Source organism: Strix uralensis, chromosome 23 (assembly GCF_047716275.1).
Source record: "Strix uralensis isolate ZFMK-TIS-50842 chromosome 23, bStrUra1, whole genome shotgun sequence".
NCBI classification, from domain to species: Eukaryota; Metazoa; Chordata; class Aves; order Strigiformes; family Strigidae; genus Strix; species Strix uralensis.
Window position 1 is genome coordinate 2,033,207 of NC_133994.1, and position 144,179 is coordinate 2,177,385.

The 144,179-nt window shown below is 38.7% G+C and overlaps 1 protein-coding gene and 1 long non-coding RNA gene across 8 annotated transcripts; one reads left to right on the forward strand and one right to left on the reverse strand.

Annotated features, from left to right (window-relative positions):
- Positions 1–581: 581 nt before the first annotated feature.
- RER1 (retention in endoplasmic reticulum sorting receptor 1) lies at positions 582–8,677 on the reverse strand. 3 transcript variants are annotated; one of them, XM_074892560.1, is made up of 8 exons: positions 8,444–8,677; positions 5,610–5,689; positions 5,199–5,284; positions 4,547–4,651; positions 3,307–3,406; positions 2,775–2,853; positions 2,533–2,668; positions 582–1,674 (listed from the first exon to the last, which is right to left on the reverse strand). In XM_074892560.1, exons 3-8 carry the CDS (start codon positions 5,277–5,279, stop codon positions 1,585–1,587), a joined length of 591 nt encoding a protein of 196 aa, XP_074748661.1. In that variant the 5' UTR covers positions 5,280–5,284; positions 5,610–5,689; positions 8,444–8,677; the 3' UTR covers positions 582–1,584. The 3 variants fall into 3 exon arrangements, with proteins under 3 accessions (XP_074748661.1, XP_074748663.1, XP_074748660.1); XM_074892562.1 differs by having other exon boundaries at positions 5,574–5,689; XM_074892559.1 differs by lacking the exon at positions 5,610–5,689 and having other exon boundaries at positions 8,444–8,652.
- Positions 8,678–8,944: 267 nt separating this feature from the next.
- Positions 8,945–61,892, forward strand: LOC141953771 (uncharacterized). Of its 5 annotated transcripts, none has more exons than XR_012631999.1 (9): positions 8,945–9,134; positions 10,627–10,978; positions 11,320–11,427; positions 22,559–22,677; positions 23,510–23,621; positions 24,694–24,799; positions 41,305–41,390; positions 55,437–55,510; positions 58,813–61,892. It is a non-coding gene; the product is annotated as an uncharacterized LOC141953771 (long non-coding RNA). The 5 variants fall into 5 exon arrangements; XR_012632000.1 differs by having other exon boundaries at positions 10,627–10,720; XR_012631998.1 differs by having other exon boundaries at positions 10,721–10,978.
- The last annotated feature ends 82,287 nt before the right edge of the window (positions 61,893–144,179 follow it).

Sequence of the window (144,179 nt, forward strand, 5' to 3'; positions counted from 1 at the left end):
TTGCAATGGATGTTGTTAACACTCTGTTGTTTAGTAGGAGTCATCCCAGTCATTAATTTTAATGTTAACAAACATAAACATAATCTTTTTCTCCCCGATTTGCTCGTATTATTCAGAAACTCCAGCAAACCTGAAGACAGTTTCTCCAAGTCAGGTGACTCCTGTAAGGCCCTTTCTGGATACTGTGTTTTCATATTTTTAAATTCTGACATTACTAGTTTCCATGCTGCTAATAAAACAAACGCATACAAATAAAAAACAAGAGATCAATGTGAACTAAAACTATCTGCCATTTTCCCAGGATTACTGAAGGCTGAATTCCAGAGTTCCATAATGACTTCCTTTGACAAAAACAGATGAAATGGTGCCTACATACATTTTCCAGTTAGGTGTCTGCTGAAGTTGCCACTATTCTCCATTCACAGTCTTCACAGAGCTAATCTTTTCCTACTTTCTGCAAGTGAATGCTCCCTGAAGAGTTGAAAAAGGCATTGCATGAAGTTAAGTTGAGAGTAACCATTATTGAAAAGGAGCCATAAGTACTGTTAGATCAATATATGTATATAAAGATAGAGAACAAGTAAAGGGGGACACTGTCTTTTAATAAATTTTGGAATTAAAAAGTCACTTAATAAAACTGCAGTTGTATCACATGAAAAAGTTTACATGCAGGTCATTTATCTCTGATTTTTTTTTTTCCCCATAGAAAATGAAAAGCTGTGTTAAAACCCACACCGTTTGTCTGCTATGGCCAGCTTGGGTATATTCTGAAGGGGCTGCATGAAGTCATCTTAAATTAATCAAGAACCCCCTAAGTATGAAAGAAACTCCAACAATTAAAATATATATTTTTATAATTCCAGGTCCTCAAAGGAAATTGTGATAGAGTTTGAATAAAGTTTTGAGTCATTGAGAAAGAGCCCCGTTTTAGCATCTGCTAGGAGATGCAATGCTGAAACTGGCATTGAAACCCAACACAAATGAGTAACTTCAGAAGCTATTATGAGTATTTTTTCCCTACGGCAAACCCCATAATCTAGTAGATTTCTTATTCCTATCTATATTTGTTTGGTTATAACTCAGTAATACCATGCATTTAGGAAACTGGCTTATGTTCTGCATCTATAGGTCTACTGAATTCTTGTATGAAAATAGCACACGGCCATGAAGCAGAAAACAGCATCATGTGTGCCATCTTACATTTTTCCTCCACATATGTGCACAGCACTTCAGGGTGATACTGAGCAGGAGAACTATGTAAAAATACCCAACTCTTAAGCCATTAATCTCTCCAGTGCAATGGATCTTGAAAGAAATACATTATCCCAAATCCATGGGATTATCCAAACTTTCACCAACTGCTTACAAAAGATAATACACTCAATGCAATTTGGTTAGAATGCCAGTTTCTTCAAGAAACTGATATTTCAGATAAAAATAGCAAGATCCTCTTAAAATGAAAATTCAACTGCTTTGTCACCACTCTGTTAATCATTTTTTATGAAGAAAAAAGGCATTGTTACAATGGCTCAAAATCGTTCCTTTAGTTAGAAGCAGAATTGGTCAACAGGTTGATTGCATCTTCTAGCTAGCAAAGGTCTTTCCCACATCTTCTTTCCCTTTGTATTTCCTCTTGCCATGTGTGAAGGGTATATATCTGTACTTTATCATGTGCTGTAAAGAGAAGAGAGCAATTTTTGAGGCAAGAAACTTACACAGGACTAAAAAATGTTTAATAACATACATTGCAAACCAAAAAGTCCTCTAGAAAAACAGTTCTTCAGTATTGTAAAGGTAATGAAATAGCTCATCATACACCAATTTACATCTCAATAGGGGTATGAGCCCAATCTTATAAATCTCAAATTTGTGTATACCCAACAACTTACACAGTACAGCAAAGATTACTGATTGGGGGATCACAGGAAACTGAAGAGAGCATAGAGCTACTAATTCTTTACTACCCTTTAATCTTTAATTTACAACTTTGAATAGCAGCACCTATCCAAATTCTGAATGGCTGGAAAAAAAATTGGTTCTCTTTTTAAAATGCCAAACTGTAAGAAATTTGTTAAAAATAGTCTGAATGAGTTGCTTATGTTGTTCTTCCCCTTCTCTCCATCTACTTTCTCGCACCAATCTGTCAGAACTTCCCTTTTTACCCATTAGAGATCCTACAAGACCTCTTCAATTAAAAATAGCCATAGTTAACTCAAGAAACGAAGTTGATGTAAGACTCTTCTCGCATAAAAACCAGATACTGAATTCTAAGATCGAAACCTTTTGAAAGCAAGCATAAATTTTTGTAATGTAGCATATGAAGACTTCTTTTACCAAGTATTTTTGTTTCCCATTGTCAATATTTGCTCAAAGTTCAACTAATGTTCAAGTGTTAGTTGTTCAAATTCCTCTAGTGAAAGAAGCATATGCAACACATTTAATACCTCTGAAGTGCTCAACTGGATGGACAGTTTGCAACAATACTGTAAATTCTGACATCACAAATTCTACTATCTATTCTTGACAAGTTACCTTGATTTGCCTCTTCATAGTGATACAAAATAGCATAATGAAGTACATCACAAGGATTGGCCAAAAAACAGGAACGTTGAAAGCCTCGAAGAATGTACATGCCATAGCAACCAGGATTCCTTTAGTGGCAGAGTGCCTTAAAAATAATATTAACAATTAATCCTTCAACCCCAGCTACCACTAATTTGATGCATATATTTATATTTTTCAAAAACACAACGTGGGCAGATGGATCCACTCACCAGAATTTAAACTCTGGGAGTCTTCTAATGAAAGGCCGAAATTCTTCATTTTGCCTTGTAGGTAAGGAAGGACCATCATCTGAAAAACACAGAAAAAAAACTAAAACCACAAACCCTCTCACACTAATTTTCTGTACTATTCAGACTCCAGATTGTTTTTTTTTACTTTTTATCTTTAAAAAACAAAACAAAAATTTTCACTGAGTTGGCTGTTTTAATGTAAATTAACATTGGTTTCCCAAAACAAAACAGATAATAGAAATGAGTGCCAGGTCACTTAGGTTACTATGGGGAGAACTTAAGTCACACGAACTTCTTTCAAAACATAGAAAACTAATATAATATGGAATATGTTGAAGTCCTGAAAGAGGGACAAATTTTATAGTAACATCTGATGTCAACTAGTATAGATTTTTTGCATGTCTAAAAACACAACGTCATGCTAGAACTGCACATCTTTACTGTATCAGAAAAAAAGAGCTGGAAGCTTCACTAAATTCAAAACTATCGCAAAATGAACTATTCACCATACCTGAATCTTCCATTAAAGAGGGGTCTACCTTTGGCGACAGGAAAGCTATGAAGAGATTTAGATGGTAGATTCCCAAGGCATATGTCACAATGTACCAACCCTGAAGCAGGGAGGAAGAAAGAGCTAAGATTAAAGTCTTCCTGAAAACCATTTGCAGATACTGATTTTTCAACAAGATTAAACAACCTGGTTTTTTGCTTCCCTGAGAAGTGCTTTTCTACATCCTCACAATAGCATGAAAACTTTTCTCAACTAGTTAAAAAAATATTAAAAATTCACACTGTATAAAATAAGCATTCTGACTTTATGAAAAGATGAAATCACCTTTATGAATGTATTTTTTATTTGCGCACTGACAGATAACATATGTAACCATTGTCATTTAAAGGTACCTAAATACTGACTAAACTTACTGCAATACAAATAAGCAAGAGAAAAAAAAGAAAACCTACTAGCCTTTTCGAACTACGTGTTTTCTAAGGTATACTACTATAAACCTAATGTATTAATCAAAAGAAGCCTTAGAACATGAGAGCAGGGCAAATCCCTCATGTACTGACAGATTTAATATGAAAGCTCTTCTCAGGCATCCAGGCTCTATAGATGTAGACACTGTAAAAGCAGCATAAAAGTAGTAAACAGCATAAACCCATCACTTACTAATCACCTTTGCAGGCTCCAGTCTCTTAAATGTTCCTATTACTACCACCTGCACAGCCTTCACATTCAATCCCTAATCTTCAGCTTTTCAGAATAACAGTTCTCAAGTTGTTAACTGAATTTCAGACTGGCAGGAAATAGAGGCATCTGGTTAGTGGAGGAATGCTGCTGGCCTGCAGTGACAAACATGCTGAAAAGGCAGTTCTTTACTGTTTGCATGACAGAAGGTAACCACTGGCTCCCGAACATGTTGTTACACAGCTTTAGCATAAAAGTAAAAACTTAATTATAACAGAGTTTTCAGAAGTTTACTATGTAATTTCATCAGAACTAATGGAGTATTTCCACTTTCTGTTGCCATCAGATGAATATCCTCAAGCATTCGCACATTCTCCATTCTGAAGAACTTTAACACCAACGTGCTCTTTCTTCAGAGCACCTAATTTACCTTCTACTGTGTGCTAAATGACACCATATGTAATTCCAAAGCAATACCATACTTCAAAAACACTCTCAACACAAAAAAATAGAACAGTAATGATATCTAAAACTACTTTAGCAGTAAATTCAGTTTTCCTACCTGCAGTAAATAAACTCTAATCATGTAGATAAAACTCAGACCCAAAGTTACAATCCATCGCACTGCAGTATATGGAGTAGATTTGTCTAACCAGGACTGGTAGATCTAGGAGGAAATATAAAGTGTACATCTGTAAAATACATGATGCACGATGAATAAAGTTTATTACAGGGTAGCACTAGAAATAGTAACCATTTGTGAAAAGTATTTTGGGAAGGAGAGTAACGTGAAACATTTGTATTCTTTATTACAAATAAACTGAATTAAACATAAACATACTTAAAAGCCTTTGGAAAATTCTATGTTTTTACAAAGGCAAAAAAAATTTCTTAGTGCTTGGGACATCATAAAGCAATTTAAATTTTCAATATTTTATGCAAGTTTACTTCCTTTAAGATGAATATGACATGACATCTGAAGTCACTCCTCCATACATTGTTATTGTCACTGTACAATGTCACATATATACACACCTTAAATATTCCATTAATCTATGTATTATAGTATTTGTTATCTATTTTTAAAAGGCTTCAAAGGAAATCTTTTGTACAGATTTTAGTATTTCAACAACTCATCCAAAAAGTAATGAGTTAAAGGAGCTGCACTGAGGCCTGCTTCTAATGGAGTCAGAAAAACCCTACAGAAAACCAACCTGTCCAAGTCTTGAGAAAAATCTATAGACCACAGAAGGCTTTCCATGCACAGACTCACCAATACTGTCCCCTTCTGACATGGTTGCTGTGGAAACAAAACAGGATACATAGATAACGTTTAAAACAAAAATCTAAGCTCTACAGTAGGGAAGCTTTACAGTACTTTATTTGAACCAGCATTTACATATGATACTCTTTTGGATTGCCCTGTTTGAAACCAATTATTCTTAATGAAGTATTCTTAAAGAGAGGACATTTATTCCAAAATAAATTAATTTCAAAAAGAAATTGTCAAGAAAGCAAAGAACAGGTTATTTTACAAAGGCAAGACAGGATCCAATCCATTTTAGGGAAGGGAAAAAAAAAGTCCATACAGAAATGCAGGAATGAGCCTCGTTAGACATCTTCACCTTGATAAGGCAGGAGCTGAGTTATAACATCTAAGCATTGAGATATGAACTGCAGCACCACCCTCCTGTCACCTCAGTTTCTAAAGGCAAAGAACAAAACCAAAATAAATATTTTTTTAAAAGCTGCTTAGGATTTTTAAATACTAACTAGATAGCAAAGAAGTTTAATTTCAGGACTCTGTACACCAGTGGTTACTGACAAAATTCTACCTAAGTACCTAAACCAACACACTGTCCACTGCTAGAATTATTCAATGAGTTTATCTCTCTCGAACGTGAAGAGCTCAGCAGTCACAAAAAAGTTTTATGCATTAGCAAAACTGTATAGTAAAAAGGCCAGGATTCTGAACTCAGGTAAAAACATTAACTAAAGGAATTATTTTTTAGGATATGCTCTGCTACCAAACTAAGATCCTTATTTTTCTTTTCAGTTAAGCTCAACTAAGTTTTACAGTTCACTTCAAGATATAAAACAAACAAAATAAAATGGATTCTAAACAGAAACATTTCTGCCACATCACCAAAAGGAATCCCTGACATCACTTCCTGGAGTCCTCATCTGTGGGTGGGACTACATAGCTGGGATAGTGGGAGTACTTTCAGCCCTGTAGTAATATCTCAAGAGCCTCAGATGACAATAAAGACATACGAAACATGACTCAATCAGAAAAACGTAAATAATCTTAGATGCTGCAATACAGTGACTGTTGCAAAAAGTAATTTGAGACCAATGACAATCTGGGGAGGCAGACAACCTTAAAGTTGTATATTTTTTCTGTAAACATCTGGAAACTACATCATATGGCATAATTAGTAAGTAGAAAAAAAGGAGTTCTGTTACACTTCAAAAGATAAGGGGATTCATTATGGGGCTTCAGGAGCTGCAGTCCACTTTAATTCAAGCTATAGCTAGAAAAAAAAAATCAAATCGAAACTCATACGCTATAGATATAGACTTTTTCAACACAGGCAAAAGGAAGCAATTATTATTCTCCCCATTCACTGCACTGCAGAAAAAAAGAAGTTACTCAGCATTATCAGCTGAGCATAATACTGTGCTTTAGTTTGGGGTTTTTTTGAAATGTCCTGAAGTATAAAGCCGTAACAAAGGTATTAAATCTATTGATCAGATAGTAATTCTCTAAAGATCATGAACATAAGAATTCTCCTAATATCAAAATTAATTTTACAGATACCTCCATAGCAAATACAGGCTATAAATACACCTGATATTACAATCTTCTAAATGTTAACCTATGCAAATCAAATAAAGAATCATGTATGTAAGGCTACTGATGGCTTTATAACAGAATAGGCATTTTGCTTGGTGCAAAAAATGACACTGTATGTGATTATGTGATTTTTTTATTGTACGTACAGCTCTTCCATAGCGACCAAGAAACACAACCAGGCAACACTATCTTAGTGAAACCTCTCATCAGCTCAGTTTAAGTAGCATAGATTGAAGTGTATTGCATGACATAGTTTAGAAGTTAATATTTCTTATCACATTAAAACTTTACTGAAAGAACGTCTGTAATTAGATGATTATTAAGAAAAGCAGTCTTTGGCATTTCTTTGAAGGTAGTTTACAGTTAAGAACACAAGTCAGAACTCACTAGTTTAAGGGAATAATTAAATCTAAATAGTAGCAATCCCCCTTTCATAATGTAACATAAGACTTTACTGTTCAGCACAATGAGTTATGATAAGCCTTCAGCCATTTCCATAAAGCCAATTATCAGAAAGATATACAAAGATTAATATAACAAACAATTGAATAGTTTGCTACTAGCTGAATATGGACTGCTACTAAAACTAGACCATATCAAAATGGTTTTCTCTGCTGAAAAATACAAAGTAGGAAAATGCATGACTTTCAACAATTATGCTTTTAACCACAACTGTTGTGGTAACATCATTACAAATGCCACTGCATTGTTGAGTTCTTAAAAAGGACAGGACCTGGGGCAGTAAAGACATTTACCTTATGACTCACATCATCACATACAGAGAAGTACAGAATTTTCAAACAATACTCTGATTGTGATATAGATTTTTCTTAAACTTGAAATACAAATGAAGCATATAACTACCAAAAACATATTACTGCTCATACAAGTTTCCTTATCTTATAGAGGAAATGTCTGAAGAGCAACACTAATGCGATTCATTAATAACAGGGTGAATGGACAACCACAGGAAAATGACCCATTGGTTGTGCAAACCGGTTTTCTATCCTAAAAAAGTCACTGCTTCACTTGACCCGGTCTGTCAGAAACTCACAACTGCCTGAACAGCAGCACCCGCGCTCCTTGCATTTACCCAGAAACGTGGGCTTCGCGTACCCTGAGCGCTACCTAAGACGAAACGCTGTGGGACAACAGCAATACAAGACACTGTGGAAAAACGCAAAGCTTTTGGCACTGTTCTGGCACAGAAACCAGAACGAGAGGCCCTCGAGACCGGCGCGTGGCCCGCTAAGGCGAGGAGGGCCCGGGACCAGCACCACGGCGGACAGCGGCTTAGCGAGAGGGAAACCAAGCCCTCCGGCAGGCCCGGGTAGGCCAGCCCAGCCCGCCCAGTAGCAGCCCCACAGCCGGCAGGCAGCGACCGGCAGCGCGGCCCGCAGGAGCGCCCAGGCCGAGCCCGGGGAAGCCCCCGCGTTCCCAGAGGAGCCCCTCGCTCAAGGCGCCCTCTCGCCCGGGGGCTGTCACCGCCTCCGCCCGCCGCAGTGCCCCCAAGCCCGCCAGCCCAGAGGCACAAGGTTCCCCCGCTCTCCCCGCGGCCCCGGCCGGGCCCCCAGGCGCCGACACAGGGCAGCAGCTACTCACAGACGCCCAAGCCGGGTTCTTCCTTCCGCTCCCCCTCCCCCCTACTTCCACAAACCAATATGGCGCCACTGGCGGAGAATCCACTTCCGCTACCGGGACAAAATGGGCGGGATAAAGTGTCGGTACTGCCCCGCCATTGGCCCTGAGGGCGGAAGTAGGCGTTGCCGCAGCGCCGAGCAATGAGGCGGGAAGTGGTGCGCGTGAGGCCGGGGAGGGGAAGCGGGGCGGGCGGAGCGGCCGTTGCCGTGGCGGTCCCGGCTGCAGGCTGTGGCGGTAACGCCGCGCTACCGGCAGACGACGCGTGTCCTCAAATCCGCGCTGCGGGCGGGACGCAGCCAGCGGGGACCGGGGACGCCCAGCGCGGCCGCTCTGCTGCCCTCAGGGAGCGCCCCGCCCCTCTTCCCGCGCAGCCAATGAGCGCGAGGAGGCTCTGGGGTGGGCGGTGCCTGCGCCTGCGCGCGCGCGGCGGCTGAGGGGGAGCGCGGGAGGGGCCGGGCCCAGGCTCTGCCATCTTCTCATTTTCCCGCCTCCCTTCGAGCGGTGCGTGTGGGAACGAGCCTTCTCCGGGCAGACCCCGCCGTGGGGCCGCCTCAGCCTGGAGGGGCGAGGAGGAGTCTCCTACGGCCGCCAAGTCTGGTCTCTTGTTAAGACGAGGAGACGCTTAAGCCCGCGCTTCTGGGTGTAGGCTAACGTAAATACAAACGCTTTTCCTCTTATGGGTTGGCTTTATTTTCTACACTTTTGGTTTATGCAAAGGTCGCGTAGTCGCTAACGTTTTAGCTTCTGGCTGTTTGTGTGTAGCCTGTAGCGCTTATAATGACCTTTAAATATTTAAGAGCCTGGGTTCCGCTTACAACGTAAGGTGAATATAAATAGTAAGCAAAGCAATATATTTTCACCTGAATGTTGTTTATACTGAAGTTATAAAATAGGTATTCCAGAGTAAAATGAGCACTTTTTACTTTTGACTTACTCAACGTTCAGTCTAGTCTTTCTGGGTTGCTTAAATAATTTCAGTTGTCTTTATTTAAACACGACAGGTAGGGGTGTGTGTGGAGGCCTCAGGTGGGTCTTGTCAGAGAAATTAGGGCCTGTTGGGTGCACTCAGGGTTCTGACCTGAGGAGCATAAATTAATTGAGCTTGCAACAATCCTCTTCACTTTTTTTTTTTTTTTTTTTTTTTGCAAAATAGAGTGGTTTGTAGTCTTTAAACCTTTTGCATGCTATAAGACAGAGCAAGAAGTTAAACACATTCCCCCCCTTTTTACAAAATACAGTAAATTATCATTCCCTGTAAGACTAGCATAGCTGTAGAGCTTACAAACTGCTGTGGGAGTCAGATCCTTGGCTTCAAGAATTTTAATAACTGTGATTCCATTCTGTTCTATTAGAGCCAAGAGGGAAAAATTTGATTTAACAGATTTAGGATTTCTGCCTTGTAAATACTTTGTAAATTCTTTCAGTTGGAGTCTGTTTGGATGCTAAAATAGTAAATCTGAAGTCTAAAGCATGTGAAGGTGCTGACAATGCATAGATACAAATTTAATCATATAAAGGAGAAAAATGTGAGACTGTTTCAACTTTTGACTGCAGTTGAAAACAGAGGTGGACATTTGGCTTAAAAGGGGTTAGAAGTATTGTTTTATTTTCTAGGTTAGGATAAGCTGTTCTTTAAAGATGAAAGTTACTCTGAGGGCAAGTTTGTCTATGGAGAAATTATAGGGAATGGATTTCAATATTGGGCATTGACAGGTGAGCCTATAAATATTACACACCTTTTAAAAAAAAAAAATCCCTATCCCCTTAAATTCTGAAACATGAATATAGCAGCTAAACTGATTTAGCCCAACTTGTCAGACTTCCATGATGTTTATTGGAGAGTATGGTTTTCATGTTTCCTTGTTGGCCTCCCAATTTAGGCTGGGTTAACTTTTAGTCATCTCAGAAAGCTAATCAAATGTGTTTAATGGTAGAAAGCAGAAACACGTATCATCAATTTTTGATAATGTCTCAGTCCTTCAAAGATGCACACACATGCAGACTTGTGTTTATATGAAGTGTTCCACAAGATCAGGCCAAAGATGTTAAAGGACTTAAAGAATTTGAATAAACTATCCATTATGGAGGCGTATCTTGTGCATGATTTACCAAGGGAACATTTCAGTGAATTCACTCTCCCATAGTATCCTGAGCAGAAGGAAGTTCTTTGATTGAAGAACTGTCCCAGTGAGTTGCTCCAGAAAATAATTTCTCCTGTTTCTGTTTATTCCTGTACAGGTGAGTCGGTGATTTCTCCACCTGCCTAAGTCCAATAGTCAATAAGACTGACAGAAAATAAAGGGTGACCACAAGAAATACAGTGTATTATATAAATAAATCGGGTAAATACTTGACAGAAAAGTAGTTATCTGTTGTTCTAAGACCACACATACATCAGGAAATTCACAGTACACTACTCCTCGTGCTAAGCAGCTGATGTTTCAGGCTTTGACACAGAAGATTTGAATGAGTACATGCCATCAAAAAGCTGTTAAGGTGACTATGAAATTCAAGTACTTTTATACATTCCTTAACCATAAAAGAACACACTATGAATCTTTTCTTTTTAACATATCACTGTCAGTTTTAAAGACCAGAAGGATTATTAGTTTTGAAATAAAGCCTGAATGAGCACATTTATAGTCTTTATTAGACAGCATTAATAAAAAAAGTGGTTATTAATTGTAAACTTCTAGGCTTTTAGAATGTATTCTATTTGTGCTCTGTAAGTAAAATATCACTTACTGGTGAACCTTAAATACATTAAAAAAATTAAACCATGATTGACAGATTGTTGTTTCTTTCTGTATTTAACTTTTTCATCTATTTGGTTCAAGGGAACACGTTTTCCAGTCAGTTTGTGTTTGGAAAGCTCCATGGATACAAAGTCTTGCAATATAAAGATGGTGGGAAATATGAAGGAGAGTTCTACGGAATGAGAGAAGGTAAGATAGACACTTTGAGTAAGCTTTACTTAAAATTTACTCTGTCAAGACTGAACAGACCCGTTTATGCTGCATAAATACAATTATTTAATTTGATTTTTCAAAGATGGCGTTTGTCTACTGAAAGCCAGGAAACTAAGCTCTTGTTCTCGCCTTATCTTGAGTTAATCAGTGAAAATTAGTTTTTGTTTCAAAAATAAGAGCTATAAAATGCTGAGTAATGTTTGAGTAAGTATTTTGGAAAAGTAATGTTTAGTAAAATTTAGATATGGGAAAAAAGCTGTTATGGCTATAATCTACAAGGGAAGAGGCCGTAAGATGTTAAGATTCAGAAAACAACTGGCACTGTCACAGTTACACAAATAGTTTAGTAACAAAGCATGGGAAATGGAACTGTTGCCTTAAATGAATTGCCTCTATACAATTGATTAGTTTTCAAAAAGAATGAGTTGTTAATAAGGAAAAGTTTCATGTCCAGCTCTCTTACTTCTAGTCACTTTTTCATATTTAGGAATTAAATACATTTTAAAATATGCTTAAATGAAAAAGGTTACAGGTGAATTCTGGGACTCGTACTTGGGCCAAATTCAGAGATGGTATGGCTTGGTTGACTGAATTTGTAACACTTACATCCTATGAGAATTTGGTACTTTAACAGCCTCTGTGCTAACTGATTGGATGCAGCCTTTGGAAGAGTTGGAATGAATTTGAGGGCTCCTGAAAGTTGAAGTAATACTGTTCTGGTTTTTACTCAGTTTCAGTCTAGTAGGACTAAAACAGTTGGGATCTGGCATGTCTTTAAGACAGAGTTTAGGTAGTTTCTCGGGTTTGCAAATAATTTCTTAATTGACTCAAATGTAACCAATTTAGACTCCCTGCCAAGCTCCATGTTAAGGTATTTGCACTGAAGTCAAGTTACTGAGTGGTGCCAGTGCTTGCAGTACCACTGAATAGTAAGATCTTTGGAGTAGCAATTCCCTTGTCTATGCAGTAGCTATTCCATGTAACCTTACTACGTGTCAAGCCAACTGACAGATTTTCCTATGGACACAAAATCACAACCAAAATTCTACTGAATACTGTTTATGTAGTTAAAACAGAGCGTTAAGCGCTTAGATATTTTGCAGTTCAGTCTGCTATTGGTATATACATAAGCAGGTATCTTGGCTTTCCAGTTAAGGGTTTGTTTTTTTGGTTTTGTTGTTTGGTGTTTTTTCCAGCTGTCAGCACCCCTAGGTTTCTTCTAAATATACATTAGAAATTTCTAGTTAAATCTGTTAATCTGAATTTAATTACCGAATACAGTTTAAAAATCTTTATGTATTATTCCATGGACATACGAAAATTGGGAATTAAGATCAGTAGGACAATAAATAAATACCTGCTAGATAAAGAAACAGATGACATAAAAATATGTACAAGTGCTGTGCATTTGTTTCACTATAACCTAAACACTGTTAAACAAAAATGGTGTTGTAATAGCTTCTCAAGACATTGAAGACAGGTTATTTTATATATATATATATATATATGTGTGCGCATGTGTGTACACACAGTTTTGTACCACTGGGTGTCTCTCTAGCATCGGTTTTGAGACTGAATTAGTAAATTCTGCAGGCTTACACTTGTTCAGTAACTGGTCTGGTGTAGGGTTGTAAGCATTTAGTACTGTATATAAGTTTACAATGGATATGTGCTCAAATGTGACAAGATACTTTGGCCAAAAAAAAAAAATCCTGACAGTATCTGTCAATTGTTTTCTGCATAAAATGCAAATACTAAATCAAACCTAAGAGACAACTGTTTAATGCAAGTCTTCATTCAGCATATACTGCTTTCAAATTACAAAACTTAACATAAAACAATAAAAGCATATAAATGGTTTTTTTTTTTCTGGCAAAATAATAGGTTAAGGTTATTTTTTAACCTGTTACCATAGAATTATAAAAGAGCTAACAAGCTTTCTGGAAAGGGTCTAAGACATACCTGTGACCTACACCTTAGAGGTGAATGATTTAGCCACTTGTTTCTGCAATTTTAATCTCTTTCAGCATGCTGCTTGTAGAGCTGTTCCCCTGAGTGGTGGTACTATAAATATTATTCTCCTTTCTGCCCCAAGCACTGTCTCACATCTTAAGTCAATTCTCTGACAGAGTTTATAGTATGCCTGGTCAGTTCTTTCCCTTCAGATTAGAAAGCTGACAATAATATACTTTGAGAAGAGTAATCATGAACTTAATGGATATAAAATTTTCAGTGCTGCTTGTTTCTTGAGCAGCCGGTTTTGACACAGTACAAGTAACTGGCAGAACCTAGCACCTACTTTAATGATCTGTTGCTGTCAATGAAAAATTGACAAAAACTATGTGATTGTTTAACCATTGAGTTTGTGTACACAGTATTTATTAAGTTTATACCAGTACGTTCCTGACAGACATGGTAATAGATCATTATATACTGAAATCCAACAAAAGTCAAAGCACAGTTCCTGCAAAACATGAGCCTATGTAATATGGAAGTAAACAGGAGATAGGTGAAAACTAATAGAGGAATTATGTACGGGCAGCACAGGGGATGCAAAGCCAGCCATAACACAAATGGTAAGACTTGGTTTGGTGCTCTAAAAAGGGCACATTACTAAGAAACTCAAGTTAAGGATCTGGAAATCCTGCCTGCTTTGTCCACATAAACTTTTGCACATAAGAGTTAGAAGTTTGTTTTGTATGGTCAGATATCTCAGTGAATACCAAACTTTCCTGCTAATCAGTTAAGAGTACCCACACTTTGTACAAATAGTTCTGTGCTTGTAAACCGTGTGTAACTGGATTTTCCTTTACTGAAGTAGTACCTTGGACATACGGAAGTAATCTGCTAGAATATAAAGATGGAAGGAAGAAATTCCTCCCTGTGAGGGTGGTGAGGCCCTGGCACAGGTTGCCCAGAGAAGCTGTGGCTGCCCCCTCCCTGGAAGGGTTCAAGGCCAGGTTGGATGGGACTTTGGGCAACCTGGGTTAGTGGAAGGTGTCCCTGCCTGGGGCAGGGGGGTGGGACTGGGTGAGCTTTAAGGTCCCATCCGACCCAAACTAGTCTGTGATTCTATGAAATATTTCGAGGTCTAGGGTATTCTTCTAGCATTACTTTTATGTGGGATAGAATAGATGGAATAATGGCATGAATGTTGAATTTGTCTGATTTTCCTCTTCAGTTTTAATTGTAATAATGTCAGTGCTAGATTTTTAGAGCAGTCTTTTGCAAGTGATAAATTTTTAGCAAGTGGATGCTGTCAATTAGTAGCATATTGTAGTCTGCAAACCTTCAGAGATTCAGGTTGATTAAATGTCCAGTAAAAAAGCAATAATTATATCAACAGTTGAGTCCAATAATAACAAGCAACTCCGATTTACCTATTGCTTAACCATAAAACTGATTTCATGTTGGCCTAGAATGTTGTTGAGAGATGCAAGCTAGAAACTATAACTGAACACTGGGGAACATGTAATGAAACAAAGCCCCTGAAAAGCTGCTGATTAAAAATGAAAAAAGCAAAGCAAAACAAAAAAAAAAATCCAGTGACCTGTGGCGGTCTGTCTGGTTTTCTTTCATGCATTTTCATGCATGCATTTGAGAATGAAAGAAAACAATGACATGTAAATGAAGTTTGCAGAGGTTAATGAAGTAAAACACTCATTTTCTTCATGAAAGTGTTTCCATTCTGTGATTTCTCATTTCTGGCTGCTGCGTAAGTCCCAGTAAGCAGATGCTGTGTTCCATTCTGTCCCTGTTGCTGCTTCTTTGTGTGTTTTGGCTGTGTGTAGTTTGTCGCCTTTCCCAGAGGAAGGCCTGCTGCTTGGTACACCTGTTAGCCACACTGAGCAGGTGGCAAGCCTTATGGGCTTCTTCACCTGCAGGCTCGTGTTCCCCATCCCCCCTCGAATCCATTGGAGTTACCTGTTTGGAAGAGTCATCATTTCACTTCTGAGGCAAATTATTTAAATTACTGGAATTTCAGTTGCTTGGAATTATACTGCACACTAGTGGATAATATGAAATTTGAAGATTCAGTAAATCTGTCCAAATCTTGATTATGATTATAATTACAATATAATGACATATGATATAAAAATATAAAGAAAGCTATTGCTGATATAAAGGCCATGAGTGAGTCTCCCCACTAGTAAATGTTGAGCTCTGTTATTTTGATTGCTTGACCTATTATTTTGATTGCTAGGACCACTGCCTACTGCATCACTCATAGCTCTAGTACTTTTTAGAAGTTAGTGTCCCAGTAGTGACCGGGAAGTGTGCTGAACATGTTTCTGAATGCATAATCTGTGTATTTCACTGCCTTCTGAATGTTTTTTAGTGATCTTTAGCTGATACATAGTTCTGATGCTTGACAGTAGGATGTGACAAGGAGAGAGTGGGAAGATGTGATTAGCAGTCTTAGTGTAAGACTAAAGACCAGTAAGGGGGGGGGGGGGGGGGGCAGGGGGAGGTAAAACAAAACCAAAACCCCACCAACCTACTGCTTCTGTAGTTTATCTAGATTTTGCCATAATATACAGCATCTTACACTGAGGATTTGTTGAAAATCTTGTGTCATGGTGGTCTGTCTCTCTAAAGAGAAACATTGTTGAATGCTTTCCTGACTCAACCTAACAGAGAAATCATCAGGGCTTTGCTTGTTACCTTCACTTTAGAAGGCAGGTAATGAAAGGCCTTCAGAGAGGGATAAAGTAAGGTTTTGATAAAAATTATCAGACCAGAAATAAACCCATGAAAAAACTAATCGGGGAGGAAACTTGTGTTTAAAACGGGTGCTAAAGTGCCTGCAGAATTGAGGGTTTGGTCTTATTCTGAAGTGCATGCTGATTTGAGAATAAGGTAGTCTGTCAGATCACACGTTCCTGTATAAAAAATGCCAGCAAAACGTTATTCTCTAATATGTCTTGATTTAAAATTATATTAATACTTTATTTCCTTATTCAAGGATCAGAAATATTGAAAAGTTGTTGTTGCCCTTTATATATATAAATCCAGTGTATTTTCTTTTATTAAAACCATTTCAGTGTCAATAACTTTCTGAAATGTTGTATAGAAACTCTTTGAAGTCTGAGGAGGAAATAAAACTTTGTGTGTCTTTTGACATAAACTGATTTACATTTGAGACTATGGTTCTTGGAATAGGCATAGATTCTCCCAAGTTCTAAAACCAGGCCAGGTAGCATGAACTATCTGAACGTATTCAGCCAGATGAGTGGTCAGGATATACTGGAGTAACTCTGTGTATTTAAATATAGATGTGTTTGTCTAAATTAATGTCAGCTGAGGCTGTATGCTATAATACCAAAGATTTTTATAAAGGAAGGCATGGTTCAGTCATTACTCAAATCTGATAAGTAATTTTAACATAATATTTAAGATCAGGCCCATGCAAATAAGTTTGATGAATAGTTGAAGCCAAATAATGAAAATGATGGATAAAAGCCCAAATTAGAGCATGTGGAAATCATATACTGTTAGAGGCAGGCGAGTTGAGTGTAGAAGCAGGCAAGTGTGAATTTGAAATAAACAGAATTAATTGCAATAAGAAGTGTAATAGCCACTAATTGAAAAATGGAAACCTCATTGATTAACTGGAAATTGCTTCCTAAAATAAAAAAACCTGTAAGTACTTATGACCTGTTTACAACATCATTTTCAATATTCATAAACAGATGTCTTTGAACACTTTGCCCTGCCACACAATGCTGGGAGTAGCTAACATTAAAAATGTTGTTTATTCAAAATTGATAAAATTTATATCCATCAAAGCTAGTGTTTGAAAATCGTGCTTAATAAGAGACTACCCTGAGTAAAGCTCTATGTGAATTTCTGTAGTTAATTTACTACTGTTTAGTTGTTTTCTTAGAACTAGTTGTTTCAGAGTTGTCACCCATGATGAATAAATACCTAACATCTCAGTTTTTTTAAACACAAAATGAGTCATGTTAACCTATTTCAGTAGGCTGTTGCAGAAACAAATTAATATGGTAATGTGACCTTGTGAAATTGTTACTGTTCGTGTACTAAATGTTCTTATTTATTACCTGTAGCATTTAATTTGTGGTTTAAATAAATTCTATATAAACACATTTACTTTAGAGTTTAGAAACAATCCACAATTACGCTGTGCAGTTAGCAGAATGAATTCCTTATTGCTGGTTCTTAGGATAGGAGGATTTCTGTGGTTGATATCTAGGTAGTGATAAACAACTTTGCCTTCATCAGTTGCTGTTCTTCATGAAATTCTTTATGTTTGTTTTGGTCTCTTAGTAGGTTGCAGTGTCTTTGTCTACTGCATTGTATGTCTGAATCACAGAAAATACAGGACCTTACTAAAACTTACTAAAAAAGGATTTTGTTTTGTTTAAACCAGAATTTCCTGTTCTAGTTTAAAACCAAAACCGAACACAAACAAAAAAACCCACAGCATAATACAGGCCATCACTGGAAGCTTGTAGCTTTTGCTTTTTCTCCATTTCCTGCTCCCCTTTGTTTGTGTACTAACTGGTAGCTCTTTTTCTGGAGGCCCCTATGTCACTCTGGTTGTTCACGCCTTTGTTTCTCTGCATAAATGTGTGATGTATAGATAGTGCTTATGTGGACGTCAGCATTTCCAAACCTTGCATGTGTTGCATTGCTAAGCAACTTTTAGCAACACTTATCTCTCGTCCTTATGCCATCTGGAAAAGAGGATTAGACAAGGAAATGTGCCAGAAAGAGACAAAGGCACATCTAAGAAAGAGGTGGCTTAATTACTTAAGAGAATGAGTGACATTAATAGTAGGCAATCATCAGAATTGATTGAAAGCAAGCACAATGCCTTTACAGGTAGTGATAAGGCACCACTGAGAAAGGTTGCATATTTTATACCCCCTGTCCTTTTTCCTTCCCTGGAGGAAGCAATACACAGCAGAATCCTATTGCATGTTTACATACAGCGATGCAAGATGAAGGCCCCTGTGATTTCAGTACAGAATTTAGATACAATTCCAGTTACAGTGGGTTTTTTCTAAACCACCTTACAGTTATGTGCACTCAGGAGTACAACTAGCTGACTGCTGTTGTAAAGGTCTCTTCCAGTAGGCAGAGGAGGTTGTGAAAGTGCCAATGGAGCTTGAAGCTTGTGTCCATTAGTTACCAACAGTACTGCTCTCCTTGGGATAGCTGCTCAGGATAGCATCGTGTGCTTTAAAGTGATGGAAGGAGTAGACCAAAGCAAGTAGTATCTGAAGCATATTTCCAAAGAGCTGCTTTGTCTTTGCTTTTGTCTTCTAGCTTACTTCTGTAATTGCTAAAGGTGTAAACAAAGTGCTAGAACTTTAGCTGCTAAATCCATCTGGAGTTTCAGCTGGGTTCACAGACATTTTAGAATTATAGTAGCACTTTATTTGATAACTACTGTTATCACATGAAAAGCCAGATATCCAACTTGATAGAAGAATGATCACTTTAGATTTTAAATATTCTCTAGTTCCTTGTCTAGTTCCTCTAGTCCTCTAACATTGAAAGAATGTTGTCTGATGGCTAAACAGGATTTAGTACCACATAAAACAAGTGAGATTTGTTACTAAGTTGTTTTACTTCCTGTACCTGGACTTTTGGCTGTACTTTGACCATTGTCTGATTATTTCTTTAGCAGTTTCAACTTTAAACTCTTTCAATAATACTGGACAATTCAGACTGATTTTCAGTGCTAGCTCTATGCTTCAAGATGGTTTTTACATGTATCTTGGAATAAAAGTGCATACTACAATATACAATACTACACTTTCTTCTCGCATCTGAAACTAACACCAGTATTCCTGATTGTGACCTTCCTTGGCCTGTCAGCAAATACCTGCACAAGGTCTGACAAATTTTCCTATCCTCCCTTAGTATAGGACCGCAAAGAGGAATCGGTTGACTCTGCTATCAGTTAATGTTAGTAAAATTGTGGCTGTGAACTAATCATCTCAGGATTATACCGTAGTCAGTAGGAAAGGGTACACTAGAAAAACTGCACATTCATCATGACGTAATACTAAACTGCACAATTACGTGTGCAAGTTTAACGTTGCTAGAAACTTTAATTGGCTCATACCTAAGCTTCTGTGGTATTTGGCTTTGCAGCCTGAAGAATCTTTAAACTTTCATGTAAAGGGTATAACTTGGGTGAACTGCAGTCCAGATTTAAATAACCTAAGCTTTTTGGAATTGAGTTTGGTACACTTTTTCACTTTTCACAATCTTTAAAAAGCAAAATAATGTGTTATTCTGTATGTGACAAAGCAGTTATTCATTCTTGCCATGTAATTTAATGCGATGTAATATATGAACTGAAGGACCTCACATAATAGTATCCCACAGTAACAAACCTTGGGCAAGAAATGTTTGATTCTCCCCCTTTCCCCTTTAGAGGAGTGCCACATAATCCTTGGTTGTTGTGTGGTCTCCTATTCAACTTTTCACACAAATGTTGGAAGGGTATTTATAAAAAGCCTTGAGGACCACCCACTTTGCTATTGAAAATTGGCTGAAATAATCCCTTCTTTATAATTTAGCTGTGGTGTTGTCCAAATTTAAAATCCATGTGTATTTCGGTTTAAAGGGGCAGTGGAGAAATGACGTATTCAATGAACAGGGTGCTATAGTTAATTGTTCTGGTGACATCTGTGATGGACTGTGGATCAATGGCTGCCCTGCTAGTACGTGCATTCATTATGCTCTCCAGTTATTAACAAGTCTTTGACATAATGCCTTGGTTGTCCCTCTTTTGATTAATATGATCTGACTATAGTGTTCAGCATCCTTCGAGTACTCAGTTCTCCTAGAATGCGTGGTTCTCTGCAGCAAGGGGGATCACTATTTGACTGAGACCTTTCCTGAAGGGAGCGAGCTGTTCATTCCAATTAAATGCAGAACTACAGTGAGGTATCGAATGTTCTTATAATGGATTTTTATTCTTGCGATGAGGGAGACTTTTGGTGGTTTAATAATGTGGATTTTAAATTTTAAAGTGCAAGTATTTTGGAATTAAAAAGTTGGAAAGATAGCAGAAGCAACAAACTCTGTATGTGCATGCACAGTATGCGTGTGTTGTAAGAGAGTAATCCCAATTCGTTTAAATTATGTCATTGGAAGCAGTAAGGAATTGCTCAGCAGGTTATAATTTGTTAAGCACAGAGCAGAAATGAATCCCATCATAATGCAAAGATATGGACTCAATGGCTTAATAGAAAGCTTTTCTAATCCAATTGACTTGTGCATAAGGAGACTGTTTACACAGAATATAGTAGTTCCAGCTTGAGTGCAGCTGGTCAAGAGATGCTTGTAAGCAAATTTCTGTGTTGCCTCACTCAGATATGAATGTATCACCTCAAAGGAAATCATCCAGAAAAACTCGAAATACAGCATATATGTCTGTACTCATAGTGTCAAGCAGCAAAACATAACGGAATGGAACTCAGAACAACAGATCTGTGCAGCAGCCCATCTTAAGAATATTTGCACATTGTAGGATGTTAACACTCTAAAATTGAAATATTTAATCAAAAAATCAGAAAAATATAATTCACCCGATTGATTTATTTCTGTCTTTAATATTAGATATACTTGTAATGCTAAGTCATATTTTTTGAACCCAGAATGTACATGTTTACTTTTAGAAGCATTTCCTATAAAGGAATAAGTTTTTGTAGGTTTCATAAGTCTCACAGTAAAGTTCTTCTTTAATCCAGTCAGAGTTGATAGTAATCAAAATTCATAGCTATGTTCAAACCCTATAAAATGTTGTGATGGTCTGTTTCATGATTAGTTAGCAGATGTTAACTTTAACAGGCCCTTTTTTCTGGCTCTGTAAGCTAAACAATAAGGAATTGAATAGGTCTTGAAGAAATCGCTACACAATCATGGAAGTATTCTCTTCAGATTACTATAAGGATATATTTGAAGAGAGAAAATTTGTTCCACTCCTGTTCATTGGGTACTTAGAAGACTTAATTTTCCCTTTTCTCAGCAGTGCAATCATTTACATTCTGTATTAAGAAAGCATGATATTCCTGTTTATCTCTAAAACTTAGTTGTTTTTAAAATCTTTAAAATGCATTTTTGTGGAAGTCAAGGTTATTCACAGGACTTCAGTTTAAAGTAAATGTCTAGATAAGTATTTCAGGCAGAACGATAGCTTAGCTTTTGTGAAGAAACCGCCTTCATTAAAGCAATGAATGTATATCTTCTTTCCATCCTTCTGGAAAGACAGGTTGGCTTTAATGTCAGGGTTGTCCAAGCCAAGTACAGATGATATTATTTGCTCTGTCTTGAGAGACATTCACCTTCATAAGGATTGGAGATGCTGCATTTCAACTGTATGCTTTTTGCTAGCTTTCTGTTGGAACTTTGCAACAAATTTAGCTACCAAAGCTTCAAGTGGTTTCTACCTATATAAGTGAACTGTTTAGTTGTTGAGCTGCATTTGTATTACTTTACCCTGAACATATGCTTGCTTTCAATTTTACAGTAGTTATGTCAGGAGAGAGTCAAGATTATAATTGTTTCCTTCACTTTCTCCTGTTCCCTGAAACAACGAAAGAATAAATTTTACAGGTGCCTAATACAAGAACCTGCTGTACTGAGTTTGTTCTTAAATAACATAAAGATAAAATTATGAGCAAAAAAATTTACTCTTCATGGATTTTTCCCTCTGAATAATATTTTAACTGAAGTAACTTTTAATGCTGTATTAGGTTTATGTGGCGAGGTATTGGTAATGGGGGGGCTGCACATGTGGCCTCTGTTGGAAGATGCCAGGGGCTGCCCTGTGCTGGACACAGCTGGTTCCTGCTGGCTCCACAACGGACCTGCTGCTGGCCAAAGCTGTGCCCATCAGCAAAGCTGGTGGCTCCACAACGGACCTGCTGCTGGCCAAAGCTGTGCCCGTCAGCAAAGCTGGTGGTGCCTCTGTGAAAACATATTTAAGAAAGGGTAAACCACTGTACAACAGTGGGGGGGGGGGGGGGGGAAGTGCAAGAAACAATCCTGCGGAGACAAAGGTGAGAGGAGGAGGAGGAAGGAGGTTCACCAGGTGTCAAAGCAGTTATTTCTCCTGCAGGCTGTGGAAGTTTTGGAAGAAGCCATGGTGGAGCGGGCGTTTCTGTACAGCCCAGGAAGAGGACTGCAGTGGAACAGATATTCATGCTGCAGCCCATGGAGAACCCCACGCCAGAGCAGGTGGGTATTTCCTGAAGGAACTGCAGCCTGTGGAAAGCCCACGCAGGAGCAGGTTCTCCTGACAGGAACTGTGGCTTGTGGAGGACCTGTGCTGGAGCAGAGGAAAAAGGGAGTAGGAAGGAGCAGCAGGGGGAGGGATCATTATGGACTGACCACAATCCCCCATTCCCCATCCTCCTGTACCACTCGGGGGAGGTAGAGGAGTTGAGAATAAAGGGGTGAGGTTGAGGCTGGGCAGAAAGGGCGTGAGATGAGGGGGAAGGTACTGTTTTAATTTGTCTTTGTTTCTCACTATCCAAGCCTATTTTAGTTTGCAACAAATAATTTTCCCTGAGCCTATTTTGCCCATGGTGGTAATCAGTGAATGATCTCTCTGTCTTTATCTTGACCCACAAGCATTTTCATCTGATTTTTCTTCCCACTGTCCTGTTGAGGAGAGGGTGTGAGAGTACGGCTGGGTGGGCATGTGGCAGTCCACTGAGGCCAACCCACCACAAATGCTACGAAAGATATAACAGATAAAGCTACAATTGATTCTGATTTGGTTGAGATTTTCTTTTGCTAGAGTTGTAATTTTTAACATTCTTCTTAATTTTACCCTTCGTCGTCGTCGTCAGCCATTTATTTTCCTTTATTTAATGCTGCTGGCCAAAATAGAGAGTTCTGTTGCCTTTTTGAAGTAGTAGTACAGTAAAAGTGTTTTATACTTTGACTTAAAAACTTTACCTGAACTTGTAATATTGTGACACAGTAACAGTAAGAGATAATTAATATATAATTGTGACATACTGACTATTTATTTGTTGTTCTTTTCATGATCATCTGTGAATAGTCATGGTCTGGAGATCTGGGCTGGCATCAGAAACCACCAAATCCCATCAAGTTCTGCTACCAACTTATCTGAGTTAACTGGAGAAATGGAGAGGAAAACAGTTAACTCCTGTGTACGTAGTGTGGGGAAGAGCCAATTTCATTATGTATTTCCCTCGATTAATATGTGTACGCAGTAATCTAAAACCAGGTAGCTAGTTTTCCAACTTCATAAATTACAGCAAAAGTGCAAGTGTTACACCCTAAAAGTAGTAGCAAATACCTTTTTTTAGTTGCTGAGGTGTTTTTGTGATTACCAAATATACTTTTATAATGTAATATTCAGCCTTCAAAGAGTGAAAGTTGTTTACTGCCCTCCCCTGCCCCCAGCTGGTGGCTTCTGACTATTCAAGGAAGGATTCTTTAATCAAGGGAATAAAGCAAGCTCTGTCTTCAAAAAATAGAACCATAAAAATCGTCCTTCTAAATACTGATTTGTGATCCTAATTAATGATTGATTTCTGAAGTATTGATAAATCCGCTAAAGTCCCTGGAAACTGCTGAATGTGTTAGTACTTCTAAGAAGCCAAGAACCTTTAAATCTCGCTGAAATTTGTTTGTAAAAATCTCACCCAGTATTTGGTTTCTGTATATATTTTTATAGCAACAGTTTTCTTTTTTTCCCCTGTCAAGGATAATAGCTGATGTCAGAATTGTAAATACTCAACAATAATTACTTGAAGTACAGTACCAGATGAAATAGAATCTACAGTGAAATATTTCTTTGAAGCTGTGACACATGATTCTTTGTTTATTAGAAAAGTCACTGCTTTAAGTTTGTGCAGCAGTTCAACAGAACTTGAAAAACACAAGGAGAAACCTAAGTGAATTGTATATTCTCACTTGTCAACTGTATCTCCAGTTTGACAAAATCTAACAGACTTAAGCTGTTGGAGAGGTAGTTCTCAATATTGTGCTTAATGTATGTTTTCTGCTGTCTACCCAGCGGTAAATTTAATATACTGAGTACCTAATGACTGTCACTGAATTTATTCTTATGTGGACTTAATTAAGATTTAAAAACCTACCAGCACAAACAAAAATGTCAAAACTGTTTTCTTTCACTGGATTTGAGTGTATAAACTATCTTTTGACATACATTGTATCTGGAAAGTGGGAACTGAAATCTACTGTTTCTGTCATTAGCAATTCTGGATTTGCACTGGCTGATTTACCAGTCCCTAATGGAGATAGAGCCAGAATCTGGATCTGACACTGTATGGAGTAGGCGATGCTTCGAGCAGCCAGCATGGTAAGTAAAGAGAATGGATTAGTTGACTGCTCAGCTTTTTAGTTAACTGAAAAATGAAAAAGTGTTTCTGCATAGCAGTAAAATAACTTGAGAGCATAAGAAATTACCTTTGTAATACAAACAGGCAGTTCTTAACTGATTCTTTTTCTAGCACAGAGTGATGAATTTCTCATAATAAATAAAACCAATAATTTTATTACATTGATTCCATTTTAGAAGAGAAATCTATCCCTCCTAGGGTTTCTTTTCAGTTATTTTAATCAGGCAAAACATACTGGTGTGCAGTAAGATCAGAAGAGTTCAAGTAATAATTTCTACAGTCTTAATTTCTTTACCAAGAATGAGATAGGGCCTGAAATTTGAATCCGGAGTCCAGATTTTTATACGCTTCGCTAATGTTCAGAAATACTGCCGGTACTTCACATACTTTTAGTAACAACTTTGACTGGCATGTGAAACTTGTCCCATAAATGCAGCAGTTATAGTATCTTAAAATGTGGGAGTGCTAGGTTGAAGAAAAATCAGAAATAGTCAGCCATATAGGCTTTTATGTCCATGCAAAAGCCATTTTACGTTGATATAAAATATTCACGCAGATGGTGCAGGCAGAAATTTTTAATTTTTTCCTGATTTAATATTCTTGTTTCCTGTCATGTCTGTCTTGTAATTCTTGGTGAATGAGCAGCCTGCAAGCTTTAACCTGTGAATTACTTTGATGCTGGAGTAACAAGTTCTAGTACTGCCAGTGCAAGCAGTGAGAAGTTGAGAGTCAAAAAAACCACTTTTTCCATCAGAAACACCCATGACCTGATGTAGCTTATTATATTAAGATTGTAAAGGTGGTGAATTTGGGTTCTGTTTATTTATATTGTGAGATTTGACACATCAGAATTGACAAAGTCTTAGTATCCATAACACTAGAAGACATAACACTTTCTCTTGATCCCCTAATTGCAACAGAGGTTTAAGAAAAAACCCTCAGAATACTCCTGGCCATGTAATAAAATCACAAGAGTTGGTGACTTTGAAGTTTCAAATTTCATGCTTCTGAAGAGGCTTTTTGTTGACCACTTGGTAGCTGGGACTGCGGAGGTGACTGCCCTAGCTACGTGTTACTTTGTGAAATTCATGAAAAACAAGCAGTTGCAGTTGCAATCCCTGTGCAAATCCTGTCTGGGACTCAGGCAATTTAATCAATTAGAAACAAAATATCTTGTGACTCTCTGGATGGGGTACCATATGTTGCAACAGAAAAAGAGCACTTTCAGAGGAGGCATTTCAGTGTTTTTGGAAAGATGACATTGCAGAGAAAACATAGAAAATGTGTTTTGCTTTAAATATTAGGACTTCAAAACAAAAACCAGTAATTCTTTTAGGTAGTTCACTGAGCTAAAGATAGTTTTTGGGATTCAAGGCATCCTGTTGTCACAGGCAGTCAACCAGAGTTTTCTAGTCTTCCAGTGGTGCTCCTTGGGTGTGCAGGTTTGTGTGCATGTGCACTTGTGCTAGTTGATTGGTTTTGCTGTGTCTTTAGGAGGACAGAATAACAGATCTACAAATGGATGTTCTGTTTTCCATAGTTGTGAAATATTCTTCTGTCCTGTAAAAAGATGGAACAACAGAGTGACCGTGCACCAGCTGCGCACACATTCATCCCAGCCATCCCTCTGTCTCCTGCTGTCCCACCCTTTTTATTTTGATTCACACTGGCATGCATAACTTGCAAAAAATTACTAGTTCATGCAGTTCTATTTTGTCCTTTTTCATTTTTTTTAAGTCACCAAAATAAATGAAAAACACTTAACACCTGAAGTATTAAAGATATCCTAAAATTGCCAGTATTAACTAAGTAAATCCCCCTTCTGGTTGGGTTATTCCAAGGGCATTTCATTACCAGACCTTGGGGTCACACATAAAGATAATGTTCTTCCTTTTGTGGGACACTGAAACAGAAAGAGTGGAGGTAGAGTTCTGGCACAGTATTTCCAGATGTCATCATTCCACAAAAATCCTAATCTGGATCAGGTAGATGCTTCATTCCTATTGCACTTTGTAAGTGAAAATAGTACTCTGTAGTAGTACTCTGTATTCTCTACTAAGACAATGCAGATTAACTTCTGTGTGTTTTTAAACTTGAAATGTTTTGTATAATTATGTATTTAAGTAATCAGGCTTCTATGAAAGGGAGAAGGATTGTAAGGTGCTTTTGATCACATGTGAAGTCAGAGGAAGCAAATGTGGACCTATGGGACATGGTATCTTTCATTTTTAGACTTCTGATTCACAGGTCAAGTTTGCCCAAAGCAGCATGCCTGTTTGTGATGGTCCCTTAATGTGACCGTTACTTCAGCAGGACGTCTTGGACCTCAGCATTCTAGTCTATTCGTTACGTGTCAGCTGCCGCAGACTGTGAGGACCCTGCTACTCTATTGTCTGGATTGGATTGAAGAGTACAGTGTTTTTATGGTGCTGGCCTTTTACTTTTTAATTTTTAAATGGAGTTTTTAAATGTTCTGTTGAGGTCATCTCCAGAGTGATTTCTTCATGAGATAGTGTTGTCTTTCTGAGTGTTCATGGCAGACAAATAATGGGACTTTTTAGAGTTAACTCATCATTGATTTCAGTGAATGGATTGTGTGTTTGGTCAGGGATTTGGAAAGCAAGTTAGATGAAGTGAGGCAGAGGGGGTAAAAAGGTGGGAAAAGATGCCAAGGAGACTAGAAGAAAGGAAGGAAGGAAGAAAAGGAAAAAAGACATGAACACTTAGAGCTATCAAAAGATCCTTTTCTTTGGCCATTGCTCTAATGATTTCTCTTCTGATTCTTCGCATCTCTGCTTTTGGAGAGAGCTGTTGGCTAACTCTCAAAATACCTTGATAATAACTTCTGCTGATGGGTAAATGATGAGTTCCTTGAGGCTTTCACGCATCACTGCCTACAGTATGGATATAATTACGCAATGATGGAGAAACATCCAGTTTTTATCCAGCATTGATGAACTGACAGTGAAAGAGTTCCAAGAGGTTTTGTTGTTTAGCAGTAACATATATGTAGCTATTGTTTAAATATGGATGGCTTTCCATATTTCAAATAGGTAATGAGATCCATGCCCATGAAAGATGTATTAGATGTAATTTGACTTGAAAGCCTCTTTAGTCACTATTTAGTAACATATGTTTTAAGCTTACAAATTAATTTCTAGTAGTTTCATGGTGTTGGCCAAGCAAATAAGCTTGGTATCGATGCAGCTCTTTGTTGTTTTTTTTTTTTTCTTGCTGCTAGTGATGTGTTTTTACAACACTTTTTGTTTCAGTATCAATTCTTTTTCAAGGGTCTTTTCTAAAAAGATAACTGCTTAAAGTAGGATTAGATAGATTACTAAAGGGACTTAAAGTAGCAATGTTATCTTGGTTATTTCAGTTTGCTACACTAATGGAAGCAATGCGTGCATGTTGAAGAATGTTCTCCATATTCTTGATGTTATTACAAGACATCACAGTGTAATAAAGAAAGAAATTTCCAGGCACTGGTATCAGTGACATAATGTTCCTAGTTGTCCAGATTGTTGTAATCCCTCTGTTTTACATTTGCTTCATATCATCACATTTCTGCTGCATCAGCTAAAATATTTTTCATATTTCTGCATTGAAGAACGTTATTGTGCTACATGTCTTAAATTTAGGGGCATTTACAAGACTGAGTAACAAGCTTTCAATTGAAACCAGGACTAGGAACGTACGGAGCTTTTCATATTAAGCCAACTCAAACGTATTGCTGGTTCATTGTTTAGAAGATTGGAGATGTAAAAAGTTCAAGTTTTGGCTCCTACTGTTTAGGTCCCAAGTGCTTAACCTTAAGCATTCTGCCATCTAATTCAAGGTTATCACTATGTGATACTTTTTCTTCCTTCACCCACGAACTCCACTGAGTTCCACTAAAAGTATATCGAATTGAGATACTTTTTTTGAAGGTTCACTGTGGATGAATGGATTCCCTTCTTATTTTACCATTGTGAGTATTCAACTGATAACATTGGATTTGAATGAGGAGCAAAACACACTTAGGTGAAGTAGTAACAGATAATTTTAGTTGGCCATTCAGGCAGAAAGATCATAGTTCAGATAGGCCTGTGTTAAAATCAGCAGCTAAGCAGAATACAAGACAAACAAGACTGGATTTCCAAAATTGGAGCTCATGGAATTGTAAACAATTTGTTTAACAAAAAAGTAACAAAAAAAGAGCTCCTCCTCACATCATGATGTCACAGCTCCAAACTGTACTGGTTTTGGCTGGGATAATTTTCCCTTAATAGCTGGTACAGTGCTGTGTGTTCGATTTAGTGTGAGAATAATGTTGATAACACACCAATGTTGTAGTTGTTGCTAAGTAGCGCTTATCCTAAGTTAAGGATTTTTCAGTTTCCCATGCTCTGCCAGCGAGGAGGTGCACAAGATGCTGGGAGGGAGCATGGCCAGGAGAGCTGACCCAGACTAGCCAAAGGGATATGCCATACCTTAGGATGTCATGCCCAGTATATAAACTGGGAGGAGCTGACCTGGAGGGGTGGATCGCTGCTCGGTGACTGGCTGGGCATCAGCAGCGGGTGGTGAGCAATTGCATTGTGCATCACTTGTCTTTTCTTGGGTTTTATTTCTCTCTACCTTTTTGCTATATTCATTTTCATTATTATTATATTTTATTTTAGTCATTAAACTGTTCTTATCTCAACCCTCAAGTTTTACTTTTTTTTTCCCAATTCTCCTCCCCCCCATCCCACTGCGGGGTGGGGAGGAGCGAGCAAGTGGCTGCGTGGTGCTTAGTTGCCAGCTGGGGTTGAACCATAACACAAGCTAACAAAAAGTTGACTGTGCATGAATTTAATCACATAATAAATGCTTTAATGGATTAAAATGGTGCATGTAGCTAAATAGTCTGAGGGGAAAACAAAATTTTGTGTCACTTCATGTTCAAAATGTCTTTAGTAGTGCTAAAGTTTTCTTTATGGCCTTGATAATTCAGGAGAATACATATTAATCTGTAACAAATAATTTCATCATAAATGTTTTGGGATTACCCTTTAATTGGCAGTACTCAGTTTGATTAATTGAAGTTTTAGATTAATCAGTAGTGAGAAAATTCATGTGATGAGAGAGATTATCTTTTACAGGAATTTATACATCAAAATTTACCAAAAAAAGGGGAGGGTGAGGATGATGATTTATCTTTAGAGCATGCAGGAGGGCCGAGCCAAACCTCGTCTTTTTGTATGTAGTTGGACATGTTACAATGTGAGGATTTGGAGTGGTTTTATACCTGCTAAAGCAGGGTGCCTGGAAAAAATGTCGCGTTTTCTCCCCACTATTTCTTCATCCAAGAAGCCCTTTTTAGACTATTTGACAAAAGTGAATGTGTAACTTAATTCAGGAACAGCATCAGATGACACACAGGCTGTCATATGTTAGTTAAAAAAAAAAAAAAGAAAAATAGTTACCATAACAACTGACTCACCACTTGTATTTCCAAGAGAGAGAATATCTTAAAAGAAAATGTAATAGGTCAGTCACATGCATGTTAGTAGTGTTTTCAGTGAAAAAGCATGAAACATTTTTTTATGGGTGGCAAGAATTAATTATTTCTTTTCCCCCCTCCATACTCAGGTAAGGTTTTGATATCAGAAATAAGATTGTGCTTCTTAGATGATCATGTCCATTACTGGAAGCAGCAGCAAGTATGTTTAAAAACACAAAAACCCCCAACCCTGAATACTTGATTTCTAATCATATTAGGGAATGCTCTGACCAGACAGAATCTGTATTAAACAATGGAATAACACTATCAGGTGCCTTTTTTTTTAGACTTACTGATTCAAATTTTTAACCTTGAAGACTCAGAACAATCTTATTTATATTTTTGATTCATTATTGAGGAGCTAATTCAGCTCATGTTTGTAGTCAATAGGAGTTTTACCTTTGACATCTATGTTTGTGTGATCAAGCCTTAACATGATTGATTTCATATTTTGTGTCAGCTTTCTGAGCTAACTTCAAAGCTCACTTCCCCATCCATGTTTCCTACTTCTCTACTGCAGCCCTTAGTGCTAAAACTTGACATCATCAATAGAGGTAGCCTGAGGATCATCAAAGACTTCTTTGAAGACTTGTTAGTAATTTCCACTACAGACAAATATTCTGCTGGAAAAAAAGGTTTTGACTCTACCCTCTCTTTCCTGAGGGCAGTGATAAATAAAGAATTTCTGCAAAATCAGATTATTTTAAATCTGGCATTTCAAATATTCTCCTGGGTGAGGGCAAAAGGAAACTGCAGCTATAATTAGGTTCTCCTCTATTTTACTATTTAGTTTTGTTGTTATCTGGCCTGCGTTTCAGCTAACAGTTTCTGCTTCTTGTAGCTGATAGATATTTATTATAATTTTGATAATTTTATCTGGAATTTTATGTGAACCCATCACTGTATTATTTAGGAAATATGGAAAAAGAAGTATTGGGTTTTGGACTCACATAAATTAGTCATCTAAGGAGAAATAATTAGCAACGATATGTAAATTTAGTATCTAAACCATCTACAATAACTTCTATTTTCTTAAAAGTTTCTCCTTTAGTTCTCTTAAAGGTCTGAAAAGACACTTATTTGGGTATAGTAATGAGAACCTGTTAGAGCCCAGTTAGGCGTTAGCATCAGAACAAGAGACCCAATATAATTACCTGGTCAGAGCACACTATCTCATGGTTGTAGCATCTCAAGATCTCTGGTGTACTCACTGGAACACAGTGTGGTTATGTAGTATTTCACTGCTAGTCTTGTGAGATTTTTGAAGTAATGCTAGCAACAGAATTGCAGCATCTGACTGCAACTGCGGTTTCTTTTAATGTTGCTTAAAATGACGCTGTTTAGGTTTGTAAGTCCACAGATTGACCAGTCTTAATATTTTAAAAGTAATAGGGGAAATATGCATTCTAAATATCTACATGCATTTTAAATCTACTCAAATAATAATGAAAATATTATTTTAATGGACCTAAAAGAAAGATGTTGAATGTTTCCCCAGCTACCTCTGTAGCAGCTGGAATAAAATATTACTAATGCTCATCCCAGATCTTTGTTGTATTGCCATGGCTTTATGTGAACATTTAAATAAAAATTGGCATCAGAAGCACTGTTATAGGTATCTACAGAAATTACTGTGTTTATTTTGAGTTGATTTGCTTTATGTGCACACTAATTTTTACAAATTTGAGGGATACTTTATATAACAAAACTGTGTGCAATTTCTAAAAAATATTAGAAGGGAAAAGTTAGAGCAGTACCCTGCACATTCGACAAGAACAGGTATAGGGATACGCTGACTGCAGTGCACAACTGTACACAACCAGAGACTAGAACCAAGTTTCATGAGCCCCATACAGGTGCCCCTAGATATTATCCTTTTACGTATTAAGAATGTTTTGTAGCTTTTATTTGCTTTCTTTTCTCACTTCTCGGGGACCTCTCCCTCTTCTGGAAGAACGTGTAATTTCCAGATGTTAAAACAATTAGTGTGTGTGTCCCTAAAAGTAGGAATAGATACAAAATAAAAACTGTCACCGCTATCCACTGGCTTTGAGGAGGAAGATGACCAATGCATGAACCTGCTCTATTGATAAATGACCTAACAGATGATGAAAGGGAAAAAAGAATACTGAAGCTTGAAACTTCAGTTGACTGGTACCATGGGAAAAGTTTCAGTTTGAAAAAGCGAAGCCATGGTCATCTAAACTCTTATTCTAAAGTTTCACATGGGTTTAAAAAAAATAATAATTTTGTTTTAGTTCAACAATTCCAAGATTTCAATACCTCATGTGAAAGTGGGTTTATAAAATCTGATCTTAAAAGATTGTCTGACAGATAAGTACATTTCTGTAGCTGTTTCAGTGCAACAGGGTGAGCTTTTTCACTGAACCTAACGTTCATGTGCCAGCTCTGGAACCGAGTTAGCACTTCTTTCCATTGCATTGTTCACCTCTACCCTCATACCTTCTCTGCAAAAATCCCCTTTTTTCCTTAAGGGTTTTGTGGTTAGGAGGTCTCTTCTCATCTGTGGTTTTTGTAATCTTAATATTAATTAAAATATTCATTAATATTCATTAAAATAAGTATGTTATAATATCAGGAAGCTGGGGGGGGGGGCGGGGAGGAAGAACAGTCCCATTTCAACAGGTTTGTACTAGAATGTGTATAAAAGTTCGTAACCTGGCTCACCTTTTAGGCAAATGTTAGTACACTGGTAGCCTTACAGAAAGATATCTAAAAAGAAGTCATTATGAAAAGCATTTTACAGAACTGTGTTGAAATAGTAGCTAAATCAATTTGTTAGATTCCTCTCAATAATCTCTAATACACATCTGTAATCTCATTTCACAACAACGGGGCAACAGAGTGATGATTAACATGTTTGCTGATTTTGCAATTAGAAACCTTGGGCTAGTCCTAAACATGCTGATTCTATTAGACTTGCAAGGAGTGCTGGAGATGTTGCACTAATTGTGATAAAAGGGGTCCCAGCATGTGTCAAGCACATCCACATTAACTCAATTTAATGAGGCATCAATTTGGAGTTAGAATCTAACTGTACAAGTCTCTTACCCACTTTGCTTTACTGCAACTTCTATAACCTGTGATATGTTTCCCAGGTAATTATGTTATCCTGAGACTTGTTAGTGATTTTTTTTTTTAAAGATACATTATTGAGTGGTAAAAGGAATTAAGCTTTCATGTCAAAGTTCTTACTTTGAATTTATCTAGATTCAAAGTTCCAGTATGACCATTTATCTTATCAACAAAAAACACAAAGGACAACCCAGACAAAATTTGACTTACCAAGTTTGTATTTTTACTGAAGATGCTTCTGCTCATGTCTGTCACACTTTTATGTTCTCATCAAGTTCAGCATTTTGATTTGGTACTTCTAATGAGCAGCATTTCTTTGTTTTCATCTGTTCTGCTTGTATCTTCAGTCTAAAGAAAACAAAGCTGTGGTTCCAAGCATTGTGAAAAAACAATTTTTTTTAATTATATTTTTTTAATTTCCCCTGGTAGCTACACAAAAGTAGAAGCCACTTTTGAAAATATAGGTGTGATGTGGTGATGACCTTTTGAGAAAATTGGTTGTTATTAGAGTTCAGGCGAGTCCAGAAACTTTTAGCATACTTTGAGCACTAAAATATTTTCCTCTCTAAATCAGGCAATAAAATAATTTGGGATTTTGAATCTGACCATATAAAATGATCATTCTGAGCCCTGATAAGAGTTGTGTTCGTTTTGGTGCTAAGCTTAAGAAAATTAAAAAAAAAAAAACCTAAACAAAACAAAATGCTTTCCTTTCTTTGGGTCTTTGGTTTGTTTTGTTTTAAACTTTCAGATTGGCTGCTCGGCATTTTGCTTAAAAGAAAAGCCAAGCTCACACATATGGAAGATTGCCAGATACTCTAAACCCTATTTTGGTTAAATTACAGTACCCAGATTTCGGTAACAAAGCGCATTGATTTTATATTCAAAAAGATTTTTATATTTAGTCTGTTAACCTTTTGTAATTCCCACCCACAGCTTTAAACTGTAGAACATTTTTATGCTAATTGTTGTCAGTAGGGTATCTGCCATGGCCCCTTGGTAATTTAAATCCATTGAATTGTAATGCAGGTGCCGATAATTGCAGAACTGTTATTGTCTGACTGACTGCAGCATATATGTCTCAAACAATTCTTTTCAAATTGGATTTGAGAACACTTTGAAAAAATATAAATCCTGTATTTGAAGATAACCTTACATCATATTTATAATAATGAAAAAAATTGGAGAAATTTTTCCTCTTACTTCTAAGATAGTTTTACATACAGCTTTAGAACAGTCGTCGCTGTGGCAGATTCTAAGGTTCAACAGCTACTGTGTAGTTTTTAAAATGTCTGTTAGTCCATTTGGTTTTGGATGCTTACAGGAGTTTTTGTCTAGTAGTTTCTGAAAATATGGCTGTTTGGTGTAACTTCATAATCCAGTGAATATGACATGGGAGTGGGAGGGGAAAAGAGGGTTTGTCCTGAGCCCAGATCATCTGCGTGATACTGGCCAGATTACTTCCTTCTAGTCTTGCTTTTCTCAGTATAAAATAATGACATTGCTTTTCCTTTAAACCTCTCAAAACATTGCATCTAATCTGAACTACGCTATAGACAAGAAAAATCTGTTTTATAATCTTAATCGACATATGTGTGTGTGTTTTCTCTCCATAAAAAACCCTTAATATTCTTTATTTTACTAGAATCTTCATTATATTCTTCATAAGATCTACACAGTTCAGAGTTAATGATTATGCAATCGCACTTTGTTTGGAATACACAATATGCTAAAGTGCTGCCTGGGAAAATATTTCAAATACAGAGTAGTCATTACTGTTATTAAATGATTATAATTTTAGTGGGTTTGATGAACCCTCCCTCTGAGTGAAGTCTTTGTTTCTACAGAATGCTTTAATGTGGATGAGAGTCATTCTCAGGAGAAAAATCTTTGGTTAACTGAAGTTACTTTTCCGAGAAAGAAGGTACATTTAGGGTTAAAACCAGAAGCTTTTTGTAGTCTTCACTGTAAGATGGTGTGATTTTTTTTTTTTTTCCATTAAAAACACTTGAATTCAATATTAATTTCCAAAGATGGAATTAAAAAGGTGTTGTAACAGTTTAAAGGCAGTGACGGATAGTATGGGCAGCTGGAGTCCCAGGTTCCTGGCTGGGAGCGTGGCTCACTCAGCAGACCAGGGTTCAGGAAGGGCTGCCAGGGTTTGGCTCTGTTGGCGCTCGCTGTAGAAGTTTCGCTGTGGAGATGCAGTTACGTAACCGCTGCAGTATCTAATTGTGGTGATAGATTGATGTACTCCAGCGGGTTTGCATTAAGATACAGAAGACAAGAGTTTGCTGTTTCCTCATGCCCCTTTATAGCTCTTTGTTTGGACCTAGTTACCAAAGTGCTAGGGATTGGGACACTTTTTTCTGTAGTTTCACCCTGAAATAGTTAATTTGACTCATTTTGAAGCAAAATGAGTTGATATTGCAAATACAAGAAGAAAATTCTGCAGATGCCAAATTACCTAGAGTTTAATATCTAAATCTCTTAGTGAATGTTCAGAATTAACTGGCTAAAAACTTCAGTGGCAAAGAGCTGATTAGAGTAGAGCTTCTGCTCTGCCTGGGAGTTACTGTTCCTACTGGAAGACTGTCCATTTAATTCTTTTCAGGTCCTGTTGAACACACATGTATAATAAATCTGTTTTTAAGTGATTAAACTAAACTTCTCTGAGGGTCTTTTGAACCAGAGACTTTTTTTGTACTTCTGGTGAATAGGTTTATTATCTTTAGTATGTTACTCATGTAACTAAGATGGTATGAGCCTGTTGAGGTAGATGGGTGCAGCTTTTATTCATATAAATGTACATTCTAACTCATATGGTACTTTAAATCCCTTCTAATGCATGTTGTCTGTGTATGAAAACTTAAATGCAGCTATTAAGAAGGTAATTTTGGGGAGTAAACCCTGACTGGAGCTACATACTTGGAATTCTTGTTGAGTCAGCTTCCCCGGTTCAGGATTTAGGGGATTCTGTTTACCTGTACTACAGTTATACTGGTGCTAGTAACAGTTCTTTCTTCTTATTTCTCAAAGTATTTATGTGAGTATGCTGAATAAGGTCTTCACCCTGTGGCAAGACAACTTGGGCTCAACAGCATAAACTACGGATAATATAGAACCCTTAGCTCTTAAATGCTTTGGGTTTTGTTAAATTAACCTAAAACCTTGCTCTGACATACTATTGGGGCTTTTTGTTAATTGAAGTTAGCTTTGCAAGACACTAATGAAACAGTTTTCTCAGCAGTTGATTTCAGTCTTGGTGCCTTCACAGTTTCATATTTTTCAACCAGCAGTGAAAGCAAACTATTTGTTAAATATGTTGTCTGTGTTTTACATTAGGGCAGTTTGGGTTTTGCTGTTGGAAACATGCAATGTGTTTTTCTTATGGAAACTGGCAGTCTAGCTGTGTGTGGTTTATTTTTATTATAGGTAATTTGAACACCATTTCCTAACACTGGCTGTATTTTTAAAGCAGCACTGAGAGATAAATTCACCTAGTAATTGTTTTAGAGTGTGTGCATGTATGCGCTTAAAAAAGGGGGTTGATATAATGGAATACCTGTTTTGGAATGTTAGTAGCTTCCCAGACAGGATTTATGATGAAAAAGAACAAAAGTGTTTAAGCAGTATCACACCAGGCAAGGTGTAGATTCCCACCAACTATACTGGTTATAATACTACCTGTGCAATTTGCACCTGGTGGAGCCCTTTCAAATGGCAGAAATGGACACTGCTTTAGTCACTAGGTGTGCCACGTGTAAATTTTATTCTGGTGGCATCATATTAGAGTGATATAAAGTCTTGTGTAGAAACAGGCTGGTCATTCTGAAGGGTTACCCTATCAAACAGTTACCAGTCCCAAAGGTAATCTGCAGCTGAACTGTGCCTGGGATCTTGTCATTTCAAACCATCAGCAAAATGGGGTGTTCTTTTAAAAACAGTTTTAACCCGAATGACAACAGCCTCTTGTGTTAGCAGCCACGTGTAGCCACAAACATTGTTTATCATTAGTTTAGGAAGAAATATTTATATAAATATGAATATGAACATATATTTATTTAGCTAACAAAAATGGCATAATTATATTACTGCATATGTTGTTATATAGTTTTCAGCATAAGACCTGTTGAACTGTAACTCTGAGGAAAGATAAGTTTTCAAATTGCATTAGAAGATGTAAAGCCAATATTGTCACAAGCTGATTCTTACTTCTGTTGGAAGGAGAAAAAAATTTAATTATTTGCTAAATTCTAACAGTCATGATATTCACTACGGAAAGAGTTTTATAGCTCCTCAGTTTTACTGCATTTTGCCCGTTTGCTGAGCACTGATATATGGAATTTGGCAGTAGAGCTAAATTACCTCTTTGAAAATGGCTGGCAATACATCTATTCCCAGCAACCAACAGAGGCGATCCTCTAACGTACTCCCTTCTGCCATTTTATTTCATGAATGCTGTAAATGAAAGATTCAAATTTTGGTTTTGTTTGCATACACATTTTGCATATACCGATGTGTTTATACATGCACTCATGCTTTTTGAAGTTTGGCCTCTGTAGCAATACTAAAGTGATCATAAATTAATACACGTTTGCTTATATACTAATAACTCTGCTGAGTGCGTTGTTGTAGGTATATTGCACTTGATAACTTCCTTTGGGATCAGTATAGCAGTGAAATCGTCCTCAGTAACTTGAGTTAATATTAGTTTATTTAACAAAAGTTAAGTATATTTTGCTTTCTGCTGAACAGATCATCGTTTGTGGGGGTTTTTTTTTTGCCTTAATGAACAAAGCTCTTTGGTGAATTGACTCTAGCATAAAGACTAATGCAGTGTGTCTGGTCACCTTTAAATGAAATGTCTATTACCCCTAGGAGCAATAACTATTTTTTAAAAAGTTCAGTCAGATGAGGATGATACTACAGCATTTAGTCTGCTGCAAACAGATAATAACTATTTGCATGATGTTTACAAATATTACATCTGCAACTGTAGGGTTACTGCTTTGTCATCCTTACTGAAGGTTGTTCACTGCCAATATTTTTACCTTTCTTTCTCCAACCTCTCCCCTGCCCCCAACTTCTGGCTTGATGTCCTACACAAGTGATTAGCGTGCTGTAATTGAATTGGCTGTAAAAAGATAATTAATTGATATCTCACTCCCAGAGAGGTCAAGCTGCCCTATCTTGAATGGTTGTTAGGAAAGTAGTCATCCTGCTGGCACTTATCCCTCGAAGGTGGCACATGATCTTTGTCTTGCTGTTAGTAATAATTGTTGTAATTAAAATTAACATGAAGGGGGTATTTAAATAGTGATTCTCTGATCTGGATGCTTTAGCTTCACTTTGAAAGCATGTGAAACTGGAATTTATAAACCTTATTAGGTAGCTGTCTGGGTAGTATCTTTTTAATGCCTGGCACAGCACTATCTCATTTGCTGTCTAAACCTTCTTTGTGCCATATCACCAGTAATGAGGGACAACAGAAATAAGACTGTAGATGTGTAAGGCTTCTGAGATGACTAATGTGGATTTCTGTCAGGCACCTTGAAACCATTGACCTTAAACACCTTTCTTTGAACAGCTGTGTATTTTGAGATTATTTCAGCTAAAGACTGGCATGAAGAATTTTTTTAAGAAATGGATTATCTACATATAGGACTTCCACTGATGTTTAAGAGGCTCTTAAATAAACAAGAGAGCAAAACTGTACAAGTGACTCTCTTAGAAGAATATGGGAAGACACTAGAAATAAATGTAGGAGTTGGGTTCGCTGTCACCTATGAAGGGTGTATTTAATTATTTGCTTTGTGTAGTTACAGCCGTATTAGAGAAGGATTAGGTGATGCAGTAAGGTCTATAGGCCTAACAGCTATGGCACTCTTTTTAAAGACTATTCACAACGGTAGACTTAATGACAATTAAATAATTCTGCCATTCGTAGTAAGCCAGGTATGTACTGTTACTTCCCTGTACATCAGTGTAGGGCGATTTACTCAAGGTCATACAATCAATTGTGTAAATTCAAGAGTTGTTTCTAGTGCTTCCTCAGATCACATGACTATAGCAACTGTAGTCTTTACTTCTTACTGTAAGTATTTTGACATTCACTGTGCAAATAAATACATTATGAGCAAGCCTCCTGAAGGCTTGTGTCAAACGGGGGAAAAATGTTTGCACTAGAAATGTTTGTCTCTTCTTTCTTCCCTTAAGGGTCACTGATACTCCTCTGCACTGTTAAAGAAGAAAAATCGAATTGGGTCCCTTATTTTTTTAACTTGATTTCCCGTCCCTGATGACAGTTATACTAGCCTTGTGACTATAGTGCACTACTAAAAGTATCTTCTCAGTGTTAAATATTTCCTTGGAAACTGTGTGGCACAAGAGCTATCAATTAATAATTTTTTGAAAAGTTAAATTTAGTGACAAGGAATCGTTCTGTGAAACTGTTAGTGCATTAAGAAGCTGAAGTTATTCTGTAAGTGGTGTGGTTCTCATTCACTGCTCAGAGAATAAATACTGCTACTACAGCAAAAGCTAATGGAGAGAAAGATGTTATTTAATGTCCTTGCAGAGGCAAAGACTTTTACTTTTATCTTGCTATATAATGATAAAGTTATGGCACTGTGGAGATAACTGCAGCATTTGCAACTAGAAATTTCTTACTTTAAGGTATTCTATCTAGGATAAAGTATTACAGTTAGAATATTATCTTTCTTTCACACTTCACACCACAGAATTTGAGACAAACACTATTATTTTAGGTTTTATCCTGAAGTATTCAACAACACCTTTCCAACACAGTATTCCTGCCAGGATGGGAAATTACCTCCCAAAGCATTCTCTTGTCTTCTGGTTTCTATTATGAACTGCTTCTTCAAGTTTCCACTCATTAAGAACATGACCAAAACAGCCTTCTTGAAGGTTTTGCAGGGAATAGAAGTTATTTAATTGTGAAATTTGAGTTTCTGCAGGATGGGTTGGTATAAAATTATCATGAGTAGTTGCAGTATTATGTAATTGTTTGCTATGCTGGTTGTGACAAAAACCATACAAGGTGGCATCAGTTCTGTTACACCTGAATGAAAAGAGGAAAAAACCCTATTTTGTGTAATGCTGTCAGTATAATTTCTCAGGCTTTGCAGTACTTCTTGCAGTGGGATCCTGAAGAGTATTTCAGAAAAGGAAGAAATGTAAAAACTATTAAACTTCTATCTGTGCCAACCTTAATGTAAAATACTGTATTTGCATGGGTATGATACACTAAAATGAAGAAAACAATGGTGTAAGCATTTAAAAATTCCAGGAAATAGTCCAGAAAATTACTTGGGCTACTAACTGAAGGCTTGAAACTATATTGGGAAAATTCTAGGGAAAAGCCTAGATACTATTGTTCTAAGTTAGAAAGTGAGATGTGCCCATTCTGAAAGTTCAGCTATAGATAACTACTTACTTCACTCCCAGTAAGATTTTTAGTTCTAAAAATGAAGAGCAGATCAGAGTTTCAGATCAGACAATTAAATACAACTTCTGGTTTCAAATTCTTTTGGCTGTTGAGTTGCACATTCTGGCTTTTATCTTTTTTATGATTTGGCTTGAGTTACTGTAGGGGATGCTAATAGTTTAGTGACCAGGATCCAATTTTGTTTACAGAAATAAATAATAGGAAATCATGAGAGAATCTTAATATATGTAAATCAAAATCCACCATATTCAAGTGCTGATGATTTTGCATTTGTTCTTAACTTATGAATGCAAAGGAAAACACTAGCACATCATAAATTACACCATTTTTGGCACTTTAAGCACTACAGAAATACTTTTTTTTTTCTGTAGAAAGGAGGCAAAAAGCCAAGTGGCAGGATATCTGCTGAGAAAGCTGAGAACATGACAGTCTCACAGGAGAAAATGGAAGACAGCAGGTATGTGTGAATCAGTATTCCTACTGCTCAGCTGGAGAATGCTGTCTGCTGAAAGCCATTTTTATCTCTTTGCAGTACACCACTTCTAATTGGTCTTACTCTCTTGGACAAATGGCTCTGTCCTTTTCTTAGCTGACCGCCGTAATAGGATGCTGCCTTTCTCATTTTATGCCAGTACATCTTTCACTTCCTTATAACCTGGGCTTGTTGTTTCTTAGTCCTTCAATTTGTAGAGTGTTTGGTGTTGGGGTTTTTGGGTGTGTGTTTTAGAGCTTTTTCTCTAATTCCTCCATGCAGGAACCAGGTAGAATTATCATTATCAGAAAAAGAAATGAGGATGTGATACAAAAACCCACCTGAAGTTGCATCCTCATAGGTTAAAAAGAGAAAAGTTATTTCTAACTTCCATCAGTGCAATTATGTGGGAATTGCAGATTGCCAAGATATTGTTCTACTTTTACCTATTGAAATTCAAAATAACTGTTAAAGGTTGTGATCTGCTTCACAAAAACTTCTGTGATGTCTTTCAGGTGGCTTCCTATTTCACCCCCCAGTAGTACCGACTGTACACTGACTGTAGGAAAATTTGTGGGCTTGTTTTTTTTAATTGGGACAATCTGTGTAAACTAATAATTTTTAACACTGCAAATAGAAGCTACAGATCCGTTTCCAACTCTGCAACTCTGAAACTTAACTGTAGTCTGTAAAATCTTAACTGGAGTAAGCTTTCCTTGCCCAGTGTCAAAGTCTACACGAACTTTTAAATCCTCTTACCCTGTTGTAGGGAAGAATAAGGTGTATGCAGAAGCCCAGCTTGGGAAAAGTGTTAGGTTCTCCTTTATCATACTGGAACACTTAAAATGTAAAATTCTGGCTCTGGCTGATGGTCCATTTAGCTGTTACCTACTTGAGATATTAGTCACAAACTTTCAAATCCTGTTACTTTAATTCCAGTTGGAAAAAGAGAAGATGCTAGCTTTGTAATTTTGCTAATGCAAAGATATGGCAGGCATAAAGTAGTAGTAGGAGGCTTTTTAAAAAGTTGAGGTAGCTTTGAATAGCCTGGAAGAGCAAGCTAACTTATAAATGTTGGGATACTGATATACAGAAACTCGAGCCTTCAACAAAGAGAATGTGACATCTACTGCATTCTTAGATTGAGGTGATCTATCCTGATACAACGGATTTCTGGAGTCTCATCAAAGCTAAATTTGGCTCAGCATGTGTAAATTGCTTTGTATGTGTGTTAAAAAGAAGAGAATGGTAGAAATATTTTTTTGAACAGCATTATTTCCTCAAAACAAAAAGTAATCAGTTTCTTTCATGATACTGCTTAGATGTGAATTAAAAATATATTTTTAGCTTTTGGATAACTTTATGGCTTTTCAGTTGTTTTCTGAGAGAATGCATGTGCAAGTAGACCTAGTCCTACTTTTTATGTTCAGTATTCTCATACAGATATTTTTGCTAAGTGACTAACTGGAATAATAAACTGATTTCAATACAGTGAATAAACCTTCCTTTTTATAAGTACCATATGAGAACATAGTAAATACAAACTCTGGTTTCTTGTAACCATTTAATCGATATGCAACTCAGAGAGCAATACTGAATCTTTTCCACGATCCAGCCACAGATGTGCTTGCATTAAGGCTGTGGTATGAGATGACAGTAAATGAAATTGCAGCTACAGCAGCAAGTATTAGGGGGAAATGAAAATTCCTGACTCAGAGGAGCAGGGCAATGACAGAAAGACTCCTCATTATAGATCTTTTCATATGGAGAAGAATGACTGGTAAATGAGGTTTCTGTGACACAAAGAGGATGGAAATACAGTTGGACGTTCATGCAGAAATTGTGCTCACTGTACAAAACAAATAGAAGAATAGGGGATATCTAATTTGCATTTCTTAACTGACAAAATCAGTACGGAGGTATCCTCCGAGATGGATGACAGTTGCAACAGTTAAGAGAAAGGTATTGTTTAAGCTTCCCGGTTTTTGGGTTGTGATGAAAGTGGCTTTTACTATAGCCTGGTTAGTGATAACTTTTCCAGTGTTTGCTTTAATTTATTTACTGTACAATAGGTTGTAGGCTTTCTGATCTGAGCAGATCTGCTGTGATGACTAATTCTCCACCTTTTTCACTAGTTCAGCTAGTAGCTGAGCATAAAATAATTATAATGGGTCTTGCTGACACGAGCAGGCATAGTGATTCCAGTGTCTAATCAGGTTGGTCCCACTGATTTGCAATAGCTTCTCTGTAGCAGACAAGGTAATTTTTGTCTTTAACCACTATGAGAAGTTCTGTTTATGTCAAAAGAGACAGGACAGTGTGCACTGGCTAATAATAGAAATCAGAGGTACATAACTATTTAAAGCACTTTCAGAAATGCTTCCCTTAGCACATGCAGCAACTGTCTATCTCATTTTTGCAGTGTGACCAGGGAGTTTAGTGTAAACTGTTGGGTTTCTTGTTTTGCTGTGTTCTTCCTTAAATGGCTTCACTTGGCTGCATTCCAACCCCTTAGTCTAAACCTGTTTTGCTTTGTCCTATTAAGTAGCCTGGAGAGCTGCAAATTCCCACATTTCTGGATCTAGATTAGCTGGAGGTACCTTCACACAGACGCCATCTCTCTCCTGTGGTCTGTCTTTCGGTATAACATACGTTAATTGTTTTTTTAAAGTTCTTGAAGAAATAAAAAGGAGGGAGAAGGTTCAGTCAAGCTTAGTTGGACTTTTATATTATGATGTGAAGGCTATGTACTTGTATGCTGAGAAGGGGATCTATCTTTTCCAGGTACTTCAGAGGTACTTGAAATGCTTGACTTTGTCTTAAATATTTTATACAATCAAAAGATCAGGAATAACCTATATAATCAATGTAGGTAGAAAAAAGACAGCGCTGAGGTTTCAGACAGGTCACTTAATGGGCTCGCAGCTGTCTTGCACATCAATCTTCACTGCTGTCTAGTAATTCCTTCAAACCTACAGTAAGTCATACACTGAGTCATTAATTAGCTTCACCTAGAAGTCAGTCTCTGCCTGCAGTGGCAGCCACTCCATTATCATCTGGTGTATTTCAAACAATAGAAATGATTGAAACAGGAACTCCTACATTTCTATGAAGATTAAGAATGGCACACCACCCTGTAATTTTTAGGTAGTTGTGCAAGTTTTCATTTGCATTAGCAGAATAGTGCAGATTGTGTTGAATTATTCCATAAAAATATCTTCAGGTTTTGAAAGGTTTACTGTGCCATATGTATGTTGTTTATTTTGGAGTGTTCTGGTTTGGTGGTGATGGATTTTGTGGTTGTTTAAATATATGTGTCTCCAACTGAAGATGAAACTAAGATTCATTAATTCTGTAGAAGCCCAGAGAGTGGCACATTTGAGTCTTAATGCTGGTTTTAAGCCTTGAGAGCCACCTTAAAACTCTGAATTACATTTATAGAATAGCTGAATTTAATTTTAAATCTATCAGTCAATTCCATTTCCTTTATTAGTAAAATGAACTTTTCATGTGTGACACTGACAGTTATTGCAAGCAAAGATTTGTTATCACATATTTTTGTTTTCTTCAGTTATGTGGTAAGTAGGGTCAAGTTTGTGTTTAATTAATTCAAACTAATTGAAATTTGTATTTACTTGAAATCTGGATGAAGCTGGCTGATGTAGTCTTACAATATATTTTTCTGTGACTTGCATGACTTTGATTTAGACAAGATAGTACTTAATCATGCCAAAAGTGTAATTGGTTGTTACGTACTCATAACTTAAGATTCTTTTCATCCCTTATTTTGTCCCTTTAGCTTCTCCATCCATATTCTGAGCACTGTTTTTAATCAGTTGGGTATACTTTAAAGTAACACATTGTATGTTCACAGGAGAATGTCCATTTTCAGTGTCACTGCAGAGATCTTTATCAGGAGTGTTGGTCAGAATACTTCTGTTTAGGAAAAGGAGGCAACAGTAACTGAAGACACTTAAGCAGTATTAAAAGTGGATTCAGTTAATTTAGAAGAACTGGAACTTACTTGGCACCTAATTCTGCAACTAACTCACATCAGTGTTGCACATTTGAATTCAAGATTTTGAAGGAATGTCACGTTCACAGAATTGGACATCTGTTGATAATAGTGACAGGGCTATACCAACTTCTTTTTTCCTTGTTAAGAAATGTTTAATTTTAGTTTTATAAAAAACATTGTTTTATACATGAGATAGTGTATTGTCATCTGGAATATGCAGAATTGTTGCACCTAGTGATAAGGCAGACTTACTGTGGCTGCAGATAAGATTTTCTAGAAATTTCAGGACAGCAGTTAGCAAACTAAATTGCAACACAGAAAATATTTTTACTTTGGACTTTAACATTGTATGTGCAACGTTTCATCAAAAAGTGTAGGTCCTATGTATGAGTTACACCCAAGTGGAAAGTTGGTTTATCTAATCTCAAGACACACTTTTTTTATCCCATTACTCATTTTAATACATTGTTTTAAATAGATTAGTCTCAGCTGTTGAGGTAGAAGCAGCTTGTTATTTTCCATAGCAGAGGTCACTATGCATTGGGGTAGTCAGGTGGCTGACAAATAAAACTTAAAATAAGTTCTATACTGCCATCTTGCTTTACTTGAAAAGGATTCTTTTAATTGCCTGGTCATTTTATTTGTGCAGGAAAAATTCCTTGCATATTACAGAATTTCACTGTGTGACGGAGATCCCTGTCAGTTCGTGAAGAATATTGACTAGTGAGGAGGATGGGCTTGATTTAGTGTATGAGGGATGGGACTTCACCCAACAGCGTATGAAAGTTGTATATGAATCTCTGACGGGGTTGGCTGGTGTGAAGATGGAAGAGGAAATGTCAACTTCCTTTATTATTTATTCTGAGCAATATTAATTACCTGTTTTGTGATTGGAAAAAAGCAGCCACATGCAGAACCTAGCCAAGCACCAAGCCCTAATCCAATCAGTCTGATGTATGCAGAAAGTTTACAGAATGACCTTGTGCATAATTACTCATTTGATGGCTGTTAGTAAATGGCACAAATGGAATCTGACATACATTATAACACATTAATGATTGCCTTCCTCCCTCCATCCTCTTCTGTACAGAAAAATGATTTTAATTAAGACTTCCGTGATTAGTCATTTAATCAGTCATTAGGCCAATACAGATGGAGTCAATTAATTTTTTTACACTTGAATAGAGACTTGATGCTACTGCAAACCGTACAATCTATTTTTTTTTAACATTGTATCATGGGCAATTGCCTTGATGTCTGTCTAGTAAGTGTACATTACTCTTCCCAAAACTGGATAGCATTTACAGCACATCAGTATTATGGCAACTATAGGTATATTTTATTACATCCTATCCAAATTTTAATGAATCGGTTCAGTTTTGAAATCAGATTGGTGGTTGTTCTTGTTATGGAGTATCCTTTAGTTTTTTGAAGAGTAGTGGGGTAGAGTTACCTTTTAAAGAAAATGTATTCTGCATCTCCTAATGTATTTTGTTATTACAAATGATAATACTTTGTTTCAGTGCTAAATTTCATGCAAGAATTTCAAATGTTTTATGAGTTTAAGGCCCTGTTTCATTTGGTGTGGGAAGACTTTCTACTTGGCAGACTTAAAAAATGAAGTGTGTATAGCTACGAAATTGCTTCCTAAAAATCATAATAGGAGTTGAGTGATCACCATCCGTGTTAGATCAACAATATTTAAAATGACTCATTGACTGTAAATCAAAGTCATTGGTCATTTACAGGACAAGAACAGAACAGAAATCTTGTAGTTTTTTAGTCTTTTAGAACTATTTTAGAATAGGTCATCAGCTATTGTTGTGGTTGGCTGATATATCTTCTCTTTAATAGATAGCACTCCAAAACAGTACCAAAGCTTGTTTAAAAAAGACGGAACAACTTTCATTTCTATTCTATGAACAATTAAATACAGAGGAAACTACTCAACTGATGAAACTTCATGATGTTTTTATTGACGCTGTACATTGGCTCATAAAGCAGCATTGGATGTTTCTAGTGGTGTACATTTGTTGAGATCTTATTGCCCTGTTTAAAAAACCACAAACCCTCCAGATTTTCTTCCTGAGGATACATTGTGAATAAAACTGAAAATAAAATATGATATAAATGATTTAAAAAGGTGTTGTCTTGAGTCAGCCCTCTTGCCACTCCTGCCAAACCAAGTTCAGCAATTAACTAAATCTAGGTTTGTGCTGGGCGGACAAAAGAAAGTACTTACCAGTAGAATGGGGCATAAACGGATTGCATATGAAGATATCCATGAAAAAGGAGCAAGAATTGTAATTCTAAGTTTCTAAATCAAAATGTCACTATTACGGAATTCTGGAATGCTACATTTATGATGGGTTTGAAAACAGCAATAGTGTATTCTTTAATCTTCAATTAATTATTTATGCTGTTTACAGTGCTACTTTTCACAAGAAAGAAGGATTTAGCCTATTGAAAAGGACCAAAGTGTATCGTGCGTTGTATTGAACACATTTGCATATCTGGGATACTAGTCAGAGGAAGATGAGCTAGCATCTGCAGTATATATTTCATAGATCTGCTCTTGTCCTCAACAAGGAGTTACCTTGTTTCTCCTTTCAGTTGATTTTCATAGTGTTCCTGTGCAGGATTCATGCTCAGTGCTCACTGACCATTATAGTTCATATGGACAAACACTGTGGAGCTGTGCAGAGTGCTGAGGCAGCCTCCAAAGTGGTAAGAAAATCTGTTTGGAAATTGTTACTTTTAAAGTGAGATTTTCAGGGATGGCATATTGTAGAGACAGGCAAAGTAGCTTAGATCCTGAAAATATTGGTTTGTATGACTTCAGCAGACCTATGGAAGGTAGGGTGGGAGCAGTGAAAATCTTCAGTAGTACAGGAAACATATAGAAAATCATTTTAGTAGGTTTTGTTGTCAGAAGCATAGAACAGAAATGTCTGTGTTCTCTGCTTATGTTTAAGCAGTATTGCAGCTCCATCTGCCAACTCTATCATGTTCCATCCATATTTTCACTTAGGAAGAAAGCAAGATTTATTCAAGGGTAAAATTTTCAAAAGCAAGTAGCTGTTTTCACATTGGCTTCCACTGTCACCTCTGTGTCTCTATTCCACTGTGTTTTCTGGTGCTCGTGCTTATTAAAGCATAGTGCTTGTGAGTCAGATGGCCTAGCTGCCATGGACATCCTGACTGTCAGGTTGCAAAGAAGGGAAGAAGCAGAATGTCCCCTGCAACAAGTGAATGAATTGCAAACAAGACACCAGTTTGCTCCATCAAATATTAACCTGGTATGCTAGGTATAGGAGATGAACAACTGCACACGGGGAAGTGTTTGTGCAGTAAGTACAAGGAGGTCTGGTGCATTTGGCTTGCATTTTAAATGTGACTGAATAATTACTGTTCAACAGTTAATTAGAAAGATCCAAATGTACGACTGGCCTGTGACACCAGAGAAGATTGCAAAAAGAATGACTTATGAGTCCCTGTCTGGAAAAATTACTCGATAAAAAAGGACAATGAAATGCTGAGGCAGTGTAATCTCCTAATAGAGAATAGGAAGGCAGCTCAGCTGGGCTGCCAGCAAACAGGCTCTGTGGAATGGTAGCTTGAAGTACAAGTGGAGATCCCTCTGCATAAAGTAGTACATAATTAGTTTGTTAATTCACTGCCACCCAAACCTCTGGAGTCCCTTTCCAATGTAAATTAAAAACAAGGCAATTGCAATCTGTGGGAGTAAATGGGGTTAGGAGTCTGTGCTAACAGCAGATTTTTGTAGTTGATGGTGTTTGGGTTCCATTTTGGTACGTTGATGCTGTTCTGGGAGATAAGAGGTTGCTGTCCATCCTCAGTATTGGCGTGGCTTCCCATTAGGTCAGATCCTCACCCTGTCAGTAGTTTGTTTTAGTGTTGTCTTGGTGGGCTCTTGCAGAGGCAAAAGGGAAAGGAATAGATTGATTTGAGTCTTTCTTAAGAAAGCTTTTAAAGAATGAAAAATGAGCCCTGTCTTGTCTAGCCCAGGAATAATAAATAAAAGCAGGTGTGAGGTGTTGGAATTGAAAACAGCTGGATATGACGGATGTGATCTGACTTCTCTAGAGCTTCAGTCTTTAATCCCTGTGGCTCAGTGTGAATATTTCCCTCCTGATGCAATGCAGAAATAATAAATAGAACACAGCATATGGAAGGGTTCCTAGACTGAGAAAGGAGGAGGGAACAAACCACAGTTAACTCTCTTTATGCTCACTTTTCGTTGTGTGTGTATACCTTGGCAACCTTAATGCATTCTACTAATCCTCATTGTCTGTTTTGTGGTGTTTGCAGCAAGGCATGTCATGCTAAGATGAAAAAATTAGAAGCCTTTGGAAATTTATATTGCAACTGAAACCTACCTTAATTCAGAGCTATATTTTTGAAGATGTATAATGATCCCCACCCCAATTTTGATGTAGCTTTTGCACATAAATGCTTCTTCCCAATTAAACACTGAACCATTCCTATAAATTGCAGTGAAATGCCTCTCTGTACCATTAAAATGATCTGATGTTCAGTTGAAGTGCAGAGTCATCCATCCTTATTCTGTAGCTTGAGTCTTGTCAAATCCTGACCCTTGTAGTCTGCCAGAGGATGGGTTTGTCCACTGGAAAAACTCTGCGATCTAACTTAGAGAGTTCCATACAAGGAATGGATAGCAAGAGCAATTCAGTTGATTAGAGCTAACATGGTAATTGAGATGACATCAAATGATTCATTACACTTGTCTGAGACAGCAGGATTCAAAAATAGGCATAGTGCAATTCTATCCTACCCAATAATGTTTTTTTATTTAACCTGGGTTTAAAATATTTTGTATGTTGGAATGAATACCTTGGCGTGGATGTGAAGTAGTATGTAAAAGAAACAAAGAAATGCCCACTTAAGTAAATGGGTTTGTTCTTCTGTGTTTATTTTATTCCAAGAATAATGATAAGATTCATCAGGGTCACACTTGGAAGCTGTCTTGCAAAGTAGATCATTTAGAAAAACGTTTTGGCACCCTGCTGTTTTGTCATATATTCCAAGCAGGTTGTGCCAAAAGAAAATTGTAGAAACTGCTGTCAGAGAGTACAAAATCATTGGATTTATAATAGGGAGTCAGTGGCGAGAATTCATTATACATTCACACCTGCAGATAAAGAGCATCTAAAATTGGAAGTTTTATTCCACTCATCTTTGATCCTGATATTATTAGATGATATTAGCATCATCCTACACTAGATTCAGTAATTGGAGCAGATATGAATTCCCGCCATTAATTTTTTCATAGAAGTCATTCTTTCTGTACAGCAAGTGTATCCTGTGTTTAGAGCAGTAGTTTGGGATACGGAGACTCTTGGTTTCTGTTGTTGTGTTGTGTGGTCCTAGTCTCCTACATGTAATTTACCTTTTGCAAACTAATAATATAAAAATCACTCAACTCAAATTGTTCTACCATCCTGAATAGAAACTTTTTCATACTTCTAAAGTATTTGGAATCGTTTCATCAAGCTCTAGATGTAAAGTGTTACCTTTACATAGAATTTGCTAATTTAGGCTCTTTATTTATATTTGTAAATACGTATCTCCATGTCAAAATGCCACTTAAGCATTAACACGTACTAAGGCCATGAATCCTCCTTAATCTCAACCTAACCTTGGGAGCTCAGATTCTCTGTTCCAGCTGAATAATCGTGTCTAGTATCCCAATTCAGAACTTCCTGCCCAGTTTTGGAGATTAAAGCCCAGATTCTACATGTGCTGTTTCCTTTCCTTACCTTGCAACAGATAAATTATTAACTTACACTTATACTTGTTCATACGGAGCTATTTCAAACAGAACTACAAAATTCGGGCCAAATTTGTATCTTGTGTAAAATAGCTATAGTCGTATTGAAATTACTTTTACTGATTGGTAATAGCTGAGTATTTCATCAGTTGAGTCTAGTTAAAGATGAAAATCATTTGCTATAAAGAATGATCACAGCCAATCAATTCTGCATTTCTAGATGTTTGAGCGCTAAATTTTCAGAGCTTGTACAGGGAATTTTTGCACAGTTCCCGTTCCCTGCATAATGGCTGGAGATACACACTTAGGTCTTTAAGTAGCCATCATCTGTGACGACTTGCATTGCCATAAAGAGAGTTTATAGCAAAATAAAGATCTGCCACCTGAAAGTTTTAATTTGTACCCTGGGGAAAGTTAAAACAGGAATGCAGATTTTTGTCTATTGTTGTAAGGGAATTGATAGTTTACTCAGATGAATTAAGGCAATATTATCTAATCCTTTATAGAGAAATACTGTACAAACTTTGTGAAGGCTATTAAATATCTAATAACAGTCCAATTAAGTTATTTTTATGACTAGATGATGAGTTACTGGTAGTTTATTTGTAGGCAGCAGTTTAAGTAAATTCTAAAGGTTACATACTGCACAAAAGAATCTGAATAATTCAAGGTCCTGAAGATCTGTGTAAATAACCATTCAGTCTGGACATTTTTACCATATAGACTCTGTATTCAGGCATGAAATCAGCAGTGCATTGAATGTTTCTGCTTTTAATTGATGGGGAAATTGGGATATGGGTTAATTATCCAGGATTACTTCACTTAATATAAAAAGGCTACTTCCATAAGAGTGTGTAGATTTTCTTGTGTAGTCCACCTTAGTACTAGCTTGTGATTTTCATCCTCGGAACTTAGAGAAATTAAACCCATAGTTGTTGAATTACATGCTTTTCAAGTGGAGTATAAAATAAAACTAGTAGAGTAGCACTAAGATAGCAGCCAAAGTTGAAACCAAAATAGCAGCTTGTAATGAGTCATGCAAACTTACCATTGTCTTTGTATCCCAAAAGTCATGATACTGACAGAAGGAGTGGTAGAATGAACATCTGTAGAGTGTGGAGATGCCCCTGAGTGTCTGAGGGAGATTGATAGGAAATCATTAATATGGTTTATAAAAAGAAGGCAATTGAATTGATAGAGATTCACCTCTAATGGAGAATCAGACTGGCTACTCCTAGAAAAGCATGAAATGTATGAAGGAGATACTGTATGAAATGTAAGGTTTTCTAAATATGTAATTTTGGATTTGTACAAAGAGAAAACAACGTTAAAAATAGGCTTTTTATAGAACAGCATGTCGTTCACACTGTCGGACACATTTATCATTTTATCTGCTTGTGGAATATCTTCTGGTAGACTGAGGGTTGTATTTTCCATATACATTAAACGACTGGCAAGATTCAGTCATTTCTACAGTATATTCTTTGGCAAATATTTGCTGGATTCTCTTTTGGCAAATACTTGTAATAAATAGTTTGTCGTTAGGAGAGGTATATGCCTAGCCATAGTTACCTCATTGAAAATCTTACAGAAAGCCTGTGGAACAACTTCTGTTTGCTGCTTTTCCATGTGTAGAGGGGGACTTGAAGCAATAGTGACCCTCTTCCCTGAACTTCAGTCTTATGACAGAGTCCACCAAGTAAAGCACTCCCTTGTGAGAGCCTTCCGAAGCAGCAGGGAGCTGGAGTGCCTCCACACAGCTGGAGTATACCTGTTTCCTCTCCCATCACAAATGCTCATTTGTACAACTTGGAATGATCAACTATGAAGACTTTTAAATCAAACTAGATGGCAGGTTCTGCAACCCCTCCCATGATATATTTGATCCGTGGCTGCTGAAGTTCTAACAAAGAAAAGAGAAAATGATACTCTATTTCTAATTAAAGAAGTAATTTTCCTTTGCAAATAGACTTTTTATCTCAGCTGCAGTGTTAAGGATCAATGGTTGTCACATGTATGTCTTTTTAATAAATGCCAGCTGAGATGACATTAAAGTGATAGACTGATCACTGTAATCAATGCAATTCAAAATTGCTTTATGTCTTAAATGAACTTGGTTCCTTTCTGTGATTCTCCTACAGTTAACATTGTCTGAGCAATGAAGTACAAGGTTACATCTTAGTTTGAAGTAAAAACTGATGATGATACGGAATTAATTTTTCACATAGGTGCAGGTTTTGCTGTTTACCTCCTGGTTTTATGCAATTCCAAGGACCTCACTATATATTCTTCTTGCAAAAAAACAGTAAGAGGAAAAAAAAAGTGGAAGTAGGAAAAAAAATAATATGAAGCTTCCCCTTTCTTCCCCCCCTGCACTACCCTGCTCCCATAAAAAGAGTGGCCAGGGCTTACTAAGATTTTTATTTGCTTAGTTGTCTTATGTTAAGCCATGAATATTGACACTCTGAAACACAGAAATTACTCACCTCAGAGGCAATCAGAATTGGTATGTAAGCATGAGCATGTGATTCATCTTAAAAGAGTAACTGTGTATATGTTGTGCAGTGCCTGTACGTTTAATGCCAAACACAGGCTTATCTGTATTATTTAAAATGATACTGATATGTTTTGGTCTCCCATAAGCACATCTCCCCTGGCTTCTGACAAGGCAACATCTGTGAAAAACGAGCCCTGCTGATGATGCAGGTGGTGATGGTATGGGAGGGCAAACATAACAGCAGAGAACAGTCTAATTTTGAACTAAAGGAATCTTTCCTTACCATTATTCTCACAGTCTAATCAGTGTCTTTAAAATCTATTTATGCGGAATAATTCAGAATTCTTCTTGTTCTGGCTTTATTTTTTCAAAACCCTAGAGGTTCTGTAAAAACTCTCAGGTTCCTTGTAAACCTTTTTATTTCTCTTAAAGTTGGCAGACTGACAGGCTTTAGTTATGCTTAGTGCTAAATTGTTTATCTTCCTTTTCCCTCCTAGCCCTGACTTCTGAATCTTTAACTTGACTCTTGGGATGTATCTCTTTTTTTTTTTTTTTCCTTCTTCCCCTTTAAAGTGAAGCCATTTTTATCTTTTGTCTTTAGTGTTTCACTATAAAAAAATGTACATGTAAAATCTGAATGTATGTTTAAGATGTGGTATCTGATTTTCTGTAATTGTAATTCTAAGTGTAACAAGGTAACTAGGTAATATAAACCATTTTATGTTTACTTGTATATGTTTCTTGCTCATCACCTGCATTCAATAATGGATATCATATTGGTTTATATTTTTTTAAATACCATTCCTATACTATCTCATATCATGTGATATAAAGAGTCTTGAGGCTTTCTCCTCTAGGAGCAAGATCTTTCAATTGCTAAGAGTTTTTCAATGATGATGTTGAAATGCTGCTAAAATAAAAAGTTAAGCACGTAATCTCCTTTAAATCCAGCTTTCTGCCAAGTACAATGTAGTGTCACTATATTGGTCTATTTTTTTGTTGGGATATAAGCACACAAATACTTCCCTAATGATCAAGTTGTTGTGAGCTTTAAGTTATGTATGTCCTAATAACTTCCAAGTAGGAAAGAAGTGAATAAATGGTAGCAGAGAGAACCTTTTTAATTTTTGTTGCTCATCAGTAGTAAAAAGTGTTTGTTTTTACAAAATACAAGGATAACTATTTAAATACTAGCTCTTCAATATATTTTAAGCTTTCATATGTACAAGGACTTTCATACATTAAAGTATCAACACTATACTATAAAATGTGAATAATATGTACACTATTTTATTATAAGTGGCTTTGAAGTCTACAGTGTCACATGGTTGTGACTGACTTGGGTAGTACTTGTTAGACACTTCCTTGTTTATAATTTTTAAAGTATAATTTCTTTATCTCAGAAATATGTTTACACCTTTTTAAATTGTTACATCAATTGGTAATGGTTGGTTTATTTTGACAAAGGCAGCAACATGGCTTCAGGATACTGAATGCTTTTGAAAATCCAGCCTAAAGGATCTGAAGCTTGTTATTATATTGTTTTGAAAATGGCTGAGTATTTTACATTAAAATGAACTGTACAAACCATTTTACAGTAGGAAGAGTGGTATTGAACTGTCTTATGAGCTAATAACAAGCTCTCATCAACATGTAATGAAGCATCGTTATTGGTAGCAACAATATATTTATTCCACTCTTTAGGTCTCACATGACAACCAAAGAATACAAGCTACAAAAGGATCAGCACCTCATGAAGAATTCTGAGATATGATGAGGTAAATATCTTTCTTTCTCTGTCTCTATTATCATATTCATCAACTGAAAAGCTGTAGAATTGGAGTATAATTTCAGGATTTGAACATATTGCTCATGAAGATTATGTCAATTCTTCAGTTACTTCTAGGATTAGTAAAGAAAGCCAGTCAAACTTCCCGAGAACTTTTTCTTTCAAAACTTCTTCAGAGTCTTGATTAAGTGTCTAATATGTCATGCTTCTGACAATTTTGGGTGCTACTTTTAGTTAGAATTCTGTTGTTCCTCATATTCTCCAAAACCATTATATTTGTCTTGTACATGATTATAAACAAGATCGTGGGAGCCTTCAGTATCCTGCTGTTAACGACACCAAAAAGCCAAGTCATGTATGGAAGGAAAACTTCACTGAAGTTTACTTTGAAAATAAATATGCAGCAATAGCATGAGAAAGTTTGAATAAGTGCTTGTTCTTAAGGCTACAGAGGAATAGGAGCAGCAGTGCAATGTGCTACCCACTGGGTCCAGATCATCAGTTCATGTCAAGTAATGTCACTGTATTATGCTAGTGAGGTTGTACCTACTTGTTTAAGTCATGAAACTGGCAGTAACTGTCCAAGGGGGAATAATATTATTATCTTCTGACGGGAGGGAAAAGATTAAAAAACCCCACCTCTTATTTCCTTAAAATGGATGATGTATACTTGTTCTTGTGCTGTAGTGAGTTTTATTAGTCACTTTAAGAACTCAGTTATTTGTCATTTCTTTAAAAACATGACTGACAAAAACAAAGGCCATTGTTGCTTCCTTGATATTTTTCTTACTGTGAGCTTGAAGCATCCCATGCACACAGCATAGGAGTAGCAGAATGGAAGATCAGCTTTATTTGCTGATGTCAAAATGCACGTTCTTTACAATAACCTTTTTCGGAACATATTTCCAAGGGACATGATAAATTTCTCCATCCCTTGGTGTCTGTAAGCCCTGATCCTAGCTTTCCCTTCTAGCTTAAAGCTATGAGTCTGTGTACATATGAATTTAAAATATGCAGAGAGTGTTCAAAATGCATCTTACTCATCTTGAATATTCTAGTTTTGTCTTTCTTCATTCCAAGTTGTTGACAAGGTAGATTTCTTTATCTTGTTTTATGAGACTGTTCAAATTGCCATGCATGATACTTGCTATAATACTGCTGTTCCATTGTTACTCACATTAGTATTAAGCAGGAACTTTCTATTCTATTTTTGAGTTGGTGACCTCTGAAGGATTTGGAACTCTGAAAGTTTCATTGGTGGAAAAATATCTGATATCATATTCTGGAAAGCCTATGGCTCATTAACTTATGTCTATTAATGGCTGCAAAATTCATAAACCTTTACATAATGATTTTCTTTAACTGTAGTACTATTAATTTTTATGGTAATTTTACTATTATTTATGATCGTCAAAAGAGTCTGTTGGAAAAAGAGGTAATCACACAGGGCTTCAAATTTGTAGATCCTCTATGCCTTATAGTAATTGTTGCAGGCTCTATTAAAGATTAAGGAGGTTACAAGCTTTGACTTTATAAGGTGAAAGTAATTCTTTGAAGGGAAAGTTATATTATTAATAGTGATTGGAACTGATTACTCAAAGAGCTATAGTAATTCATTCATGAATTCCATTCAGTTTCACTTCTTTAAGAGTTTAAAATGTTTCTGTCTAATCTGAGGGATCCCAGTTTCTTATTGTATGTCTGCTTACCAGTTATAGGAGCTTTTACACTCTTAAAAAAAACAAACACAAAAGAAGCAGCACACAAGCAAACAAAAAAACCAACAGCTCTGTAATTAAAACTAGGTCAGGTTAAAAAGTTAAATTGCTATGTTATCTTTAAAAAATACTGGAGAAAAAATGATCTGCACTTCTGTTTATCTCTCCAGAATATACATATGGTGTTCAAGACCTGTACTGGATATGGCGTAATACAGATATTTAAACAGGCTATTGTCTGGATAATGTAATACACTGGAACGAGAGCAGCTAGCAGATATTTTCTGTAAGGTGCACAGTAGATACCCTATAATTTGACCATTTTACATGCACAGAGTAGAGCAAAGAAACACCTAATACAGGCAGAAGATGTTGAGTTTTAGGAGATGTTAGATTGTTTTACTTGGCATCCTACAGATTCCCAGGTTCCTATAAGAAATGCCTTTCCTTTTCATAATTCAGAACCAGCACCAAAACCTGCAGCCTGAAGTCTCATTAAAGATTTGCACATGAAGAGACTTCAGGGTCAGAGGTTGATCGATCTGTAAGTTAGGATTTTTTTTCTAGTGTCAATGCAATGTATGTAGTACCTTAAAAATATTTCTTTCAAGCATGTTGCACTATTTCTTGTTTTTCAATCTCATTCTGTGGGGGAAAGCAGTATTCTTTTTAAATTATTTCCATTGTGTAATATCTACTTATCAGACTTCCCAGCTATGGCTCCTACACTACACAACCACCATACATTTGTATTCTTTGCATTTAGCCTTCCATCAGCTAAGGCAGAACAATCATTGGTGTCTTGTCTATTTGTCAGTGTTTTGAAGGCTGTCATGGTTTTCTAGAAGATCTTGAACTCATACATCTGATATGCATGGACACTACAGATTCTAGGGCCATTTTTGTAAGAGTCCTTAGTTGAACTTTCTCTATTCTCTACTTTTATTATTAGAAAACTCATAGTGGATTAGTGGCCTGTTTGTGTTAGTCTTGCACAGTCATGGCAGCTTCTCATGGCAGTTGTATGTATATTGGTACTCATCCAATTTTACATACATGAGTAGTCCTGTAGGAGCTATTAACACTGTTCACATGCATAAAGGAGAGTACATTTATATACTTGCGGGACTTGGCCTATTGTTGATTTTATTACCTGAGAGTTTTTGATAGAAGTATCCTACAGATACACCAGCTATTATGAAAATCCTACGTTATCATAAATCACTGTTTAAATTACCATGGAGGTGTCTGTGTTATTTTAACTGTATATTGTCTTGGGAGATTATTGTATATGCTAATAAATGATAGTCCTAATTGGTAGCACAAATTGTCATGCTGTCTACTCAATTATTACAGTTGTCTTCTATTTGTGATTTAGCAGAAATAACAGCATTTGGCATTGGAATTGTGTAATTATTTTCATACTTTGTTTTAGTACTTGTTATGATAGTAAATTTTTTTCCTGTCACTTCTCCCTGTTTGTGTACTGAAACTGTTTTGTTTGGGGGAGGTTTTGCTTTAATCTTTCCCCATTTGAAATGTTTAATTCCCAACTCTCCCTTATCTTTTTCAGGCTGGTATGTGCTTAAGGTCCATGAAGTGACCATGCCCCCATTCTTGGGCCAGACTCTCCCACCTGCCTTCAAACTCTTGAATTTTTCCAGAGAAAACCAAAAACCAAGAACAAAGATTCTTTCAAAGTCACCAGCAAGTAAAAAGGATCAATCCCCAGAGCCAGGGCTCTTATCCAAGGCACACTGAAGTCAATGGAGTTTTTCCCATTGAATGCAGTGGAAGCTGGATTCAGTCTTTGCATCCCAGTCACCCTTGTAAGGCTTTTCATGCAGGAATGTGGCTTCAGTTTTCAAAATTAGTCTTCTAATAGCCAAGAAGATAATTGACTTAGAGATCCATGTCATGCTCATCTTCTTACTATTAACATTTTTAGAAGAGAAAGAGATATCCTCTGTGTAGATTTGAGATACAGATGAAAAATTTTTATCAGTTCTTTTTTTCAGTATATTTCTGGGGGTCTGTTTTGAAGAATTTTTATCAAATAATATAGTAAATTTTTTTGTGACAATTGTAATGACATCTCTAATAACATGTGGCATTGCAAGGCCTGCCCGTGGCATTCCATAACTTGTTATATCTTGACTTTTTTTACCTTCAGAATACATCCGATTAATCATCTTCCTTGCTCCTTCTTTGGACATGAACTTTTTTTTGCTTCACGTTTTCTTGCAATGCAATCATTTTGTTTGAATAGTATTAGCAGTTACAAATAACAGCGGTATTTGGCGCTTTTGCTCGGTCTTCGTTCAAGAATCTCAGCCCTTCTGTTCCTTGAAGTTTCGGCCAGAATTTCACACTGGGATCCACTAGCTCACTGAAGCCCCAGGTTTGATGCAGCCGTGTTATACATGGCTCAGCTACCACAGTGGCTCTTCCAGGCCTTACTCTCGTGAACTGAATGAGGGATAAATGGGATCTGTTGAATTACCTGGCCTTTAACCATCTGCTTAGTGCATACATGGGTGATTACTGGGAATCAGCTGAGGTGGTAACCAGTAAGTTCTTGATAACCACATGATAACTTATCTCCCTGAAACTGTTAATCCTTTAAACTCCTTGTAAGGATGGTTTTGTAGTTCTAGAGGTGGAGAAACAGAACCTTGGTTAAATACAAGGGATTACAGACCTTGGCAGTAGAACCCAGAAATCTTGACTTCGGCAGTCCTCTGCAATGCACCTGAATGATAGTTCTGTTATTTTACATCTCATTTTTGTGAGATCTTTGTTGATTCTGAGCATTATTGCATGTCTTTTTTTTAACTATAAGAAAAAGCCCCTCACTATGAAAAAAGGGATTTATCTGCAAGTATTGTAAATGTATGAGCTCCTTAGTATCATAAGTGTCTTGCTGCTTTGTTCCCAAGTAAATATACAGCTGCCAACTTCTTTATTATTAGCCAGAACTAAGATGTATTGTGTCCTTTATCAAATACATGATCAACTGCTATGTATTGACCAAAAGATACATCAAATCCTGTAATCAAAAAGGCTTCATCCTTCTCTGGACTTTCCAGATTTTATCTTGTCATTTGCCCTCTGAAATATGCTTTTTAATGAGCAGAAAGCCTGGAGTATGAAGTCTTTGTACCAGTGGACCTTGTTAACGGCCATTTGTAAAGTCCTTTTAGACTCCAGAATAATGAGCTACGTTTCCTATTGATGTAATGGCAGCTTTCACTATGAAGAATCAGTCTTGTGCTTTCAGTTCACTTAATCGAGTTTTAACAGTAGGCCTTTTCTAGGTTAGCTGATTTTGAACAACTACATGCTCTAACATCATTTCTCTTAGGACAATGAAAACTACACAAACTATGTCTCTTGGAAAAGCAGGATTCCCTTCTTCTCAGGCTATCCATTTAGAAATGTAACTTTCAAATATGTTATTTAATCCAGCTTGATCACTATCCCTTTCCCTGCTATCATGTGGACACCAGCTGAGTAAAACAAAGAAACCATAAATTCCTGATAAATGACATTTGTTGGATCGTGTGTTAGGATTAGGGAGACTGTATACAAGGGCTAAGATCTCAGAATGTAACAATAAAAGAGATGTTTTGTTATTTTGTAGTATTTCCAGTGTGGGCTTCCTCCATGTGGAAACTGCATGCTGCTATGTGTTAGGTTTGAACGCTTAGTTTGAGGGTGTAGGGGGAGTAACAGTGAGTTCTGCAAGATGAGAATATTTAGTGGCTTGGCCTTCCATGTACTAATTTACTACATGGTACTCTGTAAAACCCCTTTTTTGAAAATTACTAACATCCAAACAGTTTTAGTGTCAAGATTGGGATTTTGCTTAGAGTAATGTCCCAAGAGAGTCCCCGGTGAGAAGCAGTTCCTAGCTGTTAGTCCTGTATCAAGACAAACTTTTGAGTTTAAATTTCTGGATCTCCTGCTGACTACCATCTTTCCTGGGACTGACAATACTTACAAGTAGCAAGTCTGTTCTTAGCATGGTAGATGTGCAGAATGGATCATTGATCATTATCACACAGTATACTTTAAGGCTCAGTATGAAACAGGAGAAAGAACTCAAACTGAATACTGCTACTGGAGGTACGTGGGAGACAGCTACATCACACTTTTAAATGTGTCCTTTAGAGCATCGTAACACAAACAGTCAATGTGTGTCTCGGCATCGTGTACAATTTTTTTGTGTACAACTAAGTCTTATTTTTATTCCTCCTCCTTTTGTTTAGTTTGTCATAACTGAATGCAAAGTTGGGGCTGGGGAGGTTATACAACAAATAATCTGTGATCTTTAAAAACTTAATGACCTTCCTATTTTATAGTGATTTTATAGGATTACAGAATATACAGTTGAAAGTTGAAGCCAGAGCCTCCTTCCACGTACACACCTCAGTGGTGGCAAAATAACAGACTACAACTAGTGAGAGAAACATTTATTCTAATTTGGGCTGTGTTGATCCAGAAATCATAGGTTGTATTAGCTGCATTTTTATACCTTTAAAAGCAAGTTTATTACATTGTCCTACTGTATTTGATATAAATTCTTCAGACTACGATTGATGTGTGAACTGTACTGCAAGTTTATAGCTTATTAAAATGTACTGGGCTGAATCCTGATGTCAATGAAATCTCTTAAATTCCTCACAGATATATTTTTTTAAATAGATAATGTTAAACATCTGCTTTCTAAGAATCTCTTTATCATGTTAGTAATTACATTTGTATAGACATAGGTGTGAAATCTTCATCCTCAAGGACCTAGCATGTTTTTAGAGACAACTTAAATGGCCTTTCATCTCATTGTTTTTTGCTTTTTGTTCATGTTGGCTACTTAGTTCCCTACCTGGAATTTTGTATTTCTGTATATGATTATGCTACTTAAAATGGGATCTTCATTCTTAATTTGAGTCTCTCGGTGCTGCAGTATTACAGTGTTTGACTGTTCTACTGTTTCTAACTTTTACTGTTTTTACCAACATAAATTGGACTCTTAATGTGAGGAGTGCTCTTCAGTGTACTTGAATATAACTCTGTTCCCATTCTATCCCACAAACACTCCTCACAGATGACTTTTCAAAGATTTTGAAGAGAATTGGTAATTTCAGTGTGCATACTTTGAACAGATCCTTATTGTGATAAATTTTTAAGAAATTATCTGTATATTCTATATTGATCAAATGTTGAAGCTAGGCATAAGGAATTATGGTGTCAGAATGCACATGCTCCCTCAATTAAGCTGACAGAAATTTACTGAAATTAATGGCATTGTATGAAATCTTCCGTATTTGGAGCAAGGATTTGGCTCTTATTCACCTGTAATAAGTTACTAGTATATGATATTCAGTGGAACTACAGCAGTTTACATCTGATGAGGATCTGACCTACCTATTTTAAATCCAGGCAACATCCATGTCCTTTAACTCAGAAATGCTTTTTCAACTTTACATGAAAAAACTGAGGCAGGGGAAGATTAGTCACTTTTTGATGGATAAAAATATAAAAATGGTAAAACAGAATCAAATACCTATAAGGGTGCTTTGGGGGTTTCTTTTACTGCTTTCCACTTCTATTCTTAGAACTTCAAATTTCCTTCTGTCTTTATCTTTTTTGGGTTTTTTTCTTCAATGGAGTTGAAATTGACTCCATTTTGTGTTCTTAGCACAAAGATTTTTCTGTTAAACAAAGAGAAAGGCAAGGAATTATGGCACAGTACTGGAAGTTACCCAAGCTAATCCATACCAGATACTGGATATTTTTTCAATTCCAGCAAAGCTGGTACCAGTTCATGAACAGAAATACTCTGTGGGAGATGCAATAATCTACGTTTAATCTCAAAGTAAATCAGTAACTAGCTATATGTGTGTACTTTATGGCATTGCAATTTGGTTGGTGTCTCTGTTATTTTATAATACTATTTGGAGAAATCAGTCACATCTAGGATAGTATTTCTTTGTACTCTATAAATTTTAATGGTAATTGTATAGATTTGCAACGGAAGAAGAAAGAGAGATTCTAGCAGGAAATTGTGAAGATGACCTTGAATTTGGAGTCTTTCTGTGTTAAGTATTTTCCCCATCACCATGGGGCTCAGGAGTGGAGAAGAAAATTGAAGGTAATAAGAAAGAAGCAGTCCTCTTTGGTTTTTTGTGTACAGTTCTCTTTGGTTTTTTGTGTACATGTGTTGTAATGAAGGTGAACCCAGAAAGTTGTTTAATGTTTTCCTGGCTTCTTCCAGATGTTGATTTTTACTCTTTCAAACCAAACTTCTGTAGAGGAATGTCTTTATTTTATTACAGATATATACGGTTTACCCCCTAGCTATCAAGGTGACCCATTCTAATATGTTTAGTTGCTTGGATCCCATCTGATTCTTCAGTCTTTGAAAAGGCCAGCAGGTAACATTGTTCAGGTTTTTTTTACAAGATTTTGATTTGAGGTTTTCTTAGTAGTTTAATGAAATACAGTTATTTTTCTTCCATAATAGAAATGTGTTCTGTAGCCAGTCTCTCCCTAATTGTAGGTCCCAGCAGGGACATAAGGAACAGATGACACTGTTTGGCTTGCATGATAAATTGTGGCTAGAAGTATGAAAATACCTAAGTAAGAGACCTCATTTGATCAGCAATCACCTAGTTTCAGAAGTAGACTGTTAGCCTATAAATGGGTTTACAATGGCCTGGTGTGGGGGCTGAATCTATCTGTAGCTCTGCCATCAAAAGGAGATCTTAACTCTTCCTTAATTTTCTTTAGTCCTGCAGAATTTATTGAATACTGAGAGTCCTGTAATAGTATGTAGAAGACAGATTTCCATATATGACAAGATGGTTGTTGATTTGAGAATCTTACATTCCAGCAGGATGATGTATTAAACAAGGACATAGCCCACAATTTTTGAAGTAACTGGCAGCATCTATGTACTCAGCCACAATATGCTTGTAATCCAGAAAGATAATAGGAAGCATAGACATAATAATTGCCTCTTTATCCCTTTAAGGTACACAGGATTGGAAGAGATTTTGGAAAGAGCTGGAGTGAAACCTTTAACTAACTAGTACTGGTGCACTGCACCTCCAGAATAAGGTTTTGTGCAATGTCATTGGATTAGAACATAGATAATACAATTATTGCTTAAGGCTCAGGAGCCAGTTTAGTAATTTTTCATCTTATAGACATAAATAAGTTAGGATGTTCTGTTTTGGTGGTACCTAAATTCTGGAGTCCTCCCATTATTTAGAGATGAGCATGAATAGTTATCTGGACACTAATATGCTTGGGAGATGCGATATCTTAATCCATTCTGGCTCTTGTAGAAACAGTCAGACCCAAATGGATTTTTTTAATGAAATCCTAATGGTCTCAGTGGAATAATAGAAACTATAAATCAGGAGTGAATAGGTGGTACTGATTGAATGGTACTAGCTGAAAGCAATGTGGCTGGCTTTTGTTGTTTTATTAGGCACCCATTCATGAAGCAGAGAATCTTTCAATTGAAATAGAGATTGTTCAGCCTTAAATTTCTTACGGACTGTAAAAGACAGTGTTAGTGTGCTACTGTTCTCCTGCAATAGCCTGAACTGTGGTAATCAATTTAAATGTATAGGGAAGTTCTAGCATGCTGTTTGAATTACAGCCAGCCACTGCAGAGGTGAGAAGCAAGAGGGAAACAAAGGTACGACTGGAGCAGGACAAACAGTTGGAGTTACCAGTGGACAAACACGTTCTCTGTCTCATTTTTATCATCAAAGAGGATTTTGCAAAGTATTTGTATGCTGAATCTGCCAAGACACTTAGTGGCAGGATTGTCTCGTTTTACTCTTCCCCTTTTGGTTGCAGTCAACAGTAAGACTGTAGAAACTGGGGTGAAGTCTGGGATGGCATTTCTGATTGTGTAGATTTTGCTGCAAGGATATACTCTGCCTCAGAACTGCTTCTGTCTTGCCCAGATCACAAGGCAAATCCCTGATGAAGAAATTGTCACTGTCTTCTGGCTGTTTGGCTGAATAGAATATTTAATCCATAGGGTTTTGTGAATGTTTTCTGAATTTCAAGTATTTACCTAAATAATAACTTATTCAGAAGTCTTGAAGAAGGTAAGGAAATAACAGTGAATTTGATTACTTCTGATCTGTTTTATTCTAAATGGGGAAAAAATACCAAAGTTGTGTCTTGTTTGCCAGATTCTGACATCCAGAACTACATAAAGAGAATCTCAGATTAGAAAAGCAGAATTCTAAAAAAAAACCCCTAGGGTTAAACAACCTAATAGAATTAAACAGAAAAATATCTGAAGATGAGTGTCCAACACTGCCGCTGATTATATTGGCGTAGTTCATCTGACTAGTAGAGCTGAGGCTATAGCACAAAAGTTTCAAAATACAAACCTCTCATTTATTAGGCTTCCTAGTACAGATAACCTTGTTAATCCATATTTGAAAATTATATATAAATTAGAATACTTGACTTGCCAAAGGGAAACCACCATCCTTTCTTTTCTGATCATTTTCTGCTTCTGTGAAGAAAATAAATGAGAGAAATGTGTAACAGAGAAAAGCAATAAATAATGTTCCATAATGATCAATGATGAGGAATATGTGCTTGGAGACTGGGAAACAAATTGTTCTGGAAGCATGACTTGACACTGCTTAGTGCTTTTCTATAAGGCAATGCTTTTTGTCTTAGTGGTAGCACACGGGTGCTGTGGTTGCCATGGTAAGGTACATGTTTTGTTATGAATGCTATAAATAGTCACATCATTGGCCAAAAGCGTAAGTGAAGATCCTGCTCTGGTCGTGTTTATTGTGAGTTTTGATCGTGGTCACAAAGGCTGATGTGATGATTTACATGGTAAATTAAATGGGCATAAAGACAACCATCTTTGTGTGTTTCTGTGGTGGAAGTATGTGCCACATATGTAGTCACTCTCTCATAAATCATAAGTACTTCTGAACTTCTAATTTTAAGTGACTGAATGAGATTTTGTTATTGTCTTTCCAACATTCTGTCTCACAGACTGTATCCCTGACTTAAGGAGACTAGACTGCTGGGTAGGCATACACAGACCAGAACTGAAATTTAGAATATATGACCTTTGTACTTAGATCTGCTGCAGATGTGCAGATTGAGTAATTCTCTACATTTGAGAAGCAAAAGCAGTAGAAAAGGGTAAAATATCTCCTGTACTGAGATGGAAAACCTTAAGTCTTCGCTGTTTCTGAGCATTTTGAGATGTTTGGGTGAAGAATGCAAAACATTACTATGGCACTTCTTGATATTGTGCATTGGGACTGTCCTTGTCATTGTGTACAAGTCAGGTTTTATAGTAGTATGGATATAAGGGTTCAAACAGGATTTTTTCAAAGTTGTATGAAAGTTGAACTGCATTCTAAAAGGAACTGTTGTCAGAGTAATTCCAAATCCACTCGCGTTAACAAATAGCACATAACGCTGCAGTTTGATTGCTCTGAGCAATGGCAGAATTGCAGAGTGAGCCTTTCACAACACTGCTACGTTGCCTTATGCTATAGCCACACTCCTTTGATGATTATAAAGAATTGTATCAGTCTTCTGTGTAATTCAGTGAATTTTTTAAAATTTGGCATCATCTTAACCTAGTGGGAGGAATTTTTCAGGACTGAAAAAGTATGATGATGATTTTTAAAATTTAAAAATTTTTTTAAAACCCACTCCCATCCCAACCCCTTGTTCCCCAATTAGAGCTTTTACTATCTAAATTTTCCTATATTACTTGGAAACATGGCAGACCTGGATTTTCTGTCTGTTGCATCAGTTCTACAACATCTGTAGGAAATTCTATAAATGTCTGTTATGGAAACATTTGCCTAATCATCCCTGTAAAATTTTTGAAAAGCTAAGAAAACAGCCTGCCACTTAATACATGCCATGGCAATACAGACAGCCACACCAGGAGAGAGATCCTGTTCTCAGTAATTGAATTTCTGTTACAAAACACATGCTTACTAGAAAACATACATGGAAAGATTATGTCCTCTTTGAGTCCTTGTGAACTTGATGTAAAATGAACCCCTTGTGATGATTTGTGGGGTACTTTGGAAAACCTGGGGGAAAAAACTTCTTAAATAGGCAATATTTTCTCAATTACACCACCAATGGAGAAGTAACTCCATTGCCTGTCAGGCTGCCATTTTTTATCAGAGAGCACAGTCCAGAGTTGTAAGAAATCGTGTTTCTGTTCATGTAAAGGAAGGTTGTATATACAATTCCCTGTGATTCAGCATAATAATTGCTAAAAAATAAAAGCCCTCCTCACAAGCTGTCAGTTGCTGGGTGCTCAGGGTAGAGCTTGAGTGATAAGCGAAGGCTGAAGAGATCTTTGCATTCCTATAGGAGCAGTAACTCCATAGTTTCTTGGCTGCCTTACTATTACAAAATAGAATATACATACAGAGTTGAGGAAAATGGAAAATGGAGCTGTGTGTGATTCCTGGGGACCTTGCTGAAGGAAAATGGTGAAATAATTAACAGCTAAATCAAAAAAACCTTGCTGAGGCCAGAGCAGCCCAGATTTAGAATGTTCTGAAGCATTCATCAGCACTCGCTTTCTAACCTAGTGACATTTTCTAGTGAGACTTCTCATTCTGTTACGCCATGCTGAAAATTTGCCTGTAGAGAGGAGTTTTTACACTTCATTACAACAGTGGAGAGTTTACTAACTGAGAAAATAAGATGGATGGACAGATCCTTAAGGTCCCTTCCAGCCCAGACCCTTCTGTGGGTCTATGATTAAGTCCTTATGGAAGAGGTGCATAGATCTGCCATTGTTAGCAGCTTTGCAGTCATATGCTGTGGCAGTAGTGTACCGAAGATAACAATCCCCACGCAGTAGTCCTTCTCATTTTTCTCTTCAGTGCTGTGTCTCAGTGAGGTAAGTGACTTTTTTATTTGTCAAAGTATTTGGTATTGTTTCCCACACTATGTTCAGATTATTGCTTTACTAATTTCCTTGGCTTCCTTTCAATTTATTTCAAAATAAACCAACATCAAGTGAAACTTTCGATGTTTATAGCAATACAGAAAACGAATCAACATTTTTCAGCTATGTGGACTTAGCCTGAAAAAGCTGAAAGCAGAGGAAGCAATTGCAATATGCATACACACATCTGTTCACAGAAACGGTCTTAATTGTTTATGGATTTGTATTTTGCAGGAGTGCTCAGCAGTGTTACATGATACCTGCTGTCAGGTAATGCTGGAGTGACAGCTCTGACCACTGTTTCATGAGAGATTTCAAGAGCAGAAGCAGAATAAACTTGTCATTTCCATCTTGGAAGGTTCACTTTGCTTTTGCTGTTGGGATTGCTAGCCAGCCTGCTTACCAGTGCTAGTATGGTATAAACACCTCTTAACTAGCAGCTGGGCTGAGTTTTCCAAATCACTGTAAACAATCCACTGAATATCCAGCAGAAGCCCATCGAATTCATTTATTACTGAATCTCTTTGGTTAACTAGCAGCAATACCCATTATACAATTCTTTTAGTCCTTTGGTGAAGTAGGGTCAAAGTCAACCTTCTGTCTCCTTTAATTCTGTGGCTATCAATAGCAGCTCCCTTTCTAACAAACACAGGTGGAAGGAATGCACAGGAATTCCAGTTTGAGGAGCTCCATAATCTCGAACCATCATCATTCTGCCACAGTTATTACTCTGGCCCATGTCTCCCTTTTTCTGTCATACAGAAAGAGAGAGTGTATCATGTAGAACAGGCTATAGCTGAAGGCTTTCTGGTTTAGAGTGAGATTTATGTAGCTTTTTAAATATTAAGCTAGGGAATGAAGAGAAGGATTGGGAAATGTTACAGCTGTGATACTAGTATTTTGTGAAGTGCAATGAAAGCTTTATCCACAACACTTCAAATATTGCCATTGTTAATATATTCTGAGAGAGAGCTGAATGCAGATAGAAAAGTTTCTTGAGTGTACAGCAGTAGAAATGCTATGTCTGTCTGGTTTTCATTCTTTGCAGACAGGACAAGCAGTTGCTAAAGCAGTTGCTTTAAAACTGAGTTAACAGTCAGCCTATCTGGAATATATTTTTCAAAAGTTTGGAGTGTTTCCATTAGTATGTAAGTACCAAAAAATATATCATAAAAGCCAATTGGCCTCACAAACTTTGAATCTAATACCAGTTAATTGTATCAAGTTGCAGTTGTTTTAATGTTTTCTATGTAAGGGGTCAGAGTTTCAGCAAACATGTTTCTGGAGTTGTTGGCAGCTAAAAGAGAAAGGCTGCTTTATTGCTCTTTCATAACTGTTCTGATTTCCATAGCCAAGAAAGCACCATTAGAGTTTTTATTATTTTTAATTTTAAAAATGCTTTAGAAAATACATTACACAAGGACACCTGCAGGAGCAGAAAAGTTCTGAAATTTTGGAAGCTAATTCTGCTTTGGAAAGAGACATTTTCTTTTATATGCTAAAGAAAACACAAAATTTCAAACCATTTTTTTTCCTGGCTTTGTAGCAGTGCTAAACTTTCTGTTCAGTATCATTTGGTCACATCTTCACTGTGCTTTTAAACCAAGACCAATCTTTGCTTTCATTGCATCTTCATTCCCATTTATGGCTTTCAAGAAGTATTATTAACGTAAATTTGATACACACCCTCGATTCCTAATACACATGTGATGTTTTCCCCTTAAATTTTTGATCTATTCCATGGGTAGAGTCAATAACTTTACAGGGAGACTGCAGATGTAACTGTCAACTCCTCTGGTCCCATATCAAGATGGAATTATGTAATGACAGAAATCAGAGATGGGAAAAACCTATTAGATCATCTTGTCCATCTCTTCTGCCAGTTCATAATGACTCCCTGCAGCGTGTTCTCCAGTGAGTTGTTTAGCTTAGTTCTGGACAGTTCCTTTGAAAGGACTGCAAAGCCTTTCCTATGATTCTCAGTAAGTGTCTTTCCCTTGTCTGTTTTTAGTCTTGCATGACAGGGCCAGATTGTATCCATATTACTCCTGAAATGCAGATATTAATAACAGCAATTGGCATTTTTGCTGAATAAATTATTTGGATTTTAGGAGCAAGCCTACATCTTCCTGTTTCGGTAACTGGCTGAGGAAGCAAGTGGCAGCTAAGAACTTCTGCAGTAAATTTCACCTTTTCTTGTATCTTCTACAAATAGTTCCTGATTTCTGCATATTTACTGGCAATTTGCTGAATTGTTTCTAGGAATAGCTCTTGGTCTGTGGTTCTTTCACAAGCAGCTTTGAGTGACCCAGAACTGAAGTGACAACTGGTTTGGTTTAGTACTGAGCATGTGACATTTTATATGCCCTGGTAGGTTAAAATTAACCCAGTTTAAGTGATAAACGTGGCAGCAGGGAAAGAGTGTGTCTGGCAACTAATGCAGGAGAGGCAAGTCTCGTTTTTAACCCTGGCCACGCTACTGAATCATAAGTAATTTCATCTCTTTGTGGCTCAGCTTGCAATATGTAAATAGTGTCAGAGGATGAAATGACAGTGAAGTTCCCTTTCTCAGTAGGCCTTTCTGAAGGTGTAGGAGACTTTGAAACTCCTAGATACATGGTGCTAAAGAAGAATAGTGATCATCACCATAGTCTGTAAGGATTATTTAATAACTTCAACTCAGTTGGATTTGAAAATTTCATCTCCACATTCCACTCTGCTGCTTAAGTGCCAGAGGAAAGATTTTATAATTGGTTGCATGAGTACTGCTGCTCCCCAGACTGACAAGTGATAGTTGCCCATTATGCAAATGTTCCTTTGTATTGAACTGCCTCTCTTTGCCTTCACATTAAGCAACATGTTTGCATTATTGTATTGTGTTGACCATGTAGAGGTCAGAGCGTGGAGTAATAGAATTGCCCAGTCCCTCCCATCCACTGGAAGGGGAAGCAAGAGTGTGAGAGGCGGCCAGCAAAGGACTGCAGTGCAAACAGCTAGTCATCATTGTTAAATCAGACTTTGCAACACTTGACAGCTCTCCATACAAATATATAGGGCACTGCGCTCAAACAAGAGCTGATAAAATTTTGTAGAGCTTGGTTCCAGTGTAGCAATTGCATATTAGTAACAAGCAGACTGTGTGAGAAGACTCAAATGTAGCAGATTTCTGTAAGACATGGAGGAGTTGGGTTTTGTGACTTGGAGAAAACAGGCCTATGAATTCCCTTGTTTCAATCTGCAGCCATATGTTAATTTTCACATATTCTGTGAGTAGGGCAGAAATGCCTTCTTCATAGGGTATGCTAATTTCCTTCCTAGGGATCTTTGTGCATCACTTCTGTGAATGTAGGGCTCATCTGTCAGAATTTTTCAGACAGGAAAAAAAATATAGCTTATGCTTTTGAGAGGCAATGGACACAAACTGAAATACTTTTTTTTAATGTTTGAGTAGAAATTCCTGTATTTTTACTGTGAGTGTCATTGAACAGTGGAACAGTTTGCCCAGAGAGCTTGCTTATGAAGTCTCTGTCCTTGGAGATACTGAGAATATGACTGGACAAGGCCCTGAGCAACCTCCCCTGTTTGATCCTGCTTTGAGCAGTGAGGTTGGACTAGAACTCCAGAAGTCCTTTCCAACCACAATGTTCCTGTGATTTTTGTGATTATCAGAAAGGCCTCAAACTTGGAAAAATAGGGATTTTTCTCTTGGAAAGGGATGGAGTTATCCAGATTTAAGACGGGTAACTTCAACTTTTTGGATGTTCTGTATCTGTCTTTCTGAAAAATATCCTGGCTAAGCCCTAGACTAAAATTAGGGGTTTCAAATAGAATGACACCCTCATTACATTGTTTTTACTCTTCAGTCTCATCATGAAACCTAGTCATTGCCACTCCTGATCTTGATTTGATAGAATGAATCACAGACTGGTTTGGGTTGGAAGGGATCTTAAAGATCATTTAGTCCCACCCCCCTGCCCCAGGCAGGGCCACCTTCCACTAGCCCAGGTTGCCCAAAGCCCCGACCAACGTGGCCTTGAACCCTTCCAGGGAGGGAGCAGCCACAGCTTCTCTGGGCAACCTGTGCCAGTGTCTCACCACCCTCAGGGAGGAATTTCTTCCTTAGATCAAATCTAAATCTACTCTCTTTCAGTTTAAAACCGTTACCCCTCCTTCTATCCTTACGCTCCCCAATAAAGATCCCCTGACACGAGCCCCCGGTAAACACCTCTAGAGAATATCAGGTTGGCAGATGGTGCCTCTGTACCTCTCAGAAGAGAGTTCCCTACCACTTGCCACCCATCCCCTTTTCTTAGTTACACTGGTTGTTAGATGAGGAGCAGACCGGGCTGCCTTAGCTCCAGTTCTCCTCATGTGACAGGTCTTTCCTCTTCAGTCTGCAGAGCAGTGAAGCGGTTCTGCAAAGGCACCGCAGGCTCTGGGGTGTCTCTTCCTCTTTCTTAAGTTTCCTTTAAATTTCTAGACAAAAGAAACAGGCACTGCCTACACAGGGCTGCAGTGAACCTCAGTTATCCCTGTATCAGCCACCCATTTCTCAAGAAGGCCCTCAGGATTGCTGAGTGCTTGTTAATCTGCAGGAGCCTGCTCTCCTCTCTGCGGTCCAGCCAGTCATGCCTTTCTTTCCAGGAAACCACATGTATGTAGTAAGAAAGGAAGGGAGGAAGTAAGTCTTTGGGAGATCCAAACCCATACTGCTGCTCAGCAGCAACCGCATTTTCATGAAGTTTGCATCCATTATAGCATATTTAGCATCTTGCAGAATACAAGGCAATATATGAAGTAAATATTTCATTTAAAATCCTTTATTTTCTCAATAAGCAGTCATTCTGAAGTAGTAAGTTATCAGATTTAGAAGGTTTTGAGAGGCATTTATACAATAATAATGTCATACAGTCTTCATGGTCTGTTGGAAAGAGAAGACTGTCATTGTTCATGAAAAAAAAAAAGTGTTCCTTTATGGCATTATGAAATGATAAGTAAGTAGGTGAGATCTTGCCCCAGAAACTTGGCTTCTGGTTGGCCTTAATGTCAGTGCAGTAGTCTCTGCAACACAAAACAGGTTGTTCCCATAATGAACGTTTTTTCCAGTAGGAAGGAAATAAGACATGTCTCAATCTTATGAATGTGTGTAGACTTCTATGTGCTCTAATTTTTTCCCCTTTCCTTTCTTTTCCCTAAATATCTAATTTAAGTAGCATTATTCTGATAGGTAATGAGATGAATAGAACTCCAAATGAGCATGGGTAGTTCATCTCCAGAGAAATGAACAGGTGGTTTACTTTGGCCATTTTCCAAAACCCATGAAGAGTTAAATAGCATCAACTAAATTTACAAAGAACTAAGACATTTGTCTTTGCTCTGATTGCAGCTCTTCTCTTGAAGAACTTACTGTTTTAACCCTACCTATGCCTTTTGAGATACCTCTGGTTCTCAGTCAGGGACACCACCCTAATAACAATGTAGGGATGAAATTGCATGGGAATTGTGAAGAAATATAGGTGGTTCTGCTTCTTCCTGCTATCACTCTAATTCTGATTTATTTATATGTTTACCTAATAATGCAAATCAGAAAGGATATAAAGAATTGACAGGGTTAAACTGAAAGATGCTCTAATTGCTGCCTGGAGGGGGAAGGAGAGTAGACCAGTGGGGTGTGTGAGAGAGCTCTCTAGCATTTGGCTGCATCCCAACACAGAGAAGGTGCAAGGCTCTCCCTGTGTTTCCTGCCTAGGGTGGGGTCACCTCACGTGCCTTCTTTCTTCCACTTTCCCTTTGTCTTGAAATTGCTTTAGGTTAAGATCTGGAACTTTTTTTTCCTAATCAGCATCACTTCCTTAGCTAGAGCAGAGCATTTTTGTGATTGGGGAATTCCTATGGTTTGAGATCAGCCAGAAAAAAGTCAGAGAGGTTTTGGCTTCACTTCCCTTCTCTTTTTTCTAACGTACGAAGAAGTGTGTCTGAAATTTGTGTAATGCCTAGTCTTACTCCACTGAAAAATTTAAAATTCCTTAAAAGGAATACAGCAAGTTCAAGGTTTTACTAGGAACCTTTGTTTATCCTTGGGACTCTGAGGGCTATTACGCCATAGGCTTAGGGACACAGTACAGTAGTTCAGTTTCTACAGCAATTCAGAGCTGAAAACATGAAGCATGTTTTGAACTCCACTCCTGAGTCACAACTCCTCTAGGAAAGTGTACGAGAGGTATGCAGGGATCATCCACCACTGAAGGGGAAAGCAAGTGCTTTTTAACCTTAAACACAAATGTTTAAAACAGAATGAAGAGTCTGTGGGCTTTGGAATTTCCATTGGAATGTAGGAAATGGAATGCTTGTTACATTTGGAATTGAATACTGAGCTGGAAACCCAAACTTTTCATAGTGCCACTTTAATAACATCAAGTGGTAATGAATTTTTTGTTCCTTGTTGCACCCAGAAGGAAGCCTTTCCTAACCGAAGTTCCTGTGAGTATGATATACCGTAGCAAGTAAGAGCAGCCTCTGTTTAATAATACTGTGTCCTGTTCAGTCTAAACACACTTCTGGTGCCTTCTCTGCTAGACAGAAGCCAGTGTTCCATTATTGTGGTTACTCTGTGGTTATTTTCAGAATGCAACATACCGTACTGATTCTTGATATCTTTTCCCATGCTACCTTTTGGTGCAGTTCTCAAGTGTATTTTCTTTCCACACAGAAAATTGTTGCTGCCCCAGACTCAGTTTTGTTGCAATTTTGCCCTTTTTGTAGTTGGCATATATGAAGTTCTTGGAATGTAGATGGCACAGAAGTGTGAATATTTCTGAAAATTATTTTTGGGGATTGTCAGCCATCATGTATTCCTGGGAACAGAGAATGGTCTGAGGTATATAATTGGGTTTCACTGATAAGGAAGGGATAGCCTTATTGGAAATGTGTCAAGTAGAGAAGAGACCTCAGCAACTGTTCATCTCCCTCAAAATTGTGTTTTAAAAAATGTCCCTTTGCTCACCCAAATTTTCCTCTGTTTCTTTAGCTAGTAATTTTCTTTGTAGCTGTGCTGTATAAAGTTCTGTAGCTATGAGATTGCTGGGAGGTTTACACTGTTACATGGCTTATTCTGGGAGCAGAAGATGGTAGTCTCTGCAGTTGCTTAATAAAAATCTATTAAAATAGATATACAGTGATACTCCATCCCACAGTACCTTTTTTTTCAGCTTTGAGATAGCAGTTATGTAGAAGTATTGAGATATAGACCAATTTTATATGGGATCTGTTTTCCTCTGAGCTTTTTTTAAGTCATTATATGGTTTTTAACTAATCTTATTGGTAGTACCTTGAAAAAATCTATTGCTCCAATTTTGTCCTTCACCTACATGTGCATACACTTTTAAAATGTGGTGTTCACAATTTTAGCAACCTACAAAACCCAAGGTCTATACAGTCAACTTGGAAACAGAGTTAAATACCAGTAGGGAACTGCCCCATGTACTATTCCACTCCAAACAAAATACTACTCAGTGTTGAGGTTGCACTTCTTCGCATGAGTGTGCTATCGATAACGGTAAGCTATTGGAGTCTGTATAAAGGAATATGATGTAGCTTTTATTGAACACAAAAGCAGCACAGGAGACGCAACGTGGTCTGTCTGAGGCCCCCGAGGGAGTCAGTAGCAGAGCTGGTGCTGGAGTTCAGAGATTATTTCAAATGTTGGGAGCTTCAGCAGAGATTTGCCATATCGTACAAGGAGGTTCGGAGCATCACTCAGGCATTCCATTTTGGTGACTTTTAGATGAACCATCTCACATCTTCGTGCTGTCTGTGAATAACACTAGCTGTAGTACCAATGGGAGTACTAGTACACTAGTTATTGAGTGACCCGATTCTGCTTGGCAGTCTTGATGCTGTTAGTACTTTGACTCTCTCTCTCTCTCTCTCTAAATCTTACAAGTAATTTAATACCTGCACACTTCCAAAAGGAATTCAAATTCCTCTTGCTTCAATGATCTATTTCCTAAGAGTGAAATGATATTAACATTTCTTTCCAAATGCTTTTTAGACTGTTCCCCCTTGGCTTTCCTTCGTTGTGAAAAGCTGTCTTTGGTTTCTTGGCCTGATTTTTCACTCACATAGTTAATCTTCCTCTGGCTTCTGATAAGCTGCCAAATGTTTAAAATCTGCTTTGGTATTCCCTTGTAAAAGAGGTTGGATTTACCAGAGTTCATCACTGTAAGCTATTTCCCAATTTTCAGTGTTTACTTTGCTATAAGATCTTTCTAGCAAACGAACAAACAAACAAAACCCCAATTTTACTGGTTACTCGTTGTCAAGAATATGAACTGTCATTGCACTTCTAATGAATTCCATCCTTTCCTCTAGCACAAACATTGCTCTCCTCGTTTGTAATGATTTTGTCCAGACGCAGTAGGACTCCTGTCTCTGAGCTGTTGCAGCTATCAGCTGGTTTTGTAGCTCTTTGGATGTTGTTAGACAGGCTACATGCTTTTGTAGAACATTCTGGAAATACGTCACATGAGCTTGCTTCTCCTCTCGGTCAGCAAACTCTGCTTCTAACTTCAGACTAATATTCAGAATTTTTTCACTGGAAGGAGTAGTTTCTACTTCTTTTACTGTGCTGTCGCAGTACTCATACATTGCAGACGGGCATAGTTTACCCACTCTACATTAATTAGTACCTTGCCTTTTGCTGTAGTAAATGTGGCTCTGAAACTCACATTTATAGATCTGTACCTACAGGACGCATCTATCATCATCTGGTCTGACTTTCTGCAAAGCCCAGGCTAGAGATTTATACCTAGGTACAGAATCAATTAGGAAGATATTTGATGAATAGGAATCTGGGCAAGAGGGGTAGATCCTTTAATCACATTTTATTAAAAAGCTGGTCATTTGTCACTTGTCATTTTGCAATAGTACTGATTTATGGGTGGAAAATACTGATGTTGGGATGATAGATATTTAGGGGTTCTTTGTGAAGAACAGGACTTTCCTGAAGTGGATTCATCAGTATGCTGGGTGAATATATAGAGTATTGTGAGAGTATTGATGCCCATGATACCTTATGCATGTTTCTTGTATAGGCTAAAAGATTCAACTAGCAAGTCAGGAACTGGTTGTTCTTACCCTATACCTGAATATCCCTGTGATCATCCCATTCCATTTTATAGTTCTTTGTGGAAAGCTTTCTTACTGTGTTCAAATTCATGGTCTTGCACTTACAGAAAAAGATCCTGTTGCTGTTGGTTAATTTTTCTTGCATCGTACCTGGGTTTGTGCAAATGGGAATTTGCTGGGCTTCGGTGGCTGCCAGTTCATCCTGCCTCCCGTGGTGCTGAGCACCTCTAGCAACCAGAGCACGCCTGCATGTGTAATTCGCCTGGACAGCAACTTGGCAGTGCAGCGATACAGTCCTTCTGTGTGCCTACAGAACCTTTCATAGCTGGCATCGTGAAGTTACAGTCGTACTTGCAAAACACCTTTTTCACAATGATATGCTTCACTAGTTCCTACTGAGCAGCTGTTTATTCTGTAGGCAAATTCATTAGAATAATTACACCATTTGGGGAATATTCAGAGTTTTGTGAAACCTCTGGGGTACCTTTTTTTTTGAAGTGGCAAGCATTTGCAAACACTTTTAGTGTATTATTTTTAACTTCAGTTTATCTTAAATTATTTAATTAGTGAAAGAATATTTTTTTTTAGAAACCCAAATCTAATTATAATAAAAGCCTGTGCTGTGCTATCAGTAAGATGTCTGGTCGGTTTGCCACTGCTGGTTGTCTCCTAGGAAAGTCCTATACTTTGTGAAGCAAGCTTACAGCAGGGAGCCTCCCAGGATGTCTTTAGTCACTGCAAATTGCACTTTGAAACCTGATACTTTACATATCTTTCCAAATCCTCTTTTCAGAGGCTTTCTAAATCTATAGCCCATTAATTTAACATTATTCTCTGCAGTAGTATATTCTGTTTGAAAATATTGCATGTTTCTACATCTTTGCTGTCATATTTTTGTAATACAACATATTTAACTGTTACCATCACAACAGGTCAGTGCTGCTGTGCTAATGCATGTGTAAATTGAAATTGTATACACAGAAATGGAGAGCAGGCCCTGAAATGGAAGTCTGTGAACTAGGTTTGGCGTACAGCTGAGCGGGATGAGGAACGAGCTAGGAAGTGTTTCGCTAGGAACTAGCCCTGCTCATATGCAGTGACCCATGTGAATAAAGGCCACTTAAATGAGTTTGCATTTGTAAGTTTGGGCTTTGTGATAGCCCAGGTTGGCCCGAAGGGATAAACTACAAAAGCAAGAAGTTCCCCTCCGCTGGTTAAGGAGCATGTCTGTAGTAATACTGCCCTGTTGGTTCCTCAGAGGTCTTTGCCTACTTATTGTCTGTGGCAATAAGCTGCCTGCCAAAGCAATTATGATTCATGACTCTAATTAGTTTTCATTTTCTCTCTCCTTGGAATTATTTTCTGTAAGATGATTTAAGGAAATGCACAGTCAACCAGTCAAGTGCATAATTCATTTTTATTTGGAGAATACCGAAGTTAGAATAAACCAAATAAAACTAAATGTCCTTCATGGCTCCACAGGCACTGCTGCCTGCTCTTAACAGCAAAGGTCTGACATGCAAGTTACCATGATTTAGACTTCAGTAAATTTGTGGGCAGTTATGGTGGGTAGTAAACAAATAAGCTTGTGTCTGCTTTACTTTCAGTAATTTAGGTTATTGATCCTAAGAACTGAAAACCAAAATGTGTGCACCAGAACTGGTGTAATTGGTTTTGTTACAGCCTAGGGCCCTGAGTGAGATGAGGACCCATTCTCTTAGACACTGGAAAATTGCATAGTAAGAATCAGCTTTCTTGCATTTCTCTATGAATATAATACAAAGAACAAACTAGATACTGTATGTCATGAAATGAGGTTTTTGTGAAGTCATATTCCCTTAGAATAATGAGTAAATATTTGCAGGAAAAATAGGAGTAATGCACCTTGCTAGGCACCCAGTGGGTATCCTTGCTCCTTGAGGATGTATTGGAAGACTTCTTCCTATTTTAGAATGAAGGCATTACCCTCCTTAAACTGTCATGGATGTAAAATTTTTGGTTGTGTCTGGATGTATAAACCGTGCAGAGTATGTCTGACTCTTGCCGTTATTCATTTGCACACAACACAATCACAATTTCTTTAAGTATTTTCTAAGCACTTAACAAAACCTGAGGAAGTACCTGCGCCATCCTCAGTGCTGTCCTTATGCTGTACATCTTCCAATACAGAGCAAGTGGGAAGCTTCCTTGCTTCGTGCCTCTCTGATATCTTTAACCTTGCATTCTCAGGAAGACAGACAGTCTCTATCGGTTTTAAATATCCCCATATGTAACTATAATGATACATCCTCTGGTTTTCATTAGCAACATATTCACCAACTATTGTTTCTAATGTTTTGAAATGGCCTAGATTGATGTTTATTATGAAGGCCTGCAAATATTGTTCAGCTCAGTGCTGTTCTTTATTGCAAAAGAAGAGCAAGCAGTTGCATTTGGGCATTCAGATTTCATGCACGTTCAAAAGCCTGGTTTTTAAGGTTTGTGTTTGAAGAAGGTTTTTTGCCTTTCATGGCATGTTTCCTTTCCTCCCCTTTCCCCTTTATTTAGAATATTAGCTTTATTGGAAAGTTAAAGTTTTTAAAGTGTCTTTTTGAACTGTCTGGGGCCCGGTTAAGGATCTGGCTTAAAATGTCTTTTTTCTTCTGGGTTGAGGGAATAAAAGAAAAATCAGTGGTATCTTCAGAATTCATACCGCCAAAGCCAGCTGCTAGTGAATTTTTAGCATTCCTTGTTTGGTTCTAAAATGTAGTCATCCATTGTCAAAGATTCTTTTACCTATTAGTTCGTCAAGTAGCATTTTGAAAAGGCTTAGAGCAAAAAAAGTTTTGTGTAGGTAGAAAAAAAAATCGCCCTCTGCTTGTAGGAACATTTTAGCAACAGCCACCTAGCATTTCTTCTGTGTTACTGCTTTTCAGTGTTCTTTGGGTGAGTCCTTCACATAGCAACAGGGTGATAAAAACATTTTTGATAGGCAAATGTAAAACAACAAACTCCAGTTTCATCACCTGGTGTCAAATTAGAATATTTATTTCATTCAAATTTGAATACTGACAAAATGTCAAATCAATATTGGCCATTTTAATTTTGAAAATATTTAGTTGATATTCTGTTTGACTTTTGCACATACAGAAGTCATGTGGCCCTAGAAGCTGAAAATTAATATTTTATGGGAGAGTATAATCCTGCATTTCCAGCATAAGACATAAAGAAGAAATATGGAAAATAACACTGAAGAAGACAGACGTTCAGGAAAATGAGAGAAATGTCAAGATCTCAGGATTTTCACTGTTGATTAAACCTGCAAAGCTTTTAAAGTTCATATAGCTGTAATTATACTGCATACTTATGAAAACAGTTTCTGCCACTGACAAATGTTTTTTTCACCAAGCACTTGATCCATGAGATATGTCCATTTTGCCATCTAACAAGAATTAAGGGCTTGTTAAGGGAATCTGTAAGATCTACCAAAGTACAGAAAAGTTTTAACTGATGCATCGGGTGTTGTGTTGATTCTTTTACATAAATGTCAAATTCAATCCATGGGCTTTTTTATTGCCAATAATCTAAATTGCTAATGGGAAAAATAGAACCCATGCAAGAGTTTCCTCCTTTATTTATGATTTAAGAACAGTTTTATCAAATAGCCATGCCTCAAAATAAAAAACATCTGGTTGGCAGAAGTGCCCTGTCAGCAGACAGCAGCAATTACACTGAGGCCAAACAACATCTTAATTAGTTAGAAGGCAGGCCAGCTGACAAAGAGGGGAGCTGTTTAAAGTTAAATAAATCTATGGCTAAATTAATCCTTTTATTTAAAGCATCCCCCCCTGCCTTTTTTTCTTTTTTAATTTAAACCTCAGACCAGAAGAGGCTTCACCAGAAGTGAAATCAAGGCTGAACTTTACTAACAGAGTGAACTCCAACAGGAACTGTTGATCTGTATTAACATTTTTGCTTTTAATTTATCTTGCCATAACATATGCAGTGAGCCCCAGCTATTTGAATGCATTTTAGTGAGGGGCACTGATGGGTGACAAGCAAGAGAGTATTTAAGCAAAAGGCTACTTAGCCTCACAGTCTTTCCATTTTCCTTTTTCTTTACTGTCAATACTTAATATTTGTGGAAGAACTTTCAAGTTTGTTTGGCTCTTTCTCCAGCTTACTGCTGTGTATCACAGCTATCTGAACGTCCCTGTCAGGATTCTCCAAGTGGCTTCCACAGTGTCACTCACGTTCTCTGGGACAGAAACGTGTTTTCTGAACCACAAGCTAGCATGCAAGCCAATGGACACTCCTCTCTCTTCATGCGGTGGTATCATCTTACTCTTATTATATATATAATATCATATATGTGTCAAAGATGAAAAGACCCAGAGGGGCTTGATACATTCGCACCCATTGCCAAATTTCATTTTCAACAAACCTGATGGGATTATTGCAATAAATCACACACACAACAAATAGTGGTTTGCCAGGCACTGTGTCCATCGAATTGCTGATGCAGAGTCACAGATTTTATAGTCAGTATTGACTCCCTCTTCGGTTTTGCTTCATCCAGCTGTGGGAGTTTCTCCTCCTCTGGGACTTGTAACAGTCTGTGTTTTCTGTTAGTAATAAAGACCTCTGTTGGCCAGATAGCAAGTGTGGTATTTTGTTCATGTTGTTAAGGCCCATACTCTTATAATAATTCAGATATCTAATTCATAGATATTTCAATTTCTATTAAGATGTAAAAAGCATTAAAATTGTGGATCTGCATTCTCTTTATAACAAATACAGATGAAAGCAACCTGTTAGATGGCTGTTATGAAGATAATAAAAGGAATCATTTCATGTTTGAGAAGACCAAATTAGCATCTACTTTTTAGAATAAAAATCAACAGTTTTTTCTCATATCTTGTCATTTTAAATACTTATACAGCACCAAGTAATACAGGCTTTGATTTTGTTTTGTTTTGTTTTGTTTCGGCAGCACTGTAACTCTAGAGACGGTAATCTAGAACCTGAATTCCATGAGTATCTGGAGTGCAGCATCTTTCTTCCACTCCAGAAGATTAAAGCAGTGCCATTTACCTTATCCCATGTCTTCTCCCCACCTTTTTTTATTTTTTACATGATGCAGGAAGGGCAGGAACATAGCTTTTATTTTACCTCTCAAAATATACAGGAAAAAATGAATGGGATGTATATAGATATTGGAAGCAGTGTTGCCAAAATGAACTGGAGGATGTAAGGGAACTGCATTCTATATCTGACGTTACTTGATGATTTTCTGCCCTTACCAGTGCTCTTACCAGACACTTAACCCATAACCACCAGACATAGTCCTGATTTGCTTTTAATTCTGGAGAAAATGAGGAGTCACCCTGAAAAAATGAAACCTGATTTGCTCAGATCTGTAGGGAAGGTGTGGGGTCTTGCTAGACTCTGCCACCTCAAACTCAAAGCCAGCGAACTGGGCACCTTATATCAATGTTCTGATCCTGTTTTGCCTCGTGGACAGTGAGGGCAAGAAACAGCCAAAATGTGGAGTGAATTCAGAAGTACTTGATTTCTTCAGAATCACGTATAGCCCAGTTCCTACAGGGACATCTGCTTTCTGTCCATATTCTGTTCTGTTTCATTCAATACTTTTGTAAGACGGTGGGCACATGGTCATAGGGAGAAAAGAGCTGCTGAGATTAAACACAGAGGAATCCTTGCACAACTTCTACTCAGCTGTGTTCTTTCTTCTGTGCATTGCTCAAGCATTTGTAGAATTAAGACTTGAGTACAACATGTCCTTGACATGCACATGGTAGTTCATTCTCCCACCATCCCGCAGTACAGTGCAGCCCAATTATCACGTGAAGGACAGTGAAGATGACTCAGCCAGTGGCATGTTGCCTGATTTCTGGATTCCATTTCTGAGCCATTAACATTTTGGATGGGGCAGTGTTACCTGGATGCAAAGCAAGTGCATTTCAGTTGTTTGAAGATGTGTGCCCAATGCGGAAGGAGCAGGGAGAGATCAGGAGTTTGGTGAGAGGACTATGGAAACCATGGGAGCCATCAGGAGATGTTTGGCCATGTCATGAGTTTCAGTTTTTTACTTTTCCAGGCAGAAAACAAGTGCCATTTGAGGCTTTCTCTTTCTGAATGAATAAAAAAAGATTTCCCTTCTTTGATGTTTCTTTGGGGATTTCAGCTGAGGAAATGGTAGTGGGAGGAAGTTTGAATGTCAGCCTGGATACACAAGCAAGTGTGAGCCATCAGCCAAGTGGTGAATCCAAAACTATTTGCTATAATGAAGGTCTTACCCAGCAGGAAAGTCTGTCAGGCTCAAAGAGCAGGTAAAAGGCTAGAGAAAGTAATAACCTGTATTTCAGCATTCAACTCAGGAGAAATGGGTATCTATGGGTAAGGGGTAACCTCCTGTGGGCTTAATCCAAGCACTGTATTTCAAATTTTGAATTTTTCTGGCTTCAGCTTAAAGCCATTGCGTCTTCCTAGGCTCTGGTCATCTGATGCCTGATCTTTTCATCTTGCATGCTGTATTTAAGTCACCTGTCAATTTTTTTATATGTATATTAAATAGCTTTCTTGCTCTAATAATTATCTTAGTACAAGCTATTTTCGCAGACCTCAAATGCTTTAATCCTGTGTTAGTTCTTTGTGTTGTGTCTAATTTTTCAAATATGGTTGTTGAAAAGTTTTATAAGATATGCTAGTATTACCAGTGGTCCACACAAAGTTGAAATCATCCTTGTACTGCCTATTGCTGTATTTATACATGCAATGATAGCTGTGTATGCTAATGTTTTATTAGAGTGAAAAAAACCAGACATGAGAAAGAACTGAAAAGGCAAGTGCAACAACTGTTTTCCATTTAATCTTTATCAATGTGTGGCCAGGCTGGAGAGGGTCCAGAGAGGGGCCACGAAGGTGATCAGAGGACTGGGCAGTCTGCTGTGTGAGGAAAGGCTGAGGTAGCTGGATTGGCTCAGCACTGAGAAGGCTGAGGGGAGACCTTATCACCATGTTCCAGGATTTAAAGGGTGGCTACAAAGACGATGGAGACTCCCATGGAAAAGACAAGGGGTGATGGGTACAAGTTACTCCTGGGGACATTCCAGTTGGACACAAGAGGAAAATTTTTCCAATGAGAACAATCAACTACTGGAATAATCTCCCCAGGGAAGTGGTGTATTCCCCAACATTGGACACTTCTAAGATTCAGCTGGACAGGGTGCGGGGCTGTCTTGCCTAGACCGTGCTTTTGCCAAGAAGGGTTGGACTAGATGACCCTTGAGGTCCCTTCCAACCTGGTATTCTATAATTCTGTGAATGTGTCTTGAAAAATTAAATTTTAAATTTTATTTGAGACTTTTTGCAGAAAACATTCATCACTTATAAACCACTTAATACTAAACTTACTGAGTCCCTCTTGTCTTCACTTACCTATGCATTCAGTTATATAGAACCCTTAAATGGCTTCACTGAACGTGCTAGTGGGACAGACCTACAAACGGCTGGAATCTGGATCAGCCAGAGGCTCTGTAATTGTCTTCAGTCTCTGTAATGCAAAAACTAATCAGAAGTGATATGTAGAAACCAAATCTCCCTTCTAATTCTGCTGATTCCAGCATATATGGAATTTAATATAGTGACAGAAAGTGTGTAGTCATGAGTTTGTTATGATAATATTGCATGCTCAAGGAAGCCTAGTTCTCTAATAACAATGTAAAGCATCACTCCCTGTAATACATACGTGTATCTGCTTGTGTTCCAAGTGTCACTGGGTGGGGCCATAAGGAAAACCAAGAGCAGCTGTGGTGGTGAAACAGGGTGAATAAAAGTTTGAATTATTGTTAACATATGTACCACTGTAATAAACCCCCAATTTGATCACTTACATGAACACAGCATATTGCTGAATAAACCCCCTCTGGATACGTTTGTATTCCAAAACATGTCATAAGGAAAGATTAACAGTTTTGGAAAGGGATCTTTTCCTTGGGATGAAGATTTCATTTCCTTGCCTGGTACTCTTGGAAACCTTTCAAAAATCTGCAAGCAAAATAAAAAAGTTGTAAGATGGTGTGCTAAAACCTGACCAATGTCTTGTTTAACTAGCACAGCAAGCAAGCCCAAAGGAGCAAACTGCAAGCAAGGCATAAGGCTGTGGTCTTGGGAAGGCCAATTTTACTCTGCGAATTAGGCTAAAAAAAATTTGGGAGTTATTGCACTTTGGGAAGTTTGCAGTTTTTAAAAAAACACAACTTAGTTTTTCTAAGAAATCTTTTTTTGTCTGCTAGAAGGGAATGGTATAAAAGAATTTTCTTGAAATAAAGAGATTTGTTTCTGTTATACAGGATTGGAAAAATTTCACTTTCACATCTGCCTTCTGCCCTTTTGTTGCAGTCCCTAGAGAAATGCTTAAGTCTTTCTGGTTTCATCTCTCAGTAATATCCCACTGCCCAAATCCTACCCCAGCATTCATAACTTGCAAGTCATGAAGACAAATCTGCATCTAGTGACAATAGCCTGAATAATTTCAGGAGATGAATAAATGAGAACAACTTACGTCAGTGGGACTGCAGGGTTTTTTACACCAACTGAAACTCATGTTTAATCAGTGTGTCAGAAAGGATATTTGAGACCCCTCTATGGCCTCTTTACTGAACTATATTGCTCTCCAATTCTTCCTCACTTACAAATCAAGTAACCACCTTCTCATCTACCTCATTCTCACTAATGCTTAAGAAGAGCAAAGCTAAATTACTGTTGTGGACTAGTTCTATAGAATGAACTGTAGCCAAAGGAATAAAATGCAAAGTTAATGACTGCCTTACAGTCAAGCTGGTTTTCAAGGGCTCTTACAATGCTCCTATCAGCCATAGTATAACCACAAACAATGCAGGGGAGATGTTTTCTTGTGAGTGGGCTTACTACAGCCGCTACATTTCAGATGTGTGACATGGTATTTAAAAAAAAAGAGTGCTATGCTTAATTGCCATTAGAACTGAGGTATTGCATTAACCCTGATCCAGAACACAGTGATGCTCAGCAGATTTTAGTGCAGCCTTTTGAATGATAAAGGCTGAAAAATGCACTAAATGGACTAGCAGAGAGGATTTGGGCAGGCATGCTTGAACGCTAGCACTATTTGTGTACATCGCTCGTCCCATTTTCCAGTAATGATGCAGCTGCACTTTTGCTAGCAGCAGCATAGTCGGGCTAGCTACCTAGTAATTAATAGATATATGAATTTTAAGACCAGAAAAGACTGTTGTCATCATCTAATATGATCTGTTGTGTAATTTCTCTCTATTCATTCCTGCCTCAGATTCAGTAGTGGTGCTGGAAGGGGAATGTGGTGTTGCATTAAGACCTCATCTTTTACTGTTTCTCATTGTTTCCAAATATATAAGCCTGTACTTGAATACAATGAGAAATATTTGTTTCTGTATAAACCTTACAGAGCAACTCTTTTGTTATAGGTGATAAGTAGTGTTCATTATTCTCCTTGCTTCCTTGTTTCTGTTCTAAATTCTCTACACTTTCTAATTTATAGTTGTTGCTATCATTTTCTCTTATTTCATCTATGCCTTTTGTAGAATTAGCTGTATGATTACTTTTGCATCCCTAGTGTTTTATAAATGGTTTTATCTGTTTTTAACTAACTTAACATTCTTTACTGTTTGGGAGATTGCATTATTTTTCCAATAAGTAAATGGTTGTATATAGTTTGCAAGTATTATTCACATTTTTCTTTTATTTCCTCTAAGTTTTTTTGTCTTATAATTGTTTTTGTCATAGTGAAATTGTCCACTTTAAAGCAGCAAGTATGTGTATTATTGATTCAACCTTTATTTTCTTAAAACAAATACAATCAAATAATATTCCAACACTAGTAATTTTTTATTACTAAATAAATTTCACTTCTCAAAAATTTCACTATGCCAGATACAGCCGTTTTTGAGGGAGAAAATTATTGGTATCATTTGTAAACAGGAATAAGTTTTTGTTTGTTTTTGGCAGCATGAAACCTTCAGCAGACAGTACAAAGATTGAAATCACTCACTGTAATACATTTTTCCTACCTATTTCAAACAAATGTTTAAGAACTGGACGTTTATTTCACTGGTGTGAGAAACTGTGAGTTCTCTAGTATGGGGAAATATGATATATGGGGTAACAATTCAAATACATGATGATGAGAGGACAATGCTAGCATGATGGAAATCAGTGATGGGATCCTGTATAACAGCTCCTCCCTTGGGTCATAAATGGGATTGAGCTGTTGAGCTTCAGAGCTGAAAACCTAAATCCATATCCCATGAATTAAAGAACTCTTGCCTCCATTATCAGTAGCAAAATCTTACCCACCATCAGCGAAGTAACAGTAAGGTACCTACAGGATGCACATTGTACTAGAGCAGGTAGCATTTATACGGACAAGATGCTTTTTCAGGACTGTTGTTCAAGAGTAGAAAATAGGAATCTGTTCAAAACATACGAGAAAATCGAATCTGAAATATTAAATTGAGAAACAAAAGAGGGAAAAGACAAAGGAACACACAATGTGTGGCATTTGTCATATAAGTAGCTACACAGAGCAGGCATGTTCTCATAAGCAGACTTAGTTAAGTCCAAAGTGGGTGACAGAGGAGGTGGGAGGAAGAGTAGAGAAAGACTTCAGGATGAGTGCAGGAGCTGGCAAGTGCTGTGGTAAAGGACAGGAAGACAATATGAAAATGTGAATTCAGAATTGGCATCACACTGGATAAGCCTTGAAATGTCACCTACTAGCTATGGGCAGGGTAATATTCTAAACAGAGAAAGCGTATCAGTGACTTCTGAAATTTGTCCAATACCCCTGAAAATACCATACAAGGAAAGAGTCAGCCATATCACGTGTTTGAAGTGTGTATTATTTATTCATCACCTCACTGTCAAACACAGGCTACTTGTAAAGGTGCCATCAGCATTCAACTGGATAATTTCGGTTCTTTTCGTTTAGCACTGCTCAAAATGATCTCCGGCAGGAACTGTCTGTAGACGCAGTGTATCTTTTGTTTGCTGTGTATCACGGCTGAATGCTGTGCTTGTGGATAATTGGTTCATTTCTATAACTTACTGTATGTTCTTATAAAAGAGAAACATGTATGGTCACTCTCCTACAAAGTGCTACTGGGATCTCTCTGGAGGCTTTATGTCTACTTTATTGTCATTATTTTTCTTAGTCTAAAATCAGATATTTTGAATTCAAAAGCGTGTATTTTGTCTTTTGCTATGAAGGGAAGCAAGTGGTCCAATTATAAGGGAGGAAATAGTCTCACAGTTTCTTTGGATGGCTGTGATATTTGCATGTGATACAGCAGGAATTCTCTTGTTCATGGCCTTTAATCTCCTTCCCCTTGTGTACACACTGAAATTGCACCTGCAGTCCACGAGGCACCTTCCTGCTCACTCCAGAGACTGACCTCAGCGCTGCTCCCATCACACAGGGCCTGAAGGACCTCAGAAAGATCACAGCTCTATTCTGCTTTACAGCCTACCCTGTCTTGAAGATGTTCCTTCTGTAGGCATGAAGGCAAACAGGCATCCTAAAGAAGAGGCGGAGGCATTTCATGCTAAAGAGACAGCTACTAGCTAAAGGCATGTTGTTGCCTGGAATGGAAAACTTCTGTTCAGTTTTATCTTTGTTCCTTTGCTTGAAATGGGGCTTAGCTGGTGGAGACAGGTGAACGTAATGACTAAAGGAAGAAGGAGCACACTGAAGGCAGAATGTAAGCAGGAAATAGGAGAAAAAGAGAGTAGCAAGAGGCTGCAAGAGTAAGGATGAGGTGAAGAAATAGCAGTAGGGGAGGGTAACACATGGGTAATCTATGGGCTAGTCAAGCATACTACATTATCACTGAACTGTCCCTGTGCTTGGAAACAGCTCAATGTATTTAAAAGAGAAAACGAGATCATAGGCCTGCCAATCCCTGATAAAACAGTGCATGTGTTGTTTTTGTACCATTCTGAAGAGCAGTCTATATACTCTCTTGAAATAAAAAAGAAACAGCCTTTTTATTGACCATAGTTCTGTGTGAACAGCAGCTCTTCCCCTGCACTTGGTTTTCTCAGAATAATTTGTGCTACAGGCTGCAGCAAAGTGTAAACACTCAATGCTTGTAAATAAGTGAGTTTAGGTATTGGAAGACATCTAGCCACATTACCACGAAGCTCCACACGGGTTAGTTTTCTAGCTTCTCAATGCGGTACTTGTACGCTGTTTGTTTCGCAGCATTGACACACCCTTAGGGATTAAATTTGTCCAATTTCTGGGTGCAGTGTATTTCCTAATCAGCAGCAGTAATGTCCTGAATTGAGAATAATTAGAAAGTTAAAATAGTGTTGGACCTCATCAGTTCTTAGATGAGAAAACGGCCTTCAGGGAAACTGCAGAGATTATGGATAACCATGCAGTTTTAGCAGGTGATACTCTCCCATCCAAGGTTATAAAGCAGTCAGTGCCCCACCTGATCTGGGGGGGGGTGGCAGGCTGGTGTATAGTATAACTGAGCACTGTTAAAGCATCTGCCCTCTACCCCAGAGGTGACTAAATATCAGTAGTGGGAGAAATGATACCTCAGGTGTATAAAGCAGGGAGTGTTCTTTTGGGATCAAAAAAGCACTGAAATTCAATGCTCTTTCTTGGTCTATTTTTTTCTTTTTTCATTCTATTTCCATGTATACTCATCCCCCTCTGCTACCCATCTAAATTGTTAATGAGCTATTTATTGGCCTGTCCACATCTTTCTGCAGAGCACTGAACGTTTAGAACCACACTGGCCTTCCTGAAGGGGCTGTGGATGTTTTTTACTAGCAGTCTTCAAATCTGAACCTTGTGAGACAAGGAGGAGAGAGCAAGCAGAAGCTTTCATGTGTTTCACAGCTGTCTTCCTATCAGAGTCAAGATCTGATTTCATTCCTGAAAGGTCCTATTGTTTTCAGTGAGGACTGTGAAATAGTTCCTTGTTGAGTGACAGTGAAGGGAAGGGCAGCTGGGCAAGCAGGGATGGTTCTCCCTGAACAACTCACAGCTGTGCACTGGGATGGCAGATGTGAGGATCTGACACCTCCTTTCCCCCCCAGGACAGAGTATGGGAAGCTGCTGCTGTCAGCCTAGATGAGACTTTGCATGGCAAATACCTTTCCAGAGATGAATAACCTTCTCTTTCTCAACCAGATAGTCAGGTACTCTTTTATACAAGTCATTCCCGAAAGAAATATATGTCAGATTTTTGATCAAGATTATTGACTAAAAAGAAGAATTTCATATAACATGGAAAGGGTAATGCAGAGAGTTGTGTCTGAGATTGTATGCACAAATCAGAGAGTTTTGATAAGCAAATGGCTGGTAGCACATGTAACTTCTACTTGTTTTTCTTGACTCTAGGAACCACACTCAGCATCTTCAGCCTGTTTTTATGAAACTAACTTACTCACACAAGATTTCTAGCATTTATTAGCTTATCCATAGTTGTTCAAGTGACAAGTTCTTTGTTCTTTCCAATGGGAGACTATTCTGCTAGCTTCAAATACATTATTCCCAGTAGTCATACTGAGATTTCATATTGCTTTGTTTCATTTCATTGCTCCTGAATTTATCCTGTTACATTTTCACCGAGCAATACCACTCCTTTTTTTTAAGACATTATACACCTACTAAATTTATACCTTACTGTTTGTTTTCATGTCTCTCACATTATTTACTGGTTGGCTGAATAGCGAGCTAAATGAAGGTTTGGGGCTTTCTGAGATTTAGACTAATTAGTGAGAGGGTAAATATGTTAATCCAAGTAAAAGAGCTTCAAATATCACTCCAAACTCCTGAAATAAATAAGGAATAAATTGTAAGGGAACGGTTCAAAGGTCTCACAATCAAAATTTAGAGACAGACAAGACAGGAATAAAAGAGACACCAACATTTATTTCACATCTGTTTTGGAAATGAACAAAGTGGTAGACAGCTGAGAGCTTCCTTAAGTTGCACTTCATATTTTTCTGGAGTTGGAGTTTGTGGGAAAACAAGAGTTAGAAATTGAGCAGCTGCTAATGTTGACGAAGGGCCTTTTGTCATGATCATCATGTTATACCCTATTGAGGGGTCTTGTGTTAGAAAAAGTGAGGAGTGAACATTGCACTGCATGTTACAGATTGTCCCCATGTTGTCCCCAATCAAGTGGACGTGTCTCCTACAATGTGTGGCTTGAGAATGTAACCCCTTCACCCACAGGAGCTTCACAGTTCAGTGACCACACAGCTTGTTTTAGCCATAAATAGGGGCACAGTTCCAGACTGTGACTAACCACAAGCTCCATACTTGGAAGAATCTTAGTGGTTCTAACTGAAGTGTGGAGGGCAACCATGGTGGCGTCAGAGGTGGAGGCAGATCCTTGAAGTTACGGGATACTGCTCTGTTGTGGACAGAGCTTGCTTCCTCTCTCACCTCTAATTCAGGTGTATGTACATGAACTGTAGTCAATACAGTGTGTGATAGCAATAGTGTTCTTCTGTAGCTTTTTTGAGTTCAAGTATCTCAAAGTAGTAAACATTATGTTGCACAAGTCTCTCTCCCACCACAGTAAATCCTTTCCCCATTTGACAGATGGGGAAATATTGTTGAACGAAGATAAAATGGTTTTCGTGTTCTACAGCACCTGGGCAGCAGACGTGACAGAAGAATACTGATTCTCTGTGCTTTACTGCTACTCTCTATGCTCTGTTCTCTGCCCTTTGCTAAGCAACAGAACCTCCTATGATTTCTGAGGCAAAGCTGTTTTCTAGTAAACTTCTCAGCTGAAACTGGTAAAAAGAAGAAGGCGGCTGATGCAAAAGAATAGGTGATTATAACAATAAGTTAAGCTGTGGGGCTCATCAAATCTTTCTTTCCTGTAATGGCGTGTTCTTATACTTCAGCAATAGGATGTCTGAGAAATGGTCTAAAGCAAAAAACTCCAGCTGCTCTCTCCTAGCCAGAGGAATGCTCCAGAAATACAGCCAGTGGGTGGCCCAGATTCTGCCACTTGTGATACTGATGTTTTCAAGCAAGCAAGCAATGGCCAGCACCTACTGTGGTGACTTATAGATTGCTAGGTATATAGGCACCAGAAATGGCAAGCAGCAGCCTCTAGACCTTGGGGGTTCGGGGAGAACTGGTAGGAGCAGCACAAGCTGTCATTTGGCTGGGAGTGGGAACAATTGCATTTTCTGAAAGCTGGTCTTAGTTTTATAGGGAGGCAGTTCCTGTTGGGAATGAATGCCATTTGCATGCTGCTTTACCCTGGCCATCAACAGCCCATGGTTATTTGAAGCCTATAAATAAAATAGGACAAAAGCAGCTACCTGCATGGAGTCTGTAAGTGCTTTTAGGAAGGAGAATAATTTGTCCTCGAGGCAGACAGACCTAACTTCAGTATTCATCACCCATCACCCATCCCTATTGAAATCAGGGGCTTTAAATTTAGAGAGACTGACATTACGTCAGGGCCAGACCTAGCTGTTCTTTTGAACCCAATTCTGAACTGCTTCCACCAGTTTGTTGTCTCCCTTCCTGGGCCTAGAATAAGGGACATCAACTCTTATGGCCCAAGAAGCTGATTAGTTCAAGGACAGAACTTGAAGACTGGGTGTGGAATAGGTGTCCATCAAAAAGCACAAACCCTTTAACAGGTACAGTTCTACATGTATACACACATGCACACACTTCAAAATACTTGTCTCTACATAAAACTACATGCAGCCATAATGCTAATTTTGCCCAAATAAAACCAAGTACATATCTGTAAATGAACATACACCAACACACAGAGCACTGCACAAGCACATACCTGATTCCAGGCTTACAGTCCACATCCTCGTTTGCTTTCTGCAAAGCCACCTCCAGCACACAAATAACCAGATCTCAAGCTGACACTCAAACATGTGTGTTCATGTCAACAAAAATACTTCCACAAATAAACTATATGGGTGCATTCATATACTGCAATAAAAATGCTCTTCAGCATATTTACACATACAAAATCTTACTGCTTGAAGGAACAAAAAACCACACAAGCAGCACATACATACACACACACACAAAAGACAGGAATCACTCAGCAGCTATAGTGTTTATGCTGGCAAGAGAATGTCAGTCACTGAGCAGCCTGCCTCCAAACAGATGTTTGATTGTTTTTGGGTTGCGGTTTAATTGTTGGATAGTGTTCCAGCACTCAGAGGGGATCGAAAATACTCCAGGTCTGCAGCTGCAGCAAATGCCAGCCTTAAAACAAGGCGGATTCTGAAATCATTGCTCGGGGGGAAACTGCTTGCACAGGAAACCTTAGCCAAGCTCTGCATTAATACTACTTTGAAGTTAGAAAATTAATCTCTGCCATTTAAAAAAGTTCTGTTTTTTCAGGGCCTTTTGTAAGTTTATCTAAGACAAGCCAATTCCTTCTGGGCAACTGTGACAGTTTATTGACTTGCCCAGGCTTAGAGACTTTATTGGGTCTCTCTTTGTTTTCCAGAAAATCTTTCCTGGATTCTGCCCTGCACTTCAAGGCTCCTGGTGGAAGTGAGAAGCAACTTATTAGTCAGTCTCTGAGTTGCTAATCAGTTTTTATTTCATTAGACTTATTCAAAATAATTGACCTTTGTCATGAGGAATGAGTACTGCAAGGCTGCATCTCTGCTTCTCCAGTCACATGAAGTAGCAGGTTGCATTATCTGGATGTGCCACTGGGACTTTACAGTTGGTGGTAGATGAAGGAGTGTATGGGACACATGCTCCACAGGTAGCTTAGCTTTATGGGAAGAAACAAACAGAAGGGCGTGTGTAGCTGTTCTCCCAAGGACTGGAAATGAGAGACTCATTGACGGGTAAGGAGATATTCACAGGATCCTGCAAAGAAAACTTTACTGAGCATAATCAAAATAAAAATCCAAAGTGTGCTTTTGACCAATCATTTTGGATTCATTTAAAAGGATCGTTGCATCACTGACTATCTTGACTCATAATATTCTTTGGGAACAGTTTCTTTGAAGTAGACAGGACAGTTTTGGACCTGTCGTGAGGATTCTGACATCCTTAAGAAGATCCTACGATTGCCTGCTGCAAGAAAAGCAGGTGGGAACTGTATCCAATAATTGCTATGTCTTGCGAGTAGCTTGGGATTTGAAACGTTGTATAAGATTTCTGTTATCTACAGTGCAAATGTAGGGTGGGTAACTACAGGTTCCTTTGGGATGAGAGACACTAAATACTTGCAAGTTCTTGTGACTATTGTAAATATGAATGAATCCTCTATGTGGCCTTTAAATAATATAAACATTGTAGAATTAAATATTTTTTTCTCTATTCTTTTGAAATTAAGAGGGATATTTCCTGCAAGACTGTAGAGGAAAAGTATAGGCCCAAGCCCAGAAACTAGGTTTCCTAATTTCATCTGGCATTACACAGTACATACAGAGGACAGATAGTAAATTATTCTTTTGGTTCACTAAACCAGTCCTAGAATATGCTTAGAAAAAAATATCCTGAAAACACAGCCAAGAAAAAAGAGCTTCCGTGCCGGGTCTGTCTCATTCCCCAAAATCCACATGGATTCTGTTAGTGTCCACTGCAGTGCTACCTTGACAACTCCAAACTCAAAAGCTGTAGATTTAATAGGTGTCAGGAGCAAGGACTAGGAGCAACAAACTAATTTAATGGCCCATCAGAGCAAAATATGACATCATGGAAGTTGCTTGGTCAGCCCTCGGTTAGGTAAGCCTCAGCACAGCTGTCTCAACTAGATTCTCCATTGCAGACTTCCTTAGCTCTGAATTCTGGGCCCTATATGGGTTTTTTCACTGACATTTTTCCATTTCCATTCCCCTCCTTCCCTTGGAAAAAAAGAACGACTATAATTCCACTATTTGTTCCAGTTCCTGTAAACTACCACTCCTGCTGAATTGACCTGTCCAGATGGTGTTCCTTTCAGCACACATATACTAGTCAGGAAAGTAAAGAATCTGAAGTTTAAACCCATTAAAAATCTATATTGTACAACTTGGGGGACAGATGAAAGCAGTGGTGGGCCTGCCTTCAAGCCATGTTATCTTCCTGCTGGAGTTCTACTATAGCTTGTTTTATCTTCCTGTAGTCTGATATTAGATTATAGTTTTTTAATCTTTTCTGAGGGAAAAGCAATTTTCTTGTCATATGTATGCACACTATCAAACAGAGTGATATATTCACTTCCAGACTCCAATGGAATACAAAATAAATATTTTTTTAATCTCTTTCCACTTCATCCAACATTCTTTCCAACACTGTGACTCTCCCAAATCTTATTCTTGACCTCTGTGTGAAATCCTTGTTCTCTTTCTTTTCCCACAGCTTTTCAACTAGGTTACTAAGTGTCTTCTTATTAGCATCCATTTGCTACCTAACATCAGTTTCAAGATTTTCAGCAGAATGCCGAATTCTTCTTGCTTGTTTCTTTCTCCTCAGACTGTTTTCCATGTTGTGTTAATTCTTCTCTGCCTTTCTGAAACCCTTTGGGAAGTACTTTACCATATTATTTAAAACAGTCTCCTAAAGCTTACTCCTCTAACAGTCACAATCTGTGTGTATCTTCTAGTTTTACAAAACCAACTATATTAATCCATAAAAAATATTTCACTGCTTCAGTTTGTATGTGATGAGCTACCTTGGAATCACTCCAGTTTAGACAGCAGGCTTCTTGGAGCAGAGACTACATTTTGTTCACTGCATTGTGTTGAACAGAACACCTAATACAGGATTAACTTGAACAAAAATGACGTTTTGATTCAGGTAGTGTTGGATGGGTTTTGATCCAAGCCGAGTTCTATTCCTGTTATGCAAATATTGGCAACTCGATCAACACTGGAGGTCTAAAAACAAGAGTCTTCCAGTTTGTACTAAATGAGGAGGCACTGTAGCAAAAAACTCTCCCACACCCCAATTTTCTGTGGTGAAATTCCAAGGACACGTGTATGTACTGCTAACAGTGGGTTACACTTACTTCAGACTATGACTAAGCTATGTAGGTAGATGCAACTGCCAAAGAAAGATGTAAAGTAACAAAGGTGTAAAACCAAACACACTAAAGCAGTCAAGTTATCTTAGCAATCTTACTGGAAAACTTATGTAATGCAGAGATGGAAAGTCAGAGGAAAGATAATCAGTAACCAGGTAGAGTTAGTTATCTGCATGCAACAACAGATACTTGTGAGTTTCATCAAAAATCAAAGATCTTTTCTGAATCAAAAAGATTTCCTATTCTGCAGGAAAGCCCCGAACTACAACCCAGGAAGGCAGTTTCTCAATTATTTTTAAATTTACCCTTAACAGTTTAATGGTGCCAAAACCCAGCAACAGATAAAACTCAAAATGGAAAATTCCTGGCATACGAAGAATAATTTATTATCTACTTTGTACATTTTCTGAGTGGGGATTTCAAAACAAAAATGAGCAGTGGAGGAGAGGCTAATCCTATTGCATTGACCCTCCTTGTGGGAAGAACAGAATGATTTACTAATCTAGGACTCCAACAGAACAGAAGTCAAGTGGGTCTCAGGCCTATTACCAGTATATTTCGTAATCACCTGGAAAAATATTATCACTTCCTCTATGAAGTCAGGCAGTGTCCAAATACTGTATAATAAAAGCCAAATAACTAGACAGATAGCTGGGTAGATTAAGGTTGAATGGTCCACCAAGGTTGAGCTTCCCTTCTTCTCCTGTTCTTCCAGACGGAACTAGGTGGAAGGAACCTGCCAATGCTCAGCCTGATCTGTGTTCAGAAGCTTCCTAAGGTTTTCAGTCTGTCACTTGTAGCAAACTTCTAAAGCCTGTCTAGTTAGGAAAAAAGTTGAAGGAGTTAGTACAGTCTACCTAATTTAGTTCCATTTCACCTCCTGAACTGAGCTAAAGTTGCTAAACCATGATCCTAACGTTCAAGTGTCGGTTTTTGTTTAGTTAAACAAGTTCAGTTGAGCTATAATTCTTGAAAAAAACACCGTTTTCCTAGTCTAGACAAAACCTAAGGGCTTTAAAAACCAAGCACAAAAGGACCAAGTTAAGACAGGACCAAGTTAAGGCAGGACAGCTATGATTCAGACATAACTACTGTGCTTCCAGCTGCCTTCCTTAGAGCATGCCTTAAGAATAATAATAAAAAAAAGTCAAGCAACATATGTGAGAATTCTGCTCTTTGCCTTTTCAGGTGGCTGATTGTTTTGTTAAGCCAGTCTTTGAAAGGAAAGGAACTACATTCTTTCCTTCACAAACTCTCTACAGGTAGTTTTCCAGGAGCATATATGGTTTTTAAACAATTCCTTCTAATCCTAGACTTGCTTTATGCTCTGAGAAGCCATTTCAAACATGATTCCCCACATAACCAGGATGATTCTCCCCCCTCCCACTTTCTCCCTCCCTCCCTCCCTCCCCTCCGCTACCTAGTTCAGCCGTGCAGCACTGTTCTTTCAAAGTTTTCTTGAGGGAGTATCCTGCATCATCTTGCCAAGCGATGCTCTGCTGTGGTAACATGATGGAGCTTTAATGGGATCTGCCGTTCATGCCAAAGTCTCATCCAGAAGGGAGGTGGTGTGCATGTTCTGGCTGCCAGAGAGCTCAGGGAGGGGAAGAGCTGAATAATTTATGCCTTTTGCTTTACAGCCCTATCCCAGGCCCTTTTAATTCTTTCCTGTTTGTTTTTCTCCCTCCTGTGGCAGCATTTAGTCATCTCCTCACAGTGTGTCTTCAAGAGGGGAAGGGAAGGGGAAGGGGAAGGGGAAGGGGAAGGGGGAGGAGAATAGGAATGGAGTATTTTCCAGGAAGACATATCATTCTTCCCAAAGTGGGTTATACAAATTACAGTTTAAGCAGATCAATCCCATAGGTCTGGGCTACTGAGAATGTTGCTTACAACGAATGCTGCTGTAAGGGAAGGGATAAAGTCAGAGCTAATCTCTCAGATGTTTTTCAGAAAATATAGTGTCAGCACATGTAATTCTTTACTCCTTTGAGACATGTTTCCTTCATTTTATTTGAAATTGTCTTGAGACAGAGTAATGCACAGGAATGTGGAGAACTGGATGTAAACTGTAAAGAAAGGAGTAGGCATGAAGTAAACTTGGACCAGACTAGCAATTACTCCAAGCATTCATCCTGTCTTTAAAAAAATCACAACCACCCAGGAACGGGTGCTATGTGCAGTTCTTACTGGTAGTGACTTCTGCCAATAATATTAGGTCATATTCCTACTGTAATGTAGGGTTTGAGCCTGCTTCTACTGATATAAAGATTCCCCTTGATATTTTAGTGTCCATGAGCTGAGGACTTCATCCAAACCTAATAAAAAAATAGGTACAGAATGTGCTGGCATTCCGCTTCCAATCACTTTTCTCCAACTATTCTTATGCCATCCATGCCAGAACACCCAGTGCACCTAGCACCCACGATGGTTCAGACTTGCTTTAAAGCCACGTAAGTAAAACGTAGTCTTTAGGGGAGACTAGTAAAACATTTTTAAAAAATAAACAAGAAATGTTCTCACTGATCTAAGATGTAATTAACTGTGTTTGCATTGATACAAACATTCTGTCAGATTTAAATGAATATAAATGGTTGTTCAAAAATAAAGGAAAGAATTCTTTTTTAAAAGAGCATAGTCTGCTCTAATGGGATCTAATAACTCTTAATAGTCCTCCATAAAAGTAATAGTGTACTTAAATCTCCACTTGGCAATAATCCGGGGCAGAAAAAAGTGCATTTTAAAAATGGGAACAGCTCAAGGCTGCATATTCCCAGCCAGCAACGACAAGCTGAAACAATACAAGGAATCCAGATAATGAAGCACATATGTCTTTCCAGTACCATGCGAGTCAACAGCTTCCTCATTTACGCAATCAAAAGGGGAAAAACGGTCCCCCATTAATCCCAGCACCTGAGGTGAAGGGGTGAGGACTGCAAAACTAAATAAGCCCTCATATCAGGGTTGACTAAGATTTACATAAGTGAACTCACTTTGTGCTTTGATTTCTTGTCTCTTTTCCCTTCCCCTCTCTCTTCCTGATATATACATTTCCAAACTAGGGACTCTGGGAAAGCAGATTAAAGCCAGCCCTAGAGGTTTATATAAACTAAATGAGGCACATGGCAAGATGCCTGGCATGAAACATAGGGCCCAATTCATAAAATAGTTCAAAAGCATATATATAAAGTTTAAAATGGGGGGGTCTCTTGGCCATAGATTGTGGCAGAGTTTCTCAATAGAGCGCAGGCTGCTGTGCCACTGAAAGAAGCCCTTGAGGTTTCTATTTACAAGGCAAACGTCACATTTTACACAGCTGGAAACTGAGGCCTAGGTGACAGTGCACTATATTAAGAAATCAGCGTAATGTGCCGAGGAAACAGAAGGAACCTGTATCAGTGGTTCTTTCAATACTTTGAAGTAACTCCCTCAAGGTCATTTGTATTGACAGTGCCAACTACAGGGCTCAGACCTCTTGGCCTACAGCATCCAACTACAGCCATCGGAGTGGGATATATTGCACCAGTACAAAGGTTTGGTCTTTGCCTACTGTTACAAATGGCTATAGGACTGCATTTTCATTTGCTAGCTCTCTGCCACACTGCACAATACCTTTTTTAACCCTGGATACCCAGGGGAGGGGTAAAAGCAAAATAATTGCGAAAAAACCAGATATTTCTTTTCAAGATGTACTTGAATGAAAAGCAGCACATTTTTCATTTTGAGTTTTAAAGTCATCTTTCATTCGTAATCAACTCAAAACACTCCCGAATCTACTAGTCTAAAACAAAAGAGTGGCAACTTGTGGTCGTATATTTAGGAAAATGAATTCCATTTGAATTCAGAGTGATTTTTTTTTCATAATGGGAGTAAGAAATCCCTCCAGACTGACTAATAGCAGATCCCATTAACTGCAAAGGCCAAAGGGGAGATTGACAAGTGAATGATTTGGCTATGAAATGAGGTGAACTAATTTGCAGAGGAATGAGTATTTCTGAGCATCTGGTGGCTGGCCTGCCTATGATAGCATGGATAAACTCCACGCAAAAATGAGTCTTTGGCTTGCTTGACAGTAGACGGCAGTGGCCCCAGAACTCTCTAGTGATTTGGAGCTTACAGAAATTCTCTGCATTACCAAAGATTTTCTTTTTTTTTTTTTTTTAACTAAGCTCTTCTTTCCTACCCAAATGTGTTCACAGCTCGGTTCAAAGTAGCAGTGAACAAAGACTATTTAGGCACACAGTCACAGATGTTTCCCCCGTTTGTGTGATCTACATGAAGCAGATATTATTCCATGCCATGTTATCTCAGAGATTAATGATGGACAAGTTTCAAAAGGTTTGAAATTCACAAATAATTGATTTGGAGGAACTCCCACAACAGTGAAGCTTCTTTGGATCTTATCAAAACTCTCTGTACATAGCGGATCTGTACTAGCAGCCAAAGATGACTGAAACAGCAAAGGGAGCCCTCAACCCCCTGCCAGAGCAGAAGGGATACAAGTTAGTCAAGCACAAGAAAAGGAAATCACTTCCATGACTTCTATGGAGAGAAACTGTTTCAGAGAATTATGTTCTCTAGGAACATGTGCTCATTTTCCAGAATCAATTTGGTTCAGATTTAGTGAACAAAAAAATTGCAATTTAATCTTTTAAACATTGTCATTTTATTACCTGAAGTAGACTTGGATGATTACTGGCTTTTTCAGGTGAGTGATCTTACCAAAAAGTCAGGAAAAATCTCTCTTTTCTGTTGAGAAGATACAAGGCAATTGAGTGGAAATTTTGATACTTTTTTATTAAAAATCCTTCTTTGGAAAACTAACATTGGTTTTTTTTAACCAGTCATTTTAAAGTATGAACAATACACCTCCTGAAGACCCTTTCCTACTATCAGGGAATAAAACACATTTGAAAGTGAAGAATAAAACCATATGCAAAGTGAAGTTTACATAGTGAGAACTATGTAAAGAAGTGAATTGTGCATGATTCTTGCATATTTTTTAATCAGTAAGTGCTTTGCATCATTGACAGGGAAGATGCTCTTTTATGTGTCAGGCTCTAGCCTCCCAAACAGAGAAAACTAGTGAATTCGGCAACACTCCCTCTCTTCTTGCACGTTGACAGATCTTGCTCCTGAAACGCTTCAGAAGGGACCTTCTCCACAAAGTGGGAAATGATTTCCCTCTATTCTGTGAAAATATCTGAAGGCCCTCGCCAGTGCTGCTCCCCTTACCCACGGCCAGAGGGCCTCTCAGTGTTCTGTGAGCGCACACCCCGGTTTCCACGTAGCTGTACAACGGCTGAGTTGACAACACTCATCACAAAGTGTTGTTATGTGATGACTCAAGGACAAGTTGAGAGAGAATTAGGGATAATGTTGCTGAGTGGCTCAGTTTCGGTGGCCATTACACAAGAGTTGGGGTTTATAAGAACGAAGCCGCAACAACACTGAGATTGTTAGGTGTGAACAGACTGATGGGAACATTTCTTTCCAATTCTTTGCAAGTTTCCATAACCTGATCTATTATTTACAGTACGTGCTGAATTCCACTATGAAGACAAGGGCAATTTCTCAAATAACACCTGGATATTCACCCTCTGTGCTCATGGGGATTATTCCTTGCAGAACTTCAAAGCAGATGTCTGGACTTGAGCAGCAGAGTAAAATTATAACAGCAGAAGCTCTCCCAGAGGAGACTTTTAGAGATGTCCCTTGAATTAACAAGGATGAGGACACAGAGCCTGCTAATTAGTTATACTGAAATGTTCTTCCTACATATTTTTGTTTTTGGAAAAGCAATGGAGTGGAATTATGAAATATGTGGTCTTGTTTGCTAGAATCAGCTGCCTTCTTTCTGAAAGCATTTTATGAGAGAAGAGTTGAAGAACATGAGAAATAACAGGCTTTACTCCGGGAGTGTTAATTGCCATTTCTCATTTGTTGCTATTCTCCTGCTAAATCAGCTTGCATACATAAAATCATAAAATCCACAATTTTAAAAGTTGTTGCCATTAACTTCTTGTTTTGTGGAGGTAGCTAAATGGCAAAAGATAGAATTCTGAGATAGCTGTTAAAAGAGAGAAGCAAGATCCTTAAGGAGAACTATCTTTTATAGTCCAAGTATTACAATCAGGAGCAGCAGCCAAGTGATTTGGTACAAGAGGATAGAGAACTGATTTGGTATTTGTATAAAATGGAAAAAAAGGAGATCCAAAGCAACTTCTCGAAGTGATGTAAAGCTGGAATAAACCTTTAGAGGCCAAGGAAGGTACAGCAAAATGGAGATAAGAATGAAGACCATAGGATGTTTTATCTCAGCCAATCAGTTTCATTCATTATTTCATACTTTTATCTCTTCTTTCCATTAAAACAGACTGTTTTCTTTGTCTTCCATGATTATAGAGGACACATTGCTTGCTCAAACCATTCTTTTGCCTCCACTCTCCAATGCTCTCTTGCTGTGTAATCTGTACAGTACTGGGTTGTGCTGCTGAAGAGCGTGGTTGGTGTTGGAGTGCTCTAAGGAGGTTTTGACCCTTCTCATTCTCAGTTGCATTGTAAACTGCACTCTGGAGCCGTGACAGAGAGAACTGCCGATTGCATGATTGCTTTCTCCTTCCTCCAGTGAAACTATGTGACACTCAGCCTTATCTCAACCAAATCTTGTCAGAAACATCAGCATCTACCAGCCCCCATGCAAATCTTTTTTTTTCCTACAGCTAAGAATCAGATTCTCCAGTTCATTGACCCAGCTTCATCCATCTCTTTGCAGACAACCAGTTGGATGAAAAAATGGTTCTTTCACTGTCAGTAAACTTGATTACCAGTGGACCAACAGGAAGAATGAGTTACATAATTGAAAATGCATTTCCAAAGACTAAATGTATTAGGAAAATGAGGTTTTTTTCAGCTGCTGTCATGAAGGAAAGCACTGTGTAGGAGGACAGGCAATGTCTCTGAAAACTGTTCAGCCTATTTACGGCCCCTGTCGAAGTCAAATTAATGATTTTATATCAAAATGATACACATTTAATAATTTTTCATTATCCTGTAGTTTGGTTAGAAATAATAACCATATCAAGTTCTGGCTTTGCATATCCTGGGGCCTTCGAAGGGAATAGTTGCGTCTCAGTGCCATGAGAGCTCTAGTAAAGCTTCATGGATTTAATCAAATGTTATGTTATAATTTTACAGTGCATTTAAACTACTAAGTTTCACAAAAATTCAGACCTCTAATCCTACTAATCCAAAAATGAAGAACTTTTTTATGGCATATCTTGTATAGTCCTATTTTTTAGTCAAAGTAAATGCAAAATGCCACTTCTAATATGAACTCACATTTTTACTATTATTTTCTTATATCCCTTTTGTGCAATTGAAAACGATGAAACAAAGTGTATGGCAAAATATGGTGAAACCGCATATTTGTGCCAGTCCAACAAAGCAGATCTGCTAATTTTGCACAGCTTTAGTCTGTAGTCAAAGCCCACGGAGAGATGTGCACCGTGAAGCGTGCCATGCCGCGTCGGGCAGCCTCTCCCACGTGAGTCAAAAACTAGTGGTACATGCACAGCAATGCTCTGTCTCATCTGAAGAAGCTTCTGAATGCGTTTAAGAATCACCAGCCTGAGAACCCTACCTCACAGTTTTTGCATAAATTGCAGTGGAAATAACAACGGCCTAAAACCCCACTGTATCTCCAGCAGTGGCTTGAGTCCTGCAAGATCAGTGATCCTGGACACCCGCCGTCTGCTCAGATCCCAGGGAAGGAGCCACTCCTCTCGATGGCTTCACTCCTTGTGCTCTTGGCAGCAGCACTGTTCAGGAAATTGTAACAAACCAGAGACATAACATAGACATTGCAAGGAGAACTGTTTACATTCCTGTCAAGAAAGCTGCAGCAAAAACTCTCAGCACCACTCAGCAAGACTGTACTTAGCTCTTACATTTACATTTTTGCTGTCCATTCCGTGCAGACATCGCGTGCTGCTGTTGCGATGCTCAGGTGCTCTCAGTTCAGGCACCCTAAGTGGTGCCTTTTCACTGTTGAAGTCTGGATGCATTCCAGACTTCTCAAGTTTTATGGGGCTCAGGTCACACTTTGAAGTTTGGTATCTTCTAGAAGTGGAGCCATCTAAATCAGGAAGAAAATTCCTGAGACAAAAGCTAATTGAGGCTATGTCTGACTGTCATTATGTGATTTTAAACTATGTACTTTTTATATATAGGGGAAGATATATGTCATCAGCTGTATGCATTTCAAAAGTCTGATGGGGCTGTATCTTAGAAAAGAGTGTGGGTTGTTATGTTTGTTATTTTATATCAAAAATGCTATTTTAAATGGGAAGGAGTGCACACTACAGAGAATTATGAGATTTCTACTTGCCATTCAGTATACCAAGTGTAACTGGTTGTTCAGTTTCAGAATTTTGTAGGGCCTATGATTGCTTTCATCCATGAAATAGTGTTAGGAGTTGTTGTGTTTCCAAGAGACAGATTTCTGGGCTACAAAGTACAGCATAGAGAACTTTGAAAGAATTCTCATCCCGTAAGTATTTTACTTACACATCTCGAGTACCTTGCAGAAGGTCTGGTGGGCCATGGTTATACATGTTGCTTAGGAAAAAAGTAGGGAGTTCTGTATTCTCAGCATGGTTAAATGTCCCTGTTGTCAGTGTAAAGTGGCTGGTGGTCCACTCTTAATGGTCCCCAGATGCATGGTTCCCACCTGTAGATATATGGGTATAGACTTTACTGGCAGTGATTAAATGCTAGGCCGTACCTCTCGTTTACCCATACACAGGCAAGGACTGTTCTAAGACCCATTCCCAGAACTGTGAACAGCAGAAGTGGTGTGACATGCATGTGATAACATCCTCATCTTGCAGCTCCTGCGACTTTACAAAGGTCGTCATGTGAGAGGGATGCGTACGTTCAGGCAGCCAGGCTACAGGTGTGACATGTCGTAGCTGCATCGACGGGCTATATCCAGCAAGCACTCTCTGAATGCAATCCCCACTAGTTAGCACAACATGAAATTGTTCCTTCGTTACCCCACAGCATCTATCCTGCTCGATAAGCTCTCCTGCCAGGTGCAACTGCCCATCAGGTTTAAGACAGGCCAAGTATTTCTCTCTGGTGAATGAGGTTGCAGCAGGAGCGTGGTCATGGCACTGTCTTGCAGATGTAGGAAATACAGGTGACTGCAGCAGTGGGATGTGATGTGTAGGCTAAACGAATGTTGTGTAGAGGATGTATAATGTGTTTGTAATGTGTTTCAGTGGGCCTGACTGTGTCAGAATGTGCACTGGCCTGCTTTGATCTCATATTGATACAAATGCGATAGAGGCTAGAACATCATCTGTTGTTCACCTGTGAAGCTTTGTTAAAATTCCACACAGTCTTCTCAATTTACAGCACCTAAGGATTTCATACTCTGTCCAGAAAACAGGTTCAGTTGTCCCCCAACATCAGAAGGACAGGGAACTGCTCGAGTGGGGCCAGAGGAGGCCATGAAGATGCTCGGGGGGCTGGAGCACCCCCCCTGTGAGGACAGGCTGAGAGAGTTGGGAGGTTCAGCTGGAGAAGAGAAGGCTCCGGGGAGACCTTAGAGCGGCCTCCCAGGACTGAAAGGGGCTACAGGGACTCTTTATCAGGGGGTGTAGGGATAGGACGAGGGGTAAAGGTTTTAAACTGAAAGAGGGCAGATTTAGATTAGCTATGAGGAAGAAATTCTTCCCTGAGGGTGGCGAGACACTGGCACAGGTTGCCCAGAGAAGCTGTGGCTGCCCCCTCCCTGGAAGGGTTCAAGGCCAGGTTGAACAGGGCTTTGGGCAACCTGGGCTAGTGAAAGGTGGCCCTGCCTGGGGCAGGGGGGTGGGACTGGATGAGCTTTAAGGTTCCTTCCAACCCAAACCAGTCTGTGATTCTATGATTCTATGATACAGCAATTTGTGCGCTCATGGAAGTTTCCCTAAGCAGTCCCTGTGGGAGTTTTACCATAGACATTAGTTGAAAAGCCTCAAAATCAAACTCTGGAGACTTGAACCTTGATTTTCCATTAAAAATAATTTAATTTTATATTTTTATTCAAATTATTGCAGTATCTGGAAGTTTAAGCTAAAGAACAATTACTCTGAGGGGTTTTTGTGAATTACAGGTAGGGTTAGATTTGTATAATGCCTATCACAGGGAGGGCAGTCCATCAAGGGCTGCTTCTACAAGTAGTTACAATATAAAGCATCACTTTCAACTGCTTTGTAATGTCTTTGTTTGCACTGCTAGCTTCTACCTGTGTATCCAAGATGAGTGGAGACAGTAAAGAGATTAAACTGAAATTGTGAGGAAATTCTGGTCTGATTGCTGATGCCTGTACATCACAGATAATCAGAGTAAAAATTTTAAAGCACTGAAAATTAGTAGCATATAACTTATAGACTGCACCAAGTCTGTAACCTTGTTGTACTTACATAAAGTAATTTCATTTTGATTGCCTATTGAATAAGTCTGATTATTCTTTAAGAGTCACTTTGGAATGGAGCCTGAAGGTACAATATAAAATAATTGAATTGAGTGTAAAGTTCCAGCTGGTAACCTTGTCAGTAATTTGAACAAAGATCTTCTATCTGTAATTTAGAGAGCTGTAGATGTGAATGTGAAGTGGATTCTACTAATACTTAGGAAATTTACCCCCTCCTTTTTCCCCCCACCAGTGTAACTTCTGTTCTTACCAACAAGCTCATTTTTAACAAATTAACATACCAGTTGACGGCAGCACACTGGAATTAGAACTGTATGGTTGGCTCAGATTTATTTCATGCTATATCACAGTATGAACTTGAGGAATGATTTCCAGGAGACTAATTATCACATTATACTGAACTGCACCGTAACTACAATAAGTAGAGCGACAGGACTCTTTTTGGTGTTTTCTAAGCTATTTGTTACAATTTTTGAGCCCCTTAGTGAAATTTCAGAGAAGAGGAATCCTAGAGATGTAGCAAATTTCTCTTTAAGAAGTGACAAAAAATACTGCCACTGAGGTGCTGGCGTATAAAATCCAGACCCTCAGCACTTCTGAAAGTGGACTTGAGTGTGTTCATAACTTGAGTTTTGGTAGCTGCTGTCCCTGGGTCAGATTCTGTGCTGCTCTGTAATGAAGGTGCAGTCATGAAGAATATAGGGCAGTGCATTGACTGTAAGGTACTTCAAGTTTGTCTGGCCTGTAAATTTAATTCAGGGGCTCTTCAACAGTTGGTGATACTGGCCCTTCAGACGTGTCCTCACGATACCCGCTCACTTTACAGGTGGTGTATTAAATCTGGACAAATTGGCCTCCAAGGAGATAGGCAGGAGTTCAAGAGCACTCCTATTTATTAGGACAGCCTGTTTATTTCAAAGTGAAACTAAACACAAAGTCACCTGGATGCTAACAGTTACCCAGTATTTTTCTCACAATTTTACTTAAAATGAATGAGAAATTTCTCTTGCAAATCCAAGCAGCTTCCTTTTCAAATTCTAAATTATTAATAACTGCAACAGTTATCTCACAGAGGAAACAAAATACTGATGAATTGAAATTTAATGCTATTTGGGATATGAAAATCATGCACAGTTTGTTTTGTGTTGCTTAAAATCTGCATTCAGCTAGAAATAAGTTTATCAATCTTTTTTCAAAATTTAGGATGTACTTTTTTTTATTGCAGAGGCAGCTTCCTTAGTTAGACAAATCCAAACATGGAAATCAACTTTTTGCAAGCATCAGGATAAATGGTATGTTACTATGGCATTTTGGATGCCTCCTTATTTACTAAGCATTTTAGCCCTGTGTTGCTAAGATGCGAGGCTGATGCACAAAACAGTAGGCCATCCTAGTCTTCAGATAATAAGGTCAAAGTACAAAGTCAGTAGGATGTAATTTTCCACAAATGGAATGTGTTCTAATTAGAAAGATCTGATTTTTTAAATCCAATTTGAAGTTCATGCTTTCTGATCAAAATACGAGACTAGTTATTAATGAAATCTTAATTCACTACTTTGGTTTAATAACTAGTAAATTTGCCAGCTTGAAACATGCTGAAGGCATACACGTGCGCGTGTCCTTTGTGCGCTCCTGGCCAGCTGCCGGGCGCCACAGCTAGTGCCACCAGCACCTTGACTCACCGTCTCTGAACAGCCATGTCTCGTTTCATGAAATGCTTTAGAGAAACGGTGCCAACCATTCCATGATGCTTTTATACCTCCCTCCTCTTTTGATAGCTCCCTTCTTATGTCCCAGCTGGTATTCCTTGGAGCTTTGCCTTTGGTAAACTGCCATATATTCTTTGCAAATATGCCACAGCTATTCACTTTTCCTTCTACAAATGACTCGCATTAGCTTCTATTGTTGTTGCATGTCAGTGAGAATATAGTTCCTTCAACTCACTAGCTGCTATTATTTTTCTCTAGCTATTTTCCATTAAGATGCATTTCCTCCCAAATGTTATGGATTTTTTTTTTGTTGTTTACTTAGAGTTTGTAAAGCTTTTCCCATAGATAAATATCTCCTGCAGGATTGACTATAGAGAATGTAAGAGGTTGTTGTTGTTCTTTTCCATCTGCAATGCATTTTCCCCCCTTAAATTTATGTACATGCCTGCCCCCTCTTTATGAATACATGTGGGAAGTAACTGTTACAGGAAAAAAAAGGAGTGTCTAGTGATAGATGTCTTTGCAGAGAGAAGGGATAGTTTTGGGAATATCTGTGGGTAGTGCATTGTGGAGAAAGACTTGTCTGCATATATGAGCAATGGGAGTGGGTAAAAGTATGTGTGTACCCACCAGTTCTGATCTACACTGGTCTGATTCTTACCCCAGTTAACATCTATACCCTGCATACAATCATACAAGTTTCAGTTAATTTACTCTGTGCTTTGCAACGATGCTTCTTTTTTTATGTCACTGTGGAATGTCAAATATCAGTGGAGATGTACTTTGAGATCTCCAGCAAGTCAGAGGTGTCTTTGCATCAGTACAAGAGGACAAGTGTTCTCACAGAATCTTGTTCAGTTTGGCATAGCATCTATACATTTGGACTGTGTCATGAATTATTTAACCCCTTTAAGTGGGCAAAACTGGAAATCTTACAAAACAAAATTGCCTTAGAAGAGTCATAAACTTTCTTTTTATCGAAGTCCACTGATATATCTATAAACTCATATTTCTCAGAGGATTTAAACTTTTCTCTGTTAGCAAACAGATATAAGAAGGTATATCCCAGGCATTTCACAGAGTGAAAAATAGGGTAGGTTGGAACTGGGTCTACAGAAACATAAAGGATCTTTTTTGCCCAGCTAGTTGCCCCTTCTTTGTGACTGATGATCACTTCATGAGTGTTAACGGCTTGAAGAGTTCGGGCAGTAAAAAATGAAGACTAGAGTTGATAGCTCAACAGCTGGAATAGAATTTAGTAAAAGATCTGTTCATATTGTCTCTGTCTAGCACTACTGACAGTTAGGGATAGTTGAAGAAAAAAAAATAATTAAAGGGGTTTTTTTTAACATATTTTTTCCCATCTATGACATTTTTTTTTCTTTAACAGTTTTCAAATATTACATTTTAATGATGCAGAACTTTTTTGCTTTCTCTTTGTCAATAAGCATGACTAGATAAAAATAATTTTTTTTAGCTTGCCCTTTTTCTTCCTGTTGTGCCCTAGACTTTTTTGAAGGAATTTGACTTGAGTATGGATTGCAATATTTGTCCTGTAGCATTTAAGCTGTACTTTAAAAATTGTAGTCCAAGTTCTACAAGTTTAGAATTTAGGCCATGGTACCAAAACCAGAGTGGGAGATGGTAGATATGAAATAGTACCATGATATAGACACACAGCTTCAGCACTATAATCAGGTAATGACCTGACCCTCCCTCCTGCATAGCAAAGTCCACAAAGTCTTAGCATTAATCTCTTCTGTAGTATAAACAGACACACTAGGAATTTTTTTCTTTAAGATTTGATTAAGAGTAATCCAGACAGTTCTACTAAGATAAAAATTCCTTCTGAGGCAGTTGGAGAGGTGAGTTCCACACAGTGAAGGACTCTCAGGATTTCTTTCAAGCTGCAGGACATAGACGATAACTACATTAAAGCTCAAGATTGTTTCCTGCACTGTGTGCTATCTGGGGTGTGCCAGAAGAGCCCTGATCCTCTGCTGATATCAGTAACACAGAAAACAAACCTCACACAGAGTATGTTCTGAGGTAGTGAATCAAGCGAGAGTTTTCAGAGACAACTTATCTTAAGACTAACAATGGAATATGCCTTTTACCCGCGTGTGAATAAGCAAGGATAGAACGTATGTGCCGTAACTTGGGCATAGTTTGTTGATTTAAAAACACATGCTTTTCACAAGGCTTATGAAAACATTTGCATTTGGAGGAAAGATAATTTTGTAGTGTGTTTTGCTGGAACCTAGGAACTCTTAGTTTCGACTTCAGTTCTGGCACGTATTACCTCTAGTACTGTATCAGTCTGCAGTAGGAATACAGCTTGTCTTTTGTATTTCATTCAGACAAGAGGGAGGATAGGATGGAAGTAGAAGAGTTGCTCTTGAAAGACGGAGCAGAAACACTGTGAAATCAGTATATCAAGTGAGATTTCTGCCATTCAGAGCCCCAAATTTTTTCAAGTTGCTTCACATCAAATCACTGCTGATTGAACACTAGCCCTCAGAAAAAGATATAGTAGCCAAAACTGGCCTTTATAGCGTAGCCTTGATTAGAGAGCACATGCAGTGCACTTGCGGCATATAAATTCTACTGCAGTTTTGGCTGCATTGATTACTGGTGCTTGTGCTATGAGTCACCTAACTTTATGTTGTCGCAGTAGTATGTATATTTTTAGGATGTGGAAAAAAAGAATAAGAGCAAATATTTTATACAAATAGCATGTTTTCAATTCCTATCTTGAATATTTGATCATTACATTGGTCAGGTAAGAGGCAGTGTTATTGCAGCTGAACAGTAAGGATAAAGTAGACCTTCTGGTAATATAACAAAAAAGATACGTTCTCTACTTAGATTAAGCAGGCACAAATTGGAAGGGAGGGAGATGGAACGATTTTTCACATCACCATAATTGTGTGCTAATTATATCATGGAATGAAAGCAATTGCCCAATTATAAGACAATGTATCACTCTATCACAGGCAGTGCTTTGAAGGTTTATGTACTTTAAATTACTGTGACATTCCCAAGGCTCCTCTGTTTACACATTTGTCTCAACATCTTCTAGCAACAGCAGTACTATGACTAAAGTCATTAATTAATATATTCCCTGTGTCTTTGCAGAAGTTACAGTCCTGTTCAGAATGAATTTATGCTGTTTTGTAAAGTAGCTTGATTTTCCTATTACACTGCTAATGACCACTCTGGGTTTGATAACTGAGGGTAGACAAGATAGGTTTTCTCCTCTATTCTCCCTGCAAATGTTTTTCTGTCAGTGCACCCTCTGTATTACTAAATTTTTGTTTCTCTCTGAATTTTAATATGATTGTACTCCTCCCCCTGTGACAGTAGCTTCTCCAGTCATGACATTATTACTTTCTTGATACCCAGAATGAGTGAGAGGGAAATCTCGACCAGTTGACCATTATTACTACTCTGTTTTCAGTTAGTTATCAATAGTTGTTCGTCATTGTATTATACACAAGTCCATAACAGCATTAATCAAGCTAGACTGAATAACCACCACAGTAAGGATTCAGTGACAGAAACTTTAGTGTGGTCTGTAAAAACCTGACAAGAACCCCAAGTGTGTAGTCAGATAGCTATGCTGCACAGAAGCTTAAATGTTTGCATCTTCTCAACTATTTCTGCTTATCCTTGCAAGAATAAACCTGATGTAAAACTACCTGTAAAACTACATAGGAGTCAAGCCTTTATTTGTCATTAACCACTTGTGCATTAAATAGGCAATGGAAAGCTGTCCCCAGAGTGCTGGGATTCTTTTTTATCCTTATCATGAAAAGACCCCATCCTCGTCCATCACTTGAAATACATCCAACCCAAGCCATTCTGCAAAATTCACTGGTTAAGTCATGTTGTAGCTGCTAATACATCTTTCCTGTACACCAGCCTCTGAGCCCCAAAGCAAAGAGCAGTGAGGGCATAGCAGCACTGCTTCCTCATATGCTTTCATGCACCATCTAACAACTGACCATATGACGAGTTAAACCTTACTCTACTAGGCATTGCAGCATGCCTAATAGGTCAGGTAATACCTGTTACCTTGGACCTGGGAAGAGGATGGATCCTTCCAGGAGTGGTCACCCCCAGAGCACCCGTATCTGTAGCAGCAGCATATGAAGAGACAGAATCTCTCAAGCAAATGGATATGAGGTTTTTCTGCATAGTATTGGTCAAAACCAAATTGTCAAACCCCACATATAAATGAATAGGCTGTCAGCATAGATCCTGGCATGCTGGGAACCAGTTAATAAACAGGCTGCCGCATTGTATACCAGCTTCAGTTCACAGATAGATTTAAGGTGCAGCCCCAAGTACAGCACACTGCAATATGCCTTGCTGTCAAAGGAAAAACTAGGGAGTGTTGACTTATTCAGCAGTTTCACACAAGGACAGGCGTGACAGGTGGCACCAGAATGTGAGGTCTGTTTCAGATTCTTTCATTAATTTTTTGCAAACTTTAGTGTCTTTTGAAAGGAACCATATTGACAACACTAGAGGCTGCACTCTTCTATTTATCTGTAAAATATAAATGGGAAGGCGTACTGCAAGCTTACCTGTTTGCTAATTTTCCTGACTGAAAAGCATTAGCTCTTCTCTGTGGTGTTTTATGGGAGTGAGATTGCCGTTGTCTCATTCGTGAGGGTATGTGCACAGAGCCATGTAGGGTAAAATGACCTTTTCTGGCCTGTAAGTGTTTCAGTGAGATCTAACGGGGTATGTGTCTCTATCACGGACTGTCCTGCTAAGGAGAGAGGCAGGGCCAATATGGTTTTTCTTTTCATATAGGAACACTTCCACACAGAGAAGTGGGCTGAGACTGAAAAAAGTTATTTCACAACCAGCAGATAGCACTGCTCATAATTTTTGGTAACTGAATACCAGCAACTTTTGCCCCTCTTTAAAGGGCACAAAGAAACAAAACTGAGGCCTGATGATCACTTTGCTCCTGAAACAACTGCCCAAATCCTTCAAAAACATTACAGTTAGAGAACTGTGATTTGGTTAAGGACATTGAGATGCTCATCACAGTTAAATAATACCACAGTCTACAGAACTGGGTTAGAACAGGAATGGAAGTTAGTCTTCACTGACTGCAGAAATGACAGGAGAAGAATTCTTCTCAGTCTGTTATGGCCATTGCATGTCCAGGGCTCACAGAAGCCAACTGCATCAGTTGAAAACCTCCTGTGGATTTAAAGGGGTTTAGAATCAAGCCTTAATATGGATTACCAGAAAATGCAGAGGCAGCTTCAGAAGGGCCATTTGACAGGACCAACATTTGTTCAAATTTCTGATATTCTCTTCAAATTATTTTCTCTGATTAGAGGTTCATTAAGGGGTTCTGAACTGTTTCCTCTTATTAAAATACAAAAGGAGACTCGGATGAGAATAGCATCTTCATTGGAACGGCTTGTCAACTACATGGCATCACTTTGTTCCACATTTTTGTCTTGTTTTATTTTTAAAGGTATTTCCCTGGGTTTATAGTTATTTATTTTGGACATTTATCAAAACCTGTTGGTATCTTGCCATTTTTGCCGTTCTTTGTGAAATGAGTTTTAGGGATCTTGGTACAGTATTAAATTAATGGCTGTCTGGATCACAAATGTCACCATTCAAAGTGCTGGTAATTGGCACCTCAACATATATTCCCAGCAGAGGCCAAGGACCAGATAGTTTCAGAGATGGAATGACCATCTGCCTCTTCTTGGTGGTTCCTCATGGTTGACTGAGCAATGTCAGGAAAGCTTGTCTGCTTTACCTTTTTTGGGGACAAGTCAAGGATTTCTCTACTACCCATCTGGTACCTGATCCTAGCATTATATTCTTTATTATTCTTAAGATAATTTGTCTTCCTCCCCGCTCTTCCCTGTGGCAAAGCATTTTAATCCCCTGCCACTCATTTTTTTTAAGTGGCAACTTAGATGGTACAGACAAATGTGTGCCTTGCTGTCCCCTGGGTTTTGCTCCCACAGGTGATGCTGGTGGACAGCCTAGTTCCCTGATGCGGTACAGCCTAGGTGTTTGGCATCTCTAAGTACCCAAGAACTTGGTATCTTCCTTTCCCGCACTGTTCTGATATTAATGCTTTGGCACATAAAAAATGCCAACAGATGCCATCAAGTGTAAAGAGACAGGTGGTGTCAATGCGTCAGAGGAGGGACTTCCTCCAGAAAGATGGCACTTGCTGAGTTATGTAGGCTGCCCATGCAAATCCTTACCCATGTGACATCCATCTCCTTGTGAGACAGTCCTAATGTCCTTGTGAGCCGGCACAATGCCATTCGCAGCCCGTGAATAGAAACGTATTGGAGGTACTTTATAAAAAACAGATTTGACATGGAAGATTTGTAAGTGATGTTTCATGCTGCATCTGTGTATCACATAGAAGCCAGTATGACACAGCGGACTGGGGAAAAGTCTGCGAGCTAGGTAGCAGCTTAGTCTTTGTCGCTGCTCTATGCGTTTGGTAAAGTGGCTGCAGCTTCAGGTCACCATCTGTAAAAACTGTCGTGCCCAGATTTCATAAAGCCTTTGGGTTTTGTATCATGCAGCTGTAGGGACAGGGTGTTGTGTCAGAAATATCAAATAAGAACACTAAAGACTTTATGCATACAAGTTTACTCTTCTCCCACAATCTTTTTCACTCTTGCCTTCATCCCACAGTTTTTTCGTTTTTCTTCTTACCTCTTCCATATTTTGCTTCATATTTCCAGTCATATAATGACTAGATGAGCTATGAGCCCAGACCTTTTTTTTTGGCATCAAAATCCTTCAACAGATAATAGGCTTAATTCTCTAGTATGGGCAGACAGCTTAATGAAATATCTAATCCCCAGACAATGAAAAAAATATTTGCTCTGTTTTTATGTTTTATGTCACTATTGACCTTTTATATAACTCACCATTATATCATCATTCTCATATGTTAGCTCAGGGTTCTGAAATCCAAGGTGGAAGGTATGGTTCTCTGTCTTGTGTCTCCCTTATGGATCAAGTGGCCAAAGCATCATCCTTTTAACACAGCAATGCAAGTGTAGTTGACCATACTTCCATTCTATACCTATCAGTTATTACTATACAGCTATATTCTGTCATCTGGAGACCTCTTTCAGGATCAGGACTGCATCATTGCAAACACAGAAACATCATTCTTGCTTCTGGAGAGCTCACAGTCTAAAATGTATGACCTACTGAAATTGATTGGGAGAAGGCTAAAATCAAATAGCTTGGCTTTTACACAAATATTTGCCTTTCTGAAAATACTTTAAGGTGCAGCTAAGCTCACCAGTCCATCAAGTTGTGACTAATTTTCTGACAGGATATATCAAGGGTGACAGTTCTATGACCTGCACGTCAGATACGCTCTACCAAATCAGTCTGTGCATGTCCCATTAGACCTGCTAACTGAAATGCAGCTTTTCATAGGGTAGAGGGTTCATGACTTTGATTCCAGATATATGAGCTTCTAGTAACGTGACAGCAAGGGGCGGTGGGCCGTGGTTTACTCCCCTCCAGTGGGCTGGTATCTAAACAGAATGAATTATTTACACCCCCCCATAACCGAGTGCTCAAATACAGGTCTGCATATTCTGTTTGGAAGGCAGTCTGCTCCCGATCTTTCCCTAACCCCACTTTGACTTTTCTGAGTGTGAGGAGCAAACTCTATGCTCAGTTTTTACATTCTTTCTTTACAACTGCTGATTGCTTAAAGCTAAAGGGGGGCTTGCAGGAAGTATAATTAAAGGCAGAACTTGCCTGCTGTAGCTTTTCAGGGAGATAAAGGGCACTCCTCCTCTCCAGAAGGTCTCTATTCCTTTCCCAGTGATGCTGTAATCTGTTGCTAAGGCAGTGGCTGTGCTGTAACATAGTGTTCTCTCTCTCATTGTATTTATGAGCAGGTGGAGCAGAAATTGCTTGGTTTCTACACAAATAGCTATAGAACAAATGTACCAAAGGAAATGGGGGGTGGGTGGAGAAGATCCACAACACAATTAACATGAAAATAAAAGATGTGAGAACATGCCATATTTGAATAGTAAATAGATAAATAAAGTTAATCGTTGAGCACCTTCTCAGTGTGAGGCAGTCCAATTCATAGAGGATCAGACCAAACATCAGGAAATCATAATTTTATTCTTAGCTCTTCCACTAGTCTGCTGAACGGTTTTAGCCAAGGTATTTCTTTTCTGATTCTGTGCTTCAGTTTTTCCATCGTTATAGAGGATTGCTGATTCTTTGTAAAGACGTATGAAAACTGGTATAGAAAAGTGCTGGTTGACATCTGGATTTTACTGTCACGAGAAGTAGGAATTTGGTGAAGTGCTAGGAAGGGCTATTGCTAAAGACGGGTTCAGAAGGACACTAGTAAAAGAAAAAGAAAAAAAGTGTGCACCAAAGAAAAATGATTCACTGGGGAGGCTGTTTGTATTCCTGTTTTGTGTAATTTTACAAGGCCAAAGAAGTGGAATCCAAAGCCTCTCAAGTCCATTTACATCACTGTGCTGTATCTGCAGACGTCGTTACCTTGACATTAATGTATAACCATTCACAGTGCTGGCGTTAGCACAGCACGTTTTGCCATGTATCAGACACATTGCACTGCAGAGGAAAACAAAGGCAGATGAAGTGAGAAGTGGGAGTCATGAATCATTTAAAAAGAAATAGCACACACAGAGCCCACTGTAACGAGAGTGACAGCGTCACCATTCGGAGCGCTGCCAGCCGGTGAGCGTGCAGCCACCACAGCTCAGGACGGGGGGAGAGGGAAGGCATGTGCTTTCTGAAGTGGAGGCACGCACCTTCTTTCACTAACAATCCTCTCAACTTGCAATTAGGACTTCTATAACATTCAATTAATTTCTACCCACACCCTTCACAGATGCTGAGGTTGTACGGGTACACTTGCACACACACACACAGGCTGTAACGCTCTACTGCTCTGTCCCTGTGCTGGAGCCACCCAGAGTGCTCCCAGGAGGTGGAGAGAATCCTCTTCTGTTTGTGTTTTGTATTTACTTGCCATATTCTCTGGAGGCCTGATCCTTACTTCACTCTTACGAGTTTTACCCTGGTATGACTTTGGTGATTTACATGGTTGCGACTGTCGTTCTAAAAGGGGGATAAACTGTTTAAGGCATAGTGACAGGTACAATAGTTACATGCACAACTCTGAAACTCTTCCTCGGGCCCCAGGCGGACTAGCAGCCCCTGAGCAGCCTCCTCTGGGGCCTCCACCTGCACCCCTCACCCCTCTACCCATGGGCCCAGAGGCCCCATTGAAACACAGGGCCAGGCACCCAGTCTGTGCTTGAGCTACAATGTCAGGGACCTGGTTTTAGCTGTGTCACAGCTATGCCTGGCTACTGACCCACACATACTCTCACGTATCATGACTTCATATCGACTTCCTGGCTTGACCTCAGACCTGCCTCATCACCACGGCCCTGCCATTCTCAGCCCTACCATCCTCGCTCACGGGCTGTGGGACTGGCCCTGGCTGGTGAGGCCCCTTCCCCTTGTTATTGCCTGGCTCCCATTGCTCACTGGCACTCTTATTTACTGACAAAGCAGGGTTAGAATTTTTCTCTTTCAGATCTCTACCCTGCTTGCTCTTTAGCAGAATTGCTGTTGTCCCATATAAGCTTTTCTCCTGGAAACATAGTGGTGCAATTCCCAGGTACACCATTGGCTTTAGATGATCATGTAGTCGTAGTGCTCTGGGCTCGATGAAATAGCGAGTCCTGATAAAAATGGGTCACTAAAATCAGTGGTTCTGTGACTCTCTCCTTTTGAAAGCTTAGGATATTAAAAACTAGTTCTTTCATCTATTCTTAATGAAAGAATTTAAAGTTCTTGATAGTCTGGGTTTCTGAACTTTGTTTTTTGTCCTGAAGTACGTCCCAGAGTTCCTGTTGCTGGCATGGTAGCCTATACAGGTATCCTTTGGCTTTCTTCTCCTGGATGCTGAGTTACTCAAACTTTGCAGGTGATTGTAAAGCATTTTTTCCTCTTTATTATCAGGGGGTTAATTCCAATGACTAATTCTGAATAGTTGCTGCTTTTCTATTGTAGCCTATCTGATATTTTCTCAGGTACTGAACAAATTGCAAATTTTCTGAAATTCACACCATATTAACCTCTGTAGAAATAATCATTTAGTACCACCCAGGTCCACATAGGACTCTTTCACCAGAAGTGGTGAATGTGCAATTGAAATTATGAATCAAGCACTGTTGTAGTTAGGAACAGTCTGGGCCATCGGGGAAAGCAAGTTCAGTGTTTTTTCAGAGGGTTTAGAGATCATGAGCATAAAGTGAGTATTCTTGCATCATAACTAGACTGTAAAGTTTTAGTCATTTAATGATTGTAATGACTGAAAAGGTAAATTGGTGAAAGATCGTTTGAAAGAACCTGACTTGAGTCATCACAGAGGACCCTTATCTTACAGATAGGGGAACTCTTAGCCTCAAATCTTTCATTCTCAGTCCATAAAACATGTGTCTACCTTGCTTTTGTTTTTAATCCCACATTAAAACAATTTACTATATTTTACCAGTGATGACTATAAGTTTCAGCAAAAAACATGCTGAGTTTTGCGGAGTTTATACAGTTAAAATAAAATTACTCTCTGAATTTGTAGGTTAAGTGTTGAGTTTTATTTGAAGTGAAAGAGAAAAGCAGGTTTGATTACTAAAATGATCCAGTTTCCTTGACATACTGTAGAAGCAAATAAAAAAAAATCAAGTCACTTAATGCAAAAAAAAAAAACCACCCAAAAAACCCAACTGCCAAGACAACATTTTTAACACTTACACCAGACAAACTGTTGGATTTCAAATTGGCAAACAGTCTGTTATGACAGTCCTTTGATGGAGCAATTCATAGAAAGAAAACTATCAGGAAAACTCCGCTCTAAGCAAGTGGGGCTTCTAATCAAGAATATGATGCCACTCAAATCTAGATCAAAAAAGAGTCCCAGAAATAAAAGACTTGATTCCACAATGAAGTTTGTGTGGGTAGAACCAATTGCAGGGTAGAATCCTAAAGGTAGCTGTGATGATGCAAAGCAGCACTGAACTGTGCTGGGTGTGCACTCTCTTATCCATTTTTACTGGCTCCTGGCTGATGGGTTTTAGCACTATGCAACCCCCACTCCTCCTAACATGGTGGGAACACAGTCGTTTTAAGCAACCTTTGTTTTCGACCAGAATGATCCATCCTGCATTCTAGAACCCAGAGGACTAGCTGGGTAGCCTTGAATAGTTACTTAACTTAAAGCAGCCCAAAGCAATAAGCATCACAGAGAATGGATGAAGGCTTCTGCTGCTTCTTGGAGCTACTCTATGTGCCCTCACTTGTGAGAGTCTGTGGCTTCATTCCTCAATCTGTGTGTGACGGACTCTGTAGTGCAAGAGTTAGGGGAAGAATCCTCTCACCTGTTTCCTTCAAGCTTTCCCCTTGCTTAAAATACCTTCAGGTATTTCAGGATTTGGGCTTTTTTTAAGTTCAGTATTGCCAATCTTATACTAATAAAGGCATAAGCCTGTACTTCAAAATCATGAGTGGCATAATTATGACTTTAAAAATAGAACACTTTTTCATAAAGGCTGAGGTATTCAGATGACATTCAAGCAGCTGCATCTTCAAGAGAAATAGCACATATTATGGTATTGCTAATAAAATTGTAAGTACTGGCAACACAGTACTTCATGTAATCACAGTCTTCAGAATTTGTATTCCCTACTTGAATTACTTTGAACTGACACATCACATTGCACTCGAGTACATCTAATACACAAAGCCTAGTTTGTGACCTGGTGGCCACCTGTGACATTAGACTCCAGTTTAGATCTGGCTTTTCTTTTTGTCACAGACTTTTGGTGTTACCTTGAGGAAAATGGACGTTCAACCTCAGCTGTAGAACACATGTAAACTGGGAGGTATGTCTGGATTCCTCAGTTAACTCAGGGTTATGGGCAGTTGTGCCTATCTCCCACTACAGAGCCTGCTAGGGGCATGAAGAAACTTTCCCAAAGTGCCCAAAATTAAACAGATTCAGGTACTGTACTTCACAGCCCCAGCTTTAAAATAGGAGTAACAGCACTGCCTTATATCACAGAAATGCTCAGAAAATTAAAGACTTTGAAGCACTTCAAGATCTAATCAGAAGTGCTACAAAGTGTTGTTAATTATTGTTAATTTGTTCTTTGACTGGCTGTACATAATTTTTAGCATGAGGTTCTCTGATACAATGATAATGAGGACTAAACAGGTATCTTAATATGATTTTCTGTGATTGTCAATATGAAATTCACTTGCCATGTATTTCCAGCAAAGTGTGAATAAAATTAACTATCACAGCAAAGAATATTCAACTAGACATATTGGAACAAAAGCTTTAACTAATGCTTATAATCGTGGTATTTTCTTAATGAGTGACAGGTGCTCTTGTTTATGTGCCATTCTCACAAACCCTCCTTTTTCGTTCAAGTAGGTTGATTCACAAAAATGTGCACTGTTTGTGTAATCAAACAAGTGGTTTAAGAAACAAGAACTTTCCAAATTCCTGTTGGGCTCTACTTTTCTCTTTAAACTTTTTTTGTTGCTGAACAGCAGCAGGACTGCTTAAACTTTAAATCACTTAAATGGATGTGTTACACCTACAGCTGAATGAATAATTCAGTTCCTAGTCACTGTCTGAATTTGACAGGAAGAAAAGGGGAGGGTCCCTAAGGGTCTGAATGTGTGAGCAGGGGGGGAAGGGGAAGGCTAATTAATTACACATTTACAGTGGGGAATACTTTAAAAAAATCCACTTAAGTACTGTTTTTTTGTTACATATTGCTGATCACAGCTGAGAGCATAATACCAAGGCAACCATATTCTTGAGAATTTAACTCTTTGAGGGCTGTTAACAAGAGATTGAAATGAAGAAAAAAAAGCCCAATCCCAAACACCAGGGTTATGTTTCATTAGATAAATGCTTTGACTAAAGAATGATTCATCACCTGCTGATGTCAGATTCATTACTGATGCAATTGCGATGTGAATTTCTTTTCTTCTCCATGTTATTTTCAGAGATTTTCTTTCTGAGAGCAGTGCTGAGCTGGCTGCATCTCCTGGAGCGTTAAGGCAACATGGTAGTATTACCATTGACACCAGGGATGCAAATTATTTTTCTCTTGGCACTAGGAAGATTTTTGCTGCCAAGAGAACTATCTCTAGATTAAGCTTTTTTTAAATACTGTAAACTATTTTGGTAGCAGCAAATTACTGTTACTTGGTGGTACGTGATCTCTGACTATTTTTAATGCCCCTGTGACAGAACTGCAACATGCTTTCCAGTGTACATGTACGGTCATTTTCTGAAGGAATCAAGGCCCCTTTTTATTTCTAGACCATTTCCATTCTCTGCACAACAAACAAGAACTGCAATTGGAATTGATTTTTTCAAATAGCTCTGGAATTATCTCTGTCTAACAAAAACCTACCAATTCAGAAGCAATTTTTAATGACTGCTTTTGTTTCATATTCCCATGTGGGTTTATTATTCATTTTCTTCTCTAAAAACTGAACAGACTTTGATCCTCCATTGCTCTGCATCTTTAGTAAAGGAATGTGCTTTCTAAAAACCTGCTTTATTTCATTCCAGAGTTGGTCATGACATACTATGTGTTTGGGAAGATGGTGACTACTGAATGTTTATGCATTTTGAGGCATTCCTATATCCAGCAGGCAAAACCAGTTGGAAATTTCCTGCCATAGGTCTGCTTCCTTCACACCATCAGCTGCCACGAGTATCTCCACAGATAGTTCAATACAGTGCAGCCACCTGACAAGGGTGTAGGCTGCTGTACTCGATCCATGTTAGTTCATTGTGGAATCATTTCCTGTCATAGTAAATGACAGAAGAAGATTGAAGTTTGGAAATACTGGAACTTATCACTACTGTCTGCTATCTACAGATACGGAGATGTGGTGGTTCTTGTATCATTTTCCATTCTCTCTCCCAGGGTGGGGTCAGCAGTTTGTAAATGGTTTCAGAGTCCTTTGAGTGAAAAGTTCAAATGTTTTGGTTTGGATCCCCCACTTCAACTGCATGATATTGTTGTAGGCATCAGGGAGAAGGAAAAATCTAGGCCTTTAAGCCTTGTAGGTAAAAAGTCCACCTAAAGCACATTAGTTGCCAAACTTTTCTGTCCCCAGAGACTTCTTTGTATCTTTATAGCATATCACCTTCCTGTTGTACTCTTCTTGTTGGAAAACCAATCCCATACGTGCTGGTGCTTTACTCTCCCACCTTACAAAGCACAAGCACTATAGAGCCAGGTACAGCACCCTTACACCTTTACAAACTTACACCCTTCCTCAGGCAGCAGGAATCCTATGAAACTAAGTTACACTGGAAGGAAGACCTGCCTGTTAAATACAACAAAGTTTAATTACAATGTTCAAAAAGGAAAGCCACTTTTTCCAACAAAAGATTCCTTGGAAATTAGAACTACTCTTCTGGAAGGAGTAGTGCTGTGAGACCTTTTAAATTTAGCCTGAGTTCTAGCATCAGGAAAAACAAAAGCATTATCAGCACATCCGCTAAACTCGCTTACCAACTCCAGCAGCAGGTGGAGTAGAACAGAACGTTGTGCTCTAGCATTAGTTGCTTCTGGAAAGAAATGGTGTCTTGCTTGCAGATAGCTGTTTCCTAAAAGGATCAGCTCTGTTTAACCTTTGCCCCAGTATCTTCCAGATTTGCCACTCTGAATGACAATCTTCTATATCCAGCAACTCAGGAAAATTGTTGTTTAAAACCAGGAAAATTTTTTCCACAGTTTTAGCAATCCCTCTTTCTGAAATGTTTTAAGACTTTTCTACCTGCTAATCTTTATATCAAACCTGAATACTGGAGTTTAATTGCTAGATTTTGGAAAGTGATATGGTCTTTTTAGACAGTGCATTCCCTTGTACTCTTTCTCCAGAGTACAAAGACGTCTCAGTTTAGCATGGCTCTTCACTTAGTTGTCCATCCTTTTTCATCCTCATCACTTGCATAATAATACCAGTGAAACTGGTAAATGAAAATGTCTGATTGGGTGGCACATAACACAGATGTATAACACCTGTTTCCATCTTATGCCTTTGATTTTTTATGGAACACTGAAGAAAATTATTCCACCCTCTGTCTTGGTTTACCTGTCTGTAAAGTGGAGTCAGTAGCATTTATTCAATACTGTTACCTTATTTTTGATTATCTGATGTGATAGGATACTACTCTGCTGCAGTACAAAGTAATCGAAGTTGAGGGTAATTATTAACTGGAGAACCACATGTATGAACTGAATTACAGGGTAGGGGTCGTCTTTGTTTCTCATGTGCAATCTTTGCTCATTTAAATAAGCATCTAAAAACTGGGAGAAAGTAACTGTTTGCTTAAGGCACAAGGCTGAGATTGAGGAAATCTGGACTCTTCCTGATACTGTCACAGACTCTGATCTTGGGCAAATCTTGGTGGATAATCATCCTTCTGGCTGTTTTAACTTAAGTGAGAACAGTATTTTTTAGTAGTGTCAGCTGAGGTTTTAGGAGATGCTGTAACATAAAAGTTTATAAGAATGTTCAGAGTAATTTAGTTCTGGATTAAAATACAGCTGGCAGGAGAGATGGGCAATTACCTACTCTTTAATATAGATAGGGAATGTATTCTTCCTCCCAGCTATTATTGTCCATACCTATTATTTCAGAACCACTGGACATGATCATGCCTCACTGTGGCGCAGCTTCCACAATGAGGTCACCTGCAGCTTGGACGTACAGCTGTTTCCCTTGCCTTCATTTTTAATTCATAGGCTTGTTGTGGGTGTTGGTTTTTTTTATCTGCTGTTTATTCTGCAAGCCCCTTTTGGGCACATTGATGCCTCCAGCAAGCTTTATATGCCAGGGAATTATGGGTCCAGAGATTCTGCAAATCTGCATCCCAGCCAAAGCTTTTGAAAGCTGCTTCTTTTGAATGCCATGCATTTGGCTCACACCCCTCCTTTCCTCTCTGTCTGTCTCTCTCTCGCTCTCTTCCTCCCTTTCCCCTCTCTTCCCTCCCTTCCCTCCTCTTTCTCTCCCTCTCTCCCCCACTTACTCCTCTTTTTTCCCACTTCTCCCTTCCCCCCTCTCTCCTGCCTCCTTCCCCCTTTTTCCTCCTGCCCCCCTTTCTCTCTTCCTCCCCTTTCCCCTCTCCCTTTCCCTTTCTTTTTCCCTCTTTCTCACCTAGTGATCCCCTCGGTAATGATGGGACACTGTCTGCACTGCATGGTGAACAACTTGGCTGGGAGGAGTAAAAGGTTGCTTTTCACTTCATAGAAGATGAGCTAGAAGCCTTTCTCCATAATGAGTGAGACTTCATGGCAGTCTGCGTGTGGACTAATGGCTGTAAGATTGCATGTGCTCTACAAATTCCCACCTGAGCACCCCCAACACGTCAGACAGCATGAGAAGGTGTTCTGACACTCAGCTCCTCCATCACAACCCTACGATGTCTATCTCATTGCTCCATCAATAGGGATAACATCCTTTCCCTTCTAGTTCTTTTTTCCGGACTCTCTATTTTATTTTTAAATATTAAAGCTCTCTGGGTTTCCCTAGTAAATCAGTGTGTGTGTGAAGTGCTGGTTACTTGTAGCTGGAGGCTGTTTTCCCCCTCTGATGGACTGCAAGCATTTTTTCTAAAACCGTCTCTTCTTTCCATCACTCCTCCTGTCCCCTCCTCCCCCGCCCAAGCCTCAGCAAGCTCAGCTGCACATAATGACATCCAATCTGTTCAGGAAAAGAAAAAAACAGGAGGGGGAGAATATTTCCCTTTGATTTATACAGAAGCTGAGTTGGCAGAGAACTCAGCTCAGGGGTGGGTGGAAGGGGAACCAAAAAGCAAATTTGTGATGCATGGGCATACTCTCCCCTGGGGTGGTGCCAGTCAGCACAGCAGCCAAAGCCGAGAGAGAAGCTTTGCAGGTTTCGTGTGTGCGCCCAAGGCATCCTCCTTCCCAACGTATTACTATCGCCATGCAAACACACACCCACAGTCTGGGGTTAATTTAATTTTAAAATGACATTAGAGATAACACAGGCCAGCTCATTAGCACTAGACAAAACACATAGATCCCTGTGTAAAGACAGGCTCAGGAAGAGGGAGAGGTCAGCAACCAAGTGCTTTTCTCATTCCAGCAGTCAGTCTTTGAGCCGGGGTCAATTGTTCAATGAGAAGGACAGGGCTAGGTTCGAAGTGAAAGGACAATGGAAAAAAAGAAAGAGAATCTTGTGCTGCAGTTCAGGCATTGGAGTGGGATCTTCTGGCAAAAATCATAATGTCAGGTCAATGAAATAATATTGATGTATATCATGTCATAGAGGATGTTCCCTAGCATTTTATACCCACATTTTTCATTCATATAAGACAACATACAAAAAGAAACCAAAAGAGCCCCTAGTTTTATATTTGGTTGCTTTGGGAGTGATTATGAGTGGAAAGGCCAGCAAGAGGTAGATGCAGGATATGTGGGCTGGTTCCATCAAGCCCTAATCAAGTATGCAGAATCTCCTATCTCCCTTTTGAGCTACCACACAATTCTGAAACACTTCAGCTCTGGGCTGTTATATCCTTATTACTTCATTTAAAATCTGCCTTAAACTCACACATATGGAATTTTATTAATGCACACAGATTTAGACCTGCAGCCGTCCTGCTCTCCCACACTTGTACACAGATGCTGCTGTTTGCATCACAGATCGAACCATCTGCTTTTCCAGTATTTGTGCCCCTTCCTGGCCTTCCCATTGACCTAAGTCTTGTTGCCCAGCTATTTTCAGCCTTCATCCCAGGTTGGAGTATTTCCTGCTGTTCTAGACCTGGGACCTGTTTTGATCAAAAACTGTTAGTTACACTGAGGTGTGGTGATTTCTGTTCTAGACAGCATTATTATACAAGTTTCACTACCAGAACCAAACCACAGAATTCATGGCTGCCTCCGAAACGAAATTACTTTAGTCCACTGGATAAGCTGATAACTGCACCATTTCATTACAATTCTGGGTGTATCTCATGGACAGAACAGAAAAAACTTAACAAACACAGCAATAATTTGCCATGCATAACTCTTTAGTGAAACTGATACTGGCTTGTCCTTTCATTAAGTTTTGCAACAAGGTAGGATGTGTGGTACAGAGAACAGAAAGTGCTGCAGATCCCAACTATGAATGAGAATGGGTGTCTATTTTATGGGGCAGTCTCCATCGATTCTGATTGATTGAATACAGTCCAGCTAAAATGGTAATTCAGCCTAGTCTGAGGACCACGGGGAGTGATAAACACTGGCAAGTGAACTTGATGTTGACAGCAGAATCCAGATTGCCATAGAAATTAACAGTGTGTGTCTGTTGTTATTAGAGATTTAACCAGATGACCTGACAATAATTAATGGCAAGCTAAATTGAGAAGGTCTGTCTCCCTTTGGAGAACCATCCCTGAAACCGAGCTGTTCTCTCCGAGTTACACGTACCCTGCACGCTCCACACAGCAGAGCATTTGCACTCCTTGCCTCCAATACCCAAACTGCGGTGAGAACTTGGTGGGATGTGACTTCATGTCTGCCCAGAGATGGTCTCCAGGGAAAGAGCAGGAATGCGTATGTTCCAGGAAACAATATGCATTGCAAGGTCATTTGTGACCAACTGTAAAGAGGTAATGCCAGAACAGTCTCATCGGCTGGGCTTTTCCTTGGCTCAGACCCACCTGCAGACACAAAGCCAAGCAAAAGCCAGGGCTGTCGGCTTGCAACAGGCTCATCTGCCCATAGTCACTGTTGAGTTTCCAGGTTTCAGTGCTGAACTGAGCAGCAGTGGCTGCTCTGGCACAGGAACGCAGTTCCTCGTGCATGCATAATCCTGATGTTTGTGTTCCCAGTGCCTCTGCTCCAAAGGACTCCGAAGATTCCACTTCATTTCAGTAATTTAATTCCTAATCTCTAGAAAGACAGGTGAACATTCTTATTCTCCAGATAGATCACCAAGGCATCCAAAGGGGACATGGTTTACCTAGGACACAAAAGACACAGAGTACGGAACAGAAGCCTGACTCTGTGTCTTCTGGTGATGTTCAGAAACACATATTCAATTCACTGTTAATTTAATGGCATTTGTAGAGCTCTGGGTCAGGCCCCAAGAACTTGGTGACTCTGCAGGTAAACACAGCCAAGTGGATGTTGTCTATTTAGTTCTGGACAGTTCTGGGCATTAAATTCTGTTTTACTGCAAGGTGGGGCAGGGGATCACACGTGACAGATGTGAATCCATAGACTGATATAGAATAATTGAGTCAACCCAATTTTATAGGTTTCATTTAATTGTTAATAATCTTAGAATATAAATTAAGGATCCAAAAAAGTCAAAACTGCTGTGTGGCTAAATGCTAAACACACAGTGAAAGGCAGTCCCAGCCTCAACAAGTTTGTAGTCTTAACTAAATGCAAAATGTAAGAGAGGGTAGGAAAAGACACAGATGTTCAGAGCTCTGCCCCCAAGGAAATGAAACCAGGCTTCCCTGGGTCTCTAGCCAGGACCACATGGCTTCTCAGCTTCCTTTTAAAATTCTTTTTGTTTGTCTCTTTAGCACAGTTTTGTTGGATCAGGGTGGTTGGGGAATGGACATGGCTATAAGCCTGGCTTGCTTTTGAGAGGACAGCAGCCTGCAAGCTTAGTACTTAGTCACAGTTGTTCGATTTCTGAATACCTCGGTTCCCATTTGTGCCACGGTGGGCTGACACCTGTCCTGGGGACACTTTATTTGTCATCTGCAACGTCCTGTGGGGACTCAAGCCAATCATAGCCAGCTGGCCTGTGGCCAGAACTGCTGGAAAACGGAATCACTAAAACAATCCCCTTCTATTTTACTCCTCACAACCGGTATCTAGCACCCATCTGGATAATAATTAAAACCCTAGTCCTAAACTCACCCCTCTACTCTCTCACAGCTCTTCCCCTGAAAAAGATTTCAGTCTTCAGCTATCCCCTTCTTCAGTTGCAGGGCAAGAACAAATTAGTTTCCAGTTTTCTACATAGGTTTGTGTGTGTGTGTGCATCTATAAATAAACAGACCAATATTCTGGTAACTGAATTGCTACCCTCCCCTTCCCTGCCTCAGGAGCATCTTGTTCCCATCTCCCTCCAGCAGAACAGTGAGCCAGAATGAAATGCCTGATTCCTAGTAAGTACTGTCAGCACAGCAGCTGGGGAGAAAAATATCTGAGGGAAAAGCACAAGTGCACTGGCATTTATTTATTTCCTGGGGATATTTATATAGCACAGACCTCAGAGCACAAGTGCACTTGATGCTTCTGTCAACTAAGGAGGGGAAGTGAGACTGTAACACAGGCTGTACTGTGCAGTTTTTGCTCACTGAGCCCCCGTTAACTGCCATGGACGGACCCCAAGGCTCTGAAGGCTCCTAGTCTTGAATCATCATGTCCAACTACCGCTTGTGGGAGGCAACCAACCACGCCAGGTTGACACTGCAGAATGAGATTGACTGCAATCACTGCTTTGATTATTGTGCTAGTTCTCAGGTCCATAACTCTTGAGGACCACTTAGCTCATTGAGCCCTAATTCTATAACTGAGAAAAGATTAATAAGCAGCTTACCAGAAACTACTACCCTTCCTCCTCTCTCCCTCCAGTGTGTACAACCCTTCAAAGATGACAAGCATGGGGGAAAAGAGTGTGGCACTCTGCTGAGACAAGGCTGTGTTAACAACTGCCACTGGTTCTTTCCATAGCCTTTAGTAAGTCACTTAGGGGCTTCAGCCTACCCCGAGGTGCTTTATGTGAGGTAATTAGCACTGGAAAACCTCTAAGGTTTAGAGAAGTTGTTTCCTTGTGCCTTTAACAGACTGTGTGTTATCAACACAAATCCAGTTCTGATAGGTGCTCAGGCTCTCATGACCACCCTCTGAATGCCTCTCTGTAATTGGTTTTATTGCAGAGACCTACTTACACTTTCTAGGACCCTGCTTTTTTTGGCCCACTTGTTTATATTTGGACATAATTTTCTTATGCTTGTACAGTGGTTTATATGTTGGACCTAAACCAGAACCATGCAGTTAATGTCCCTTAATAATCCCATGATCTAGTAAATAGGATCTTTATCCAAACTGGCTTTTCTTTTACTCTGCAAAGTAAGTTTACAGCTGATGAAGTTTTGCATGAAATCAGCAGCTCAGTTTTACTTAGCCTGCTGCCATGCTATAGTTCCTCTGTGGATAGCTAGCTTGTCTGATGAAGATTGAGCGTGCTGGGATCACTCAGATATCTGCACCATCCTCCTGTTCCCCTGTTAGGATTATCAAAATTTGCCAGCGCTAATCCAGGATTACATATTAAAAGTTGAATATTATTTAGCTGGTTATATACAAATGGCAGGGACTCCGGTTGCTTGTTCTAACTGCTTGGTTTCTATAATGTTTCCTCCTTAAGGAAATAAGACAGTTCCTGGAAAATGAGATTTGTGTTTCCACCATCAGATGCAAACACCAAAGCAGTGAAGCTTCTTTTGTTTACAGTGATGAAAACAAGGTTTCACTCTAGCTAACGTGCTAGGTGTGTGGTAGGACACCTAGCTTTGTGTGGGGCCTTGGGGAAGTCACAGCACCTTGGTGCCTTGGTTTCTCTTTCTGCAGAATGCACAAGAACCTCTCAGGAAATATTATTATTATTTACAGTGTGCTTTTCTCCTCTAGGAAAATTCCCTGCAAAAAGGTAGTGTCACCATTTGTCAAAGGTATAGTTCTTTCTTCCTTTCTAAGACAGGTTCGCCTTGACTTCTCTGGGAAGTTTGCCTGAGCAAACAGTGAGGAAAGCCTAAATCAAGTTTTAATTGTCCATGACTTGCATTTTCTGGATTTTCCCGCTCATTCCTCCCTAAACACTAAACATCCCCACACTCCCATTTCTGTAAACTTTTCAGAGTTTCTCTTTCCACTTGAAATTCCCATGTTCTAAAGGTCCTGACAGCAGCATGGATCCCACTGTTTAATTGCAACTCCTTTTGCTGGGCAGACACCTGGCCCTGCACTCACGGGGCTAAGGACAACTGCTACTGTACAGCATTTCTACAGGAAGCGAGCACCTATGTCTGTCATCTTATGTCACTCTTGTTTCACACAGAAACCAAGCCTAATCCCGCAGAGACCGCCCGACGGCTGCTGTCTGAGACACTGACTGCAGTTATTTCCTGTGCGTATGCACCTGGGCCATGAACTCAGCATCTGTCTGCTGGGGAGAAAGAGGAAGAGGGAGGAAGAGGAAGGGCTGGGTTAGTGGTCATGCAAGAGACTGATTTGCTTCCCAACAAGCTGCCTTCATCAGAGTGACGTGCTGATTAATTAACAGCCCCTTTCCACAGCTAGCAACACCAGACAGGGGAGATCTTTGTTCCTGTTTGGAGGGCGAGGGCTACAGGAGAAATTAGAAAACACAGAGATGAGAGCAATTTGGCATTGTTCCACCAGTACACACTGTTTTATTTATAGGAGTTGCACATGTTTCTGAGCCATGGAGCCAGCCAGACACTGCAGCAGCAGCAGCAGCGAGCTGGGACTGTCTGCTTACTTACTGTGACTTACCACCAGTGCACGAGGCAAGCTGATGTCCTTCTATGAGGATGTAAGGAAAGCAGAAAAGGAACAACAGTCATGAAGGTGTTCCAAGCAGGAATTTATTTAATAAGACCTGGTCTTTTAGGGTAGCTATTTCCTAAAGCTCTACTGACTTCGGTGGACTTCTAGGCAGATGATTTGTCCCTGAGTTCATTTGCACGGTTGTAGTGGAATCAGCTGTTATTTCTACCAGTGAAATACATACAATCTCTATTGACTTTGAAGCTCCAGAACCAACATTAACCAATTGTGAAAAACTGCTGATATGTGAAATTGGACTTCTCAGACTGTTTACAGCAAGCACATTCTCTTTGGTGGCATTAGAGCACAGAATGCTGCACTCCGATAACCATATCCTACCATTTCTTCAGTACATGCTCTCAAGCAAGTAACACTCCCAGCCCACATCAAGGGCCTTCATGATCCTCACCACCATAGTGCCTGACTGTCTCACAATCTATAATGTATTTACCTACTCCTTATCCTTGTTACATAGGAGAGAATTGTTCTTTCAGCATTTTAGATAGGAATCTGAGCCCTGCAAAGCTAAATCAGTTGGCAGAGCTCCTATGGACGATCTGTGTTGACAAAGGAGGGTGAAAACAGCTCTCCCAGCTGCTGCATTAGTGTTGTAATCATTGCACCACACTTCACTGTTCTTTGCTAAGCAGCTCTCACGCTTCAGCAGCAGAGATCCAAATTTTTAAAATGTTATGCTTTTTGAACACTTCAGTTTGTCCATACAACATTCTCCACAGGTGATAGTTTACAGCAAAGATGGCATCTATACATATGGTTAATTATTTATGTTTCAATTATGTCAGCTTCTTTTTCACAAATAAGTTTAATTTATACCAGAGGGTTTTTTCCCCAATAGGCCTTATTCTTCTACCTTTAGGTAGGTATTCAGCTAGCCAATTGTTAAAATGAAGCAAGCTCACCTTCCTTCATTTGTCTTTTCTCCTATTTGCTTTTTAGAAAAAGTTATGATAGGTAAGACTGCTATCAGTATCCCTATCTAATTTAGGCTAATTCTATGCAATTTATGCATGCAGACAAGTTCAAAGGAGAAAAAGCCATCAGTAGCCCCCTGTACTTGGTAAGGTTTTTATCTTATTGACTAATAGAAAAAATAGGGACATCCCAAAGTTATTAAATTGCTCAGTATTCCTTCTTCTGTTTAGGAGCTGCTATTGTGGAAACAGCACTCCATATCCCACTTGTTTTTTCTTCACAGCTGATGTGCACCAAATTGTTTCTCTAATTGACATAATCTGTATTCTGTTCTCATTAGATCACTCCCACCTACAAATATTCTTCATAGGTCTTCATCCATGAAACGGCCTGCTATAATACAAGCTGTCCCAGTGAGCCCACTGGAACTGGTACTTACATGAGTAAGGCTTAGAGCACTTGATCCCAAGCTATTTAGACTTTAGTCACTCTGTTATTGTCTAGTCCTACAGGGAGGCAGGATGACTGTATACAACAGAGCAAGCTAGGAACATTTGATTCACCATCACAGATTCTTTTGCCCATGTCTGCCTATTTGATTTAAAAATATATACATGCCAAGGGGCTTGATATGTCTCCTGTGCCCCATTTAGCATCTGCCGAGCATCCCAGAGCAGCCTGCAGTGTAACACAAGTCACTGGAGGATAGATTTGATAGAGGGAAAAAACAAAGCAATTGATACCCTCAGGCTCCACAAGTCTTCAAACTGATTCTTGCTGACTACAGGCAACAAAGCAATTTATGGCAACATGGTTGAAAGTTCCTTTTATTTCAAAGCTGCTAAACCCTCCCTGGCACTTAAAGTCACTTTTCATAAGGCAAACCCAGTGAGCTTGCTGGGTTCCTAAGATCTCAGCCCCAGGAAGCTTTTAACAGGAGTCAAAAGTGACATTAAACACTGGGGAGGAATCAGGGAGACATAAAACAGAAATTAGAGTTTAACACAGGGCCATGAGGAGCTCAGTAAAGAAGAGGCAATTTTTTCATGTGTTATTTCCTTTCTGTGGCATTTCCCTTTTGGTCAGACCTTCAGTATAGCTTTTGCTGGGGAAGTGGCCCTCTTTGTCCAATGAATGAAGTGCACTCTGCAGATGGAAGCTGGGGTGTTTGGAAGCGGGTGTTTGGAAAGTGGTAGCCAGATTATTTTATTTTAAGGCCCTATTGCAGCAAAAGGCAGGAAAACAGACAGGGGGAGAGTAGTGAGTGGTTCACTGGCACCGATTGTCTACCATAGCAGGTTCAGCACTTAAATTTGAGTGACTTCTCTCTCCAGATGGTTGGTGGGAGCTGACTACCCAGATCTTTGCATAGCATGCTCCATAATGAAAACGTATGGCATCACTTGCTATCTTTTAAAAGCTTTTTCTTCCACCCAAGTATAGCTCACTGTATTATGGATCCCTCCTTTGCCTGATGCAGGAAAAATGGGTATCTGTCATACGCCTAACCAGGGACTCTGAGCTAGGAGTTCCTTTATTTCAAGACAGACTAGCTCATGCTTTTACAACCACATAATCCTACAATAATGTAAGTGTAGTCTTCCTGTCCTTTTGGTGCTGCCACTGCTGCTCTCTTCGCTTCCACTTTAACTGAGGCTTGTTTCTCTCCCAAGTCATGTCATAAAATTATTCTGAAAAATGCAGGGGATTTACACTGATTGAAAAACCTGTTTTCTTAACATCCAACTATACTGATTCTTGAGAAACAATAAACAATGTAGGAAGATTTAGTAATTAGAAGTACCCCCAAGAAAAACACGTCACAGGGAAATTGCTAGAATGCCCTTAATTTTACATACTGTGTTGTCAGTTTGCGTGCTTTTCTCTGACCTAAATATTCAGGATAACAGGTGATTCATATACAGTCACTGATTCTGTGAGAACTGAGAAATTCAAGTAATCTGAAGAATGTATCTTTGTACCCTCTCACAAAGCAACAGTTATTTTATGGAAGGTAAACAGACTTACAGAGGCGTCATCTTCAGAAATGCTGGACAGACAACACTTCCAGTTATTGCAGGGTGCATACCAGTGTCTGGCTTAGTCTAGAAGTGCAGTATAATGTTACTTGCCCAACAGTACCTAGTGATTTTGCTTGAATGAGGAACAGAACTATATTCTTCTGAGTTCTGGTGCCCAAACCAAACTACTTCCCTCAATATTGTAAAACAGAGAAAAAAGTCAAATAGGTTTTGCTCCAGTATAAACTACAGGCTGTAATTCATTGTAACTTGAGTGCAGATAAAATTAGCATGTACGCATCTTTGCATCTATCAGTTCTCAGTGATAGCCTGACTGGTATCTTGTCTGAAACACCCCAGTCCCTAAGCCCTGCCCATGTTCAATATAAAACTATTTCCACGTTCTGTAACTTCATTTTCTGGACATGAAAAACCACGAATCTGCCCTCTTTTATATGTCCCCAGAATCTTTGAAGTAGTCCAGTGACCTTGTTTGTTTGTTTGTTTGTTTCTCAATGGTTTCAGGATTTTGCATCTAAATCATTAGACAAACCTGGATTAGATTGGATTCTACTGACTCCTTTTCAGGCAAAAGTAAGTCTAAGCTCCCAGACAGGCATTCTCATGCTCCGGTTAACCTCAGCTTATGTCTTACACATGATATGTGTGACGCACTGGATTCCCTTTGTTTCCCCCACTTTTTATTTTCCATCCGAGATGTGGTGTGAACTGGGAAATGTAATCAATGAGAAGAATACACAGGAAATAGAAGCCATAAACAAAAATGACTGGTTGAGTCTCAGTGAGGTCTGGAGTACAGTTGTTGAAACAAACCACTGGTGACCCAGAAAGATCTGAAGCTAAACAGAATGCTTTCAAGATGGAAATGTGGGACAAAGATGGCATAGAGGAGTTGGTGATGGTCTCATCTTTTCTTTTGTAGGCTCTATTCCAGATGTAGCTTTAAAATAACAGCAGCGTGTCGGACCCACAAAGGGGCAAGTCTGAGAGTTAGGAACCTTCATCTATTGTGAGAGTCACATTGTGGCTTTGCCTTTCTAAACCTGGAGAACTATCTTTTAAAAGGTCCCAATAGTCAGAGCTGGAGGCACATTATCAGAATAATTCAGCTCCCGTTTCAGGACTTGTAAATACATACCTTTACAATCTATTTGTGGGACATATAAAAAGAAGAAAATACCTGATGCTAATGTCTGAGATGTACTACACAGGAGAGACTGTTCTTATCCTTAAAAAGCTATAAGCCTGTGTAAGTGTGCGGATACTCAGCAACCAGAAGCTTCAGGCTTTATCCATTAGCACAAAGTGAACAGGGAAATCATATTATTCTCAAGAAACAGGGTATAATGAGGGGGGATTATGTGTTGTTCTCAATGGGAGATCCTTGGTTTTGAACTTTGGAAAATCTGCTTCTCACAGATGTTAAAATGAAAACATAGGGGTTTGGATTCTGACTTATGGTGTGGATGCTAAGCCAGCTTGAAAATTTTGGCATCAGTTATCTCAGGTTTTAAACAAGGGCTCATGAGATTTTTCCTCTTTTTTTGAGGCTAATTGCCAAAGTTCACTACACCTAGTTAAATTAAAAGTTTGCTATGTAAACAATAAAGACAACAACAGAACACCCTTCACTGTCTCACGCTGGCCTAAACTGTACAGAAGTTATCAAGCAGGTATTTGTAGTTCGCGGGCAGTTTGAAGCAGCCATACACCACAGTGACGGTGTGTTTTCTGGGGTTTGTGCGACAGGGCTCCTAGGATCTGTTCACAGTTCTGCCTTTCATTTTGCTGTTTGATCTTTGGCAAGTTACATCGCTTTTCTGCCTCCATCTTCACAGCAGTGAAATGCAAAGTGTACATTTGTATCTGTGAGGGTATCTGGGATCTGTGAGGCCTAAAATTAAATCAGCAAAGGGGTCGGATGGTTATGATAGTATTGCAGAGTAGGATACTATGTACAGGGACAGTGCCAAGTTTCAGTTATTTTCTTTAAGTAATAGAGAGCATAATGGTAAAAATAAACTAGTTATGATAAATTGAGCTGGATTGAAACCTGGCTGAATGGCCAGGTCTGGAGGATTCTGGTCAGTGGCACAAAGTCCAGGTGGAGCCAAATCAGTAGTGGTGTACCCCAGGGGTTGATACTGGGGCCAAGAGCATTTAGCATCTTCATTAATAACCTGGATGGTGGCACTGCACCCGCAGTACCTTTGCAGATGATAACTAGGAGTGCCTGGCACACCAAACAGTTGTGCTGCCATTCAGAGGGGCCTCGGCAGGCTGCAGAATTAGGCAAAGAAGAACCTCATGAAGGTCAACAAAAGGAAATGGAAAGTCTTGCACTCAGGGAGGAGCAACCTCAGGCACCGGTACCTGCTGTGGGCTGACTGGCTGGAAAGCAGCTTTGCAGAGAAGAATCTTGGGGTCCCAGTGGACAACAAGCAGCTGACCCTGCGCCAGCAATGCATCCTCACAGGAGGGAGGGCCAACACCATCCCGGGCCACAGCAGGAGGAGCATTGCCAGCGGTTTGGGGAAGGGGATCCTTTCCCCCACCTCAGCACTGGCAGGGCCATATCTGGAGTACCGTGTCCAGGTCTGGGCTCCCTAGTACAAGCAAGGAACAGACTTCTTGTGTTCAGTCTAGACACGAGGAGAAGCTTTTTACTGTGAGGGTGGTCAAACACGGGAACAGGTTGCTCAGACAGGTTGTGGAGTCTCCATCCTTGGATATATTCAAAATCCAACTGGACACGGTGCTGAGCAAACTACCCTAGCTGTCCCTGCCTGAGCAGGGTGGCTGAACTAGATGATCTCAACCTCAGTGATTCTGTGACAAACCACATCCTTGTCTGTGTCATTATGAGGACTCACATGTGACTCAAAAATCTTTCCGTTCTAAGAATTTGAGAGTCTTAACATTAATTTAAATGGGAGTGAGCACAGGTTCCAAGATGTCAGAATGGCAGAAAGCTCTTTATCTCATAAAGCTCCTGGGCACCTTTTACTGGAATTAACTCTGGGCTTTTTTCCCTTCAGATATTCTCCAGCCTTTGCAAAGGAAACTGCAGTAACAAATCAGATTCTGCAGTAACACATTTTAAGTCCTGAAGCAAAATTCAGCAGTTTTAGAGGGACAGCATAAAAGGGAATGGGGCGGGGGAAGTGGGGTGGGAAGTATTTATAATCCCTTTAATATTTTAAAATTTAATTATTTCCAAATTGGGTTAGCGAGACTGACAAGAATACTGCATCTAAAGCATGGAGCCCAGAGGCAGCATTGGAAAATGAGAGGAGAAATTAATAATAAAAAAACCCCTATTGCTTCAAGGCAGCAGACTGGAACACTGACATTCCATTACTCCGTCTGTCTGCTGAATTCATTTAGCATCTGTGGCCTAAATAGGCTAGTTTTAAAGAGGCATGCTCCAGTTTTTATGTTGGAAGGGGGCGGGGGTTGTCAGAGGATTTTTCTTCATTGAAATCTGTCTCAAGAAGGCACATCAGATTGTAGTTAATAGGGTAGAGTAATGCTAACCTCTTAGCAGTTGTATTTAAAATAATACCTTGGAGTGTGTTGTAATGCCTTACAGATTGGGGTCTGCATCGAGCATTTGGGCCACTGCAGTTAGATTTCTGAGGGCAAAGCTGGAGCAATAATGTTGTGTATATGATTGAAGCACTGGATCCAAATCTGTAAAGGCATGACATCAGCCAGCACTGAAGTACGGCCATTTCCAACATCTCTGCACTCCAGGTATTAAAAGTGCAGACTGTCAGAACACTCTCCTTACCTCTTCTCCACAAAACACTCTACATCCAGCAGCACAGCATCCCTTCACACAAACTCTTCTCTTTTGGGAGTGCCACCCCAGCCATCATTGCAGCAATTGCTGCAACACAGACAGTTTCTTCCTCGGGATCCTCCTTTTCAACTGCTGACTCCAGCCACCTTTGCACGGCTTTTGTAAGATCCAAGATCAAAAGCCTGAGGCAGGCTGTCTGCAGTATTACAGACAACTTACATGCATGTACTGGAGGCTAGGTAGAGAGATGGCTTGCTTGACAGCAGGCTGGAAGGGAAAGAAGAGAATGATTCTCCACTTTATTTCCTAGAAACCTACAAGTGTTTCACTTCTGGGTATTTTCTGAAACATCTGGATACCAGGAGGATAAAAGGTACCAGTGTAACCTCCCAGTAAGATCAATTGTTTAAAGCTTTCTCTGTATTTCCAGTCTTCTTTGGCTTCCTTCCCAAGATTATAGAAACAGGTCTGTGAATTTCCTTGGAGTAGAATATAATGTATTCTGTATAGTTCTATTTTTTCTGTTTCCATTTTATGCAAATAACCTTTGATTCCCATTCCCCTAATTCATCATCTTCAAGGTCTTTGCGTAAATTATGCAGAAAGGAAAACCATGGATTTTATGGAAAGTCATATACAAGCTGTTAAAATTGGCCTTTTCTCCTCGTCCTCATTGTTCTTTGCTCTCAGTGTGGATTTTATCAAAAGTTTTTGCTGAGCTTAATGGAGATTACCCAACAGACAAAAGGCATGATAAAAAATGTTACTGATGTAGTCTAGCATGAAACACAGCCAGGCTTTTTCATTTCCAGCACATAGGGCCTTATCCAGCAAGATTCTCAGAGCTACCTACAAAGCCCTGGTCCTCGACTCTCATTAGCTAAGTGAATCCCCGTGGGCTCTTGGACCTTATTAACTGCCAGCTGGTAGGGAATGACTTCGTCCAGTCTTGAAGGGAAGAGCAAAGGCTAGATCCTCTGATTTCTTTAGGTAGTGTGCTGGGAATAAGACCTCATAAAGTGACTGTAGTTGCTGTCAAGGAGATACTGCTGATTTCTGAGAAAATTGAACATGGCTAATATTTTGGATCTGAAGAGAATCTTGCCTATTGTCATGCAGCCGTAATCAACACTGACACAGGCATCCTCCAGCAAAACAACTCCTGCCCTAAAGATGTATTCACAGTTTTATTCCTTTCAGTGGCATTTTTTTCCTTCACTGAATACCATCGTTGTCTTCTCCTTTGGTCATCTTCTGCTTGATTCTGCAGACACCGAAGTCAGAGTTAATTAGTTTAAGAATGTAGTTTCTAAGTGTAAAGATTGCATTAATGCTTCTTGAGATCATCCACTTACAGCCTCTACCTTGGCTACTACTGTGTACTCTGTAAACTTTTTTGCTTTGTCCTGAACTAGTTATTTATGCTTCCAGGAGGGTTATCTTCTCTTTTTTTTTGCATTTCAACAGAATTGAAAATAAATACCTGGCTTGCATCTTCCCAAGCATGTGTGCTGCAGGGAAGTCTAACTAAGGGGAGCCAACCTCTGGAGAGCTGCTTTTAAAAAATTGTATTATTCCTTCTTTCTCCCATTAGGCAGCAGGCCAGCCAAATTTACCTTTGCTTTTACTTAAACATATTTGTTTCCTGTTCTTTTTATACAGCAACAGTCTGGCCTTAGGCAAATCTCCTGAGAGACTTGGTTAAAATGCACCTGTGCTACACAGGCAACCACACATTACAAAGTTGCTGTTGCTCTCTCTTGGCTAAACCAGTAATAATTCACTATGGCTCATGCTCCTCCTCACAGTTCGTAAGGGATTCATCTCCATCACAAAGGAAATGTCCTGTAGTGTTGAAAGAGGACTTAATTTCAGTTACCATTATTTCATAGAATGAGAACCATACAGTTATAAATCACCAGAGAATTTTTTGCAGTTTTCATTGAATTCTTTCTGCTTTGGGCTCACAGCTATTTCTTCCAACTCACAGCCTTTTCTACTAAACTTCCTTCCTTCTTTAACCTCTCACCTCTGCCTTTTCTTTTTTCTCCATGTAGATAAATAGCTCCCAGTTAGACCCATGCCCAAAATTACCCAAGGTTGCTTGCTATCTTCTTATTCCCCTTGCTTATGTATCTTAATGGCAGTGTCTGCCTTGTCTGTGTTGATAACAAACAATTCTGTAATCATATCCAAACCAGCATAAGAAGACCTATTTTTGGTGAGCATATACATATTACTATTGAGATGTAATTATTAATGGTAATAATAAATCATTGGTTTCAGTGATTTCACTTACTTGTATTTCACAGGTTCCATCGCTTTAAGAACTTTCCTTTAGGGAGTAGCTTAGTTCATCTTCCTGAAAAAAAGCAACGCCCTCCCCCAGGTTGTTTCTTGACTGAAGTAATTGCTGTGACTCCTCAGGTCCCAGACAACCAACAGATAATTAGTTCCAATTAGGTTCTCTCACAGGTGCTTATGAAATTGCCATTTGGAAGCAGCAGTTTCTCCTGAAAGGTGAGCTAAATAGTGGGGAAGACCAAAGATCAGAACAAGATGAGGAACAGCAAAAGATCACTCCTGGTATGGTGTTCCTTTTTGTTTAAGCAGGGGTATGTATCTTTTTTACTTTTAGAGATGTGACTGCTCAGTGTGGGTCCTTGTTGGGCTTCTCTTCCTGTTTAAAAACAAAAAAAAAGGTCAAACAAGAAGTAACTTTAGAGTAACCAATGTGCGTGAGCTATGCTGAAGAAAAGCCCGGTGAATACACATGAATACCATGAAGTAAGCCAGGCAGGATCAGTCCTAGGAGGTTACTGCTTTCACCTGCTTCAGCTCACCGTAAGTCTGAAGTGATGTTTTCCTTGCAGAGAGTTTGTGTGTATTAGGGAAGTTGAGTTTGAGTTGCCTTAACACTGCTAAGTAAAGCATAGGGTCTGACCTCTTCTTGTGTTGGCTTTTTACTGGTGTAACTGCTGTGTTTGTCAGAGCTGCTTCTCATCCTTATCCTACAAAGAGAAGGATCATGTCTTTAACTAGCTTTAGCCTGTTGCTTTATGTGGGAGGCAGGAAGGAGTTACAGAACCTATATTTAAGGAGAAAAAGTATCTATAAATCTCCCATGCAACTAAAAGCACAAAAAAAGCTGCAGGTTTTAATCCCTTTCCCAATTGTTGTTATTTCTGTTGTTTGCCCTTAGTGGTGGTGGTGTGCTATCTTTCTAATTAGGTACTGGCACTTTCTTTTTTTTAACAAATACCTACCGTTTCAGATTTGCAGGTTGCAATGGATGCAGCTCTGTGCTTGCATCTAGTTATTGTAGGGCCTAGTACACTGAATTTCAGTTTGTGGCAGTAGTTTGAGCCAAAGTAGTCCTTTTTATTGTAGGCTGCAGAAAGCAAGTATATGTAAAACACTAGTAATTTTAATCTCATCCCAGAATAGTACCAGCATTGCTTCACCTGCTATCCTGGGAAGAGTAACTACTTTGGTGGCAGTAGTTACTGAGTGCAACTGCTTGACCCGGGTTATATAGGAAAAAGGACTAAATGCCCCTGAAGGTTCTCTCTGGGCTTGATGTCTATGAGCCCAGAAGGCCCCTTGGAGCTCGCTGTCACTGCTGTAGGTACTGGGCTATGCTGGTGTATGGTATGCTGTGTTGTGTAAGTGGGCACCCTCTGGAAAGATCAGAAAGCTTCATGGCTGTATATTTCATGGATTCAAGTATTCTGTCTTTTTGTCACCTGTAAATTCCATCAAAGCTTCCATGGTAGCTGATGGAGAAAAAAAAAAAAAAAAGAAAAATTGAGTACATTTTCTGAATTTTGAAGGCAGGACAAGCTCTGACAGCAGTTTGCCTCCTGTTGCAATTGAAACCATGAATCCTACAATATTCAACAAGTAACTGATGAAACCTGACAGCTATAATCATCAAAGCATTAAAAAACTTGTTTAAATAGATTCCTACTTGGCAAATGCATGGGACTGGACTAACTAAAAGGCATCAGACTCAGAAAAGCTGCTATATCTGGCAGGATTTTTGAGGCCACCTGGAATATCTCACTGTCCACTGATTTTGGTGGCAGGTAGGTAACTCTGCAGTCTTGAAGATCTAAGTATTATCTACAGGTTTGGATACTTGAACACTTAACATCTATGCACTTAATCCTGTGCCACTTGCCATGTACAAAACTGTGCCTCATTACAAAACTGGATAGGCACAACCCAATCAAACATTCTGGTTTGCTTGAAAATTGGCATATTAAGATACTGCTTATTTTAATCCAACTATTCATTTGTAATTTATTCTGTATCTACATTACATGCCTTCAAAGGTAGTAGCAGGTTAGCCCATGTAGTTAGTTAGCTCAATTTATGCATCTTCCCTACATACATTCAAAGAAATGGGTTTGTGACCCATATGGAAATAACTTCATGATACAGGGATCATGTATGTTGCCTTTGTGACATAATGAGCAGTGAAATCTGTAACTTAACAGATTTCTGTGGTGGGAGAGGAATGAAATGCCACTTATTCCAGCTGTTTGTCATATATGATCTCTGAAAAGTGTTTCTTTTTTCTGGGAAAAAGCATTGGACATATCTTTTCTCTAGATGTAATACCCAGCTGTTATGCAATTATGCTTTCTTGCTTATGAGATCTTTATTGAGAAAAGAAAATGACACAACCTGTCTTGTGATCGCTAGTCTGTTCTTTTACTCTGCCTCGAACAGGTTGTATTCCTTAAAAGAGAGACTACATCACACAGCTGAGATCAAGCAGTACTAGCAGATAGGTTGTTAGTAATGACTGAAGCTAAACATGAATCAGCTGAGTAGAGGGTAAGCCCGTTAGACCACACAGGTGAAAAAGATACCTAGTTTTATATGGTGATTTTTGAGGCAGCAAATTGTTACTACAAATCGTACTCTATTCTGTCACTCTTGTTTCTGTGTTGTGCTGCCTTTTTATATGATACAATATCTGGTTATGAGGATGGGGAATGCAGGTAGGAACCTAACTCTTAGGTGAAAATTATACAATGCTTTTTCCTGTTATTTTTATAATTAATTTGATATTACAGGCTTCCCTTGTATGGTTATTTCTATTGACTTCTGATACTTTATTCACTTTGTTAAAGACACATTGAGAAAATGTTTCAGTTCACTGACTTTCTTAAAATTGTAGGGTACTTGAGATTGTTTCTCCATCTTTGTGTTTGGCATGACAAAGAATAGCAAACTTTGCCCAGATGAGAATAAGCATATTTTGAATAGTGTGCAACACTTCTGTCTTATATTTTCTATCTGCTACAGGCTGCAAAAAAGAGATTATGTTTTAATAACTGGAAGAATATTTCCTAGTTTCCATCTCCAATCTAGAACCTTGATTACTGGGAGCCTAGATACGTGGGTTTCAGTGCCAAAGGAAAAAAAAGTATATCGAAATCTATTATTAGCCCAAAAGAAAACCATTCTTTTTTCTTTTCTCTTTTTTTTTAACCCAGGAATATCTCTTTCTAGTGATATAACTCAGCTACTTCTCATCCTGACTGTGTGTAGATCTTTGCGCCTTAAACCTATCACTTTTCTCAGATTACAAAATTCCTAACTTTATTCACAAAATGGCACTGGCCTGAATACAAACTGCCACACTTTATGTGGGAGGAAGAAGACAGGAAAAATGTTGTGGCAGGTGGCTTAAAATAAATAAGAATAAAACAAGCTCTGTTTGAAACTGCTTGGAGCTTTGAAATGTTCAAAGCAGTCTCTGCAAACCTGGGTTGCTTTGGAGAGCACTTGCGAGAAGGTCAGTTGCAATTATCATATGGTTTTGCTTTTTTTTTGCATGGATATTATTACGAACAACACAGCGTGTGTGCGTTTGCATCCTAGGAGATACATAAACTAACCTCTAAATACCACACCAAGGCCCTAATTATAAATCCAGATATAGGGTACATATCATGGACCTGTATGTTAAATATAATGCACCTGAGACTAGGATTTGGCCTTAGAGCTATAGTTTTACTTA

What these genes read in the sequence shown, in the direction of transcription:
- RER1 (XM_074892560.1), bottom strand. Translation starts at nt 5,279, where the DNA reads ATGTCAGAAGGGGACAGTATTGGTGAGTCTGTGCATGGAAAGCCTTCT. An exon ending in TTAGAGTTTATTTACTGCAG is followed by an intron (nt 3,407 to 4,546) that starts GTAGGAAAACTG and finishes TCCCTGCTTCAG; the next exon opens with GGTTGGTACATTGTGACATA. An exon ending in CTATGAAGAGGCAAATCAAG is followed by an intron (nt 1,675 to 2,532) that starts GTAACTTGTCAA and finishes TTCTCTTTACAG; the next exon opens with CACATGATAAAGTACAGATA.